Here is a 115,923-nt window from a genome sequence, read left to right on the forward strand (position 1 = left end):
GCTCTCAATCCTAAAACTCCATGGTGGGTTCTCCAGGATTTCCGCAAGGTCCGGGCTCAGCATCCACTACTCACTCGTTGTGAGCTAGACAGCTGCCCTTATTCCTACTGTTGGAATTCCACTCACTCACACCCACTCTAGCGCGTCCTAGCACCTTAGAGAATTTTGGGGGAGGGGAGAACTTCTTTTCCAAAATCCGGTATGTACAGGATATAAGGAACAATTATTTTTAGAATAATTGATGGAAAATATTGGTACCATATGGCACCTGCATACCTTATTAGGCGAAATAATAAAAAGGGTAACAGTATCAATAAAAGAATATCAATCAAGAACTGAAATGATGGCAAAATATGAAAATAAAAGAAAATAAGCGATTTCTCAACGGATTTACGGAATTAAGAGCCAAAATTGGAGATGAAGCCGGAGATAACTCTCACGCAGCCAATAGGCATTTTTACCAATTTATTAGACGCCGTGGGAACGAGTGAGGCTGGAATTCTGGGTTGCCGCTTGAGATTCCCACGCCCGCACATGCCCGTGCCTAACTTGCCCAACATAGAACTCCGTCAATTCTCCACCGATTGGGACGTTCTTGATATCGTCGGAATCGGACGAATTAGCACTATTTTTAGCTACCAAATATGTACTGAGTCGTCGCGTGAATGGGAGTAGATTTCTGAATGTTGGAAGCAGGTATCCGAGCCGACTCTGCACTTGGGTGATTATCCCGCCTACAGCATCTCACCTGGGCCTCCTCTACCCTGGACGCATCCCTGACAGAGTCCTTGCACAAGGATGACTTCAATGTATATATAATAGCGATAAGCAATGCTACACTAACTACACTAAACAAACCCTATGCCGAGCATGTTCTACAATACACAAGTGTTGTGATGGTAATTAATAATCTTGGTTTTGTAATTGGGTTGGGTTGGGGAATGACAGGGAGGTGTCAGAGACCAGATTCAGGGTGAATGAAAGTGACTCTGTGTTTGGAGGGTGTCAGGGCACAGCCCCTGACCCCACACACCCTCAGGTACCTGTCAGGGCACATACCCTGACTTAGCCCGGACCTGGACCCGTGTCCGGACCCGCTCCACTTCCCGTGCACTTCCTGCGCCACACACTCCGCGTGCCGCATGATCCGACCCCGGATCCCACCTCATGTGACTTCCGGGTATCCCCGGAAGTTTTCGCCATATTGGGGCCACTGTGGGAAAGTGAGAAGTTAACCTTCTTCTCACTTTCTTACCCACAGTAGCTATGCCCTGAGATGGGCTGTGTTTACAGGCCAGACTGTGGACTGTAGAGAGGGGTCATGGGGACCCGGGGTCCGTCCCCTGACAGTACCCTTCCCCCATTTTCTCCTATTTTTCCCTTCACTATTCCACAATCCCACATGCATGCAGACCCGTGGGAAAGTTCTGGGTGAGTTACTCACCCAGAAACCATCACAGCCACAACCATGGGAACTTTCTGGGCAAGCAGCTCACCCAGAATCTTCCCATGGGGGGGTGCCAATTATGGAAAGTTGGCAAAGAGCCAAAAACTGTATAGTTCCTGGCTCCCATTTGTAGCGGCTTCACAGGAGGTAGAGAAGGTTACCCTTCTTCTCAACTCATTTCCTGTGAAGGCTGGGGCTAGCCCCCTCAGTGAGTTTGAGGACCCCGGACTGGGACTAGATACCCCAGTGACTAGGAGGATTCCCCTGGGTCTGTCACGGAACAAGGCTGGGCCCTGACAGAGGGCTACAGCCTCTCTACCAGGAGCGCTGTGCCCAGTAACACATCAGTGCCCTAATTTGTGTTGGAATTTGCACATGGTCTTTTAGGGTAACCTAAAAGTTGGACATACTGGGAATTGAACTCCAGTCCTCTGGATCACAAACTCAGTGTGCACAGCCATTACACCATATGCCCTGTTAGGCTGAGGTGATTATTTCAACAATTTGTGGACTGAGGAGTCTTCTAGAAAGAGGGGGATAACTCTTGTTGATTTGTTCACTAATGTAAGGAGTGGTAACCCCACCCCTTATTTTCCATTACATAACTGTATAATTGTCTTGTAATAAACATGTATATACAAAGTACATACAATAGTGTGGGAAAGTGGAAAGAGCAACTTAGCCTTCTCCTCCCATAACTGTTACAAATACAAGTTAGTTTTGTTGACAGCCTGAGGAACTAGGCTAACCAGGGTTGGCACCTACACCAACCCCTTACAACTAAGGTGTATGGTATCTACAAGTTATGTATATATAGATACAGAGGGAGTCTAGGCAGCAGGCCCATAGATGGCAGGGGCCCCTAGTCTGTGAATTAAACAGTCCAGGTGGACTTTGTCAAACTGAGGGCCTTTACATCCTTGCGAGGTGGGGAATCCCAGTAGTTCTGTGAACCACTGCCAGGATGACTTGTCAGGGACCACATGTCAGTTCACGACGATAGAGATGTTCCCAAGAAACCTAGTCATTGTTAACGCTGAAGTGCCACCTTCAGCAGAGATAGGAGTTATATACATGGATGCCGCTATCCACTAGAGCATGGCTACAAATGAGATAAGGAATAGCCAATAGAATGACATGAAAAGATAAGTATTCATTCGGGTAATCGTAAGTGAGGTGTGGGAAAGGGGTGACTGTCAGGGACGTGTCTGGGGTGGAGGGGGCCCAGGTGTAGCACCCGGCAGAGGGACCCTCTCAGGGTGCAAAGTGGGCATGCATGCTGGCAGGCCCGATGTGGGACAGCAGTCCCTGACCACTTAGACTGAAGTGGAAAAGGTGAGAAGAAGGTTACTTCTTCAGTTCCCACTTCAGGTACATTTATGTACATGTGGCTTGAGTCACATGACAGGTGCCACGTCATCCTTGGAGACAGCTGCAGTGTGAGGTCTCAGTGGGTAGCTCAGCACACAGAGCCATAAGTGATACAATGGTGTGTATTTTACAGTAGTGTGTAAGCAGTTACCCAGAGGTTACCACTTACCCATGTGACTATATGTATCTTAATTACATATGGCTTGGGGTTCGGGGCTATTGCCCTGACATTCTCCCCCTTGCATTGCATTTGCAACACATACAAGGTTAATGATGAAGAGAATAAAGTTTAAGAATTGAGTTACATTGAGTTTGAAATTATCAATGAGCGTTTTATTGTCGCCACTTTAAAGTGGGCGATTTGTACATGTTGGTGAAGGAGAGAGAAAAAGATTTAGGGAATAAGTGAGTGTGGGCCATCACTTTGAAGTGAACGGCGATACATGGGTATCGCAGAGAGGAAAGTAATGGAGTTTGTCGAAAATGAATTTCGACCCAAAGGTTGTATGTCTTTGGTGTTCCTCACTTGTTCTGTGAGGGTTTGTGTGTAAATGGTGTTTACACATGAGCGGTGGTGGATGTGGGTTTTTTTTGATGAAGTAGAGATTTCTGCAATTGTTACTTGCAGTTCCTCACATACAATATTGTGTGCAGGGCCTCGAGTTGGGGGAAGGTGTTTTCACGGGCACCTCAATGGTGTATTACCATGTCACTTTCCCTTTCCTCAAGGGTAGAGTTATTGCCCCCGAGGAGGGTTTTCCTCTGGGTTGTTCATCTGGACATCTGATTGCTGTGTCGGATGCGATGATGTAGCCTGGGCTACATTGTTGAGGTGTGGGCTCGACAAAGTGGGCGCTCCCTGGGTGGGAGCGGGTTGTTGTGTTCCTGAGCTACTTGGCTCAGGTGTAGAGTATGGTAGGTCTACCATTCTTCCCGTGGGGAAGGGTGGTCGTTGGCCTGGTTGTCCAGTGTGGAGACTTGTGTCTCTTTCCCGGTATTTGGAAGCTTTCACCTCCTGCTCTGCAGTTCTTGCGGCACGTTCCTCAGGAGTCCTGAGTGGTTTGAACTGGGACTTTATATATAGGCAGCTTTGCCTAGACTTTCCCAGGAGATTTTTCCCTTGTTCTCCAGGGAATTGTACTCCTCTGTGAGTCTTGCAATACTCGGGAGTCCCAAGAAGTATTTCTTGGTTTCCTTCGCTTTTTTGCAAAGGACTCTATGTACCTTGCCGCTTTTGAAGGCAGCTTCAGCCTGTTTGTACCAGTGTACAAATTCTTTCCCACTCATGCTTGTCCACCAAGCATATGCGGCATCATGCACCGCTTCTGACCCCGCTATTCTCCTCATGGGGAAGTTGAGGTCGATTGTTATGTCGACTGGAGCTTCGACTTTGCCGAACTTGTTGAGTTTGGTGGTCTCATATAACATGTGGACACTTCCCTGCAGGGTAGCTTGCCCATAGGGTGCTGAGGTACTCAGCAGCCCGCTGCCTCTGGCAGTGGTCCCTGTTTTAGGGTCTGCTGTCGGTTGCCTACCGCTCTCCCTCTTCCCCTCGACATGGGTTTGCCCTTCTGAGGGCGGGCCCTTATGCAACCCAGACAGGGTCACCTGCCCACAGGGTGGCGGGATAGTCGGTGCCCCAGCACCGTATCCCCTCCCCCTAACCTGGGAGGCCCCCATCATGATGGGTTTGGCAGTGAGGTCTGCCAGTGCGCATGCCTCTCTGAGCTTGCATTTTAGTAATTCAATCTCCCTCTCTCTGTGTCTTTCAGAGAGTTGAAGATGCCCTCGGCATCTCTTCGTACTCTGTTGTATTCGTGCCTCCAATGGGTGCAATTGTCACAGGTGTCTTCTGACACCCTCGAGTTATCAGACCGTGCCTGTTTGGACAGTCTGGATGAGGAGCCGCTGTCGCTCCCTTGTCTCCCTCCTACAAGGGACTTCATCTCTTTCAGCTCTGCCAGGAGCTGACCTGTCTGAGCAGCTACTGCTGATGCGATAACTGATTCCCAGCCTGCATTTGGCTGGGGTGTTGTTGGACCTGGGCCGAATTGGCCAATCCAGGGGTTGATCTGGCCAGGGAAGTTCCCTGGGGAGTATGCCTGGGGCTGCAGCAGCAAATGCTGCCCCTGGAATGGCGCAACAAGCACCATTGGTGCAGTTCGCACCGCGTATGGTTGGAAGCCTGAGGAGGCTGGGGGTATGCAGTGACTGTTGGCAATGCGGATGGTTGTTGGTTCACGGCACTCATTTGTGCCGCATGCGTTGTAGGCGGGATAATCGCCCACGTGCAGAGTTGGCTCGGATACCCGCTTCCAACATTCAGAAATCTACTCCCATTCACGCGACGACTCAGTACAAATTTGGTATCTAAAAATAGTGCTAATTCGTACGATTCCGAAGATATCAAGAACGTCCCAATCGGTGGAGAATTGACAGAGTTCTATGTTGGGCAAGTTAGGCACGGGCATGTGCGGGCGTGGGAATCTCAAGCGGCAACCCAGACTTCCAGCCTCACTCGTTCCCACGGCGTCTAATAAATTGGTAAAAATGCCTATTGGCTGTGTGAGAGTTATCTCCGGCTTCATCTCCAATTTTGGCTCTTAATTCCGTAAACCCGTTGAGAAATCGCTTATTTTCTTTTATTTTCATATTTTGCCATCATTTCAGTTCTTGATTGATATTCTTTTATTGATACTGTTACCCTTTTTATTATTTCGCCTAATAAGGTATGCAGGTGCCATATGGTACCAATATTTCCCATCAATTATTCTAAAAATAATTGTTCCTTATATCCTGTACATACCGGATTTTGGAAAAGAAGTTCTCCCCTCCCCCAAAATTCTCTAAGGTGCTAGGACGTGCTATAGAGGGTGTGAGTGTGTGGAATTCCAACAGTAGGAATAAGGGCAGTGATCTAGCTCACAACGAGTGAGTAGTGGACACTGAGCCTGGACCTTGCGGAATCCCAGAGAACCCACACAGAGTTTAAGGATCGAGAGCGTAGCGAAGTCAAGTCAAGAAGTAGGAGTTTTGGAGAGTTTGGCCCCACAAGCTTAGTCGGCATAGAGAGCCATGAGCCCTCTTTCAGCGTTGTGTAGTCCATGGCGCTTATCTGCACCTGGTGTTGTTGTTGTTCTGGGGAGCCTTGCTCCTTGGGTTGTCGTATCTCGATGTCTGGCAGCTTGTTTGGATCAAATCGAGGGTTACCTCCCCCAGAGAATGACATTTTGTCGTTATGTTTCTCGTGGTGGTGGGAGGGGTTTTGGTTCTTGCATGCGTGGGATTCACCGCAGTTGTGTATGCTTTTACACGTGAGCCTGTGGTTCACGTGGTCTAGGTGAGTTACTCGCCTGGCCCATGTGATCTCTGGCACATGGTGTGGCTGTCCAGGTGAGTTGCTTGCCCAGAATTTTCCCACGCTCTTGGCTGTGGGCAATCGTCCCTCAGCTTTACTTCCTCTGCCTCCATTTTTGGGGGCATAGTGATGCCGAGAGTTCCCTGTCTTCTTTGATAGGGAGGTTTTCTGGTTCCCTCACATTTTGTAATGTGAGGTACTCGTCCAGGTGGACAAGGTCATTGCAATTTCCTAGGGGTTCCCATGTGGTGTCCCCTAGCTCCCATTTAACCTTAAACCAGAGTTCGTTGTGAACCCACACGTGGTTTAAGATTTTGCGAACTACTGCTTCGTGATCGGGGTCTTCCCCGAAATCGTGGAATATGTTTACTTCCCTATTCGGGAAGATTTTTTGGTCATTCTGCTCGTGAGGCACAAGCTGGGATACGTGGAATCTTGGGTGGATTCCGCATTGTTCAAGTTGTAGTGGCAACTTGAGGACATAGTTTGACATCTCTGGAAATGTTTCCAGAATTTCATAAGGCCCTATGTATAGGGGCTTTAGTTTACCTGCCCTCCCTTTGGGTAGGTTCAGCTTATCCATGGATAAGTATGCAAGCTCGCCTTTTCTCAAAGGCGGGTCCGGGTGTCTTTTCTTATTCGCCTGGATTGTTTGAGCAGCGCAATTGTGTATTATCACGTCGTGTGCTGCCATAAGGTTTTCCTTCGCCTTTTGGGCAAAGTCTGTTAGAATGGTCCGATTCGGACGACTCCGGAGTGGAATCAGAGACTTAGCGTGGAGGGACCTCGGCCTCAGTGACTCAGGCAGAGTGCTGTGCCATTGCTGGTTGTCCTAGGGGTCCCTAATTTCGGATCTAGCAGAGGGAAAGTCTCTTGGGGGGAATTCAGGTCGATTTCGGACTGAGGTTACAAGTTACTATGTACATTGTATATAAGGAGGGGTCCGGAATCAAAAGGAACAAGGGTAGGACGAAAGGAGACAAAGGGAGATGGAAAGAGGAACAACACCGAGGGTCAAGTGTTTGAGGTGTTTCCCAAAGGAGGAGTGAAGGGCCAAGGCCCAAGGAGGAAGGAAGGAGGATGGGAGTGGGGAATGACCAGCTGACTGAATAGAAAGGAAGCAGCAGCCCAAATAGGAATGAGGGAGTATAGCGGAATTGAATGGGACAATGCAATAGTTGCAAGGTCCGAGGTAAGTCCGGAAAGTCCGAACTCGGAAGTTAAACTCCGGAATATTGGCAAACGTAATTAAATGGAATGAGCTAACCAATACAATGGGTATAAGCGGAGGTGGGGTCAAAGTCCGAGGTCGGAGCGAAGACCGGAGGTTCCGGAGACAGAGACGCAAACAGGATTCCAGAGCGGAGGTCCGGAGTCGGGAGCATAGGTGTTGCGTACTCGTCTGGAAGGTGTCGAGGTTGGGGTCGGACCCGGAATGTTCCGGAGTCGGACTGAAGGTGGTGTTGGAGCCGGAGGTGGGATAACCTCTTGGAAGTCGGCAAGGGGAAGGTGACGGAAGGGAGGTAGGGCTCCGGAGTCAGTTTTGGAGTTCTGGGAGCCCGGAGTGGAGGTCGGGATTGTATGGATATGACAAAGTCATTTACTCCCAGGTAGTCCGAGGGTGGTGCTGTTAGGCACATCTTTGGCATGTGGCTGTAGATTAATTTGAACAGGGCAAATCCTGTCGATGTGTTTGAGCTTGCATCGATCGCGAATTCTGCCATCAACAGCTTCGCTGCCCAGTCACATTGATCTGGTCTGACCATCGCGCGTAGTATCTGCACTACTTTTTGTATCATTCTTTCTGCTTGGCCGTTGCCTTGCAGGTGGAATGCAGTTGTGAATTTCAACTGCACACCGAGTATTCAGTGTAGTTCGTGCCAAAATTTTGACGTGAATTTTGAGTCTTGATCTGATATGATCGAGTGTGGTAGACCGTGAAGTCTTACAACTTCACGAAGGAATACGAACGCTAGTTCTAATGCATTCATTGTTGTTTTTATTGGAATTAGGTGGATGTTGGACGTCAACCTGCAGATGATTACCCAGAGGTAATCATATCCCAAGCTTGTTGGGAATGGACCTGTGAAGTCCATGGCTATTGACGACCACGGTGTTTCCAGGGTCGGGAGTGGGTGAAGCAGTCCGGGGTTTCTCCTGGTGCTTTTCTTTGTTGTTTGACAAGTTCCGCAAGACCTGCAGAACTTGTGGGTGTCCTTCCCCATCAACTTCCACCAGAAGTATTGATGGAGGGTTTCCACTGTTTTCTTGGATCCTAAGTGTCCAAGTGTTTCGTGGATGTTTTCGAGGATTATTCCTCGAATGGACTTCCTTTCATAGTTCCCTTTTGGGACTACCATTTGGGTCGTTCCTCCTTCTCCAAGTCGGTTATCAGTCCGTCTTTTATGGAGAAGTTTTTGAAATTCCCCGGGTTCTCTAGGATTTCCTGGTGAATCTGGCTTTGCAAGTATCCAGATTTTATTGCCTCAATGAGGTCTTTTCCTTTGAATTGTTTTCGAAGGTTCTCTTCTGGAATTATGATTTCTTCCAGGTTTTGGGTGCTCCCCCCTAGAGTTTCCTCTAGGTTATCGCTCCCCCCTAGAGCTTCCTCTAGGGTGTTTCTCACACGTATTGCTGTGAGTCTCTTTTTCTCTGAGTTTTTGTTCAGAGTACTGCTTAGCAGCAGTTCTTTGTATTCCTTGATTCTGTTTATTGTGGTTCTCCACCAAGCTTGTGCTGGTGAATATGTCATCGAACCAGACATGTAGGCGTCTGCCTACTTCTCCTCATAGTTCCCAGGTCAACACATGCTGGAAAGTACAGGGAGCATTGCAGTCTCCTTGCTGCATTGTGTTGGAGTTGTATGTCCCGTGGGGTGTAGAGAACATTGTCCTATGGACGTCATCTGGGTCCACATGTATTTGTTCATATGTGTCCGACATATCGATCTTGGATCAGTATGTTGCTCTGGTGACTGATTCTTGGATCAGTCGCATGTCTGGCATTGGTGTGACATTGAGGATTGTGTTTGAGTTATGATTCCTCGCATCTATTACTGTGCACAAAGATCCATCTGCTTTGCGGATACACAGTAGCAGGCATGCTTGCATGCTGTTTGCGGGATACCACCATCCTGCTTTTACATAGCGATCTATTTTGGTCGCTAGTGCTTCCTGCAGTGCTGCAGGGCATCTCAGGGTGTTTTCCCGAAATTTCTTGTTTGGATCCTTTAATGGGATTCGATGGTTCACCTCCCTCAAGGGAGGCATTTCTAATGGCACTGGCACCATTACAGTTTCAAATTTCTCTCCACCACTCCCTGAGTATTTCGAACTCGGGGTTGTTCATGGAGAGACCTTCCAGATGTGGTACATCTGGAAGTTCTAGTCCTTCCGGACTAGGATTGGGCCAACCTTCAGGGAACTTTCTTTTGATTACCCTGAGGTGTGTTTCAATCCCACCTCCCTGTCAGGGGGGCTTCTTTTTTGGTTGTTCTCGAGCTCTTGCTCGAGTTTTCCATCCATGTGATCTCGTCCCACGGTCTTCGCTGACTCCAAGGGTATCTATGTTGCCCTTGTTCACCGTTCTCACTTTGTGGGACCGGAAGTTTAAGCTTACCTGGTTTTTGTTTAACCAGGGGGCACCGAGTATGGCATCGTATCTATCGATGTTAATCACATCAAAGTAGTGTTTTTCTACATGGCTGTTGATCTCAACGTCCATGTTTGTTCCAAACAGGATCTGTGATCTTGTTCCTTTCGTCCCCATTTGAAGGACGACTGGGTTCTCCAATTGGAGAATTGGGATATGGACCGTGTGGACAAAGTCCAGCGATATGGCGTCCATTTCGGCTCCACTGTCAAATAGCACGTAGGCTTTTATGCCTGCTATTTTTATATGAGCCATCAGCGTTCTCTTTGTTGAGAGCGGTCTGTTTGCGGGGTATTTTCCCACATCTTTTGAGATGCAGAATTTCGCATCAAACAAGGGGGTCTGGGTTTCGATGGACTTTTGGTCCTTCTTCCCTTTCTCCTTGTTTTCCTTGGGTACTTTGGTGTATTTCCCCAAGGCATCTTTTCTTGGTGCTTCCACCAAGGCTTCAGCAACTTTCTTGTCTGCCGTGTTTTCCAACTGGCATGCTACAGCCAGTTTGATTTTATAATTTATGTTGTCGTGATCGATGACTGACATTGGGCCCATTCTTATGGTCCCGATGTTGACTTCCTCACCCTCTGAATCGGGTGAGTATTGTGGTCCTTCGTATGGGTCCTCTACTTCAAAGCTTGATGCTCCGGAGTTACCAGAGTTGTTCTCTGGTTTTTTGTCTGACGAGTCTTCTGACTCTTCTTCTGATGCATTCACGATCTCCATGGCGGCTATGCGCCTTGGTTTTTCATCACTCATTGCATTGTGTCTTGGGCAATCTTTCGTTTGCCCTATTTTGCCGCATTTGCCGCAAATTGGGACTGACTTTTGGTCAGTTTTCCTCGAGTTTTTCGAGGATGTATCCTCTTTCCATCTGGATTTTGGCTCTTCAGCCTTTGTTTCTGATGGGGGAGCTCTACTGTGGCTCGTGTTTGCTGTGGTGGTTGTTTGGGTATAATATCCCGATTTGTAGGCTGACGACATTTTCAGCCCGTCGATTATCTCATCTACACGAGATATTGCTTTTAACATCTCCTCATTTGAGGAGAAGTCCGCTCTGATTCTGTCATGAGGGATCATTTCCCTCTTCCATTCGAGGGGAATGTAGTTTAGGAACCTGGCATTGAAGGACGCCTGGTCTGGCGGCGTCACCATCTGGGATGCTGTAGGAGAAATAATGGTCACACTATGGAAACCCATTATGGAAATATGCCAGATAAATCACAAAACCCCATATGACAAGTAGATATGAGAAAATAGAAGGACCTGAATTTTAATGAATTTTTACGAATTATTATGACTATATGTGATAAATTGAAAGAAAGAAAATTAGCAAAAATACTTCAAGCTTAGCATCAACAAGACGGAATTCTTGGGGGAATTTATACCAAATATTAAAGAAATAATTAGGACAATCGACCAAGATTTGACTATAGAAACAATCAGAGAATCTCCACGGAAACTACTTTCCCACGTCTGCACATGTAGCCAAGGATGGAAGTACCATGGAACAAGGATTCCTCAGGAACTAATGCAAAATTCAAAGTCGTGTTTATAATAGGAAATGTATATGTCCCCCAAATGGACCCAATGAAAGTAATTACAGGGAAAACTGTTAGAACTTGCGGATTCGGACGACTCCGGAATGGAATCGGAGACTTAGCATGGAAGGACCTCGGCCTCAGCGACTCAAGCGGAGCGCTGTGCCATTGCTGTTTGTCCATTTGGTCCTTAATTTCACAGTAGGTGAGCAGGAAGTCTCTTGGGGGCATTTCAGGTCGATTTCGGACTGAAACCAGACGAGTATGTACAAGCGCCGATATATATAAGGAAGGGGCAAAAGCACAAGGAGAAACAAAGGGTGACCGAATCGGAACGAAGACGTCCGAACGGGAACAAAGGGTTAGAGGGAGCGGAGCGGTACCGAAGGTCATAGGGCAAGACCTGTGATACATCCGAAAGGAGGTAGAGTGGGCGAGGCCCAGAGGGGCAGGAGGATGAGGGGAAGTGGGGGTGATGACTAACTGGCTAGAATAGAAGGAAGCAGTAGTCCAAATAGGGATGAGGGGGAATTGCGAGAAATACATTACAAACGGCGAGAGTGCCGGAGGCGGTCCGCGAAGCTCGGGGGTTGCGGAGCTTACGGAGGTTACGGAGGCGGGGTTGGAAGTCCGAGGAATGTTGGCAATGGTGTTTACGTAGTATGAGGTCACCAATGCAATGGACTAAGACCGAGGTGGAGTCAAAGTCCGAGGTATGGACTATGACGGAGGCTCGGAGTAAGGTACGAACGGTGTCCGAGTGTGAAGTACGGAACAGCGGTGGATGGTCGTAACTTGGCGGAAGGGTGGCGGAGGAGTGACGGAGGAAGGAGAGAGGGGACAGGTAAGGAAGAGTAGTCAGGTCCGAAGGTGGATATCGGAACGGACGGAGAAAGCGTAGGGGATGATGGGAGGGTGGAGGTGTGGTGAGGGGGGAGCGGAGTTGTAGGAAGGGTGGCGAGTAGGGCGATGTTCGGTCCGAGATGAGTATCGGAACGGACAGAGAAGGGGTCGGAGAGGTAAGAGGAGGGGTGTGTTGCCAAGACCGAAGGTGAGTATCGGAAAGGCAGCGGTAGGTTATGACTCCGGAGGTGAAGAGGGTGGAGGTCCGGAAGTCGGGTCGGGGTCGGGTATGCACGGATATGACAGAAAACTATCCATAAACGACGGAGATATGACTAAAACTCCTGCAAAACGAGGACAACGCTTAAAAAGCAAGTGCGAAGAATAACCAGTAACAACCGAGACGAGCTTGATAGCCCATTAGAAAGGAAGGGATCTAATCTTAATCCACCCAAATTTTCATAATAAAAGGATCACGCATTAACAAGATATCCAATAACGGGAATAGCGACATCAAAAGTCCGAGCTCAGGGAAAAAACGATGTTTACGAAGGATCCATAATTAGAACATACAACGAAATTTACACGGAAATTATGAAAAATAAGAAACTATAGTTATGCAAATTTTCAGCCCAAACGGTCCAGCCATTGTAAAGTTATACCAATGACGGGAATATAGAAATCCGCATCATGTTTAATGACACGTGAGGGTGGCAATGCAAAGGGAACTGGCCGTCGGAACCGAGATCCGCACTTCGGCAGATCGCGAAGACCAATTTCCGTCCAAATAAGGAAGAGCCCAGTCAAAACAAAGCATGGAAAGTGCAAAACAACCTTAGATCATGAGGGAAAAATCTGAAATAAATCACAGAAGCCCATATGAAGGATATAAACACCCGCGCATATCATAAATCCCGAACAATTAAACAGAAACAGCGCCTGCATACGAACAACTACAGGAATGATGCACGTGATTACCGAATGTGCATGCAAACTTTTGCTAACTCGACGAATACCAGGAAATAGAACACAACTTTAGTACCATTGGAAAGGTGGGAATAAATGATACCAAGAACGTGAGAAACCATCCAGAAATGACTGAGATACAAGGACATGAAGTTAGAAACCTGATAACACGTGGGAAGACAGCTTCAAGAGGTCCAGAGCCCTAAATAAAATACATAAAAATATGATATCTTCGAGGACGACCTACTATAACAACGAACAATACATATGGAGGATTAGGATGTGATAATACAAGGGGGAATCAGGGAAGATGAACGAAATCCACGAAAACCACTAAACTACGATGGACCATGGCGGGAATTTTAGGGAACGATATTCTAATGAAGTGGAGAGCTATAATACATTCGTTTGAGTAATTCTTGACTACTAGCAACTTTTTCTTTCGGTTTTAAACCTGAACAATTCACTCATTTACCATTTCAAGTCTCATTTTAACTAAATGTCGCTGAATAAAAATGGAATAAATCAGCTGAAGGTCTCAGCACAGCCGCATGCATAGTAATGCGAAGTTTGAATTCAGAATCACCGAGTCATAGCAAATTTAATGGTAAATATGAGGAATTTGAAATAGGAAAACTGCGACAAATGCAGTGCAGTCAAGTCTTAATTAACCATTAAAATAGCTTAGGCGAGGAAGGACAATAAGAATTCTAGGTGCAGTCTGACCGCAGTAGAGCCACAGTTCAGTGCAGTAAAGTGCAGTAGAACTATAGTGTGAAATTTTCATTTTTTATTCAGTTTGAGAAAAATACACTGTAAATAAATCCTGTAAATACGAGGTAGAGCGTGAAAAAGGAAGGCGACCCAAGGAGTATAAAAGGGAGACCCTTTCTGCAACTTTTTGCCCCCCTCAGAGAAGTAAGAAAATAGAGTATTATTTTTCTCAAGCATTTCTGGTTGTCACTCCAGTGCGAAAAAGTGATATACAGTTAAGATTGCCACTGTAGTAAAAGGCAGCAATTAAGGAGAGAAATATTAAGTAGATATTTCAACAGGAGAGCTGGTTAACACTCCAGATTTCAAAGTGTAAACACAAAACAGTTATTTTGCTACTGATTAAAACAAGCAATAAAATAAGACAAAAATAAAACAAACTCAAGGGACACTCCAGACACAATCCAAATCCATTAACTGAGTAGAATCTTTGAAACTTCACCAAGTAGAAGATTTAATTCAAGTTAAATTCCAAATTAAACAACGCTACACAGAATTACACCTAGACAAATTAAGAAATTTCAATAAAGGAACAGCTCCGCAGGGCTCGGTTTATCTGTAAGTCAATTCCCAGAAATTTTAGAACCCATAAAAATAGAATTAGCCAAAACACTCGGATTGGTACTATATTTACAACAAATAATACTAGTACACTTCCCCATCCTAACTAAAGAACCAGGGAACAGCTTGGTGGTGGTCTCGTTTGAACCTCCCAACTGACCTTCCTTCGTTCTCTCCAATGCTGCTTTAGACAGTTCTAAGTAGAACTGTTTTAGGCCTTTTTTCCGCTTCATATTTAACGTTGCGGTACTGTCAGGGACAGCTCCGAAAGCGGCGAGGTCCCTGCACACGGGACTCGGTGGGGCGGGTAGCAGCTGTGCGTAGCGGCGATCCCATCGCGGGGTGAGCGTCCCCAACCACTTAGTCTGAAGTGGGAATATGAGTTATCATTAAAAGGGGAAACTACACTACTTGCCTGAAGTGGGAATATGAGAAGAAGGCTACTTCTTCGGTTCCCACTCCAGCTGTTATTATATACATGCGGGATCGGTCACGTGGGGGGCGCCACGTCACCCCTGCACACAGCCACGGCTCTCCGGGTGTCTCTGCAGGAGATCCCGAGAGGGCTCGCTGTGGGTGTGGGGCGAGTGCGGCGGGGGCGGCGGCGATGTGGGGATGGTAAGATATAGGAGGGGAAATAGGCGTGTACGCCGGTGATACATTGAGCAGCGGGAAAGGTGGTCCATGTGAGAGAGAGAGAAAGAAAGGAAGAAAGGAAGAAAGGGGGAAAGGAGAAAGGAAGAAGGGGAAGCGGTGTGGAGCGGGGGAGCGGAGCGGGGGTCGGACGGGGCGTGCCCTGACAGGTACTTCTTTGTCGCATTCAACGTGGCAGAGGCTTTAATGAATGTTCTCATTAATATGTTAAGAACTTCGAGGAACATGCCCTCATCTCCTCTGAGGAGAGTTTCGTCTCGGAGTCTTATTCCGAGGTCGAATGCGGGTCCCCCTAATCTGCGAATCAAGCAGTCCAGATGGACTTCGTCGAATTGGGGACCTTTGCATCCTTGCGAGGTGAGGAATCCCAGTAGTTCTGTAAACCACTGCCAGAACGATTCCATGTCGTTCTCCCCTGACCATTTCTTGTCAGGAAAGGCCGGCCCATTTTTTAGAGCTTCAGGCTTCACTCCCTCTGGGTAGGGAGTGAGTATTCTCACTTTGGCCATTCTTATGGCCTTTTCTCCAGGTACTCCTCTTGCTCCCCTGCCTTCACGGGGTTGCTATCCAATGGAGATCTCTCCTTTGGGGGGGTTTTCGCTGAGGAGAATTTTCCTCACAGTGTTTCTTTGGTTTCAGGCGAATTCGCCTGAAGTTGTATTTGGATTCTCTCATTGTTTTGAGAGAGTGTGGTTGTGTTACCTCTCGAACAGAGAGGTTTGTCGAAGGTGGACGTTTGGCCAAACCTTTGGTACATGCCAATTCTCCTCCTAATGTCTGAACGGTGCCTTCTTTCAGCATCGTCTTCTCCTATCCTTAGGAGAAGGATCTCCTTAGCGTCTCTGTTGAGTTGCTGATGATATTCCAGTGTGCTTTCACTGGTGGTTCCTTTCGTGAATTTTTCATGAGTTCTGGTTTTGTCCTGGCCTGTGGCCCAGGGGTATTTTTTTGTTCCTCACTATTTTGTGAGAAGTTTATCTCCTTCAGCAAGTCCGTCTGCTCGCTGATTTTTTCAGTCAACATGTCGATTGCGTTGGCCATTCTTTCTAGAGTTATCTCTAGATGAGCCGTGCTATTGTGGTTCATTTCCTCGATCTTTTTTTGGATCGAGTTTATCACGTTTATTATGTGTGATTCCTGGTTTTCCAGGAGGAAGTTTGGTTGGGCAAGCAGTGACTCTCCCCAGTTGACATTGCCGCCTCTGGGGGTTCCAGAAGGGGTTCTTGGAGTGAAGACTCCATGCTCACTTTGTTTAGGTGAGGCCATTGCGGAGGGTGCTTCCCTTTCATAGAGGGGTCTGTTCGGTGGTTTTTCCTTACTTTTCCATAAGGCTTCCTCAGCGAACTCCCTCATTTCGGTTTGCCTCCTCTTCATTATCTCGGAGACCTCCTCCGAGGTTGGCAACCTTGCCTGGTCTGGCATGGTGTGGGGTAGTGTAAACAGCGGAAGTTCTTTTGGAGCTTCCACACTCTGGGAGATCCTGCTCTCAGGGCGTTTTTTTGCGCCTTCTCAGGCTTCCAGCCTGAGAAGAAGTTGGTCTTCGTTTTCCGTCCTCCATTCGGATGGAACCTGGAACAAGTCCAGTAGTTTTTCGGATAGCTGACACAGAGGCTCTTCCCTTTGTTTCCCTTTGTCTGCCTTTGGGGCTTGACTTGGGGACATGGGGGAGGACTCCAGGGGATAGTGGGGCCCTGGAGTTTCCTGCGACTCTATCCAATCAGCTTTTCAGGCTGATCGTTCGGTGCTTACATGTTTATTGCGCAAGTTGATCACTTCCTGAGGAAGTGAGGGATCTTCCCCAGCTTGGGTTAGATCGATGTGACGTGGAGTTCTAGGGGTATTGGGCCCCGCACTTACTCCATGTAAGTTTCTAAAACCTTCAGGGGCCAGCCCTGAGGTGGTTGCTTTTACTGGATCATGTTGATCCTTCGTCATCTGACACAGCTGTTGATTTGAATCTCCCATGATGGGAGATTGCGGTTTCTTAATGAACTGCTGCTTTCTTTTTAACGTCACTGCAGATGCAACCTTGCTGTCATATCCGTACAATCCCGACCCCCACTCCGGGCTCCCGGAACTCCGAACCTGACTTCCAGAGTCCTACCCTACCGCTGTCCATTCCGATATTCACCTTCGGACCCGACACCACACCTCCCCTCACCCCTCATGCCACCTCCACCCTCCTGTCCTTCTCCTACCCTATCTCTGTCTGCTCCGATACTCATCTCGGACCGAACATCACCCCTTCCATCACCTCCTCCTTTGCTGACTTCCAAGAGGTTACCCCACCTCCAGCTCAAACACCACCTTTGGTCTGACTCTGGAACATTCCAGGTCCGACCTCATCCTCGACACCTTCCAGATGAGCATGCAACACCTATGCTCCCGACTCTGGACCTCCGCTCCGGAATCCCGTTTGCGTCTCCATCTCCGGAAATACTAAAGTTGCAATAAGTAAAGGTAATAGAAGCATAAATTCTCTTCTAGATATGTCGTAAGTAACAGGTATATATTTACTATGTGATCCATAAGCAATTCTATTATATAATCAAATAGAACTCCACTTAGCCCTTGAGTTTCTTGTTTAATTAATTCTTGAATAGACTCTAAATGTAAGTTCTCGTAAGAATATACAGGATCTAAATTTTTTTCCTGTAAAAAATTATTAATAACCTCTGAATGCTATAGATGTAATTTGTTTTATTAGTCGTTTTCTATTCTCATTTTTTAATTTTTCGGATTCTTCAACTAATTCTCTCACCTGTATGGAATCTAGTTCTTTTATTGGAACTAAAAATAAACTTCCTATTATAGGAATTAATAATAATAAAGTAATCATCGGATCCTTCAACGGGATTCGATGGTTCACCTCCCTCAAGGGAGGCATTTCTAATGGCGCTAGCGCCATTACGGTTTCGAATTTTTCTCTCCACCACTCCCTGAGTGTTTCGAACTCGGGGTTGTTCATGAAGAGACCTTCCAGGTGTGGTACGTCTGGAAGTTCTAGTCCTTCCGGACTAGGATTGGGCCAACCTTCAGGGTATTTTCTTTTGATTACCCTGAGGTGTGTTTCAATCCCGCCTCCCTGTCAGGGGGGCTTCTTTTTTGGTTGTTCTCGAGCTCTTGCTCGAGTTTTCCATCCATGTGATCTCATCACACGGTCTTCACTTATTCCAAGGGTGTCTATGTTGCCCTTGTTCACCGTTCTCACTTTGTGGGACCGTGTCAGGGCTCGGTCCTCAATCAGGGACAGCCCGACCTCGGTCCTAGGTGTGTGTGGTGTTCCGGGTGCTTGGGCGCTAGACCCCGTCCTCAGCTCCTCAAACTCACTGAAGGGACTAAGCGGGGATTGAGTTGTCATGTATTACAGAGGGTAACTACAACTTGCCTAAGCGGGGATTGAGTTGAGAAGAAGGGTAAGTTTCCCTATTCCCTGCTTGGCTACTATAAAAGGAAGTGTACTGTACAGTTCGTAACGTGATTCCGGGTAGAAGCCGAGCATGTTCCCGCGACTCGGAAAAGGTGTCACATGGGTTAAGGCGAGTTGCTCGCCTTAACCCACGTGACTTTTCCCGCGGGCTCACATGCGGGTTGAAGTTGTGAGAGGTATGTAGGGATGGGGAGGTCTGGGAAGGTGGTTCTGGGGTGTGGTTGGGTGCCCTGACAGCGGGGTCAGGGGCCGATCCCTGACAGACCGGAAGTCTAAGCTTACCTGGTTTTTGTTTAACCAGGGGGCGCCGAAGATGGCGTCGTATCTGTCGATGTTGATTACATCGAAGTAGTGTTTTTCTATGTGGCCGTTGATCTCAACGTCCACGTTTGTTCCGAACAGGATCTGTGATCTTGTTCCTTTCGTCCCCATTTGAAGGACGACTGGGTTCTCCAATTGGAGAATTGGGATGTGGACCGCACGGACAAAGTCCGGCGATAAAGCGTCCGTTTCGGCTCCACTATTGAATAGCGCATAGGCTTTTATGCCTGCTATTTTTATGTGAGCCGTTAGCATTCTCTTTGTTGAGAGCAGTCTGTTTGCGGGGTATTTTCCCGCATCTTTTGAGATGCGGAATTTCGCATCAAACAAGGGGGACTGGGTTTCGATGGACTTTTGGTCCTTCTTCCCTTTCTCCTTGTTTTCCTTGGGTACTTTGGTGTATTTCCCCAAGGCGTCTTTTCTTGGTGCTTCCACCAAGGCTTCGGCGGCTTTTTTCGTCTGCCGTGTTTTCTAGCTGGCATGCTACAGCCAGTTTGATTTTGTAATTTATGTCATCGTGGTTGACGACTGACATTGGGCCCATCCTTATGGTCCCAACGTTGACTTCCTCACCCTCTGAGTCGGGTGAGTATTGAGGTCCTTCGTATGGGTCCTCTACTTCGAAGCTTGATGCTTCGGAGTTACCAGGGTTGTTCTCTGGTTTCTCATCTGATGAGCTTTTCGACTCTTCATCCATTGAGGTCGCAATCTCCATGGCAGCTATGCACCTTGGTTTTTCATCGCTTGTTACATTGTGTCTTGGGCAATCTTTCGTTTGCCCTATTTTGCCGCATTTGCTGCAAATTGGAATTGACTTTTGGTCAGTTTTCCTCGAGTTTTTCGAGGATGTATCCTCTTTCCATCTGGGTTTCAGCTCTTCAGCCTTCTTTCCTGATGGGAGGGCTCTACCGCGGCTCGTGGTTGCCATGGTAGTTGTTCGGGTATAGTAACCTGATTTGTAGGCTGAAGACATCTTCAGCCCGTCAATTATCTCGTCTACATGAGATATTGCTTTTAACATCTCCTCGTTTGAGGAGAAGTCTGCTCTGATTCTATCATGAGCAATCATTTCCCTCTTCCATTCGAGGGGAATGTAGTTTAGGAACCTGGTGTTGAAGGATGCCTGGTCTGGCGGTGTCACCATCTGGGACGCTGCTTTGGACAGTTCTAGGTAGAACTGTTTTAGGCCTTTTTCCGCTTCATATTTGACGTTGTGGTACTTCTTTGTCGCGTTCAGCGCGGCAGAGGCTTTAATGAAAGTTCTCATCAATATGTTGAGAACTTCGAGGAACATGCCCTTGTCTCCTCTGAGGAGAGTTTCGTCTCAGAGTCTAATTCCGAGGTCGAACGCGGGCCCCCCTAATCCACGAATCAAGCAGTCCAGGTGGACTTCGTCGAATTGGGGACCTTTGCATCCTCGCGAGGCGAGGAATCCCAGTAGTTCTGTGAACCACTGCCAGAACGATTCCATGTCGTTCTCCCCTGACCATTTCTTGTCAGGGAATGCCGGCCCACTCTTTAGGGCTTCAGGCTTCACTCCTTCTGGGTAGGGAGTGAGTATTCTCACTTCGGCCATTCTTATGGCCTTTTCGTACCATTTCTCCAGGTACTCTTCTTGCTCCCCTGCCTTCACGGGGTCGCTATCCAATGGAGATCTCTCCTTTGGGGGGTTTTTGCTGGGGGAAATCTTCCTCGCAGCATTTCTTTGGTTTCAGGCGAATTCGCCTGAAGTTGTATTTGTATTCTCTCATTGTTTTGAGAGGGTGTGATTGAGTTACCTCTCTGTTCGAGAGGTCCGTCATAAGTGGACATTTGGCTGAACCTTTGGTACGTGCCAATTCTCCTCCTAATCTCTGAACGATGCCTTCTTTTGGCATTGTCTTCTCCTATCCTTGGGAGAAGGATCTCCTTAGCGTCTCTGTCGAGTCGCTGATGATATTCCAGTGTGCTTTCACTGGTGGTTCTTTTCGTGAATTTTTCACGAGTTCTATTTATGTCCTGGACCGTGGTCCAGGGGTGTTTATTTGTTTCCTCACTCTTCTGTGAGAAATTTATTTCCTTCAGCAAGTTTGTTTGTTCACTGATTTTTTCAGTCAACGCATCGATTGCGTTAGCCATTCTTTCTAGAGTTATCTCTAGACGAGCTGTACTATTATGGTTCGTTTCCTCGATCTTTTTTTGGATCGAGTTTATTGCGTTTATTATGCGCGATTCCTGGTTTTCCAGGAGGAAGTTTGGTTGGGCGAGCAGAGACTCTCCCCAGTTGACATTTCCGCTTCTGGGGGTTCCAGAATGGGTTCTTGGAGTGAACACTCCACGCTCGCTTTGTTTAGGCAAGGCCATTGCGGAGGGTGCTTCCCTTTCATAGAGGGGTCTGTTCGCTGGTTTTTCCTTACTTTTGCATAAGGCTTCCTCAGCAAACTCCCTCATTTCAGTTCGCCTCCTCTTCATTATCTCGGAGACCTCCTCCGAGGTTGGCGACCTTGCCTTGTCTGGCATGGTGTGTGGGAGTGTAAACAGCGGAAGTTCCTTTGGAGCTTCCGTGCTCTGGGAGATCCTGCTCTCAGGGCGTATCTTCGCGCCTTCTCGGGCTTTTAGCCTGAGAAGTTGGTCTTCACTTTCCGTCCTCCATTCAGACAGAACCTGGAACAAGTCCAGTAGTTTTTCGGATAGCCAATGCGGGGGCTCTTCCCTTTGTTTCCCTTTGTCTGCCTTTGGGGCTTGACTTGGGGACGTGAGGGGGGACTCCAGGGGATAGTGGGGCCCTGGAGTTTCCTGTGACTCTATCCGATCAGCTTTTTGGGCTGATCGTTTGGCGCTTACGCGTTTTTCGCGCAAGTTGATCACCTCGTGAGGAGGTGAGGGATGTTTCTAAAACCTTCAGGGACCAGCCCTGAGGTGGTTGCTAATGCCGGATCATGTTGATCCTTGTCATCGTCTGACAATGGCTTTTGGTTTGAATCTCCCATGATGGGAGATTGCGGTTTCTTAATAAACCACTCGTTTCTTTTTAGTGTCGCTGCAGATGCGACTTTGCCCTTGCAGGCGTGTTTAGGCGCCATAGGCGCTTCCGAGTCAGATGTTAAGATTATGTAGTTGTTGTGGGTTGTGTTGTAAAACACACCTCATACACTTAAAAAAGTGTGAGGTCTTTGGGTAGCTCAGCACACAAAGCCGTAAGTGATACAAGTATGTGTATTTTACAGTGGTGTGTAAGCAGTTACCCGGAGGTTCCCGCTTACCCACGTGACTATAGGTATCTAATTTACATATGACTTGGGGTTCGGGGCTATTGCCCTGACATAGTGCCACTTGGCCTGTCCCACCCGCTACCATCATCATCCATCCATCCACCCGTCCACCTGTCACCCTCATCCGCACTTTCTCCCTGTGCACATACCTTCCAACCAAGGTTGCCCGTTTGAGTGGTTCATTGTTATCCACCTGCCAGCTGGACAGCTTGCTAGATGGCTGGATGGCCTTTTTCTCTTTTGTTTGCTTGCAGACTATTGTTCCCCCTTTTGCCACTCCTTGTTTCCTTATTTCCTTTTGTTGGCAAGGTTTGCTGATATTAACCATTTGTCTATTTCTTCATTCATTAATATTGCACTGATCTGCCATTCCTTCCGGGCTGGTCCTATTTAGTTAGTTGTGCTTATAATGCATGTAGGTTACACCAGATGTACCTCAGATCATATATCGACTTGGATTTACCCCCCTTGTCTCTTCTCTCCATTGTGAGGCTCCTGTCTGAAATTGGGACAACAACATAAGAATGAAGCGCTCCACCCGAGTCACTGAAGCTGAAGTCCTGCCCCTCTGACCTTACAAGCCTGGACAACTTTGCGTGCCTTGCAGACCATCCAGATATGCATTCAACACATTCCTGACAGCGAGAGCTAAGTGAAATTACCTGCATTCTTCAGATCTCTCCAGATCATCTTATGGCAACTCCCTTCCAGCATAGGGGGTCAGGGTAGCCGGTTAGGCCATGCCCTGACATGACTCCATGTCATTCTCCCCTGATGTCAGGGGACAACTCCCAGGTCCCCATGACCCCTCTCTCTATAGCCCACAGCCCAATCTGTAACAGCCTAGTCTCATGGCACAACTACTGTGGGTAAGAAAGTGATATAAACAAAAGGGCAAGTTAACTTCTCACTTTCCCACAGTGGCCCAATATGGCGAAAACTTCCGGGGATACCCGGAAGTCACATGAAGGATTGGAACCGGGCCCGGAGCATGCAGTGTGCGGAGCGTGTGGGGCGGAAGTGAACATGTGGGTCCGGGTCCGGGCTAGTCAGGGTGTGTGCCCTGACACCTGACCATTTTTTGTCAGGGAAAGCCAGGCCATTTTTGAGAGCTTCCAGCTTCACTCCCTCCAGATATGGAGTGAGTATTCTCATTTTGGTCATTTTTGTGGCCTTCTCATACCATTTTTCCAGGTACTCTTCCTGTTCCCCTGCCTTAGCAGAGTCACTATCCAATGGAGATTTCTCCTTTGGTGGGTTTTTTGCTGGAGAGGTTTTCTCTTGCAGCATTTCCCTTGTTTTGGGTGATTCCACCTGAGGCTGTAATGTAGTTCTCTCATTGTTTTGAGAGAGTGTGTATTTATTACCTCTCTGTTTGAGAGGTTCATCAGTGGTGGAGGTTTGGCCAATCCTTTGGTACATGCCAATCCTCCTCCTGATTTCTGAGTGATGCCTCCTTTTGGCATTGTCTTCTCCGATTTTTGGGAGAAGAATTTCTTTCACATCTCTGTTGAGTTGCTGATGATACTCCAGTGTACTTTCACTGGTTGTTCTTTTCATGAATTTTTCACGAGTTTTTGTTTTGTCCTGGCCTGTGGCCCAGGGGTATTTTTTTGTTTCCTCACTATTTTGTGAGAAATTTATTTCTTTCAGTAAGTCAGTCTGCTTGCTGATTTTGTTGGTCAACATGTCAATTGTGTTGGCCATTCTTTCTAGAGTTATCTCTAGACAGGCCATGTTTAGATGGCTTGTTTCCTCAATCTTTTTATAGATTGAGTTTATTGTGTTCATAATACACAATTCCTGGTTATCCAGGAGGAAGTTTGGCTGGGCAAGTAATGACTCTCCCCAGTTCATGTTTCCGCTTCTGGGGGTTCCAGAAGGGGTTCTTGGAGTGTAAACTCCAGTTTGGATAGTCAATGGGGGGTTTCTTCCCTCTGTTTCCCTTTGTCTGCCTTTTGGGCTTGACTTGGGGAGGCAAAGGGTTGGGTTGAGGCTCCAGGGGATAGTGGGGCCCTGGAGTTTCCTGTGACTGGATCCAATCAGCTTTTTGAGCTGATTCTTCAGCACTTACATGTTCATTGTGCAAGTCAATTACCTCAATGGATCCTCTCCAATGTGGGAAAGTGTAAGGAGTGGTGGCAACACTTGCCCCATCCTTCATCCTATATCTTTATTGTATATATGGAAGCGTGGTAATGTTGCAAGGGTAAATTAGCCTTGACTTCCTCATTGAAAATACAGCCCATTATACCATATTTGATGGTCTGGAAGTGTGAGGCAAACATAATATCGCGCATATAGCGTGATTAAGTAAATAACGTACACTTTTTTATGCTCGGTGAATTACATTCAACTAACCCCATGCTAACCACGCTTCCATTTGATCGGCATTGCCAAAGCACCCCAGTCAAATTTCATAACCCGGACCCTTCCACCCCAATGAGACCTAGAAGGGAACCCAGATTGTCATCCTTCTCAAGGACAATGAGGTATGCGCTGAGAAATGCACAAGGTCTCACAACAGACAGCAGTGCCAGCGAAGCTGACACTGCTCAAACCAACTTTGACCTAGTCAGCAATGAAGATGCATCTGAAACATCGGCAGGCACTGAGGTGCCTGCCACAAACATTGCTGACCATGAGGTTGTACCTCAAGGGCCTGATGACTCCCCAGGTACACGAAGTCCAGGCTCTGCAGTGCCTGAACTTTCCTCTACTGCAAGAGGCATGTCTCTAGGGCCCGCTGATCCCCCAGACACGTCTAAAATGTCCCTGGAGCTAACATTGGCTGATCTCTACCAGCTGCTCAAGTCAGACATGAACCAGATGGAGACCCAGCTGTCCGAATCTCAGAACAAGATCGAATGCAGATTAACTGCACTCGAAGAATGACAAAAGAGTCATTCACACTCTGGTTCTAACCAGGGTGAATCTAGCTCAAATGTGCCTATCACAGATGCAGTCTCCCTAAGGCCTCCCACCACCTTAGGGATGTGCAATGAAAATAGCGTGACCAAAAATGTGTTGGTCCCTTCAGAACCGTCGCAGCCCCCTACCAACATGTCTCCTCCCAAGGAGACACACCATCAAAAACCCCTGGTGGTGTCAGGGCACACACCCTGACTAGCCCGGACCCGGACCCGCGTCCAGACCCGCTTCCACCTGCTGCGCTTCCCACATGCGCGCACGCTCCATGCACCGCATGCTCTGGGCCCGGTTCCTACCCCTTCATGTGACTCCCAGGTATCCCCGGAAGTTTTGCTGATATTGTGGCCACTGTGGGAAGATGAGAAGTTAGCTTCCTTCTCATCTTCTGTCAGGGGACGACTCCCGGGTCCCCATGACCCTCCCCTATGGTCCACAGCCTCTGGTCTGGCCAGCCCTATCCAGGGCACAATCCTACTGTGGGTAAGAAGATGTAATAGATAGGAAGGCAAGTAAGATACAACTTGCCTACTGTGGGTAAGAAGATGAGAAGGAAGCTAACTTCTCATCTTCCCACAGTGGCCACCATATCAGGAAAACTTTCGGGGATACCCGGAAGTCACATGAAGGAGTAGGAACCGGGCCCGGAGCATGCGGTGCACGGAGCGTGTGCGTGTGCGGGAAGCGTGGTGGGTGGAAGCGGGTCCGGATGCGGGTCCGGGTCCGGGCTAGTCAGGGTGTGTGCCCTGACACATATTCCCCATTCATTCATTTTTCTTTTATTGTTTCTTTGTTCCCAATTGGATATTCATCATTTACAGTTGCCTAACGGCCTGTTTACATTCCCCCATGCCATTCATTCCATTTCAAACATATATAAACTAGATAACAGCTTGTACATAACAAGTTAGTATTGAATAGACCCATGAAGGTGTCATATCCGTGCATACCCGACCCCGACCCGACTTCCGGACCTCCACCCTCTTCACCTCCGGAGTCATAACCTACCGCTGCCGTTCCGATACTCACCTTCGGTCCTGGCAACACACCTCCTCCTGCTACTCCGCTCCCCCTTCACAACACCTCCACCCTCCCGTTATCCTCCTACGCTTCCCCCATCCGCTCCGATACTCACCTTCGGACCTGACTACTCTCCTTTCCGCCACTCTCTCCTCCCTCCGTTACTCCTCCACCACCCTTCTGCCAAGTTACGACCTTCTACCGTTGTTCCGTACTTCGCACTCGGACACCGCTCGTACCTTACTCCGAGCCTCCGTCATAGTCCCTACCTCGGACTTTGACTCCACCTCGGCCTTAGTCCATTGCATTGGTGACCTCATACTACATAAGCACCATTGCCAATATTCCTCGGACTTCCAACCCCGCCTCCGTAACCTCCGTAAGCTCTGCAACCCCGAGCTTCGCGGACCGCCTTCAGCGCTCTCGCCGCCTGTAATGTATTTCTCGCATTTTCCCTTCATCCCTATTTGGACTACTGCTTCCTTCTATTCTAGCCAGTTAGTCATCATCCCCACTTCCCCTCATCCTCCTGCCCCTCTGGGCCTCGCCCTCTCTACCTCCTTTCGGACGTATCACAGGTCTTGCCCTATGACCTTCGGTACCGCTCCGCTCCCTCTACCCTTTGTTCCCGTTCGGACGTCTTCGTTCCGATTCGGTCACCCTTTGTTCTCTTTGTGCTTTTGCCCCTTCCATTATATATATCAGCGCTTGTACATACTCGTCTTGGTTTCAGTCCGAAATCGACCTGAAATGCCCCCAAGAGACTTCCTGCTCACCTACTGTGAAATTAAGGACCAAATGGACAAACAGCAATGGCACAGCGCTCCGCTTGAGTCGCTGAGGCCAAGGTCCCTCCACGCTAAGTCTCCGATTCCGCTCCGGAGTCGTCCGTTTCCGCCCATTCTAACAGAAGGGACAAGCAGAAGTTACATCCAAGTGGCAAAGATGCCATCCATGACCCTAACGCCCCCTCTGAGTTAGTTGCTTACGTCTAAGACCCCTCTTATCAGAATCCTCAGCCTTGACGTCCAAGAGAGACATAGGTGAGTGTTTGTTTGAGGTTCTAGCAGACCCAGTAGCACCCCAGGACCAAAACCCGGCCCCACAAACCACACCCGTGCACACTACCACCCTCCCCCTTCTCTCTGTCTCGAGTCTAGGCAATAGACCCGTTACAACGTCACATAAATTTTGTACTACCACGTGATCTAATCTGTGTGCAAGAAAGTGGCAAAAAGTCTTCCTCCTGATCAATTGTCCCAACAACACTTTTAACTATCAGAAAACACATAGATAGTCTCTAATCATCAATGTCTTCTATGTTATGACTATTGGAACCACCAGTTTCATCAACTCTATCAGCATTATTTTCCGTGATTGGACCATACTCTTCAGAACCGATCAACATATCGATTGCATGTTTGATGGCTGCAACTAGGGCCACCTCTTTCTCCACTTTCCTGGTCATTCGGATCTTTGGTGGGATTTGTTTATCATGCTGCCTACGAGCATCTAGTTGCTCATCCAACATCTTGCCAATTACCCGCTTTCCCGCAATGTACCCTGTTTGTTCCCACTCCAGATCATTCCATAGAACCACTGCACCTAAAACATCTTCCTTGCGTCTCGCTTTCTCCACCCTTTCGACCCCCTTCCCCTGATTCAGCGCAATTTTTTCTTGTTGTTTCGCCACGATAATTGCTCGATGGGCCTTGGAAGGGAGTATGCTGCTCTCCCTTGCTTTTTCCATTATTGCAGTCTGAACATCATCCAATATCTTGGCATCTGTGAATGCTTCGGTATTGTTTCATCACACCATTTGGATGTCATTGAAAGTTTCATCTGACATGTTTTCTGAACTGTGCCGACTCCCATGATATGACCCCAGTAGGCCCTCAGATGCATCATTTGTGGTTGGCATGAAGGCAAGTTCGCGCTCTTCAGCAGTAGCAGCATCAATTGCAGACCCTGACGCAAACTCCAAAGTGAATCAAATCATAGTTTCCAAAGCCCCCTGAAAGAACACCACTAAAGTGCCACAAAGATTTGGCAGGCTCGGCATATGATTCCGGATTGCTGCAATTGTATCAGTGTGTTTTCCCCATTCTTCCCTTGCGTCCAGTGTTGCAGTCAGGGGTGATGCATCGCTGCCAAGAATGAGGTCAGGATTATCAATCACTGTCCGCATGAATGTCTTCACATCTTCGTGCCATGGCCCTTCATCCAACATATTGACATCGGCTACGCAGCCTCACTGGGCATGTTCCATGTAAGGTTGAGAAAGGGTAATGGCATAGAGTGCCATAGCGGCCAGCTCTGTGATGGTCGGAATATCATGTAAGGCCTTTTGTACATTCTTTTCCATATGGTTTAGATCCAGGTGGTCCTTCATGTCTCTAATCTTCTCGATGAATTGATGATAGAATTCAAGCCTCGTGATGATTTCGATTGCAGCATCACCATGTGAGCCATAACGGGTGTTACTGACATCCGGGAAGATTCGAAACAAGCCAAGCTCGGCTTCAAGGTGATAGCGATACACATCATGATGACCTTTTTTGTCATCCTTGTGATTGAGGATTGCCCCGAGAAGTGCAGTGGTTTTAAACCCCCTGCACTCCATTTTGGAGACTTTTGGGTTACCACCTTCGGCCTGATGATTAGATTTATCCCGGTTGAGTAGCAAAACTGGTGGAATTAGCCCATTTCTTTCCCAGAAATTGGCAAGTGCAGAGTGGCCACCCTTGAATGCATTCAAATCTTTGTGCATCATGCATCCGGTCCAAAGGAACAATGATTTCCGCTGCTTTTCATTTTCAGTGAGTTTCTCCCATGCATTGCACCCATAGTATTTGATTGCTTCATCCTGAGCCTTTTGAAGATATGCTTCCTTGTCCTCCAGTGAGAGCTGACTCCAATTATCTGGCCCCACGAGAGCAGTAGCATGGCCCAATTCCCAGGACCGCAAATCTTGTAGGGCAGGTTCAGACAAAGAAGCGACAAAGTCACTTCCCAGTTTGTAGATCCAGAGGGCATCCTTCTGGCCTTTAAGAAGCCATGAAAACTTTTTTTGGTCCTCTGCATGATCTGCATTACAACCGGTAATTTTGCAGATGAGATCATCCTTTTGTATCGGGGTCCATGTAGGGTCGTTCTGCACAGCAATGGAATTGTAAGTTCCCCAAGAACACTTTCCAGGTTCTCCAGTTGCATCTCACTCGTATGAGACTCAGCAGAGTGCAGAGAAGCGAACCGCTGTTTCTGTTGCATCCTAGCTGTATCTGCATTGGATTTGTACTCCAGGGCTTTCATAATTAGGTTAATGACACCATAGGTTATTTTCTTGTGTGAAGTACTATCACCACTAACTGTAAACGCTTTTTTGGATTACAATTAGTTGGGATCAACAGAAGCAAAGGCTATCTCACCAGGGGCAGAATGCAATTCGGATGCAAGCTGAATCTTGGCCATAATCCCACCCTCCCAGATCATCCGAGCTACGGACTTGGCACTTGGGGCTTTTGTGAGTTTTATTCCCAGAACTTCGCTGCAGCTTTGCAGTATTGGACCAACACTGCTAATTGGACATCCAAGAATTACGAAGCGGCGGCATAAGCAGCGGCATTCACGAGTGTAAATCCCATTCTTGATCAATGGATTACCAGAGAGTTGGGATAGAGATTTTTTGATCCCTGATAGCCGTACTCTTTCCCTAGCTGCCTTCAAGGATAGGGCACAGTTTGTCTGGCGCATACTCCACATAGTGTTGCGTTGATTTTTGATTTTTATACCTGCTTCTTCGATTGCAATGTGGGCTGATGCGAGTTTTTTGATAAGGTCATCGCGCTCCTACTCTGCATCAATTTCCTAAGATCTCTCAGTTTTCCCCGAGCAGCCTTCTGTGAGTTGTCACTGCGCTTCATTGATTGTCGGGCCCGATATAATTCACTCTGTGCCATCTTCAGTTGCCTCTTTGCATTGTCATACCCCATTGCTACCCTAATGCACTTTGATTTGTAGAAGTGGGCTGTCGGATCCAGTAGTTTTTGTTTGAATCCTACTTTCCTAGGTGACAATTTATGCTGCACCACATGCCTTGCTTGCATGAGCATCCTTGCACTCTGCCTTCGATTATTGGATGCCTTGTTAAAGCCCTGGGGATTTGTGTCATATCCATACAATCCCGACCTCCGCTCCGGGCTCCCGGAACTCCGAACCTGACTTCCGGAGCCCTACTTCCCTTCCGTCACCTTCTCCTTGCCGACTCCCAAAAGGTTATCCCACCTCCGGCTCGGACACCACCTTCGGTCCGACTCCGGAACATTCCAGGTCCGACCCCAACCTCGACACCTTCCAGACGAGTACACAACACCTATGTCCCCGACTCCGGACCTCCGCTCCGGAATCCCGTTGGCGTCTCTGTCTCCGGAACCTCCGGTCTTAGCTCCGACCTCGGACTTTGACCCCACCTCCGCTTATACCCATTGTATTGGTTAGCTCATTCCATTTAATTACCTTTGCCAATATTCCGGAGTTTAACCTCCGAGTTCGGACTTTCCGGACTTACTCCGGACCTTGCAACTATTGCATTGTCCATTTCAATTCCGCTATTCTCCCTCATTCCTATTTGGGCTGCTGCTTCCTTTCTATTCAGTCAGCTAGCCATTCCCGACTCCCATCCTCCTTCCTTCCTTCTTGGGCCTTGGCCCTTCATTCCTCCTTTGGGAAACACCATTGAGTCAAACACTTGACCCTCGGTGTTGCTCCTCTTTCCATCTCCCTTTGTCTCCTTTTGTCCTACCCTTGTCCCTTTTGATTCCGGACCCCTCTTTATATACAATGTACCTAGTAACTTGTAACCTCAGTCCGAAATCGACTGGAATTCCCCCCCAAGAGACTTTCCCTCTGCTAGATCCGAAATTAGGGACCCCCAGGACAACCAGCAATGGCACAGCGCTCCGCCTGAGTCGCTGAGGCCGAGGTCCTTCCATGCTAAGTCTCCGATTCCGCTCCGGAGTCGTCCGAATCCGCAAGTTCTAACAATTTGACATTTTTCTGCAGCATAAACCAATATTAAGTGATGCCCCAGGGCCCTGTCCAAGCCAAATTACCTTAATAGCATTGTACCATCAACTGTGGGAACTTCCGATGAATTGAAATATGAGGCACCAAAGATGAGGATGAAACCGAAAATTTCAACACAAAAACTCTCTTCTGGTAATATAAAAGTCATCCTAAAATAAAGCTCCCGTGAGCGCGTTTCAGGCAGTTTTTCGATTTTTGACCCGGAATGTGCCAAAACCTTGATTTTTATACCCATATCTCCATATCCAAGCCAAAAGAAAAAAATTTGGCTGGTTTGCACTCTTCCTTAACATTGCACGATGGCTTTTTCTATATATTACTAAACCCTAAAGGTGCTGTAGAGGGAGTTACATCCCCTAACCACTTTGCCCTTGCTTTGAGACTATGAATTTTATCACATGACTGTATCATGGCAAGCCTACGGCTTGCCGACCCCCACTTTCACTGCTACCCATCATTCCCCCTTCTCTCACCATGCCTACAGTCACATTTGACAAACTCGATGATAATAACTACCCCAGTTGGGCCATGTACATGGAGGCCCACTTGACCAAGCAAGATTTGTGGGATATCGTATCCAGACACAGTCAGAAGCCAACTGGTAGTCCAAATTCGAAGACTGTTCTGGCTTGGGAGAAGAAGCACCACTTAGCTGCAGCAGAAATCCTTCTAAATGTGTCCACCAAATATATGGTGCACTGTGATAACGCGGACGCACCAGGGACGTGGAACAAGCTCAAGTTAATGTTCCAGTCTGTAGGCCGCAGCACTATCTCTTCTCTCCATCGTCAATGTAATTCTATGATATTCGAACCCGATTTGACAATGCACCAATGGATCACAAAGGTCGAAGATGTTGGAATTTGCATGTGGTCTTTTAGGGAAACCTAAAAGTTGGACATACTGGGAATCGAACTCCAGTCTTCTGGATCGCGAACTCAGCGTGCACTGCCATTACACCATACACCCTGTTAGGCTGAGGTGGTTATTTCAACAGAAGATTTGGCCCAACGTTTAGCAACAATTGGTTCACCCATGATCCCTGTCGATATCATCAATACCCTGACATGTCAACTCCCTGAGGCTTATGCCCCACTCATTGTTCATTTCGACACTGAACTTCAAGGCTCTAGTCCTACATCGAATTCCGATCCCGTTCAATATGTCATCATGCGACTCCTGAATGAGGAAACCCGACAGACAGAATATCAGACGCGGGATGGGCGAGCTGCATTTGTTGCTTGCACAAAGGAACTGTGGAAGGGTGCTGCAAACTGTTTCAACTGTGGCAAGCCAGGTCATTTCAAGATGGATTGTAACCTGAACCCCCGTGAAGTTCGTCTCCAACGTGAGCGCAAGTTAGAACAGGCCAATTGGGCAGCTGGAGAGGAAGCGGCTTTGGCTGGTAATTCAGAACCCAAGTCGAGTTCAAAGGTTGAAATGCTCTGATTGTTTTTCACTTCATTTTGTCATTGTTACATGTTTCTTCGCTTGAGAGGGTGTGTTGGAAGTCAAGCTCGAATCGTGTATTTACGGTTATTTACATCAGGTTAATAAACTTAGCGATCTACTTCCATCACCTACCCTCGCTGGCGTAACCTTGTTTTTCAACACATTCCATCTTCATTGCCCAACCCAGCCTGTTGCAGTTCGAAGCAGACAATTCTGAATCCGTCGCTCGGACAAGCTGACTCCGAGAGCCGAGGACACGCACAGACTCCCTGCCATTCCCGCCAACTAATCCCGGCAGCTAACGTCATCTTTTAATTTGCTTCTGATACCCCAGGCTCGTACCCAGCCGTTCTGTTTATGCTTGTTTATCTTGTCAGAACGGCTGGTGGAAAACATTTTCCCACGACAGCTGTATACTGTTATTTGTGCATATTGAATTGAACAAACAATACTCAACAAGAATATTATTGTGCAACTGATCTCACTGTCCGATACAATGAACGTCCACCAGTCCCCACTTCCTTCACCCTTTCAAGTGCCGAAGAGAGCGCATATAGAGGCTGTGCTTAACTCCTTCGAAGCAAATGGTCTGACATTGTATGAATTTCTCGATGCTTGCCTTAGCGATGATCTGCATCACAACCCCACAAATCTCCATAAAATCAAGGGATCTCTCCCTATGCTTGTTGGTCTCATTATTCAAAGGGAAAGCCTCCAAAAGTGTCTCTCAATGCTCTACTCGCGGGATCCTACCCTGTTTCTCACTTCAGTGCTCCTTTACACTCGCCAACAACTCACGAATGAGCTCGATTGCCTAACAGACATAGCCTCTGGCTTCCATTTCTCAGCTTCATCTATGACACACAAGGAAGTTAAATTTTTGTCTGTTCAGCAGACAGCAAAGAAATTCTCCCATAAAGCTCCTACTTTGTGGCATTTTATTGGCTGTCTCCTTTCGGCAACATTTACCCCCGAGGAAATTGTTGAACTGGATGAATGGGAGGACATTGACGATTTGGAAAACGAAAATAATGACGACGATGATTGCTGGTTAGATTCTAGTGGCTTCCCACCTTCATCTCAAAGGAGCCGATCCCGCAGTGAGAAGCGGCAGGTTGCACTCCTACTCATTGTAAGAATTACAGTCTTATCATATTCACCTAAATTTATATATATATATATAAGAAACGTGTCACCATAATTTCAATCCTTATTCAGAATCGAAACCAGAAATGCTCTGGAACGCAAGCACTTCTCAGTATTTGTCTTTATGCAAAAAGGACACCGTCAAAAGTCATCGATGCTCTTGCACATGCCGGTATCTGTTTCTCTTATTCAAGCATACTGAATATGATTGGCTCGCTATCTCAAGATCATACACGCCAACTAAAGAGGCTCAAGGGCGATGGAAAACTTTCCCGTGTCATGCTTGCATATGATAATTTCGATGTCAACATCTCTACTTCTCAGCCAACTATACAACGACAAGGCTACATGCTCAATGCCACCTCTGGTATCTTCATCCCTCTTGCTCATGTTGACCCTGAATCTCTTCGTGTATCGGACCACCTTTGGCACTGTGATCTTCGTAATCCACATCGAGACCGATCAGTTCCTGTTCGAGAGAGGACCTATTTGGACTACCTTCCACCTCCGGGAACTGCAAAGCATATGCGGGAAGCATATGCATACTACTTTCGTCGAATCCTTGTTGAACTTGCTCCTGATTTTGCCAAATTCAAAAGGAATCTTGGCCACTTAGCCCCTGTCATGCAAGTCCCAGTGATCAAGAGTGAAATTCTCCCTGCCCGGGCAATGCATCTACAGCAATCGACAATAGATGACAATATTAGGGCTATAGAAGACTTACACCGTCAGGCTGGCTATCAAGCGGCAGACCTGTACAATTACGTCCAGCTAGTGCATGGAGACCTTGGAGCCTTCGAAAAACTCGAGTCGGCTCGTGAGCATCGTGCTGCCGAAGAGACACCTGGACTCCGAATGCAGTATCTTATTCACATTCCAGGTCTCTTCCATGTTTGGATGGCAGGGCTCGAAGGGCTATATAGAGCATGGTTTTCCCCTTTGGCCCGTCTACATCCTGAGAAAGAGAAGGAAAATCAAAAGAAGACCAATGTCAGAACCATGCAAATCTTCGCCGAGGGTAGCCGTAGGCGACCGAGCGTTGCCCGCTAGTGGAATAGGCGTCCTACACACGACCGAGCCTTAGCAAGGAATAAACCCCACCGATCTCGAGGCCGAGGCTACTTAGGTGAGAGAGCCGGGATTTCGGCTTCAACGACTCGAGGAGGAGCGTTGCGCCTCGTTCTCGACGCGGTCCTGATACTTCAGAAAGTCAGAGGTCTCACGGGGGACAGAGGTAAGCCTAGGGGGTGAATTCTAGTTGATTTCGAACTACAGTACAGGCATTAGTTACAAGCCGTATATAAGCGCTAGGGAACTGAATAAGGAATAAGTCGCCAGATCTCGCGGAGATTGCGGGCGGAGAAAAGAAACAGGAAAACAAACAAAGAGCACGTGCTCAAGACAGCGAAGGTCAAGCGTGACCTTCGCCGCGAGATAACAAGGTGCGGCGAAACATGGAACAACGGGTCGCGGCGCTCTGCGCCGCTAGGTCGTTCAACGACAAGGAGGAAAGGTGTTGTGGAGAGGTGGCGGGAAGTGGTTAGACGGCGACGGGCGGCGAGCGGAGTGTGCGGGGAGTGTTCGGGCGTGGGAGAAGGTCAGGGAGGAGGTCGTCTGGCCCCGGGGAACGCCGGGTCGTGACAACCAATCATACTGGTGTCAAACATACAGATGCTCTCCGCTGGCTCACACTACTACGCCCAAAAGAAAAGGGAAAATTCTCCTCGAGTTCTATGCCAGACCTTCACCGCCTCGAGTCTTCACTGACTCATACTAGCTGGGGGCTTGTACTGGACTGCTGGCGTCTTGCTGTTAAGGCTAAAGACCCAAGATGGGAAACCCTTGCTGACTGGGTGAAGTCTAAACCAAAATGGGAAGATATTGTCGCGATTTCCCATGAAATGGTGGAACAGTTCTTGCCTGGGCCTGCATTTGACCGGGAAAGGTTAACTGCGAATGCTGATCAGGTCAACGCAAACTCGAAATTGTATCTTCGTGACCTCATGGATTGTACGATCTTCAAGGCAGCAGTCTCATCTGGGGATATCGGGCGAGTGGAGCAGGTGCTATATTCTTGGGTGCCAATGTGGAAATCGACTGGGAAGCATAAATATGCAAGGATGATATCCAATTTCCTATATCGCCTTCGTTTTGAGTACCCCGAACCACTGAGGTATGTATTGTTGTGCATTTCTGGCTATAATTTCTAGCTTCATGAACATCCCATAGTCACGCAATACGTATGAATTGGGTGTTTTGTCCTACGGGGAAAAATGGCCAGTATCGGGCCGTTGATTGGGGCGTTGAAGAGCTAAATCTTCACACAAAAGTATTTTAATTATTTCTATCATCACTTTTTGACGTTCTTATCCTTAGCTCCAGGTGCTCTGGGGTGGTGCAGGTGGTCCATCGAGAACGTGGAATCTAATCTATAAACACTCTATTCTGGTGGGAACATTCCGAAAAGCGATGAAAAGTTTGGAGAGAAACTTCTATATAAAAAGCACAGCTGTTCTTCACCCACCACCCAAAATAGAGAAGACACTGAAGCGCCTGGTGGACGGAATTAAGGTAGTTAATCCTAACAAATACATTGAAGGTCGGAGAGCCGATGCATGGATTCCAAACCACATTACACGCGGCCGTCGAATGATGCAGGATGAGATCAATGTGGCAAGCAGAGAAGTGGTGGATATGGATGGAAATCAGCCTGTCGTGGAAAATTTAGATGATGTAGGCACTGGAAGGGAAGCACAAGAAGAATGGATGGAAATCGACGATGCACTAGTTGATGAGCAGCCGCAGTAGTAGCGACAAATTAAGCAGTTCCTTACCATCTGTGCTTAACTTGCCTTTGAATTTCCCAATTGGCAGTTTCCCATAGTCAACAGGTGGAGGAAAGTTTGTGCCCACGTAAACTGAAGGCCGGAATCAGAAAGTGCCGCATCCGTAGCATGGATAAACCCACATCGCTTAGCATGGTGGGAGTCAGTACTGTCTACAGGTTCCGGTGCACGTTTAGCTGGAACTGAATGTGTCGGAAATGAAAGGTGATGCTCAAACAGGGAGCTAGGTCTTCGAAACAACGACTGAGCTGAGTTTGATAGGGATGTAGCAGCAAGGGGAAAGGGAGGTTGGGCTAGAGAACTTTGGACTGAGGCCTGGATATGGCTCGGGTGTTGTGGACAGATTTTTTGCATTTCTTGAAACAAGAACTGTTAATTCTATAGTATCTAGTCACTTGAGAAGCGTCTAACTCACTAGTGTGGCCAGGATTGTTGCATGCACTGCAGGTGGGAGGTCTTCGTGCCTTGAGCTCTTCTAGATCAGCTTCCTTCTTCATGCTCGGAACAGTTTGTGGATGAGTTGCAGTCACAAGCGCCAATATTTCTTGCCCAAATCTCGAACTAAGTGTCCATCGTGTTTCAAACTGTAGGGCTTCAATGCTCGGAAGACGCCCAAAATGTGCTAAATCTACGATTTGTGTAAGAATTTCATCCGCAAGAATGTCAGAACCCGGCAAGATGTCAGCCTCATCAGGAAAAAGGCCCCGCAGTTTTTCCTCCCTCCATTTTAGCAGCTGCTGTTCCAGTTGCTCTTCAGCCTCGGACCTCTCATAAGCCCTTAATGGGGCACGGCGGATCAAAACAGTAGGTTCATCTGGGGGTTGAAGAATACTGGAACCGGGACTGCAGTTATCGCAGCATGATAGTGGGGTGTGAGGGGCACATCGGCTACAGCAAAACTCTTCTATGTCTGATACCAGATAAGAAATGCACCTGATCTTTGCACAATAAACGAACTTACCACAGTCATCATTACTGAAATATCTATTCAGAATGATTCGACGGCAGCGGCTGGTTGTAATAAACTCCTTCATAGCCATAGCTTCCCTAAGTTTAATCTCGGAAACCCGCTGGGTCGTCTTCGACGATGTCGATACTGGAGTTTCAGGACCAAACCATTTTGGCTCAGCAATGAGGATTGCAGAACAAAATAAGGAAAAATCTCGGGCACCCCTTCCGAGCCGTTGAGCCCAAGTTGAGAGTGTATCCGGAACACCGTACTGCACAATAAGCCTGATGTTGGGAAGATCAAGTCCCTAAAATATTTTGCTCGTGCATGCGCACTGATGTCAGTGCACATATATTAGGAGCACATACCATTCCTGCTGCGTCTGTGCAGCAAATCCCAATCAAAGTACCTGATTTAAGCTTCTGGATTGCAGATGCACGAAAGTCGGCAGACATGGTAGAGTGGAACCAAACGACTTTCTCCTTGGACTCTTGGCCTAGGAGGCTCCGGATATATTTTGCGGCACCCAACGTGTGGTTTCGATCATCAAAGAAAGCCATCCAAGGGCCACCGACAGTGACCAAGAAGTTTAAATCGTGATATTTTCGGAAAGCACCCCGCATTTTCCACACTGAAAGGCTAATGTTAAAGCGGTCATTTGTCCTCTTGACTTCCACATAGTTTTTTGAAAGCCCGAGGTTTTGGATAACTTCGAGTTTGATGCAGCGAGGTAGCGTAGCAGTTGCAGCAGTAATGGTCACAGACGGTGGGAAAATGTAGCGAAGGGTGTGGAGATGTTTATATGATTCACGAAAGGTCGACCCCCATTCAGAAACCACATGGCATTCGTCCACAATGACTCGGTCTACCCAAGTCGAGAAGGAGTCCAGCGTCCATATCTCCAGAAAGCGATGGTCCATAGCCAGCTCAGGAGAGAGAATAATGACACGGTATTTTCGATGGCAGATGTCCTATAGGCATATAATATAGCATTTGGATTCCGAATATCGGTGAAAAACAAGACAAACCTCAAGAAGATCTGGCGATAGATTGTCCTTTGAGATACAGACAGATCTTACACCAAGTGCGCTCAGTCCAGTTGCTTGCTGAGAGCCAAGGACAGTAAGTGGTGTTATGACTACTAGAATCCTTCCGCCATTATACAGCAATGGCACCCAGTATATCAAAGTTTTGCCAGAGCCAGTCCCGGATGTCAAGAGCAAATCCCTCCGATGGATTTGGGCAACGACTGCTCTCAATTGGAAACCGCAAAGAGTCTTCCCAAAGACGTCAGCGACATTTCTCCTTATTGTATCTTCTGTTGGCTCAGCATATGGGTGCGGATAGGATAGGGATGGAGTCGGTGGCATGCCGTTCGCGAGTTTACATCGAAGTAGGTGTAAATAGTGATATACATTGTACCGACGTCGGTATAGTCACATGTAGCGCTTACATCATCCCGGATGCAATGTTTTCCACCAGTCGTTCCCCTGGAACGACTGGGTCCGAGTCTGCTGATACCCACAACATCTCGCTCACACCTTCCCTCTGTTTTCTGGCCAGGTTGCAACTGCCTGAAGCTTTACAGTGTGCGCAACTATTCTTTATTCGCTCCTCACTCATGGATCGACTTCGCAATCAAACCCATCCATAGAGCGACCGTTGCCACACGTCCGATTCTATATGTCGCTGCCGATTCTATCATCCATCGTCTTGCCTGGGGGATTTAGTTTATACTATTCTCTGGCCATAATGTTTTCCTATTCTTAGGGTATCTGCATGCGTCGTTGGTGAAGTGAATCTATGACCCAAAGCAGACGACGGACTTATGGGTTTCCTCCCTGGCTCGACTTGGACCCAAGGAATGTCGGTTGAAGGAATTTGTACGCATGGCGATGGGAAAGGGCGCCAGTTGGGGCACAAACAACCCTTCCCACTATCATCACGCTGTGCTCTACTTGTCCTTGGTTCCAGGTGCGCTCTACGGTAACCCGCACTGTATGATCGCGTATTGTGACCCAGAACCTGGGCCGGGCAGCGCTTCCACTACGAATTGTCACCGCCTCGGCCAGCATATGCCCTACATCTGGACATTACTATTTACTGATCGGCTTTCTCACCGAAATTTCACTCTACATAAGGAGAAATAGTAATCAACTCTGGAATGGACTCGCTTCGCGACCGTGGTTCTCGGCTGAAACAATTCAGTTTTGTCGATTTTCCTGAATCGAATGAAGCAGCGCGCTAATCGGTAGAGCGTGATAAATGAACACCATAAAAAGGGGACGTCGGAATACAGTAGTGGAGCTATATATTGTCCATGTGGCGCAAGTGTGTGTAACCCCCGCTGTTGCTCAATTTGAACCCGTTATTGATGAGAGCTTTCCGGCACTAGATGAGCTGTCCTGAAGCAGATTCAAGACATCTCCATCGTCGGATTTAGATGCTGCACTGTCCCCCAATCTCCGGGTTTCGTTCGTTCACAGTTTCAAAATGTCTAGACACTGAAAAGCCCGCTTGCTCATCGGATCTGGCTACTTCTGAGGGCCCAGACGCTGATGAGGGGGGGATGACGTCTTGAGGCCACTTATTACTAAGCCGCATCGAGACTCTCCAATCTGTCGTACAGGCGGGCTCAAAGGATTCTTTACAGACGCCGTCTCTTCGCTCTTTGGATCGCCCTGTTCCTGAAGCTATAAGTTCCGCTATCAATACGCCTCCACGCCTCCTCGAGGGTTGCCCTAACCGCCGGTGCTGTAGTGCCCAAGTCGTACGGCAACACAAATGGCCTAAACCTACGCATGCACCAGCTTGCCCAGTGATTTGACGGCTGGGACTATTTCAAAAGCCTTTGGTACCCTCCTACCTATCACTATGCGCGCGACACTCGTGAGAGAAGGCCTTGGAAATGGTAGAGTATTCAACAACACTGTTGCTGAACCTGGAGGGTTACCTCCTATGGAAGGCGACCTTAGTGTATCCGCTGATGATCCGTATTGGTCTCCTGAGACGCGTAGAAGGATGCGCCATTGGTGAGTAAGTATCCTGTCATTGCCACTGTAACCTATGCATTAAATCGGCTACATTCTTGCCAGACGGGACAAGCGGGCATCGTTCCAGAGCTCCGCATTGTGATAACCACCCACCGGATCAGTGGATGGCATGATCAGTAATAGTCTTCCTGTTAGGAGGGTACTCCATGCGGAACCTCATTGTCTCAACGTCATTTCAATTTGCTGAGTTCCTTCTCACAGTCCTCCACGCCGCACCTGCAGCTTTTGGCACCCCAGCCGGTCTCGGTATTACCTCTACTCAGCGCGGTTTCTATATCAAGAGTTCAAACGCTGTTGTTCCCGTGGCTGGCGATGGCACAACCACTCCGTTCTTGGGGTGGATGATCGGGCAACTTGTTTCAACGCTTTTCACCCATACCGGTATTTGCTCGCTCTTCGTTGCTGTACAATATGGTTTACCGCTTGGAGATTCATAGACACACTCGACTCTTCAAGGTTTCCGAGTTTGTATATGTATTATTGGAGAAAATTTATCTTAACATTTTGACTGCGCCAGCCGGATGGGCATCTATATTGTTACTTATCGTGCGCAGAGGACCGCTTTTTCGCCCAACGATGACTCTGTTTAGATTCCATCCTTAGAGGGTGCCAGAGCAGCGTGATAACCTGGTGCGTCTGACACAGCCACCGCATTTGCGGTAGTATTGCAAGTTCTAGAAAGCACAATCGCGGAGCGCATGGCAATTAGTGCACAGGTGTTGTTTTGTTTACACGCACTGCGCCCAACGGCAACATGCCCTCAGCGGTTCTACCACCGACCCGTTATTTACCCATTATATCCCTTATTCAAGCGCAAGTCAGCCAAGAGGATGGAGTTGATGAATTACAATGGATGGCTACTTTTTCTTCCTCACCTTCTGGGCCCTCCATTTGGAGTACACCTGACTACGGGCTTGTCCAGGGATGAGGCGCCATCGATGACTTCCACAGCGCAGCGTCCCCTGAGAAGAGATCTCAGGTGATGTTGACCCCGATTGGCCGGTGGGTTGGTCGCATAGGGGGTTTCGAGTTATGGTTTGGAGATGAGCGCGCACCTAGTGTTCCTTGATCACTGTCGCATTAAATAAGGCAAAGGCTAAATTGAGAGATAATTCTCAAATGTACGCTAGCTATGGCGAAACATCTCTTGAGATGGCAATCAAAACGGGGGAGGCGCCATGGATGGTTCAAACTGAACGTTCATACCACTGAAGAACAGTAGGAACCGGAGAAGCAATGCGGGAATCCAGAGCCCCATACATGCCAACCGTCTGCATGATGACGTACAGACAAGACCTATCTCCAAAACTTTCTAACCTGACTAGCAGTGAACCCGGGTACCCCTAACGCGCCTCTTACTGGGCCCGATGTGAGATCGCTCACGGGGACAACAGCGATGCATTTACCATCCTGGGGTAAGTTGATGATGTATGCAATCTCAGCGAGTGACTGGACCACAGAGAGACTAATAACAGCACTTTGTTGGACAGCTATAGAGACGATGAAGTGGCGACGTGAGAGGGGTGCGACACCTATGGGGAGGGATTTGATTAAGAAGAGAGCTTCTAGACGGCGTGGGGTCCCTAAAGCCCAAATTCATCCAATGTGGCAATGAATCCTGCTTTGTCATCAGGCCGATATGTAAAGGCTTGGATGAGGTATCGCCTTACACAGAAGAGGACGGATGTGGACCATCGAGCAAGAGTTTGAGGGTCAAAGCACCTGCATGCCAGTGAGATTGTTCAAGAGATCGGAGTGTTGAGAGAATAATAGGTGGCGGGAGTTCTTCAGAATTAGGGGATGCATGAAGCAATGCGATGAGTGGCTTGGTAATCGCTTTACCTGAACCGCCTCTGCGGAAAGAGGTGAAGCAGCTGGAAGAACAGCATCAGAGATCTATGTAGCCTGAGATTCACAGCATGACCCAGCCTCAGACATCCACTGTCGGCGAGAAAAGGTACTTAACTACCTACCGTGACAATTTCATCCCAATTCCTTTTACCTTGCTTGCAAGCAGACTCAGTGCCAGTCGCTCACGTGAGTTTCGCCGAAGTATATCCGAATTTTTCGGCGCGGCGAAACTGCGTAAGCGACTGGCGCAATATGTTGTTATTGTTTGTTTAACTCGAGTTCTTTGGCCTCGATAATCACACCAATATTTATTATATTTTCCGTCAGATAATGGAGATGATTGATGGGTTGCATCTATAAAACAATCCTACACTTTGTATCTAGTTCTTGACCTTGGATGTCACAAGCACTCCTCGAGATCATCAATCTAATCGAAAGCTCATCACTGCAAACGATACCGAATTTTCTCATCGCGTTGCTAGAAAGTCGTGATCCCCGGTTATGGACTGAAGCGACAGGTAACGCAGTGGAGAATTGGGCTTTGGATCTGTCTCAGAGGATCTATGTTAATGAGATCAAGACAGTTATTCAGAGCATACATGGCTTACACTTCAATGCCCACAGTGCAACGGCGGACAATGTAACAAACTTTAGCCTTGAGAAAATGATCGATAAATTCCGTTGTGTGACTCCGAAGACTTGGGCCTTAGTACAGTCGCTCCTTGATGCTAATGGAGAAGCACGACGACGTGCAAAGCCATCAAGAGAGGTGGCTGACTATCGGACAAGACATGACCCGAATGTAGATCTTGGCGAGTTGGCAGATGGCGATGATGTGATTGGGGAAGGTGAAAGCAACAGCGATAGTGAGAGTAGCAGTGAGGAAGAGAGCAAGAGGAATGGTCGTACTCGAGCAAAAAGACGTAACGCGGCACTTCTGAGAGTAGTGAGTTAACAATACTGGATCAAACTTATGACTTACCGGCGCACACAGAAAGGGGTCGCAATCCTTTCGATCTTGGCAAACAGTTCAAGCCAAAGATGCAATGCATTCCAAGCCATTCAAGGCTTCTTCCTTGACTCCACAAACACACCAAGGCGAGTCATTGAAGTACTCTCACATGGAGGGTGGAGTGTATCGGCGGAGTCTATCTGCCATATGGTTCAGTCAGTGACCGAAAGCCTCAAAGCAAGCTTGAAGAAGCTCTCAGACCCCGGGTTGTATGCGATGGCATATGACAATCTGGACTTTGACTTTAAGACGAAAGAGCCCAGTGATCAGAACCAAGGGACGTTTTCAAGTATAACAACAGCCACCTTTATTCCACTCACCTATGGTACCACGCTTGATGACCTCCGATACTCGAAGGAGCTTTGGGAGAAGAGCTCCCTGAATCCAGATAATCCCAAGGACTCGAGACCTCCTGCCACACCTGACCGACAATATCTCTTTGAGCGCATCCAAGAGCGGCAGGACAGTGTGCTGCAAGGAATGGAATGGTTTACACAGAAGATAATTGTCGATAACTACCTTGGGCAATACAAGGGTGAGCTTGGAAAGATGCCATCCTCATTTACATTGGACGTACCAGAGAAGACGGTGCAGTACCCTGCTCGAGCAATGCACCTGAAGGCATCAGTGAATGACGATAATATTGCGATAGTGAAGAGCCTTGAACGGCAGGCTGGAACAAGCCCAGAATGGTACCATTCCTTCGTCCGGCTGTGTCATGGTGACCTGGGTACGCAAGAAAGGCACGATGCGACAACAGAGTCACATGCGATTGAATCCACACCACAGGAACGACTCCAGTTCCTTGTGACTATACCTGGTGGCTTCCATATTCGTATGGCCTGTGTAGATGCCATCTGGCGAGTTCACATTCAGCCGAAGGCACTACGTGAAGTCAGGGGTGGCATCTTTGATCAGTTCAAAATCCTCCAGCCGAAAGACTCATCGAAACTTGCAAGTAACCCAACTTACCGCATGCTGAATGATGGAATCCTACACCTCACAAGTTCACACTTGCTGGTTTGTTGGGAACGAGCTACTGGTTTCTCCGACTTGAAGGAATTCGCCGATAGTGATCCATCATGGTCGGAAATTGTTGCTCTTTCAAAGAAGATCTGTCAGGAGAAGATTGCAGGATGGATATCCGAGGTGCGACGACAGAGTGAGGATCCACGAGATTATTTGGAAGAAGGCAACTTACTATTTCGACGTGATGGCCTGTGGTACTGCATGTTGGCACATGCAATGAACACTGGTGCGATAGGCGCGATGGAGGATCTTCTGTGGTTATGGGTGCTGATGTTCTCAGGCTGTGGGAAGCATAAATATGCGGTGCACCTCGCGAAATTTCTTCGCAATCTGCATTCAGTCTACCCTGCCCGCCTGGCCCAAGTAATCCGATCCCACTGGGTATGCAATCCATCAGGTCGACCAGATGGATTTAGAGGTGTAGATTGGCTTGTTGAGCGAAACAATCTGTATACAAAGGCAGGTGAACCCGCATATTCTCAGTCAGACAGTGACTCACTTACCTCAGGTCATCATTGGTGGCTCAAGCTCGAACAGGACACTTACCCACATTATCAACCAGTCTTCGCTGATAGAGACCTACCGAATGGTACATGTCAATATAGAACAGAACTTCTATATCAAGCACCGGGGTACACAACATGCCCCGGCAAAAATGGAAGTCATGCTTCAAATGCTTCAAGAGCGAATAAGAGGACCACATACTATGGTTAAAATAGAAGTTCTCAACGTTCTTCTCAAAGGGGCCCAATCATATGTAGGTGGAGAAGAAGCTCACAGGGAGGATAATGATGACCATGATGAGGACAGTCCCATCGAAAGGGATCCGGCACATGACGAGCCCAGAGGAATGGGGTTAACAATTAGTGACTTTGATGCCCTGTAGCATTCAAAAACACTCACAACTCTAGTGGTATGGGATTGGGCGGGCGGAGGTGACAAGCGCGGGAACCCATTGACTCGGCATTCCCCGGACAATCAATAATCCCAAGCCACGATCCATTTATGACACCCACCGCTCTTCCCTCCATAGGGTCAGATATCAAGGGGCTCCAGGATGAAAGCAAAACCCAGTTCCATGTTCACTGTCATGACCGACAAATCCTGGGGCTCCATCAGCGGTGAATCAATGCCGATAGGTGAATCCGCTGACCTGAAACCCAATCTAACCAGCCCCCAATCCGATGTCTGGCCCCCTGCCCTATCAACCATGCACTGCATCCAGTCCTCCACCCGCATCTGGACTTCTGCCCGCATCCGGACCTCCACCTGCATCTGGACCTCTGCCACTCCTGGTTGCCCTCCACACCCTGTGGTCAGGCCAACACTCCCCTCCGACCTTGCTGGCCATCATGCTGCCCTTGTTTGTGACGGCACTGACGGACCACCCTCTGTTGCGGACTTGTCAGCACCGCGCTGATTTCCATGTCCCTTCACGGACCTGTGTCGGCACCGCACCGACCCCGCTTATTTGCGGACTTGTATCGGTGCCGCGCGCTGACCTCCGCTTTTCTCTGGCCATCTTGTCACTCGGCGGCATACCATTCATTCCTTGCCGAGTGCCTATACTGTTCATCCATTCATTCGCTTAACTTGCCAATATTGGCACTTGATCCATGTGCTGATGCACTTCTTATTACCTGTCAATATTGGCACTTGATCCGCTTTTGTTTAGTTCATTGCCTCCCATTTCCCGGGCTCTTGTCCTTCATTCAGTTTGACAATCCCCGCTTATTTCCGCGCCGGACCGCGCCGGACTGACCAGTCCTTCTGTGTTTCCCTCCTGCCTATTTATATCCTGTAAATACTTTCGGGGACCTTAGTCTGAAATCAACTAGAGTACCCCCCTGTCTGGTCTGAGTCCCTCCTTCTGCAAAGGGGGCTTCCCCCCTCTGAGTCCGTGCTCGCGGAGTCTGCGCTCCTCCTACAGGTCCGCTCCGCCCGCAAGTCTTGTTTGAAGTCCGCTGTAAGTGTCAGTTTGTAAATACGGGATCTCCCCCAAATGTCAAGCTCAGGGCACAGCGCTCCACCTGAGTCGCTGAGGCCGCGATCCCACTCTGCTAACCTTGAACAGCGCTTCCGGATGCGCCGCATATTTCCGCCCACATATCCGCATGCGCGCTCCAACAGAACTCTGCACCTCCGACCTCGACTCAGACAGAAACCCAATCCGTCTTCTATCCGCCTCCTGACAGTCTGCCAGACTCTGACAGTATTCCGACTCCGACAATAATCCAGCCTCTGACAATAATCCCGTCTCTGACATTCGCGCTTGCATTTGGCAGTGTATGGTAGCATTAAGCTTACTAGCCAAGAGAAATGTTGTGTCAATCTCGGCAACAGGTTCAGGAAAAACAATGACCTTTTGGTTGCCTATGTTGCGTGAAAAGGGGATTACTTTCATAGTGACTCCACTAAAGAGTCTTGGAAGCCAGCTGTCCGATGAGTCCATCAAGAAAGGGTTTCCATCTGTGTCAATCACCGCAGAACTGCTTGGTGAAAAGCCTGGACTGGTTAAAGTAAGACAATCAACCAAGGTTTTCAGTCAGCACTCATATGGGTTCACCTAGGATATTCGGCTGGGGAAGTTCCGTACAGTTGTCATATCACCCAAACTGATAGTGGATCCATGTTTCATGGCTCTTTGGCTTGACCCCCAATTTCAGAAGAAGGTTGACCGTATCTGCTTTGACGAAGCACATTGTATCAGTCAGTGGGGCCGAGACTTCAGATCTGCTTACATACAGATAGGACGACTATTCTCCATACTCAGAGATAGCGTCTCATTCTTCTTCACCTCTGCCACCCTCCGCCAGCATGTTCTAACAGACATGCTGAAGATTTCCGGTTTGCACTGCGGCACTGAAATCATCCGAAGATCGAATGATAGACCGAATGTTCACCTTTCCGTCCGCCCAATGAAGTTTACACTCCAAAGCTGTTTTGATCTGGCTTTCCTGCTTCCACTGGATGCAAAGGTAGATGATCAGGCATGGATAGATGCAAATATCTCACCGTTCTTGGTATACTGCAATTCTCGCGTTGATACAATACGAACCGCCAGATTCTTGCGATCTCGCTTGCCACAGAGTCACCGAGATCGGGTTGTGTGGTATCATTCTGGAATGTCAGACACGTTCAAAGTGGACGTTGAAGCGAAGTATAAATTGGGAAAAATATGGGGGATTTGCTGTACAGATGCCTGCGGTATGGTGAGACGAATCCTTGCTATGCATCCAATGAATGCTAATGACACTTACTTAGGGTCTTGACTTACGCCAAGTGAAAGTCGTGGTTCAGTGGCGAGTTCCCAAGAGCCCCGATACACTCGTTCAGCGCTTCGGTCGGGCAGGTCGTGACGGCTCCATCCAAGCGATTGCCATCTTGATTGCAGAGAAGGCTTATTTCTCAAAGCCAAGAGTTGATAAGAGAAAGGCCGATCTTGAAGCCTCACTGCGTCTCAATCTGAAACGCAAAAATGGCCCGGTGAGTAGTGTTGCACGGAAGCGCGCCGCACTGGGAGATCAGGGAAACTTCCCCTACTCTCAGCCCCATGGCCCCCCTTCCGACGCACTTGTAGACCTTCCTCTCCCAGAACTGGAGCGTGCTCAAGTCCAATCAGTCAACACACAGAGGACAGATGAGGAATTTCAGGATGACGATGACGATGATGGCGCTGAGAGCAACGAAGAGGAGAACCTAATGGATTATCCTTTTGATGGCCCAACCAATCCCGAAGGGGCACAGATACCTCGGGGTGACAAAACAAAGTCGTCCAAACCACACAAAAGCGGCCACCACTCGAAGTACGAGAATATCGAGAGCTCGGTTGCAGAATTTCTGGATGCTGACATGCTCCCAGAGAGCCATCCTCAACGTGGGTGCAGGCGAAAAGTCCTGGATCATGTCTATGATAACGTACAACTCAGTGAGTGACAACATTGAACTGCATCACTGTCAGGGCACACCCACCTGACCCGGGCCCACCCGGGCCCACCCGGCCACACCACACCCGCTCCCCGCTGTCTATCCCCCTCCCCCCTCCTTCCTCCCTCTCCTCCCCCCTCTTTTCCCTTTTCTTTCCCCTTTCTTTATTTCATTCTTCTCATCTTCCTCTTCCTGTTTATTTCTTTCTATCTACACGGACCACCTTCCCTTGTATCGATGTACTATTGACCCGTCCGGCCCACACACCCCGGACGGCTTCCCGCTGTGCCCAGCACGCGCGCATGTAGCGGACGCTCTCGGGATCCCCCACGGGGACACCCGGATGCCTGCGGCTGCCTCCGAGGATGACGTGGCACCTGTCATGTGACTCAAGCCACATGTACATAAATGTACCTGAAGTGGGAACCGAAGAAGTAACCTTCTTCTCACATTCTCCACTTCAGGTAAGTAGTATAGTTTTCCTCTTTAATAATAATAACACATTCTCCACTTCAGTCTGAGTGGCCAGGGACCACTGTCCCGGATCGGGCCCGCCAGTATGCACGCCCGCTCCACACCCTGCGACGGCCTCAGTGCCGGGCATTACCCCCGGGCCCTCTCGACCCCGGACGCGTCCCTGACAATCACGAGTCTTCCTCACGTGGGGCTTTCAGGGCCTGAACCCTTTTGCTGTCCGCATTGCACTCCGCCTCCCTGCCTCTCCTGTTGTGACCTCTGCGATCCCAAGCGAACTGAAGGGATGAATGCGCTCGACTCCCCACCAAAGAGATCAAGGAGACCAAACCGAGTGAAGGTCATGACCAATTACACCCGCGGCGAGACTGACAAGCGGCTCAAGGCAGGGCTTGTTGGATGGAGGCAACAAGTCCACGCTGAGTTCTGGGGTGGCAAAAGGGACCACTTCCTTGGCCCTGCTGCTCTGATCTCAGATGAAATAGTCGAGTTGTTGTGTCATCTCTCCCACGCTCATGCACTGTGCACCGTCGATGATATTTCGAATAACATCCGGGGTGCACAACGACCATTCATAATGAAGCATGCCGAAAAAATCCTCAACTTGGTGCACTCCATCGCTCCCCCCCCCGAAATCCCTTCATCCAAACTCAAGACAGAGTCGCTGCCGCCCAATAACCCTGTGCAACATGTTACCGTCACTGCACCTCAACGGGCCCCTTACAAATGCAAGCTGTGCAAGGTAGAAGGTCATACACGTACGTTGCTTTCCTCCCACTTGGACAATTCTAACACCAATCTATCCTTGACAGAATGCAATAAATTTTGTCCCGCAAAGCAGAATGCTACAACCTCAAGTGCCATTGCGTCATCTACCGTGAATGATCCTCTCATTAGCTAGCTCGATATATTGTATTTTATAGGCTTTAATTAATTATAAACGAATTTCCCTGCGCTCGTCACCCATTATCTGACGGAAAATATAATAAATATTGGTGTGATTATCGAGGCCAAAGAACTCGAGTTAAACAAACAATAACAACATATTGCGCCAGTCGCTTACGCAGTTTCGCCACGCCGAAAAATTCGGATATACTTCGGCGAAACTCACGTGAGCGACTGGCACTGAGTCTGGCTTGCAAGGTCACTTCCAAACCCACAATTGCGTGGGAAAAATGTGTTTATATTACTTTTACTTCTCATGTGATTCCCAATAGCATGTGACCATTCAACGAATTGTATTATGTATCATTGTGTTATGGTCATCCCCCTTGCCATCATCGTACCTGAAGTTCTCTGGTGTTTAGTGCATCCCTGAGTCAAGTAATAACCGGCACCTGATGCCCTCACTGCTTCCCAAGTAGTATTTGCTGGCATATTCAACTTTTCGAAGCATATGTGCTGGAGTCCGCCCGCTTCAAGGCTTCGTGCACAGGTCATGTACCAGCCATGGGCTGGCGACAACCCCAGTACTCACTTCACAAATGGCAACATCGACTCTCACTTTACAAATGAGAACTTCGTGACTGCAAGTTCTCCATCTTTGTTGGGTGCCATAGAGCACTTGAGCGACATCCAACCTGATAAGAGGGCGGTAATGAAGCGAAACTCTCGGCCCCCACCGCTTCCCCACGAGTTCCATTTGCGATGTTCAGATTGGTGTTTAGGTTTGATGTCACCAGCATGTCACTTGATAGGCACTGAGAAGAGGACAACATACTCCGCATGGTGGAGGAGATCATAGTGTTTAGAGACTCAGCTCCCCTTCTTAGTAACCGTGTAGAAGGTGGCTCGCCTTCCAAACGACACTTCTCTGGACCACTTTCTCTCTGGTTAAGTGCCGAAGGCAGGAGTAAGAGACGGTGCCAACCCCTTATACTTTTTATCGTTTCAGACCATCCTCGATTCAACTCATAGTGCTCATTATGTCCATTAACTACAAAGAAAATGTCAACTGAGTGGGTGCTTGATGGATGGAGTGTCAAGGAATTAAATGACTAAAGCCAACTCCAATAACTGGCCTTGTGGTCAGCAATTAATGATGTGCAAGCAAGGTCATGGTTGCTTCGCAACCTTTCTAGTGCCAAACTCAAGGTGGGAACTGGACCGCGAATTTTGACAGTGTCACCAACTCTTCTGAAATGTACTGCTTAATCCAGAAAAACATTTTGTTGGAGTAACAACGACCCGTGACTTACCAACCAACACCACATGATCGCTCTTACATCCGTATTCGCCTCGTGTGTCAGAACCGTGCGAATCTTCGCCAATGGTAGCCGTAGGCAACCGAACGTTGCCCGCTAGCGGTAAAGGCGTCCTACGCACGACCGAGCTTTAGCGAGGGATCAACCCCACCGATCTCGAGGCCGAGGCTACTTAGGCAAGTTGAGCCGGGATTTCAGCTTCAATGACTCGAGGAGGAGCGTTGCGCCTCGTTCTCAACGTGGTCCCAATACTTCAGAAGGTCGGAGGTCTCACGGGGGACAGAGGTAAGCTCAGGGGTGGATTCTAGTTGATTTCGAACTACAGTACAAGCATTAGTTACAAGCTGTATTTAAGCGCTAGGGAACTGAATAGGGAATAAGTCGCCAGATCTCGCGGAGATTACGGGCGGAGAAAAGAAGGAGGAAAACAAACAAAGAGCACATGCTCAAGACAGCGAAGGTCAAGTGTGACCTTCGCCGCGAGATAACAAGGTGCGGTGAAACATGGGACAACGGGTCACGGCGCTCTGCACCGCTAGGTCGTTCAACGACAAGTAGGAGAGGGGTTGTGGAGAGGTGGCGGGAAGTGGTTAGACAGCGACGGGTGGCAAGCGGAGTGTGTGGGGAGTGGTCAGGCATGGGAGAGGGTCAGGGAGGAGGTCATCTGGCCCCGGGGAACGCCGGGTCGTGACATCGTGACACAATGTATATAATTGTATATACTGTTTTCGCTTACTTTCTTTTTCTCCTCACTTCTTCATTAACGGAGACTGAGGTTAGTATCATTGTTTTTAGTTAGTTGTTACATTACTTACTCTGTACTCTTCTGTACTATAGCTCCCGCTTTAGGTTAGTATTAACCGTAGTAATTCAGTTCTTCATTAACGGAGACTGAGCTCCCGCTTTAGCCCTCCTATTACATTTTACCATTCTTTTGTCTACCCCAAACAATGGCGTGTGCGGACGTTCTAGGGCCGCTCTCCTCAGACTTAATTATGGCCACAGGGATAAAATGTTGAGATGAAAGTGGCTGGTCAGCCGGAATGATCGCATGACTTTAGGCAGTGGGACAGGGGTTGGTGAACAAAAAATGAAAACAAACCACTCTTGTAGATTGGAGACGCGCCGAACTGCGCCTGTGAGGTATCCCTCGCGGGAGTTGGAGACTGCATGGCGAGCAGCATCATGCATATGGGAAGTTCCGCAATGTCGGGATCATGTGAATGTCAAAAAAAAAAACCAACGACTTGAAGCTCTGTGCCGTTTCAAGCCAAAACCGCTTCAATTTGTCTTGCTCATTATTGCCTGAGACTGATTTCCCCTCTACACATATACCGTTACATATTCTGCTCCGCGGAAATAGAAGCGCACGTTTCATGACCCAGGCTGGTTGAGGGCTCGACGTTATGCGTGTGCATTACTATGCAGTCGGCAAGGAAAATGATTAGGTCCTGTACGCGACTTCGCAATGCCGTCTTGCACTATTCCATCCCACTTGTGACTGGCTTAGACCTCCACGCCCACCGGGACGATTTCTCCATTTCACGTCAAGCGGGCACGCATTTGCATGTTGAATGTCCTTTGTTTGCAAGCAAGGAGGCCTGAGCTATGGATTTATTTATCGCTATCGATCGAGAAGCCAATTCAATGAATACTCGGCTTCCCGAATGGTCACCGTTTGTCTCACACGCCGTTGGGTATGTATATGCTATTTCACACCGACTCCCATTCTTGGGTGGAAGCACGCGTTGAATGGTCCAGGCTGAGGGCTCAGTGTTACGTGCATGCATCACTACACTGTATTCAATGCTGCCTTTGGACTTGGTTCACTCCATCTCTATGGAGTAGCTTAAACACTTCCGCTGTATATCAGGTCCAGGGCAGGTGCGTGGTTATTTCCCTGTTAGGGAGGGGTCCACGTTGCCTTACTAATACCTATTAAGGCGAGTCGACGCATATATGATATAAGAGTAGCTGGGCAACCTTCTCCCAAACTCCTTCTTGAACGCACACCGTTCTGATCGCTAGCCACACCGACACCATGCCAACTGATCCTAAATCTCATCGCTTTCCCTCCTGGTTCAAGAAGACGCGGCACCCTTCTGAGTCTTCTGACGATCGGTCGCAGGTCTCAACCCCCCCTCCCTCCAACAACCACCAGATCATCGGGCCTGCCGCCGCATATGACAGAAGGAACGACAAACACCACGGCAGCCCCGCAGGACTGCATTCTGGCACCCTTAATACTACAGCGCCCACTCTTTTACTTCCTGGTGGCACCTTGCAGGATCATACCATGCAGCAACGGACATCGTCTCGAGACAGATTACTTGGGCTATTCCGGAGGAGTCCCAGTCCCAACCCCGCTTCCAGTCGTCGCAACCAATCAAGCGCATCCCAATCCAAACATTCTATGCCGACTGCTCCCATCCAGACATTCACGAACGACTCACGGCCATCGCTGTCCCCTCCTGCCGAAGTGAACCCACGAGTGATGGACAACGCAGTTGCCACTGGTAACGATGACCCGAGCATCCACATGCAGCAAGAACCTGGATCGTCAGTCCCAGCTACTTCATCGGTGCCAGCGGAATCAGTACCTCGTAGATCCGATGGCGATCTGAAGCAAACGATCATCGGCACCACCAAACTACTTCTCGAAACTGCGGCCGCTGGTCTCAAGTTCGCTCCCATTGCTAATCTTGATCAGATCCCAAACACGCTTTTGAGATTTATTCAAATCTATGAGGTTTGTGAATCGTCTTGATGATCTTGATCTTCATACCTGATGCATACATATAGAATGTCAGTGGCAACACCGAGGAACTCAATCAGTTGTGCATCGTGATCCAGCAAGCACAAAAATCGGTGGTTGAGCCCCTCCAGAAATGGACTGGAGAAACTCCCCCTGAGCTAAAGACCCTAGTGCAGGGATTCTGCGCGTACGGATCTCGTCCCCCTCTCACTTACATTCACTCATTCTCTTCCTAGCGAGTTGCAAACACAAGTAGAGAACATTGAATTAGTCCAGAAAAAGCATGTTGTCAAGAGGACCATTCAAGCGCCTGATATAACACAGCAAATAACGAATATGAAGAGTTACCTAAACGATTCTATTCTTCGATTCCAGGTTTGCTTTCTTGAGGATTGTTTGAACAATTAAATCCTGAATAATCAAGTCCGCCATAGCTAAGAATATCGACTTTAATTCTGCTTCGTGCCGAGCACGCATCGGTTCAATGTACGTGTCTGCATAGATACTGATGAATTTCCTAATCACTCATGTTCCCAGCCGAAATATCGAAACTCAAGCGAGCCCCAGCCGAGCACATTTATGTTAAAAGCAAATCAGAGTGCCTACCAGGCACGCGGGATAAGATTCAAGAATCCCTACTCAAGCACCTGAAGGAAGCCAGGAATCGATTCGTTTGGCTACGGGGGTCTCCTGGGACGGGGAAGACTGCGATATCTATGAGTGTTGCATCCACTCTTAAGGAGCAGGGTATGCTGGCCGCGTCATTCTTTTGGGATAAGAACCAAGCAGGAACGGGCTTGGATTCTATCGGACTGTTCCCGTCTACCCTTGCTTGCCAACTTGCATCCTTCAATGAGGATTTCAAATTGTCGCTTGTCAGACGCCTTCGGCAACCAGATTTGGTCTTTGTTCAGGACCTCCCTCTGGAGAAACAAATTAACACTCTGATGATTGAGCCGATGCGTGACTTGAAGAATATGTGGTCTTCGGGAAAGGATCGCATGGTTATCGTCCTGGATGGCCTTGATGAGTGCGGGGATCAGGAGAGACTCGGGTCCCTGATGAAACTAGTGCTTGCCTTTGAGGAGCTGCCACCGATATTTTCTGTGCTAGTTAGTTCTCGTCCTGAGCCAGAAGTCATTTCAGCTTGGGATGAAGCTCGGGCCAAGGGTCATGTCGTACTATGTGAAGATGTGGACAAGGTCGCAGAGGAAGAAGCTTTCCAGATGGTCCGCCGTATGGTGGAAAAAGGCCTCCAGCACCTCTTTGACAAATATTCATGGAAACCAGATAAGGAGGAGCTCGATGCTTTCGCTCGGGCTTGTCGTGGGTTGCCCATTATAGCGTCTATCCGGGTTCGTGATGTCAGTGTGCAGACACGGCGGGGCCGCACCTTTCGGTTGGTGTTCCGGGAGTTGCTAAACCTCCCCAATGCACCTGCCAACCTTAACTGGGAGTACTTACGAATTCTTCGACAAGCCTACATGATGGATTCATCTGGTATTCACCCAGATGTAGCCAAGATGTATCGCTTAGTGGTTGGTGCGATTGTTGTGGCACACAATCCGATGAACGTCTCTTTTATGTCACAGCTTTTCGAGATTGGGGAAGACGAGATTCGCGCGACATTGGAACCAATCAGCTCCATCGTCAATCTCCCCTTAGGGGATGCAGAGGATGTCGCCTTATATCACGCAACAGTAAAAGAATTCCTCACAGGGGAACCAATTGGCGACGAGAAGGACAAAGTATTCTTCATCGATGATGTGAATGGGTATTTCCTTGGGTTGCCACTCCTTCGACTCTTCAACAATTATTGTGAGCAAGATACATTCGGAATGCCTACGAATCCCCCTTTAGGAGATGAAAGAATATGGAAGGAATTTATGGTGAAAAAGGACGATTACCACAGGCACTTCCACTATGTTATTGAATACTTGCTCGAGCACTTGGACCCTTCACAACTTTTTTCACAAGAGTCCAACAAATTACAGAACGAGTTTAATTCCTTCATCACGCAAAACCACCTGTTGACTTTCATGCACTTGCAATGGTTTGGAGGCACTTCATTTCCTGACAAATTACTTCAATTCAATGTAAGTATAAATTATTCATCCGGCGTTTTTCTGACGTTATTCTTGATAGAATCACCATTCAATTCAACTCCTGAGAGGTTTAGAGGAGGTAGCTTACACTGCGACACATGAACCATGGCATCTCTATCGATCGAAGCTGCCTTTCGCCTCGCCGTCATCGTCCCTTTACAAACAATATGGCCATCTTGCTGATCCTGTCCGGATTTTCTCTGCTTTTGGCGAGTTCTCTGGTGGCACAATTCCATTATACGAGGATTTACTCAGCGCCCAAGAGGTCATGCAGGCAAAGTTGAGTGAACTACCAGAGGTGTTCAATGAACGGGGAGGTGAGGTAATCAATTATGAAGATGAACTCCATGAACCCGATGTTCGCAATGGGATCGTGACATGTGCTGCACTCTCCCTCGATGGTTGCTATGTTGCTCTTGGATTTGGCAGCGGAATTATCGAAGTGGCCGATATCAACCACCAGCGCACAATCTGCCGATTGCAGCGCAGTCCAGCCAATCTCCCGGTCTGGATCGAATTTGTCCACGGCAGCCACCGACTCGCCACTGAGGATAAGGATGGGAATGTAACAATCCTCAGCGATGGTGTGCCCCCTGTGAATCTTGGCACTCTTCTCGCCGGTTCCTATCCAGCTGGAACCACAGTCTCAGATAACGGATTATTTGTCATGCGAGTCCCACGGAATCTCGACAACCCTTGGTACGACAACATGACGCTCATATCTGTTTCGGAGGTCCCATCCATTCAACCTCTGGCCTCTCCTTTCTCCTTCCTTTCTCGATTCGATATTATGATTCCTCACCGTCGGACGCTTGGTTTCTCTCCAGGAGCACGTTATGTTGGTGCTTTTGATGGGACCCACGCTGCTACCTGGTCAACGGAATCATACCAGTGCATTGCGGGTTATCGGGTGACAAACCTCGAATATTGGATTATTAATCCTCCCGATCCTACACCCACCCGAGCCACCCTCCCCCTGGTAGAAGGCGACACAGCTTGTGCGCACCATTCCAACACGGATGCGGGGCATGACTCTGATGAGTCCTGGATTAAGCGCCCATTTTACGACCTCTCGCCAAGTGACTCAGAAAAAAGGGTTCAGCTTTACCGTTTTCCAGCCGCAACGAGAACCCCACTAATCAGTGTATCATTCCCCCATTTATCTTTGTGGCTTAATGGCAGAGTTGAACTTATGCTCCCAACGGAGTGTCAACCGACTGATTTGCAGGAAGCCTGGTACGGTCACCGAGTGCCACATGACCCCCTGGCACTTGTCCGCCCTCAATCAAGCAGGGATGGGACTCGATTTCTGGTCCAGGGAGATTTGCGGGCCCCAATTGTTGTGGACATTAGCCAAGTTGTTTAGCATTTACCAGCACACTCTTTATTGCTTGTCACTCTCTTGGTTATGAGCTTGATGACTTTTGCGCTGCAACGCTTTTTAGAATTGTGGAGTCCCCGAAGCGTATATATGTAACATTAGTTTGCTGATGTTGTTGGTGGCGATGGGTCTCTGGTGTCGTGCGGAGTACAGGAAGATGTAGCGCCAACACTGTGGGTGAAGGGTGAGACCGTACAGCCTCTCGAATAAAGATTGAAGTGTTGTGGGGATTGTGCTCAGCTTATGGGATGCACATACATCCGAGTCGCTGAAGGTGACAACAGTAATTCATGGATTTACATCGGTTTACTTGCGATTGCACATCTCTTCCTCCTTTCAAATTTGCTTCTTGATATGACTGATCCCTCGCAATGTGGGGACGTGTGACCATAAGATGTAGGTGGACAGCATAGTACAACCTAAGAACGGAAGCGGGACGAAGGATGGGAGTATAGCGACGAAACCTGAATATGTATGCCTTTCGTCTTTGCAATTGTGTTGAGCCACGGTATGAATGGCTAGCCAACGTGATGGGTAGGTGATGTGCGTCGAGAGGATGCCACCAAAACCGCATCTGGGGAACGTCATCGAAAGGGGCATTTTTTAAGTGCTTCCGACCGAAGTTGAGCGCAATCGTTAGGCCGTATAGGTACGTGGTGAGTGGTGAATCGCAAATGGGAACGCATTTCAACCGTGATTCTATCTGTACATCGCTGATGTTTTCCCCCAATTAAATGATAACGCGAGAGCCCGCTCATCATAATTGGATGCGCTGGATATGTGTGCAATCTACCATTCAATTCCAATAAACATGCTGCCATGTTATACCCCAGTCATAACCCTTCATAGCTAGCGTCCTGAGAACTAGAAGCTTGTCCGGAAGGATTAGTCGCTCCGAGCCGAAGGTGGGTGCCACTGTCCATGGCGAAACTGGATTTTTAGATGCGTTGCATGCGAGAATGATTCTTCAAACAGTTTCGGACGCCATTCAGTCCGAATTTAGTTTGATGCTCGGATGAATAATATGGGTGAAGGGAATTGAGAAGCGAACTAGAACAGCGAAGGAATAGAAAAAGCTGGAGCCATCGAGGAATTCAAACTTTAATTTCGGCGAAATTACCATCCATAACGAACACTTGAAATCCAAGCTGAAAAGAAATACTAAAGCGCGAGACAACCCTGATCCAACAGGGTGCCAGTAGTGGAGTGAGATAATGTGGTGTTCGCCGCTCTCAGTCAGTGACATGGGTTTGATTGGCGATTGCGTAATCAGTTTCGCCACCAGACGTGGGTTGCCACCAACTCTGACAATAACTATGTGACGCACAACTACCCGCCTCCTGCCACCGTGTGTCCATTTTGAGATGGACCTGCTCCACGACCGCTTTCCCTGTTTTCGGCTGAAACAATGTCGATTTTCCTTACTTGATTGTTTAACACTCTGATCAAGCTTGCGCGGTTCTAGTATACAACGATCATAAATCAAATGAAGCGGTGCGCTAATGTAATTATTCGTGTAGCGTGCGGCTTGCCTAGTGACCTCGATTGGTCAACGTTGTGATTGTCACTCGGTGAAGAACACAGTGCTTCTACCATGGTGGGGGGAGCTCAAACACTCCGGATATCAATACACGACTTCCCACAAACCAATTTTCGGAATGGTCATGTTTGTTCAGATGATAAATCTTGATTCTCCCCTGAGTAAACTTAGGTGACGAACGGGGCTGCTCCAACATGTAATGGAAAATGACGGCATTGCTGTCTCGTCCATTCGTTGTTAATTGTGGGCACAACAAGTAGGAGAAAACAACATTGCGCTATTCCACACAAATAGGGCCCGTTTACAAACAATGGTCAGGCTGGTGGCGTCACGCAAGTTGTGCGTCGTAGACCATGACAATCTCATTTGATGATCCTGTCTTTGACAGATTTGAAGAACCCAGATATTTTGGATGTGTTCAAGGGACGCTGCATGAGACACCGTCAATAATTGCTGGGGATTGTGTTATCTCCGGGGACATACATGGGCGGCAGAACCATCCAGGTACACGGGTCCTGGGTTTGAAGGACCTGGTGCTGGCGACTCATTTGTCCTGGTTATGGGCTTGCTTATTCTTTCAGGCTCATTCAATTCCAACAGAAGCGTTCGCCCATGCTCTCGGGGTGTCGCCTCCAAACTAGGCCAATCTGAGACGGATGCGTCACCTGTGATTGGAGTTGTGGCCCGGGCGAGGGCATGCTCAAAGTCGCTCCCGTCAGCGTCGAGACCTCCATGAGTCCGTTCCGCATCGTCTGCTTTGGCTGCAACAGGGGGTAGACGGTTGATCGCATATTCGATACCCGGACGGTCATAAGGATCCCTTTCCCAGCAGGCGTGAAAAAGCTCGATCAGGCTGGCTGGGAGTGGTGATTTTGGCTCTCGATACGATGGCATGTTTGAGTCAGGATTGGCGGAATACACAAGCGGGAGTAAATCATAGGGGAGAGTGCCTTCGTCGATCGCCCTGTTCACTGGAGTGTCGTACTTGATGTCATTGTATGGTATCTCTTCGTGCAAAATCTGAGCGGCGAATTAGTAGTAGAAATCGAGCAGTGATATTATAACGAACCTCCATGCAAACACAGGCAAATGAGTACATATCACTTGCAGCGGTCCGAGCCTCGCCATGTGTGAGTTCTGGCGCAAGATACCTCGTTGTTCCTCCGAGTACAGACGACGTGAAGCCGCTGGCAGAGTTGTCGAGCATCTGTGACAAGCCAAAGTCGCAAATAATGGCATGTCCAATATCATCCACCAGAATGTTATACTGAAGATTGAATCAGCAAAAGCAACTTGTGGCATAAGCGGTAATTTACAGCTTTGAGGTCCCCATGCACTACCGGATGAGGTCGAGAATGTAGGTATGCGATACCGTTGGCGACACCATGACACTGTGATCACACCAAATAAGTATTGAGCTCCGACATTTTCCTCGAAGTGCTCACCAGTAGCATACGATCCGCATGGCGTTGGTTCCTGAGGTAGTTGTACACGTGCCCATTTTTGTAGTACAGGGTGACAATGCTGGCAGTGAAGGTGCCAACTATTATCTCTTCCCACATATAACCATAAAATGGAGCCACATTGGGATGCTCGAGGAACCTCCAAACCTTCATTTCGCGGAGCAAATGCTACTCAAACCGAGACGTAAATAAGTGCAACGCAGGCGACTGAACGAAACACTTGCCTTTAACGCTTTCCTCTGCTGCTCTTCGGGTGTCCAGGTGGCATCCATTGCATGCAAACGTTTAATGGCCACGTCGACCAGTTCGCCCTCAGATTTTCTCCACAAACCCCTCCACACATGGGAGTAGCCACCCAGAGCAATGGCTTGGCGTGGTTGGATTCTCTCGGTGAGGTCCTCTGCTGTAGTATGGAACTTGGGTAAGTTCGGAGGCACCATATCAAGGACCATTCCTGAAGATAGGCTGGCCGTAGAAGGAGTGGTGGGGGATGAATGTAATCTCCCGGCTGCATGACCATAATACACTTTACTGGAAGAGGTTGATTTCCCAGAGGGTGACGATTTGGTAGCCTGAAGGAACTTGTGCAACCCTGATGGTTCGATGTTACTCGGAGGGAAAGTGAGATACCATGACACATCGACGTACCCCCATTACATGAGTCATACCAAGACGGATGCGCAGAGGACGGTAATGAGGTGGAAAGCAGTGCTTCATCATCTTCGTGGAAAACCGCTCCGGAAGAATCGATGCGCGGCGACGCAGGTTGTGTCCTCACGATGGGCACTGGATCAGCTTGTGTCTCACCGCAGGGAGAAGTGGGACGTTCCAGAGTGGATATTATTAGACCAGACCCATGAACAGGGAAGCGAGTCGCGTCGACGCCTAATTCGGTTGGTTCTCCGTGCACAATGGAGGTCATGAGCTCAAGACACAAACCTGATGAGGCTCTGAAAAATGGAATGCCCTTGATGTTTGAAAGGGCTAAGCGCCCAGCGACAGAAGGGGTGGAGACATGTGTCCCCAACTCAGGAACTTATTCAAATGATTTGAAAATTCCAAATGAATACTTCCGATGGACAGGGTCCTTTATCCCTTTATCCGCTTTCGGCTGTAACATACATAAACGTGCCTTGAGCATTGATATTGTCCCTTCCCTTCCCCGCTTACGCCTCTGCGTCACTAACCCGATGTCAACAAGCATGTCTCCCATCAGTTGACCCCAACCGCTTCTTCCCAGCGCATCAACCTTTCTCTTTTTTGACGCCCACCCGCAGCGTCAAATCCCACATCTGACCCTTCTCTATGGCCGGTGTTCCTGTCTAAACTTTAACGATCAACAATACACGACTATGTCTGGTGCGTCGTGTTGTGGGTGCAGACTGTCGGAGTACTACGTGCAGAGCTGATATGTTCTCTCTGTTTTTCTCTTCTTTTGCTCCCTCATACTCGTCTGCAGACAAGAAATCAACCAGCACCTCTCTTTCTCAGACGAATGCTCATGCTTAACAGATGATGCACTCGTGGACATTCTATGGCACTTTGTACAACTTCAGTCTCAACACCCTTGCTGTGCTACGTGGTCTCGACAAATTGTGTAAATTCGATTGCTCTTTGTCGTTTTCACCACCTACTTACTCATGCGATGCTTAATCGATCCCAACTACGTCATAACCTCTTCGCCCATTATCGCCGTTGATGGCCCCTGTGATTTAATTAACACTGACCACTCGAAGCGCCACTGCAGCGCTTTCCCGCTGTATTACCTCTACCGCTCCCACTGCGCAACAACCTCTCAATCGAGCATATTTCATTCGTTTCGTTATGCGCATTTTCGAGAACGGATTTTACGTCAGTTATTGTCTCTGTACAACCTCACTGATCATTCACGTTTGCAACCTGCTACAATACACTCCGTATTACCTCTCCGCGCCACGGAATGTGAACGTTCTAATACTGGCAATGCAGGTAATTATTATTACTTGAAAAAGAGCTATGCTTCTCGTTGACCAGAGCAGTTGTCGTTCAAATCTGAAGAATTACTATTTGCTGCTGTCATCAAATCGTTTGATCTCCTTCGTTTGTGCCATTTGCGGCGAAGCTCGCCGTTCGTCCGCTGTGTCCCCACAACCCGTCTCTCTCAATACAGATGACACTGCAATGTTTACCATTCCGCAGCTCCCCATCCATTTCCACCTCTGCCCTTCATATTTGATGCCAAGTGTGGGTAGAGAAGCGGGCACTTGCCGCGACAGGCGGCGTCCACCAGTTATACGATAATCAAATTCGGACATTGGAGACCGATTCTGAAATCATGCAATAACTCCTCCATTTGTGTTCTTTGCCGTAGTTTACTTCAAAAGCGCTCAACGTGAGATACTTGCCGCGATAGGCAAAATTTAGACTTCCTCTATTGTTGTATATTTGCATCGAGCCCTCGACATCCCAAATTTATATTGACAATATCTGGTTCCGCCAAGGAGGTTGGGCTCTGGTGTCCCACTGCTCCGGAGCATTAGGGGTTGCCCCTTTGGCCCCTGCGCGTTTGGGGCACGATTTAACGTCAGCGCTCAAATCTTGTACCATTGCTATGTCATCCCCTCAGCGTTCTCCCAAGCATGGCGCCCCTAGACTGCCTCGGCGTGTAGCTAGCTTCCCTACCATTTCTGAGGATTCTGCGGAGAACCAGCCAGACACAGGTTCAATACCATTTTAGTGATTTCACATTTCATGTATGGTTGCGCTCATAATTTCATGCTATAGACAGCTCACGCACGCTTCGCACTCGCGAACGACTCACATCAATTGCGCGTATTCTCCTCTCGGGAACAGACGGCTCAGGGTCACCAGCAGACAACGAAAACAATCTCACTGCTGGGCCCACTAACGTATACGACAAATCACCCCCTAATTCACCGATCCAACGACCAAACGCGCTTGGACTCCTAACTGCTGGAAGTGGTCCCACACATAAAAGGGTCCAGTCAGCGATGTCAGAAACTCCAATGCAGAAAACTTCTTCCCCAACAAACACTCCTAAGCGAGTTTCTTTCGAGTCAACTCGCCCCGCGGAAGTTGCGCAGACAACTGCAAGTGCGTTATGGATTCTAAGCCCCCGAACGCGCTCGACGCTCACGCTCACTTCCTCGCCCCCTCTTTATAGCTCCTGCGTCAAGCATCCCAGTGAACACGCAAAGGCAGAATCAAGAACGTTCTCCTACCCGCAGCGTATCTCCCCGCCGCTTCTGGCCTATCTCCCGTTCCCACTCTCATGATGATGCGTTCGTACCTGTAGACCCCTATCAGTTCGACCGTGATTGCGAGCACCATGGTTTGACAAAAAGAATCACCTTCTATATTGATCGTTTTTTCCGCCAACTCTATCTGCTGCTGCTGTTCCGTCTACCATCCGTTTACTTTGGAAGAGTTCGCCGAGTATTTGAATACGCTGAGATAAGCAAGCCAGAGCTAAAGAGGATGGTTGAGTTGGGGGGGTCTTCGTTCCTTAAAGAAAGAAATTGGCATCCCAACAACGTTCCACCAGCCTTGATTCGTGAGTGATCAGTTATCCTTCTGTATGCATTCCTTAACATTTGAGACTCTGGATACTAGGCTTTAAAGAAGCTTGGGAAGACTTTGTAGATTCTATATTGAAAGAGGATAAAACTTTGAACGTAGTTTCAGCTCTTCTGCTTTCGTAAGTCTTTACCCCAGTTCTCCGGATACGCCTCATTCGATGACATGGGATAGAGCAATTTTGACAATATTTCAGACTGATGCATCAGATGAACCAATCACACGAACGGCTGCACTTGTTTCCTTGATCAGCGCTATGTGGAGCCTGATGTTGGGATGTATATTCATTCTTCGGTGCGCTGCTCGTCTTCGAGGAATCATGCAACTGTCTCAAAACCCACCTCGACTCTTAGTTTTCAGACGATGCGTTCTATGAGGAACGCTAGCCAATGGGCGGAAGCAGCTGAAGGCACAACAGCTTCCATCATTTGGAACGTCTGGGTCTTTCTCTCCATGCCAGCGGTGTTTCTTTGCTGGTCTCTCGTTAGCTTCATCATCTCCATTCTCGCATTCGTGTGGACCTCAGGCACTGTCAACCCTCCATCGTCCATATCATCCACTGCTGCGATCGGTCCTCGCATCTTTGTCACTTTCACATTCGTCCTCGGTTTAGTCTACTTCGCGACGGCCATTCGGACGTTCAAAAGCTACACTGACTCAACAGAAGCAAGCGAAGCTTCCCGAGCAGTGATCGAAGGGAGGGATCGAAGAGCATGGAGCCCCAGGATTAGGGTCCTAAGGAATAGACCAGAAGATGACTTGGAGAAAGGATTGGGATCGTTGGAGGTCGGGCAAGCAAAAAAGAACATTCATGGTGCGAATGGAGTGAATGCCGGTACACATGAATCTGGAACTGGCTGGGATGAGATTCTATCTCCAACGGGGACGATGAACGCGAGAGGTAGAGCGCCGAGAGATGTGGTGTCTCCAAAGATGTTGCTTGCTGGTCCCTTTCCGCGTGGTACATCGGTGTAATAATTACAACGAAGAATGTGGGCAGGGTTAATAAAGTAATTCTCGACCAAATTATGGCCCATTGGTACATTCCCGCTCAAGCTAGCATGCATGGTGGCCGAGCGAGGACGCCTATACTGTGGTGCCTAGGTGGCACATTTAACCAAACGCCTCCATCTTCTTCAGCTACATGGCTTCGGACGTGCAGGTCTCAATCTATTTGGTATTACATAAGTCAATGTTTAGAGTTTCAGACCTTCGTCGTTCTTGTAAATCAGCCTCACAAGGGAGTCGGGACTGCACCTCGGAATGTATGTGGAGGATTTTACCAAGTGCGCAGGAGTTGCCTTGCCTAGTTTTTCGTCTTAGTTTGTTCCTTTGTATGGACGTTGACGTGACCCAAAAACACTAGTCGTTTACAACAGGTTATGAGCGTCTAACCGGATTACTCATTCGTCGCTTATGTAATATACCGGAGATTGCCGAGGACAAGATTCTGAACTGCTCTTGACGTTCTCAAAATCTCCCCTTATCGAACACTTTTCAGTAGATTACGATGCAGACCTTCTCCCAACAGTTTTCAACTTTGGGTGGCCCCGATACCACACCCATGGAGATCATGAAAGTGCCCGATCTCGCCCAAGCCGTGATTGAACACTCGTTTTGCCGCAGATGCTTTACTTCTAAATGTGACCTACCTGATGGAACGGCTCACATACTTAGCCACGCGTCGCACGGGCAGTTCTTCCACTGTGGAGCGTCAGTATCTTATCCCCATTCACTGGTTTGGCTTATTCCAGATTGTCAAAATATGAGTAGTCGGCTTGGGAATGATGCATTTCAATGCATATCGAGGTTGTTCCAATCTCCGTGCAAGCGTACCGCACGAGACGCACTGGGGGAAGTGCTTTGACAATTATGTGGCGGGGGATTGGTCATTGGAGACTACTGCAAAACTGGTCGATGCGCTCAATTCGTATCTGAGCACCAAGAATATCCCGGACTTTGAACGAAGACCCGATGCATTAATGAGGATGCGTATAACCGTTCTTTGTTGCATACAGCGTGGCTTCCAATACATGCTCTTCTTCGTTGAGGATAGACACGAATCTTCCATTCGTATCAATGTCGATCTTGGGCTACGCCGCTTTATTGATCGGACCCGTCTTACGAGCCATTGCATAACGTAAATCCGTGGCGTACGAGATTTATGACATCATGGACCATACAGTTCTATTCCGCTTGCTGCATAGCTGCAGTGTAAATTACGTAGTCCTGAACTTATCAGAGTATGCGGTGGTTTACAGAGCGAGAGTGAATCTCGGGCTTCATCTCGGCCAATAGTAACGTTGAGAGTGAACATGCATGCGAGGTAAAAGTAGCGAGATCTGCCGCTTCAGGTGGCGTTCCCCAGTTATCTATTTTAGCTAGGGGGTCCGGTCTACTTTAGTAGAGGCTGGGATCCTGCCTAGGGCCCCGGTTCGGTTCGGCTCTGGGACTATTTTTTGAGAACCAGAAAACCGCATTTCGGTTCCGTCCCAATCGAGTGATGTAATTTTTGGTTCGTATGGAACCCGCTTTCAGGTCCCCATTGGTAGGCTTTGCTGCCAGGATTACCCTGATCCCTGAAGCCGCGAACAAAACACTTTATGAATGTGTACGCAAGATCATGGTGCAATTAATCCTTCGATGGTTCTGCGGTTCGGTTCGGTTCGAACCCGTTTGCAATAACCCCAACTTAGAGGACCAGTTCCGAACCGTGGTTCGGTGGTTCGGTTCAAACCCGTTCGCAATACCCAACTGAGAGAACCAAGTTCCGAACTCTGGTTCACGGTTCGGTTGAACCGCGGCACCCTAATTTTAGCCTCCATCGGGAATCTGTTGGTAAGAACGAAGACACACAGTAGGGCTAAGATCATGAAGTACACTTGAAATTGTGCCAGCGCGAACTCGTCAATGGGAGTAAATGTCCGTGCGAAGTGCAATACCCATTCTTTAAATCGAACCATGGCACACGTACAAAAGAAGAGATGATCGACGATTTGCCGGAAAGTTCCGCCGCGACGGATTTCCGCGCTCAGTCTCCTGCTCAGTTAGGCCCTCTGACAAGTCGATAAAGAAGACTGATTCGGTTTTTTTTTTTCGCTCCAGTTGAAAGGCCCGTCGAATATGGGAATGAGTGATGCTGTAATGTTCATGCGGTCAAACTCTAAAACGAACCTTTTCACTGCTTTGCTCACCTTCATCCTGAAGTCACTTCCCCCGATGGACTAACCCATTAGACGGTATCGTGTCGCCTTGCCATCAACTGGTCCTTGGTATGCCATGCCGTGCCCTTCCATTAATTTTTCACGGGAGAAATGGTAGTTCCTACATCCAACTGCCCGTCTCTCATAATCAACTCTGATATCATGATCTCATAAACACTCGTCTCCACGTGCTTCTTTCACTGATGCAGAAGCAAATGATATGTGTTCCTATCATGCTGAATGGAATGGGTTGTCTAAAGTAGGAAACCAAGGAAACGCATAGCACGATACCCTGGATATAAAACGTGGGTCATCGGGTACTCGAGTATCCCCTCATTACCTGGGGAACATATAGCGCAACGCCTGGAACATCTTTGGTACGGTCTCCTGGGGATAACCATAAACAGACCGCCTCCGGCGAACCCCTAGTTCACTAGAAGAAATTCGAGTTTGATCCATCTTCTCATGAGCCGGACACACATCATGCGTGGAACAGGCATGTTATTATTTGCTTTTTCTCTCTGTATCGTATCCGTGCTTGTATGGACGGCGCTTCGTAATTACATCATCAACACGACGATGGTTATCCCTCAGCTCAGGCTTCTCCGTCCCAAACGCGATGGGAAAAGCTTCAGGGAACAGCAGTGGTGGCTGGAGGAAGGTAAGTCCCACTTTGAGAGAAGTTCCTACCTCGCTACAGTCCCTTGTCGTGTCTTTATCATTCCCCAGCATTGCAGGATATGCAACTGCTCGTGTTCTGTCCGATTACTTTGCACGCATTGTTATCATTGAGCCGGATTACCGAATCGAGAGAACCGCAACGCGTGTTGCTCAGCGTGGTCACTGCCATGTCGTGTTGCCACTGATGATTATCATCTGTCGAGCACTCTATTCAAATTTTGATGAGGTGGCCGCAAAGATGGGCTGTAAGGTTCACCCTTTCTTCCGAAGGGGGATATTGGGTACGTCCTGGAACCGCAGGCCCACGGCAGCACTCCCTGGGTTTGAGTATCAGAGGGTCATGTGAGTGATCAAGTTGATTATCTTGGGTCTCCCGAAGTTAATAATCTTCGTCCATGTTAGACTGGAAAGGGTCCTGCGCGAACTTGCTGCCTCTTACGCAGGGGATTCTTTGGAGGCTATACAAGGAACCGTTACCAGTTTGCATGCTTCCACGCCATCTTCGGCTGCTATCTCTGCCGTGTCCTACAGGCCTTCGATGGGATCAGCTGAAACTGTCACAATACCCTGCGTGTTTTTTGCGGATTGCAGTGGAGGAAGTGCAATAGCATTCAAATTGCTTCCCCGGGCGAATAGCAATCGCTTAGAGGCTGGTTCCACAGAGGCTGCAGTGGCGCAACGCTGGGGCCCATATACTCGCCGTTCCTATGCTCCGGACGCCATGTACAGGTGCTTTTATGTTCCCGTGAAGGACGAGAAGTTGAAGCACCGAATTGCTGGCCTAGTACCGCGGAATGACCCCAACTGTGGAAATTGGGCCGGACTGAGAACGTTATACGCCCAAGCCCCTCGTATTGATAAAGCCGGCAGCGGAGGTCCAAAGGAAGGGATCTTCATCCAGAAGGTTCTGGATAATGAATGTGTGTCTGTATTTCTATATTCGTACTTGACATAAACATACTTTCCTATTTTTAGTGCTTATCAGTTACGTCGCTTTAGGCGACGTGAAGCCACCCAGCAATCTTGCTCAGCTCGACCTAGCTGTTCGTGACACGCATGAGAAATTATTCAAGCTCAATCCGTCGCTGAAGGAGATTTCTCTTTGGGTTTATGCCCTATTTGACCTTCTCCGAGAAAGTCAAGTGGATGACAAGATTCAAATCCTTTCTTCTAAAATGGTGTGTATTCGGGTGGTCCAATGTTTTGGCAATATCCTTAGTTTCTTTTTTTTAAAGCGTCCCTCGTATTACCTTGACTATTTATCGGCACCTACCCCCAACAATTTCGTAGCCATCGGAGATTCCGCCATGTGTACGATACCCACTTCCATAATGGCCACATAACTGTGTATTGACGGTGAGCTTTCCCTTAGGCACGAATCCTTTTTTCGCTCAAGGGATGCCGAACGTGTTTAAGAGCGTCGTTGTGCTAAATACGACCCTACATAAGCACATCACTGATTCCCCCAACAATACCAACATCTCCTCACTACCGATTTCGCGTTCCTATTTTGCGCTAGCCAATCGAATATGCGGGTCCACCTACGATGTCACTCGTTCATTTGACTATGGCCACCCAGCCACGAAACCTCAAGAAGGAGAAACTTTGGAATACGGTGCCAGATTTAGGAAATGCTTGAATTATCTAGATAGGGCTAGTCAGTGGAGTACAGCGGTGGCAAACGCCGCTGATGAGGTGGGTATAGGAATCAGCCCATATGTGGATTTGTTTAGCCCGCTAGTGATGGGGATGGTCTTGTGGGAACGACTCCGAGGTCGAAACGAAGCGGGGACATGTTGAACTATTCGCCGGGTATTCTGGCCATTCAGTTACCCCTACCTGAGACGAACCCTAGCTGAAGTAGACCGCGAAGCCCCTATGTGTATCCAATCGCATTATCATGACATAAACACTAGTATGTATGTGTCTTTGGTTACACTCGTCCTATCAGACTCAATTGGCTGCCGGGGTCACATTAAATTGACCACCCGTTCTCCACAGCACCTGAAAGTGTTGTCCTTGTCGTCTTTATGATGCATTAGTTTCTCATGTCTTGCAACAGCTGGCTCTAGAAGTGACACGTTTGGGGTTTGCATTGTATGCAGTTGGATATCACTTGCGTACAGCACTAAGGATCCCATTTCGTATTCAGTTTCCCTATGGGCAAGGTACATCTTCGCAGATTAACCTGATAATGGCGTAAAGGGCGACTGTAATCGAATATGCAAGGAATGATATATCTTAGATGATCAGGGGGCAAAAACTGCTAGACAAATGCTTCCAAAACACACATGTAGACCACATATAACCCTGGCCCCGGGAGTTGACGCCGTGGACATCCTCTCAAGTTCGAATGAGTGGGCCACTCGTATCGACCTCTGGTCAAGTCCAAAGTTTTTTTTTTACTTTGAACTGCTCCGTAGGCAATCAGCTTCCATAGGGAGTTGTGTCGCTTCGTTGGGTTGCTGGGTGCGAGTTAGACTTGATCGTGAATATAGAAGCCTGATAATCAACGTCCTCGAGGAGCCTCATTACAGCATTCGGGCATGCGTTGCGTGCATCTGGGAAGGTCCCAAATAGCCCATGATGTGTTCACAGTCGGATTCTGTACCTGAGCGTCAGCATGGAGAAGCATCCGAGCCAAAGGGATGTGCGTTGAGGGTGGGACCAAGCAATAGATACAGCGTAATCCGTGTTTTAGGGGAAAGAAATGAGGGCACAATAAAAACAGTGGGACATTTGGGAAAACCGATGTAGAACCGCTTTCCTGGATGGGATGCGCAGTATGAATCTCCTTTTTGCCTTCCAAGGTCTATCACACTTGGCCGCCTTGCGCCCTTAGACAGAGATGCGGAACTAAATCTACGCACCAGAAAAGAATTGTGCCGCAGAACAACCTCAGGCATGCCCATGGGCTATAGAGGGTTGCGTAAGGACAAGCAGAAATCGGGCGCTGGGCGTTTGGGGCATCATCAGGTGATCATGGCCGGCTATTGCCGCCGTAGCTGGGTCTGACATTCCGAGGACCGATTCTATTGGGTTCATCCGTAACGTGTCGTCGTGACCGGAGCAGGTTCTTTTGACTATACCTAGCCCGTCGAGGCATATGAATGGGACATTGCCAAGGCTTATCTACATCCCGCACTATTGATTACAACGCGTAACCCAAACAAAGGGCGGGAACTCGTCGGTAGGCCAGGATGACTTCATGTGTCTCATCAGACTGCATTAACGAACAGGGTCCAAGTTAGCTCTCCACCATCTCTTATGGACGGAAGTTATCCAGCAGACGCGGAAATTCCAGAGGATCACTTATACTACCAAATTCAGCATCAACAAACAAGAGGCATAGGTTTTTTTGTGAAGTCTGGCTCTGAGTACGCCGACGAGGACGGCGACGGCGAGGACGAATATAATTCCGAGCACTCCTCTAAAGACAGGAAGCCTTCTGGGATCAAGATTAAAATAGTCAAACCTCACCAATCCCCCGAACACGGACGGCATCAACTTCAACCTGCCGACTTTGACCTATTCTCTGAGATGTCGGAACCCGCTACCCGAAGAACTCGTTCGGCGACGTCAGCTCTTAAACCAAATGACCCATACAGTCAGCGTCCTGTACGGGAGCTTCGCAGTCGGAATAGGAACCGCGTCCCGGCAAGCGACGAGGATTCTCAATCTCAGCCAACCATCGAGCCACGCTATTCTCGCTCTGGGAGACCGATTATAGCAAAGTATCAAGATCTTAGTGATGATGAGGACGAGGATGATCTTTCCCGGAAGTCACTAGCGCGATCACAGACGCGAACTCGCCGGTCGCAGAGATACGCGTCAAGGGGGGACGACTTCATTGAGAGGGATGAGGATGATGATGGGGATGTGCTGTCCGATGCAGAATATGGTGTTCGTCGGTCTTCGCGAAGAGTCCAATCTGCGGCTCCGTCTCGTACTGCAGCCCCTCAGCCCAAACGACCTTCCCGGGGAGCCCGTAATCGAGGAAAGTCCATCAAGAATGACGATGGCGAAGCAGAATTCCAGTTGAGCCCAAAGGGTGAAGCTTCCGATTCCGATTTCGACCTGAGTCATGTAGATGATGCACCAATCACCTCGCTTTCACCCACACCACCTCCTCAGCAGACCACTCGATCACGAAGAATCTCCATTCTAAGCTCCCCCCGTGGATATACCCTCCGACCACAAAGAAAAACCGTTAACTATCAGATCCCACCCCTCCTGGACAATGACCAGCTTGCGAGCCTCCAGGCCGAAGTTAAGAATGTCCGCAGCAACGTCAAGAGCAAGTCTCGCGTTGGGTTTACTAGGACAGGCAGCCAAGGAATACTTGGGACACCCTCAACCTTGCCGGCCCCCCCGCCACTCGTGGATGATTCCGATTCTGATGATCCTAATGCGCAAGCGATGAAAGCTAACCTTGCGGGAGGTGCAGGTAGTAGTGCAGGAGGGCTGATAGGTACGGGGAGTCTCAAAAGCGGGACCGACATAGCAGCTGCGGCGGGTGGCCCCGCAAACTTTGGAAAGATTAGTAAAGACAGTGGTACGTTATCGCTCGTTGTTCGCTGAGGCTCTTTTGAATGTTTGGGACCTGGCAGCGCTCGCCGACACGGATCCACTTGGGCCGAACGTTAATGTCACATTTGACCAGGTCGGCGGCCTCGATGACCACATAGCCTCACTCAAAGAAATGGTTTCTCTTCCCCTACTCTACCCCGAGATTTTTCAACAGTTCAAAATTACCCCCCCGCGAGGCGTCTTATTTCATGGTCCACCGGGTACGGGAAAGACGCTTCTGGCCAGGGCGCTGGCAGCTAGTTCGAGAAGTGGAGGTAGAGATATAGGTTGGTCAGCTCTTCACCGCATACGAATAGCCTCATACTCATCCCCAATCGAGCTTTCTTTATGAGAAAGGGCGCCGATATTTTGTCAAAATGGGTCGGAGAGGCTGAGCGGCAACTAAGGCTGCTTTTTGATGAAGCAAGAAATTGTCAGCCAAGCATAATCTTCTTTGACGAGATCGATGGTAAGAATCATCGGCAGGAGAGCCTCACTAGCGCCTATTGACCCTCTTATTGAAGGTCTAGCACCCGTTCGGAGCAGTAAGCAAGACCAAATTCATGCTAGTATCGTTTCGACACTCCTGGCTCTCATGGATGGTATGGACGGACGAGGTGATATTGCTTTACAATGCAACACCTAGTGCCCTGAATTCTCATCTTTATTGCAACCAGGTCAAGTTATTGTTATAGGGGCCACCAACCGACCGGACGCTGTAGATCCTGCTCTACGAAGACCGGGTCGTTTTGACCGTGAATTCTATTTCCCCTTGCCAGACCTTCGGGCGCGGAAGCAGATTCTTCGAATTCTCACTTCGGGATGGAAAGGGTGGGAAAGGGACAGCGTGGAAGGGGAGAGAATGCTTCAAGTAATGGCTGAGGCAACGAAAGGTTATGGTGGTGCTGATCTTCGAGTGTGTGCTTTTCGAGTTCATTTATGACCAGCCTGACTCCCATTTGGCAGGCTTTGGCGACAGAAGCGACCTTGAATGCTGTGCAACGAACTTACCCGCAGATATACAAATCCAGAGATCGTCTGCTGGTAAACCCAGACAATATTCGTGTGCTCCCAAAGGACTTTATGATGTCTGTGAAAAGTAAGACTCACTTGGTGGAAACCTGGATTGGTGCTCAATTCCTGTATTTTCCAGAGCTCATACCCTCGTCTAAAAGGTCCACGGCGTCTGCAGCAGCACCCCTCCCGAAACAGCTTATTGCTCTTCTAGATGGAACCCTTTCTCGTATAAAAGAATTTCTCTCACGAACGATGCCATCCATCAAGGCTCGCAATGCGTTGGAAGAGGCTGAATGGGAAGATGATGACGATGATGGTGGGTTGACACGCGAGCTTCGACTTCAAGGTGGGTTTAACGAAGTGGAGTTATATCGTATGAGCTAACCGCGATGGCGACCAGCTATGGAGAGTCTTAGGGTGTATAGACCACGTCTTCTGGTCCATGGAGCACCTGGCATGGGCCAGTCTTATCTTGGACCAGCTGCGCTGCACCATCTGGAAGGTTTTCATGTGCAGAGCTTAGACCTGGGTTCGTTACTAAGCGATTCTACGCGTGTAAGTGCCTTGTCACTGATATCATCGTTCTTGTGCTTAATTGATATCAAGTCTGTGGAAGCTGCGATTGTTCAGCTTCTCGTGGAGGCAAAGAGGAACAAGCCTTCAATAATCTTCATCCCTTCTCTTGCCGGTTGGGCTGTTTCTATATCCGACGTGGCCCGGACGACCATGCGAGAAATGCTCGACTCCCTTTCCCCAACTGATCCCATCCTCTTGTTTGGCGTCATGAACGGTGACTTCCATCATTTGCCACGAGACATTCGAGAATGGTTTGGCTACTCGCTAGATGGGCGGATAGCCTTAACTAAACCAACCGAGTCCCAGCGATCAGAGTTCTTCAGTGATGTTCTCAGTGAGGTGTCGAGACCGCCGAACGAGTTCCCAGATGCTGTGAAACGGAGAAGAAGAATTCTCGAGCACCTTCCTCCGGCACCTCCTCTACCACCCAGACAGCCATCTGCCGCAGAGGTTGCGGCTCAGGCAGAGAAAGATCGTCAGACTCTGGTCACATTAACCGTTCGGTTAGGGCCTATACTCTCTGATCTGAAGAAGCGTTATCGGCGTTTCGTTAGAACAGTTGAGGTCCGTTATATTTCTGCTTCCGGATTTTTTCCCATAACTTTTTCTTGCATTTTCAGGAAACTCATGAGGCAGTGGCAACAGAGAGTGAGAGGCTCGCTCAAGGTGCATCAGCCAATCTTCCCTCTGTGAACCAAGAATCACTGCAACCTATCGACGTGGAAATGTTGAACGGCCCGACACAAATAGATTCGACAAATGAAAAGCAGCCCAACCCGACTGTTCCTCATGTCAATGGCATCGTCAATGGAGATGCAAAATCTTCAGATGAACAACCACCTATTTCCACTTCAGGGCCCGCCACCGACGTACCAGCCACCTCTTCCCCCCCGCAACCCTTGCCCAAGGTTTATGACGTCGATTTCGACAAAATGCATCAAAAGTTGTATGACAAGGCATACCTTACACCGGATGAATTCCTGCAAGATTTAAGTCGCATGGTGCACAACACCCGGATACCACCATGCAACCTCGAGCATGCATTCAAAGCACATCAGATGTACTCGGAAGCTGAAGCTGTCATTTGGGATGCCCAGTTTAAGCTCGAATGTGAGCGAATGGCGGCTAGGGACAAGGCTAGGCGGACAGCTACAAAAGCCCAAACCGTCAAGGATACTCCACCTAAACCAACCCAAGAGGGCCAAAACGCAACTGGTGAATCATCGCTACCAGCTGCACAGGGCACTGGCGCTGCAGAATTGCCCGCGACTGAGTCGAATGAAGATCCGATGCGATTGGAGCGAACGCTTAAACGTCCGCGCGTGGACAGTGAAATTCTACAAGACGTGAGGGAAACTGCATTTGAGGAGACCGGAAATCGCTCGCCCGCCAAACGCGCTAAGCTATCTTTAGAAGACCAGGATGAGACGACAACCGTAGTGGACCTAGACACTGCCCGGTGCCCAATCCCCACCGAGTCCGCGCCTACACGGCTGTCAGTCCAGTTCCTCGTAGATTCTCAACCTTCCAATAGTATGCTCGTCGATGCAACCAGTCTGGCGCAAAGACCAAGTCTACCTGCAACGAATCTTCCAATTGAATCAGGTGCCCCCCTACAACCTTCAACCCACCCCAGCCGTCCGACTTTCTTCATCCTCCAACCCAACTCTTCGAGTCCATCCCTATTTCACTTACAGTCTCCCCTACTCCCGCTCGGACTCCTACGCCAACCCCGCAGTACCCTCCACTCGAAGTCAGCGATACTGGTCTTCGGCAACTCCGTTTAGCTCTTACAGGTGAAACCTCGGACTTGACCATCGAACAATTGGAACATTTACGAGCTATGTGCTTGGACTGCGTCTGGCAGAGGCGAGGGGACTGGAATCGAGATGAAATGATCCGAGAAATGCTGAACATTATTCGTAATCTTGTCCGTGAAGTAACAATCGACGATCCTGGTTCACCATAAAAGACTGTAATAGCTCATGATCCCTACAATATTTCATGCTTTCGAGTCCGCTGCATTCCATCTGCTGATCACTGTTCACCACAGTTGAATATGGAAATGCGCACAAAGGTCCTTATATCTCTTTCAATTTCCGGTAGCATGTATCAGCTGTGCACTTCTATATACGATTATTTTGACTCAACAGGTGCAGTCAGTTGGGGCTGCAACTCTACAAAGAGACTTACCGTTGATTACGCGCGTGCAACATGCTCAATTTACACGATTTAGTAGCTCAACCGTTCCCACAGGTCAGATCATGGGTTGTATACTGTCGAGCTATGAAATGTGATCAGCGAACTGCTGCAAGAACCATTTCCTGCGGCAGCGAACCGTCCATTTTGTGTTGCTGGTGAGAACGCCTATCGATTTATCCATGATAACTCAAAGCATGTATGAAAGATAGTGCAGATTGAAAAATGATCAAGAGATAAGGATTGGGGCGAGAACCTTGGTTCAATTCGACGCCATGAACATTCAGAACAAAAGCCCCTTGATCGAGAGCAGCAGCAAGACTCAATGGCAGCATTCAGCTAAGGGGCCCAATACAGAGTATAATAAGCTGCAGCGATTTCGCTATCACCAGGTTGAATCAAAGTATCGAGACACTAATAGTATTTTGCGGAGCTTCTGAAGATTGCATAGCATGAAAGATCATGTAGGGGGCATGCAAAACTACGATACACCAATGTGGGCCATAGGAAAAATAACGCGGAATACGATAAGCTCAGTGATCCTTCTTCTTGCTCGTACCACGAAGCAGACCAGTCTTTGGAGAAACAGATCAACGTGAGTGATAAGCAATGAGGGGGATGGAGCAAACGTACCCTGCGAGCGGCAATGAGACCGACTTTCTGACCAGGAACTGCGCTTCTTGGTACTGTCGAGGCTTTTCCAATGTGCTGGTGGTTACCACCACCATGAGGGTGATCAACCGGGTTCATGGCAACACCACGAGTGCGAGGCCAACTGGAAGGAGTTTGTACGTCAGAAACAACGTTGCATTTAAGAAAATGAAAATCGGGGGAGCGTACGTGTAGCGTTTAGCTTTATATTTGTAGTAGGCCCGCCCTGCTTTCAATAATGGCTTGTCGATACGTCCGCCACCTGCAACAATGCCAATAGTTGCACGAGCCCTGCTGGAAATAGTTTTCTTGGCACCACTCGGCAAGCGAATACGGGTCTTTTGATCATCAACGTTGTGACCAATGACTGTAGCATAGTTGCCCGATGTTCTGGCGAGCGTACCGCGATCACCTGGCCTGGCCTCTACGTTGCAAATGACGATACCCTCGGGCAGGTTGCCCACAGGAAGGATATTCCCTACGGAGAGGGTCGCCTTCTTTCCGCAGTAAACGTAAGCGCCGGTGTGGATACCCTCAGTGGCAATGAATGTTTCGGTTCGGAGTTTGTATCGGTAAGGATCGCGGAAAACGACACGGGCAAGAGGAGCTCCCCGACCAGGATCATGAATGATTTCCTTTACAAGTCCACGAATGTACCCATTACGCTCAGCATAATCAAGGGTGCGTATACGTGCGGGTGCTTTGTTGTGGTGGGTGTGGGCTTTGAACTATCAGGGTGCGAGTCAGGAATCAGGAATATTTCAGTCATCCTTGTAATGCTACAAACGTACGATGGCGTGAGATCGCCTCTGAGCACGAATGACGCGACCCATACTGGACAAAAATGTGTTCAGTTAGCGAACGAGGAAGATTCCAAATCAAAGTGCATCCAGATCAAAATTAGTGCATCCATGTCAATCCGTTCATCCAGTACGACAAGTGAGGTATCCATGGACAGCGGTGAGGCTACATACACGAGAACTGATGCAGATATGCGCCAAAAGTCGATACTCACGTTCAAACGTTGCTGGCGAAGGTTGGGGGGGGACAGAGTCGCGATCACGTGAAGTTGCGGCCGTGAGAATCCCCGAAAATCTAACAAGGACCCGTGCAGCGTTCTCAACAACATTGACACACCGAGGCCCTTGCAAAAGAAAGCAATCCGAAAGGCCACCTACCATTCATGGTTATTTTCAACCATTATTCCTCACTTAGGTGGCTTATGATGCCTAGTGGCTGTGCATGACCGAGGGTTGAGCTTGTCGACTTCAAGGTTTGCAAATCCACCAATCAGAAAATACAGTCATCTTTGAAAAATTGTGGCTATTGGTTCGATCCTGTCTATATGCTATCTAACAGACCCACCTATTGCAGAGGCCAGAGTCCTGGCTTCCAGACGTGTCTGCCTCATCTACTTCCATGTTTTTGACTATGAAACCCGGCTGTCGGAGCAGTCATCCCTCCCTTAGTCACTAGATGCCTCAGCCATCTCCGTCCGCCACCTCCTTTGAATCACGATGGCTTCCCGAAAGATCTTGTATTTTGCTTCCAGCAACCTCTTCTCCCGGTCAGTACCCCCGGGGACGATCTGAATTCCAGGTTGAGTCATCTCAACCTGCGACAGTCCCCAAGATTTTAATTTAATTTTTTTTACTCATCGAAAGTCCGCACTCACCATGATATCCCAAAGTCGTTCCTTGTTCTCTTCGCTCACCCTCTCGATTTCCTCCTGCATGAAAAGGACCTTCCCTCCTATCTGCTCGTGGACTTCGGCGGCATAGCGCCCCAGCATTGCGGAGCCAATTACAACAGCTGCGCTGTAGGAGTGAGGTAGAATAACGGGGATCTTACAGACATTCGCAAATAGATTCATGAGAGCGAGATTTGCTGCTTGTCCACCTGAAATCGTTGATGATGAGAAAAGGGGTGGAACCCCCGAAGCATAACTTCCACTTTGCTTACCGCTCATAAATATGCCCTTAATGTCGTAACCCCTTGCATTCATCTCGTCGACGATGTGACGCGTCTGCAAGGCAATCGCCTGGGTGAATCATGTTTTCAGCTCAAAATACCCTTCGGACTGTGAACTACTCCTACCTCGAGTGCGACGTTGAACTTCAACGCGAGGTCATTTAGCGAATTGTCAAGGGTCAAGCCAACGATGGATCCTCGCATCTCGGGGTCAGCCAGTGGAGAACGGTTTCCTATTCCGGATAATCTATCAGCAAGGAGTGATCCGTACACAATCTGACTGACCGCCTAACCGTGCAAATCCGGGTAGAAGTGTAGGTCTTTCGTTAGTTCCGTCAACCCGAAATCGATCTCTTCCACTTTTTTCCCAAGTCTGGCGGCCTTCTTCTCGGCAGCCTCCCTTTGCAGTTCCACGAGCCTTTGTTCCAGTATGACATGAATATTTTTCCCGGTTTTCCTTGAGATTTCAACGAGTTCGGGGTAAGCTGGATGATTCGTGATCACGAAGTCGATAAGCTGAAACAACAAGTATTATCTTCAATAGGAACCATTGCATATATCCCCAGTTGAATTTTTTTTTTACTTGACCGGTTGAACTCTGTCCGCCCTCATTCATCCACCAGCCAGGGAAGACGGCGTTCTGTCCGCGCAATATTTTAGTATCCCGAAATGACCCAAAAAAATCGGGATTGATCATGCGAACCTTGTACGGGCCCCACACTCCAGGAACGAAAATCCCATCCGGGTTCTGACAAAATTTGCTTTGGTATCATCCATGCAAGGACCTGTAATATCGGCTTACATGAATAACATGGCATGTACTTGTTCCCGCCACTGCAGCCAATCGATGACGAGAATCCGACAGCGAAACCGGTGCACTGAGTTCCTTCGCGTCTCTACGAGTTGTGTACCGCGCCGCAACTGTACCGATCCACCCTGCGTACCTAGGGTGTATTCCAGGTGCTTCAGGGTCCCACTGACTGGACGAAGATATGAAGATGCACTCACGCGTCAATGACAGCACTCCCAACAGGGGTACCCTCAAGTAGTCCGAGTTCATCAGCAGCTTTTTTGGTCAAACCTTTCGCAACAGGGAGGCCAGCAGTCATAATTGCACTTCCGTCCTTCCCAGGAAAGCCTCCCAGTCTCAAGAATCCCTCATCAACAAGTTCCTTGAGGCCGATTTTAGTGAGGAATTCGTCGTCCCAGCCTTTCCCTGCTGGCGGTGGGACGTAGGAGCATTTGCAGACCAAGGAGCAGGATGACCTGCTGTGGTTAGATGTGGCCTTGTATGTTACTGGGTGCATGACTTAATTCATTGAGCTCCTGAATTAACAGGAAGGGCACGTACGAAAATCGGGAAGGTCAAAAAATTGACATTGGGAGAACCGTTCGGGTGGCATGTTATTTTTTAACCAAAGCGTCTTTGGGATTTCCATTTCGAGCTAAAATAAAAATAAAAGTCAGGTCAGGCTTGGAATCATGAGATGGACGTCAATCAATCAATGAGTCTTACGCTCATGGTGCCGCCCACATACTTGAGTACGTCTGATCCTGAGGAGTTGATGAGCTGAGCTTCTGCATGAGCACGATGATCGGCCCATAGGATCACATTCCTGTCACCGGGTTTCCCGAGCTCGTTTCCGACAGTGACAGTGATGGGCTCCCCCTGCAGGTCTGAAACAGCCAATGAACAAGTAGCGTCGAATCCTAATCCCTTGACCTGGTTTGGTTTGACGCCCGATTGCTTTAAAACGTCTTGTGTGCAGATAGAGATCGCCCGCCAAATGTCGGGAGTCGATTGCTCAAAGATATTGGAGTCGGTTGCGGAGCGGAACGTTTTCGTTGGTTCTGATCTAGTGGCGACGATTTTGCCAGTGTGGTTCACGAGGGCAGCCCTGGCAGAGCCAGTGCCCCTGATCGAAAGGAACAAACAGTGTCGGTTGATCTATCGGTGTTGCGCCTTCGAGGAAAGTGAGATAGCTTACACATCGACGCCTATGTAGTATTTCTCATGAAGATGGCTGTCCGGGCTCTCGTTGGACACACTCTGCATAATGTGGAACTCTAATGAATGAACTCGTTTGTATATCCAACGCGGCGGAAGGATTCAGTGGCGCGGTGCCACCCGTACACGGACATCCCCGAACCCAAAGTGTTTTTACAAACCCGCCCCATACACACGCGACCCAACTTGGGTATAAAGTGCCAGGTACATCCGCACACATGTAGTGAATTCGAAACAATCGCCCCCGAACGATTAACGTTTCGAACCCACATAGGAAGGTTTCGTTTACTTATTACGGTTGATATGCTGAAAGGACAAGTAGTAGACTCGTACTACTTAAATAATGAAGACCTATAATGATCGTGATGAGAGGGTCGCTGTCACGGTGAAACAAATCAGCCGCCGTCTTTTCCAAGTGCCCAAAGGTAGGAACATAAAAGGTGGGTCAATCGATCAACGATTGATTCCACCCCAATCCAACGCACTGTCACAAAAAAGTCAGTTTCGCTTTTGCTCCTCCGATTTTCCTAGCAGTTCCAGAATCCTCTCGGTCTGTTCGGGCTGTACGTTTGCTGATGACTAGACATAGGCGGTGCGTGGACTATCATACGTCCGAACATGTGTAACCGCATCCTGCACCGATGTTCTTATGGGTTCCTGACTAGCCAGTCCTTTTTATTCGACAGTGCTCAGCTTCTCTGCGAATCTGTACCCAGTTGCGCGCATCGACATATTCTTTGACAATACGACTCGATGGTTTGGAATACAGTTTAACTGATGCTACGCGCCGGATGCTCTGTGAAGTCCCTTCCATTGGAACTAGGTACATTTCCCCAAGGTTACTCATTCGTGTGAGACGATTTCGTTTGGCTCTCGAGGAGCGATTGCCTCTGTTTAATCTCGCAGCGAGCCGTCCTTCCTCGGGGACAATAACCGGACTTGTTCGATCCTTGTTTGTTCACCAACTATCATAACCTCTGCCTTAAAGCTAGAGATGCCAGTCCTCGTCACGAGTCGGTCATAGCTCAGCGGGGATGCTATGTAATTGTAACGACAACTGTTATAAAAGTCACAGATGTTAGACATTAGGAGAAATGTCGGACAAGTGATAGATACTAAATAAAGAAAACTAGCCAATTGGATGAGTGGTTGTGGAGCGGCGGGGTATCATAAATACTTGAGCGACCTTACAACAATATGTAAGCGGCGGGCCCGATTGAATGACGGGCCGCATAGTCCAACGTAAATGATGATGATCCACTAGTTGTATCCTAACTAGTCAACCTCATCCAAATCGCTGTAATTACAACCGATGAATGGCTCGGAACCTTGTGATGATTCAAATTCAGGTCAATTTCAAACTGGTGGACGCCGTCTGACGCGATAACCAACTCAATTGCTGCGCGCCACTTGCTTGCTGATCCGCTTCACTAAGTTGGAACTACGTAGCATATCTTCTCCAAGTAGTTTCAAGCTGTCGACACAAACACTGTCCTCCGACTCGCGACGGGCCCTCCATCGAGAGGCCATAGTAGGCATTCAGTTCATGCCCAAAGGATTTCAATATTCGATTACAGGTTGCCCTTTACGCCAATATTTGGGACACAGGAAAGAGGTTAATTTGGACAACCCAGCTGCGAAGACGTAACTTTGTCCATGGGAAAACTAAACGCGGAATGGGATCCTTAATGCTTAATTGTACGTGAGTGATATCCAACTACAATGCAAGAGCCGTATTGTACGTCCCCAAGGGTGGATAACAAGGATAACACACTTCCAAGGTGTCGAAGAACGGATGGTTTGATGTGATAGTTGATGTAATTAAAACAAAAAGATATAGTATATCTAGTAGTATGTGAGGAATGCTATTGGTTGATGTGGAGCGCAGCAATTCCTCAACCGAATCGGGCTCTTTTCGACGGGTGACGCTTTATCTTTGTGTAACTGAACAACAACAAAGTATTACATATTAGACAATCAGCAAGTACTACAAATAGAACAAAAATCTCAGCTTACGTTTCGCTATCACGTTTTCTCTTCAAATACTTCTTTTTGGGAACGACCAATTTCTGTATCAAGGGGTGAGAATTGGTGCAACCTCAACTTATAGGTGTGGGAATGACACAAACCACAGTCGCCTTCCGTCCTGCACCGAACTTCTTGGGGAGTCCTTGGCGGACGCTGTTGCGGATTCTGGTAAACTTGGTGGTCCCAACTTTTGCTTGAAGCATATCCTGCAGCTCTTCACTGAGGTTTTGAAGCTCGACTGTTTGGAACAAAGGATGAGAATCGCATCCTTTCTCGGACCAATAACGAACGACGACAACTCACCCATCCTCTCGTTCCGTGCTCCAGTCCTCATCACGAGGTAGAGCGGACTCAGTATATCGTTGAGATATTTCTCGACATCATCCGGGGACATAAAGTCTACCATGGCCGCGAACCACTTGAGGATAGAGGACATATGATGCTCCGATGGGTCCTGTTGACATTTTAGCAAAGATTGCACTGGTACGTCATATAGGAATAGGCAACTGACCTTCCCACTCCGTTTCCGGTCCAACGCTCTACGAGCCTGGAACGACAGCTTAGAGAAAAGCCACGGCAACGGATACACCACGCGTTTCAAATCATCCTCCTTTGTTAATTCCCCGGGTACTTGCGAGTCTTGAGTATCCGTGGCAGGGTCCTGACGCTGTGCTTCTGGCCAATGTGTAAAGCAACGCCCCAAGTAGAATAGATTCTTAACAATCTGAAGACCAAGCTTGTCATCAAGGTGATGGCTTCTCAGTTGAAGGCATAATTTCTTTGCGATATCGACTGATCCTTCACGGGACGATGGGTGAGAAGATGGAAGAGAGGGATCTGGAAAGCCAATAGGCGACACGCTGAAGAGCGACCCAAGAAGCCGTGCGGAAGCCAGGCGTACCCAGGCATGAGGGAAAAGAAGATGGTCTGTAACCTTATTCCAACGGATATCGTCGATGTGCGGCGGAACACTCTGAGGCTCGTTAGGAGTTCGCTTGGGCTGAACAAGATTGTTGAGCGACGTCAAGGCTTGGTATGGCACTTGCCACTCTAAGCCTGATACGTCCATCTCAGAAACGTCGAGCCTCTCAGCCCATCTAGACTCGAAGGTACCTAAAGTTGATGCACTTGCCACTAGCAATCCGTTCAAGTCGTCAACGATGAAATCAGCGCCACCGATCGTTCTCATAACTCGAGGGGCACCAGCAATGATACCGTAGATCTGTGCGGCCGTTCGTACGAGAGAAGGTTGTGCGGTCTTCTGGACCCACTTCTGGAGATGAACCGCCACGGACTTCAGAATCGTCTCGTCCAACCGCTGGAGGAGGACCTTCATCACCATGGCACCCTTTTCCCGACATTTCGAGGAGTCATCGTTGGCGAGCAGCATCACGAGGGCGAGGAAGAAAAGTTCCGCATATTCACATAGCAAAGATAGTTGAATCACGGAGAATAGGGAGAGGAGGAGCTCCAATGTAGAAATCCGGCCACTCTCGAACGTGTAAGACAAATTCTTGGCTAGCGATGTCATAGTATTTTTGAGTCTGTTTGTACCATGGGGATAATCGAGCACGAATTGCAAGGTCAATTTTCGGCAAATGCTCCTGGAATGCTGGGACTGGCTGGTGACCATGCGCTCAGCAATTTTGTCCATGATGTCATAAATCTCGTGCGCCACGAATTTACGTGACACAATAGCTCGCAGGATGGTAAAGATAGCGTCTTCCCTATCAAGTTCCTCAAGATCGGGGGCGATAAGTTCCAGTATGAAGGAAATATCTGCTTCTTCGAATACGGACTCGGGGCAGTCCCGCATCACGGAAGCGATCGTTCGCAGAGCCATCTGGACAACTTCGGACTCCGTCGAACCGTCTTTTCTGCAAATAAGGAGAATTTGTTGTACGTAGGCCTGCAGGTGGTCGGAGACACTTGGAAGAGGGAAGCGTAAGATGGTGGCTGATGCCCGCAAAGAAGGAAGTAAGACGACATTGTGAGGCGAATGAAGCGTTGGGCTGATCGCTACTACCAGGGGATCTAAACGAGAACAGATGTCTAGATCCTTGATATCAAATCTATTGGTAGCCGCATTGAACAGATTCAAGCCGAGGGCGACAAACTTGTGCGAGTTGATCGAGTAGAGATCTTTGACTACTGCAACGTGTCGTGTGAGTTGAACATCGACATCGCTCTTCTTTTTCTCGCTTGGAGGATTTACCACGTTCCCTCGCAGGAACTGAGCGTTCTGGGTAAGTAGGGTATGACACAAAGACAAAATGTCGGTGGGAGTGAGGTATTTATTTGCATTTAACCCGCTTGCAATGCGTCCTAAAATTTCGTCAATTTTCTGGAGTATTTTCCCGGATTCTGTTTCATGAAGTAAGGCTCGAATAGGCTCCAGAAGGGGGCGGATCTTTGATGATGATATTTGCTGGGCCATGATACCAAACAACTGCACACCCATGGGCACAGCACCGAGAACCTCTCGATAGGCTGCCCTGAGGCCTTCGGACTCCGACCTTTCGGCGGACTGGCCAAAAACTACCTCAAAAGCAATGTGGGCAACTGCCTCCGTGGCGGCATCTAGACTCCCAAATGACTGTGCATGCTCTCGGGACGTAACGTGGAAAAGAAGCGTATGGGTGACATGCGCAAGGACATGAAGATGGGAGCCCCGCACTAGAGCATGTCGCAGTTCGCGGAAAAGGACGGGCAGCATACTGTTTCCCAGCATTGTGGAAATGCGGCAGAGAGTCGCCCTGACGAACACCCTTATCGGCTCAATTTTGGTCCTCAGGGCTTGGCTCAAGATCGTGATGAGCCGTGCAGCATGTGTTTGCCGCGTGGTCTCTGGAAGCTTATTGCACATGCGCACAATGCTCGTGGCAACGAAGAACGGTGTCTTGTCCTTCGGATCCCGTTTGTCCATAAAACGAAAAAGTGCGGGCAGCAAACGTCCCGTAATCGCATCCGCAATTCGAAGGTCAGGCTGGGACTTTTGAGTATGGTCCTCGTCTTTCTCTACATTCCCCTCTTCCGCATTTCCCTCCCCGTCTGCATCCTCATCTTCCCCTTCGTCCGTCACCCCGTCCAAGGTAAACGGGAAATTGTCTATTACGGCATTTACAGTGCGCAAATGAATTTTCGCTGCACCACGTTTTCTAGCGTTACACAGCCTCGCATCCTTCAAGCGAGTCTCAATCAGCCCAAGGTACGGATCCCAGGCTAAATTGCGAGATAGGCTACCGAAAGCGACAACTGACATGTCTTGAACATCGCGATCCGCGTTCACATCGAGGAAGTGTGATAATAATGGTAAGAGGAGAGCGGAGATAGTGGTGGCACGGATGTTACCACCTTGAGTGATTAATTTCCGAATCGCACGGATCCTTGGTTGCTTTTGGGAATGATATAGATTGTGAAAGAAGCTGTCTCTACCGGTGTCACCAATGAGTGGTTGAAGTTCTTTAAGGAACGGGATCCCTGACAGTTTTTCAACTGCATGCCCAATGACTTTCAGGGCTTCCATCCTGGCATTCTCAGTCTTGCAGCGGATAGTTCGACACAAAGAGGGATAGATGATGGATCTAAACGTGGGGGTGAATGGATTATCTATTTTATAGGGGTCAGAAGAGATGATTGAGGGGCAGGGCCAGGTGCAGAATCTTACCGCGATGCTGGTCACTTTCAGCTGAGGTCCGATCGATAAAGCGGCGTAGTGTAAGACCGGCATTGATACGAATAGAAAATTCGTGTCTATCCTCGACGAAGAAGAGCATGTTGTACAAAATTGGAAGCCACGCCGTATGCGATAACGAACGATATGCATCCTCATTTATGGTAGAAAATGCATTGAGTCTTCGTTCGAAGTCCGGGATATCCTTTGTGTTCAGGTATGAATTGAGTGCATCGACCAGTTTTGCAGTAGTCTCTAATGACGAATCCCCGCCACATAATTGTCGAAACACTGCCACCAATGCGTCTCGTGTGGTACGCTCGCACGAAGATTGAAATAACCTCGATATGCATTGAAATGCATCATTCCCGAGCCGACTACTCATATTTTGACAATCTGGAACAAACTGTACCAGTGTTTCCATAATCTGAATTAGGCTGAGCTGGCGTGTTTCTGGAAGCGATTTCCAGAGCATTGAAAGAATAAGACGAAAGAGACGTTCCGCCTGACTTGGGTCCTGGATAAACGGGGACAACGACGATAAGATACCAAACTGACGCTCCACAATAGAAGAACTGCTTGAGCGGCGCGCAGCCAAGTGCGTAAGCCGTTCCATTAGGTAGGTCACATTTGGAAGCAAAGCATCTTCAGCAAAACGAGGATTGCTGACCGCGTGTTCAACCACGGCTTGGGCGAGATCAAGCACTTTCATGATCTCCATAGGTTTCGTGTCGGGGTGATCCAAAGATTGAAAAACTGTAGGGAGAAGGTCTGCATCGTAATCAACTAAGAAGCGTGAAGTAAGGGGAGATTTTGAGAACGTCAAGAGCACATCTATCAATAGGATAGGTACCCGAGAGTTCTCGCCAATCGCGCGAATGCGAGGAATGATAAAGGACTGGAATGCTGAACCCATATATGGCAGGAAATCAAATTGGCCGTTGGTCAATACGAAAAAGCTGTTGAAACACCTCAATCCTTTCTGGCGTACGGACCGCAGAAGTCCGCTGGATCCTTGGGCTGGCAAGTCTTGTATGGATAGACCACCTTGAGTTTCCGTCTCGATGAGTTGGTCATCATCGAGGGCGGCCTCCGGCTCTTCTTCCTCTTCCTCCTCCGCAACATCAGCTGCAGATGTCCCCACTGACAAAAGGCGCTCAGCGTTGTTTATTATTTCCAGGGTCGTTCCAAGCAAGACCGGCCAGTGATCGGTCATATGAGCACCCAAATACTTGTGTACATCGCTGAGGAGATCAAGAAATGCCGATTGTTTGTGAAGATTGGTATCTCCCAGACCCTGAAATTCAAATGCGTCAATGAAGGATGAGTCCATCCTCATGGGAAAAGGTTGCAGCATAAGGTTGACTAGTGTACGAAGTTCAGCACTGGTGCAGGTATTCAGCATCCCATATGCAGCGACAGGCCTCTTCCCCTTCGAGTGCCGAGCTCTTTTCTCCACCAACCGACGGTAAAGGAGGCAAATAAGCAGGTGCACAAACTCAGCACGATGTTCAGGCTCGATATGCCTGTCAAGTTTGAAAGACAACAGCTCATCCCGCCACTTGGTTTCGTCGATGACATTGCGCAATCGTTCCCCATACGGCGAGATAGCTGGCGGCCGATGGGCCAGAATGCAATCCAGTGCAACACTCTGTAGGTAATGATTCGGAGCTGCGACGATAGAGAAATAGAAGGAGTACAGCTCAGATGAGGAGTGGAGAGTCCTTGGATTAGGTAGCTTGGCTATCATTGAGAGGTATGCCTTCAACCTCCGGTGTGAAGTCGTTCCCGACCGCATTACTGAAAGAGAATACGGAGAGAGTTCGTAGCTATGCTTTTTGGCGATAGTGGAGGCTTGTGCGAAGATGGCAAGAATCTGAGTTTCGAAATTTTCCAGGTCGAGACGGTCGTATTCCCCATAACCCTTACTCACCGAGGTTAGCGACATACGGCTAGGCAATCGACCCTAGCAATACTCACGAGTGGTAGTTTCATCGTCACTACTTGGGATAGTTGTTGACGCCATCGACGTCCAACACCAACCAAGCGGTGCGCACTTGAATCCGTCCATGTATTTTGATCATCACGGAAAATTGACTCTCGGATGATACCCTGGTCCTTAAAGTATTCGGACCACACTGGAACTGGATCCAGGGAAGGATCCTGCCCCTCCACCGATTCTCCGACAAGTTTCAACACGCTGAAACTGAGTTGCCATAGAGTCTCTGGAAACCTTTCCATCAGAGACGCAAAACTCTCCACCGTCGGCTTCCATAGCGGTTGTAGGTTAACCTTCAGCTGAGCTGCGGCGAGGGGCATCTTGATTAAACGTAAGATCTAAGTAGTCGAGATTACGGACTCACCAAGAAGCCACATGCCAGCGAGCTGTACGTCCGAAACCTCAGCGTCATCACGAATTGTGGCGCCGACATTCGTTGTTCGAAAGATCCTTTCTCGAACCGCCGACACCTCCAGAACGGAATCATCGGCGGCAATCATCGATTGGAGTAAAAGGGAGCTTGGCGAGACAGAATTTGACGTGGAATCATTTTTCAAGTTAGCGTTGTAGAAGAGAAGGTGCAGGGCTCTAATTCTTCGGAAAGCATGATGAGACATAATGCAGGGGCGAAGTCGAGAAAATAAGACGTCTTGCTGGATGGTTGATTTATGATTACTAAAATGCAGAATTAGCATAAAGTAAAGGTATAGCAAGGAATTTTGGGCGAGACATACACATCCTTGCAAAGGATATGGATAGAGTTCAGCACATCCGGACTCCATGTCCATGAAGACGTGATGATCTCTAACCAACGATCCAACTTTGGGAGGATCGATGATCGCACTGCATCGCTGTCCATGCCAGCTAAAGTAGCAAAAGATACTGAGACCACAAGGGCCTCATTGAACGGAGATTCCAAGAACCTCGCATGGTAATCGACTTCTGACAGCGAAAGAATGGAATCGATGATATCGACGAACAGCGTTGCCACAGCATCGCGATCGGATGCCGGGAGTGCCTTCACACAAATGGCTATTGCAATGAGTCGTGTCGTCTGCAATTATCATCATGAGTCAACACCAAGTCAGAGAAGAGACATCGCTACGCCCAGCCAAGCGAACTCACATTCTCTACATTGTGGGTCCAACTCTTTAATCTTTCTTTGAAATAATCCGTTATGCTTCCCCACCATTGAGAGCCATTGGGAAGGCAATTAGTGTCGAGACGGTTGTTCTCAACAAGATATATGAGCGTTCTTAATGCGACATCCGAAGATATTCCACCCGAAGAGAGTGCTACCGGTAGGTGCCTACAGTGATGGGGGTAAGTACCATCAGCATATCGCTTCAAGAAGCGGCATACTTGGCTAGTTCTGGCAGTACAATGGCTTTCCAGCCATCCCATCCCGCTTCGGCTAGAGCCCCAGAAAATTGGAGACCAGAAACAGGATCCTGTGTATGAAATTAAGCACAAATTCTGATCTGCCAAACACAACAAAAGGCGCACTTCCCAAACTTTCTCCATTGCGCGCTTCCCCAGATTCTTTGGCAGCCATACCGCCACCTCGCTAGAGGAAGACGACAAGACTGCAATTATGAGGTTCCCATAATCCTCCTTGTGGGCAGAAACAACTTGTTGCGGAACTTGACAAAGTGCTTCCAAAATTTTTCGTAATTGGGATGCTAGAGGAAAGTAAGAGGCCCGGGGTCATTTATTCCGCTCTGCTATAAACGTCACACGATACACACCTTGCATCCTGGCTCCCTGCAATACCATAACCGGGATGGTTGTTATTCGCAACATCGCAACGAGTCGTGAGGCATCAGCATCCGACTCTGTAGCACCTTCCACCTCCTTAACGAATGCGTCAAGGACAGAAACAGATGCCGACTCGTAGGCAGCAGCGTCCTTGACATGGTGGGCAAGCGACGAAAGGAGGCGGCGAAGGAGTGTGCCAGTTGCATTCTCGGTTGTGAATGGGGAGTATCCCTCCTCAGCGGTGTCACCCAAGATAGACGTCTGCGATGACAATGACAATGATAAATGAACGTCGAGTAAATCCGAGACGATTTGGCTCGAGGATGTGTGCAGTGAATGTTGCGGACCCTGCTGTCTGAGTTACACATGTCTCAATAATCTCGTAAAAATTCAACTTACCTGGCACGCATAGATAAATGGCCAAGCAAGAGCGTCCCGCAATCGAGGTGTGTCATCCTTTTGCAAAGAGTTAAACATTAACGTGTTGAGTTTCTTCCTATCGATGCTCTTCATTCTCCTTAAGATAGCACCCAATACTTCCCCGAGCATCCTAGAATGATCGACTCTTATCCTCTGAAAAGCCCCAACGAACTCCCCCCAAGTTTCATCCAGCAATTCAGGTGTAAGGTTAGGGACGAGAACGAATTTGAGAAGAGAAAGCAATGAAGCCATCAGCTCAGCCAGAACTTTAATATCTAGCCTCAGCGAAATCAGTGATAGAAGTGTCTTGAGAAAAGGATTGTAAAGAGGCTGAATGATCGAACGGAGGTCGTAAATATAAGCCTGAAGCAGCCTAAAGGCACAGGTGGGGGAAACAATACGATGTCGAGCCATATAGATCAACGCTCATACGCCACACATAAGATGTCACCAACATACCGGAATAACGGCTTGTAACTTTCGCCTTGCTCCTTTGACTCTTCTGTACCCTTAATTGCTTCAATCCAAGCTTCGCCTACAGCCTTCCAATTCAACACAAGTAAAGGCATAGACCTGGAGAGAGGATAAACAATCCTCGAATATTCTGTGAACATGGACCCCAAGCTGAGTTGTCGAAGATGTGCAAGGTGGTATTGGAAATGGGAGGACCCTTCCTGCATACGAGGAAAGTATTCAGATTCGATCGGCAAGTGGCCATAAAAAACGCACTGGTAAGTCCTCATCTAGCAGGGTATCAAGCATCGTAGACGGAAGGTGAACATCTTGCAAACGTTTCTCATAGGATTTGCCCTGATGATTAGACTCATCTCAATGGCCTACCCCAGATTTGTCCAGAAAACCTACTTACTCGAATCCTCGGCTTCCTGGGCTGCATCACTGGCTCCATAGAGTCCAAATCCATGGAGTCGTTGTCCGACATGGTGGGCAACAAAGTTAGCGTTGAAGAACGCTCGAAAAAATCGGGTTTCTCAATTCAATTGAAAAAGAGCCTGGGCACTGCCACTCTCTGAACTCGATCATCTGACCTTTCATCCCTCCTGTCTTCGCGTTCTAGTTCGGTTTATCCAAAAACCATCAATGTCTGGTACGAGACTCGCGCGTTATATGCATATTATGACCCCCTCCGTCCCCAAAAAAATTGTAACTTTCTTGTTGGCGCGTGCTTTCACTAGATTTCGGCAACACCGGACCTTATTACAATGGTGGAGGCAGTGGAGGCGGAGGCGGATATTTACCCAGCGGGAGTCAAGACAGTGGAGGGGAGGGTAAGGTTGGTTTGTTTCAAAGGACACATGCCCGATTTCTCTTAATTCAAGAGATCCAAATGATGCAGAAACACGGCTATTCGTTGCGACCTGTAACGATCATGCAAATCCATGATGCTGTCCAATCCCACGCGGACGCTGAGTTTTCTTTCGAAGGAGTTGAACCAACACAAGTTTCGTACACTTAGTTCTATACCCTTCATTGCGTATTCATATTTTCATCTCAGATCGTCATTGTGGCAATGGTCCTCTCCTCGATCATCCAAACCACCCACCATGTCTACACAGTCTACGACGGTACAGGCCGCATCGAAGCCCGCAGATGGATCGAGTCAAACGAGGACCGAGACCCGCTCAATCCAAGCATCGAGGACAACTCCTGGGTCCGTATCATCGGACACGTAAAATCTTTCAACAACAAAAGAACCATAAACGCGCTCGTCGTTATTCCCATAGCGAAAGACATCCATGATCCAAGTAAAGACATGAATGAAGTTTATTATCACCACATCGATGCGCTTTACACTCACTTGTACTCGAAATATGGACCTTCCCCTTCAATGTTAGGTCCCGGGGCGTCAGCAGCAGCAGGCGATAAAACCAGCACAGCTAGGGGCGTTCCATCTCAATATTCAGCCGCAGCGAACCCCTCGTCCTCGCTGAGCGGAGACTTCTATAAAGACTTCAGCGATGCCGGTAGACTCGTTCACTTATGGATGAAAGCCAATGCCGCGAATGCCTCCGAGGATGGGATTAGCTTCCTGGATATCGCCAAGGGTATCAGGGGTCAACTGCCAACACAAGGTAGTACTGATGTGGCACAACAAATTAGCGAGGCGATCGATTGGTTGACGGAGAATGGTCACATCTATGCAACCACAGACGAGGTCTGCTATATTTCCCAAGACTTGGGGTCGGTTGGACTAACAACTTCCACTACAGAACCATTATGCGCTTGCTTGAAACTTTTGCATCGTTTTCCCTAGTTCCCATACGTGTTCCTTCGGCTCAATTATCCTTGTCCTCAATGCGCACTGTATCATAATGCGATACACAGATCTCGCCACGATAGTAAAATCCAAAGAATTTCAGAAGGACAAAGCCAGCAGTATGCGGAAAGAGAATATCCCATGCTACGCCATGCCACAAGAAATGTCATGAAGAAACTCGACGCAAAATGTTAAAAGGGGAGCAATATGCACGAACCAGGCATCAACTACGTCACTTCAACTCCCTTCCCCACCCGACTTCTCCTTCTCTACCAACCCCCTCCTATCCCACCACTCTTGCTCCTTCTTCAATCCCCACCTCACAATCCCCAACACCCTAATCCAACCGCCCCTACCCACAAAAACACCTGCCCGAGCACCCACCCGAACCTAAAATTCAAATCCTCCTCCTGAGATCCACTTCCTCCGAACCTTGGTTTATCGTCTCCGCCCTTGGCGCCCCATACGACAGCAGCTGTTATTCCCATGAACAGTAGACATGCTATACCGAAGTACCATGTAAGGATGTACATTAATCGACGGAAAGGTGGACTTGAGGCATAGCGAGCGTGAATTTGGGTACGGTAAGTTCTACCCAGGGTGAAGTCTACTGCCCCTATGTCTTCTGTGACGTAAAGGATTCCTGGTTTAATGGGCGTCGTGTAGGGTGGGTCAGAGGATAGCCAGAAGGGGACACCAGAACGGAATGGGATGAGGGTGGCGAGGAGGAGCACACCGAAAGGAGTTATGAGGAGTGTTGTGGACATGAGGAAGAAATCTCTATGAATTAAGATCAGGCTATTTGTCAGGGTGCTCCACGAACGAGAAAGGGGACGCACAGAGCGATTGGATTGAGGGCCGGGGCGATAGCCAGCGGGAAAGCAAAAGTGAACAGGCAGATTGTGTATGCCCACATGAAAAAATCTGCGTGCCAAAACACATCGTCGTTTAACGGTCCATAGCGCTGTCTAAACCGGACGACTGTCATGGACAACGAGAACAGCCACCGCCCGAATTAAGACCCGGAAACGCCGAGGGGAACCCACGCCACCAACACGTGAAAGTGCCGAGACTAAGTGTTCCGGAAATACATTTCGTATGGGGGACACTCACGTTTGTACAGACGGAAAGGAGCATCAAAGCATGAGGAGAGGCCCAACGAGGCTGAAGAGATGCCAATGTTTGTCCGCAAGGTAATCTTCTTTCCATCTAGAAAATTTGACGGTGGTCAGGAGGCGCGAGCTGATAAATGGAACAAAGGACTGCGCACATATTCGAATGAGATAGAAAACCAGGCAAGGGAACACTTCAGGAAGGGACATCAATAGGTTGTCCTAGACACAAATGGATAGGTCGCCCTTACATAGATTACAAAACATGAGGAAGATGATGTAGAGCGCTACCGCCCACCATCTGTATTCGAATTGTAGCCGAGGCAGGTCTTCAGAAGGTGTTGGCCGGGAGCCAGTAGGCTCCGCCTGCTGGTAAACGTGCAGTTAGGGGGGGGAACGGGTGCTCAGCTTGAGGTTTCGGGTGCCAGTGGGCTGCACGCATGGAAATAAGAAGTCTCACATGTGAAGTGCTGACAGCCGAAACAGTGGATCGTGTCTCTAAAACCGTGGTTGAGGGCATCTGGTCGATGGTAGACCGATTCGATGCGTTGTTAGGCACCCCTTTGCCCATGTCACTGCCGCGGGAGAGTTATCTAACCTAGAAAAAAGCATGATCACCGCAACGGAATTGGGCCTGAAGCAATCACATGATCGTGGGTGAGCGGTGTTCCACCGTGTATTTAAGCATGTCCACGCTTCATTGGGTAATTTGCATTTGATAATTCGCCGGCCTTGGCTCGTCTTCCCACCGCACACCAGCGGGATTCGCTTCCCCTTCAAACCTTCCCTAACTACTGCTCAACTTCTGTTCTAAGACTCTCCCCAAGCAGACAAGACTCGCTCGGCACACATTACTTCAATATGGCGCCTGTCATCTGGGGTTTCGATCTAGGCGAGATGTCTTGGGGCGCGTTCAGCACGCGAAGCATGATGAGTGGCAGGTGGCATCTCCGAAGGGAGCGATTTAGTGCGTGGATACTTTCCCCTTTCTTATCGACCGTCAGCCCGCGAGTTGTTCTAACCATTTCTGCTCATTGGGCACATGTCCAAATGGCGCACGTCCATCGTTGCACGACATCACTCGAACACGATCAGTCATCTACCAACTTGCTATGCTTACCTGTCTCGCAGCTGAATGCACAGCTACCTATTCCCTCGCCAAATATACTGCTCTCCAAGAGCACATTGAAAAGTACACCCACGGTCGCTCAAGTCTCCACCAGCATGACATATTAGTTGCCGAAGCTATGACCATCTGTTTCTGCGTCTTCGTCGCAACACTGTTTGGAGCGGACTTCTTCTTCCTACTCTTTTGGCCACGGAGGTTGTATCCAATGTGGTACAACTTTACGAAGAAGGCGTTGGCGGTGGCAATCACAGCGGGTGTCTTTGCGTCCGCAGTGCTTTCCAACGTACGTTACAGCGTCATTCGCGAAGCGAGCTGCGTGACCGAGCATCGGAAGACAATGGGACTCCGATGTGACGGATTCGCATGTACTTCGGTTACGCTCTTTGTTCCCGAATCATGTGTAATTGAACAAAACCAACTGAGTTGGATTTCATTTCCTAGGTGGTAGTTGCAAGGCATACAGCCTTCGTCGTGCGCGCCACTCCCGAAGAGGCCAAGGCACTCACCGATATTTTCTTCAGGCCTCCACTCAGTTGAGTGTCCGGATGTCACATATCACTGCTACCATAAAAATATAGACTAACCATTTCCTTTTAACTTCTTTTCCTCCCACCCACATCACCTCTGTTTCGTAGAATACTACAAGTGGCCGACGAATATTGCGTATGTTGTACAACTTTGGGTCGGTTTCATCTTCACGGCAGCAAGGTCAGTCCGTTCATTCACAACTCCGAACTTCGTTCTTACCGTGTGAAACGTTCGTTTCATCTCCAAATTCATATCGCATCTTGGTACCACTCCCACAAATAAATATCGACTCACACGTTGGATTGACGCTTGGTTCAAACGACAACGCCTTTGAACCACGTTGCACATGGTCACCTTACGGCGCTCTCACGTGCGTTTGTTCCTAACGTGGGACTGGTTTGACATGTTGCAGCACCGTCCTGCTTTTCGTGGCCGCCGACCACGATGAGACGTATGGTATCGAGCCTAAGCCTGCGACGATGATAGCGGTCGAGAATCCAAGTCCGGAGTCAAGATCACGGTTGAGGGCTTGATTTGATCGGGCGAATTCGTATGTTGGGTAGCGGTAGATGGAGACATACTAAGTGTGGCATGGAGTGTGGCGTCGTTTCTTTTTGGGTCAATGCCTCTAGGTTGTTCCGGCTGATTGAACCCACCTGCCATGCCTGCCACCAGCCTCAAATCCACCATCACGCCTCATCCTCTCATCTTCCCCCACTGTCACATCTCACTTCAGAAGACAGCACGATAATGAACGAACTTACATGCGCAACCACAAACTTGATTCCCTTCATCTCTCCATTGTCAATTGTCACGATTTGTACCACCTTTAAGCTGAAGAGTCATCATCTCTCACCCAATCAACGAATGTCGATACACTTTTTACTCTCCACCTCGTCCTTCCACTTCTTGTTGACCCTTTTACTTGCGCCCACCATCCATATCCCCACCATTTTTTCATGTTTTGTGGCCAATGTCTCTTCTGGTTTATAGTAGTAATGTTGTGAACTGACTGTGGATTTGTTTACGCAAACGCATCAGTTTCCCCAATACGTGCATCGATAAGCAAGTGTAGGCTCTCGTATCGTGGGATTTGTGGCGCAAAACAGACAGGGAACGCCAAGAGATAGAAGTTTGGGGTAGCAAAGTGGGGCAATTGCAATGATACTAGAATATTTTGAGTAGAAAGCGAAGGCGTATGATTAAGGTTTGAACGTCGTAGAACGATGGTGCAAATAAGAATAATTGTACAGTAAGGAAAAGAACGGGCATGATACGTGCTTGAACACTCCCGGCCAGGCATCGCTTGTTGTGATAAATCCAATAAATCCGAGGGGACATCTTGGAAACTTTATGTTTTTTTTTTTCTCCCCCATCCCCCAGGCGCCTGCGACAGTTCCGTTACTCCCCAAACTCCTCAAAGCCACCCATAAAGAACTCAAACGCTAGGGACTTATCTCATTATACCCTCTCCCGCGGTGAAGATCGGAGTTTCTTCCGTAACGCCTCCAATTCTGCATCCTTCTGTACCAATCAACTCTGAGACTAAGAGATGACCCGCCTCCTCAGCGTGCCCATAAACTCCGCAACGTTTCCCCATTCCTCCTCAGAATCCTCAAAACCATCGCAGAAATATCGCCCTTCCCAATTGAAATATTCATCGAAATGAATTGCCCGTGTCACGATCGTCGGTGCACGTCGAGCGTCCTGGAACAAAGCGCACAGATACGTTGCTACTGCGGAGCAATCCCGGACCCGAGACGGCAAGAAACCTAGTACAGAAAGTGGATGATTCGAAGGAAGGGGAGGGTCATCGAAGGAGAATTGAATATCCAAGATGTCCGTATTGATGTACAACGAAGCACGCCCAAGACAAGGGCATACGTTCGCGATTGACCGTATGACTTCCAGCGTTAGACTTGGAGGATCATCATTTATCGGGGGAGATACCGGGATTAAACCCAAATCTTCAAGGTTAGGCATCTTAGAACATAGATCCACCAAATCAGCATTATTAATGCTCTCAACGCCATCAGTATAGATCAGCAGTTGAGTAAGATCAGGTGGTAGAGGCAGGTTCAGTACAGGGAGGTCAAAACAAGGGGTCAGGATGGCCAATCCACGTAAGTCTTTACAAATTGTGACTATCTGGATTAATGACTGCTCTGTTGGCGAATGGTCCTCGGCGTCTGTCAGTAGCAGTCTGAGAAAACGCACCCCACTCAAAGGATAACACCCCAGAACCATTACTGCTAGCTGTGACGGGATACCCATCTCAATAGTGTGAAGAGAGGGAAATGGAGCATCTAACGTGGGGGGCAGAAACCATGCCAGGCCGAGTCGAGGTCGAATCCCTCGGAGTAGGGTGAGCGGACCTCCTTTACGTTGGGGAGTTGGGCAATGCAAGTCCATACAGCTGGGGTCAAAAGGATTTTCCCGTGTGCAGTCAAGCAAACAATGTTAACCAGCGGCTTCAATGCGTTTACAAAGCACTCGTTGAGGGCTTCACTAAATCCTGAAGTTTCGCCGATGTGCAGACTGAGGGATGACAAGGAGGCACTGTGGTGACAAAGCGATCGAATGACTGGGAGACAGGTTGCATCCGTAGGGCCAAGGAAAGATAATGAGATCTTGGGAGGGCGCGCAGCAAGCCAAATCCCAGCGCTTCTGATCGCCCGTGATCCATAGAGATGGCAATCCAACGAAATGAGACGCGAGAAAAGAGGTGGATGCAAAAACTGCACTGCCAGGGTAAACTCGTCCATCAGCTCGGGATGGATGTAATGGTACACGTCCCCGATATTGACAATAATGGATTGAACACATTTTGCATAAAATTGGATTCTTGGTAGTGCCTCAAGATCCATTGCCATAGGCAACCTCTACACATCAACGTAGATACTATTAATACTCACTCATACAAAAGATCACCACGAGACACTCACATGAAAAATGGTGTGAGGCTTGTCGACCCTCCCTAGCAGCCGAAGGAGAGGCAGTGGAGTGTCAAGTACTCGCCACAAGCATCGCAGAGCCGGGATCGTCCACAATTTGCAAGTTCGTGCCGCTGACGCCAGAGTTGCGTTAGAGCAGCAGTCGAACAAAACCGTCAAGATATCCAAGAGCTGCAATGGTCGAGGTGTCACACCCACTTCAATGGTGCGTCTCATAGGCGGCATTCGTAAACAGGATTTAGTGATTTGGATTCAAGGTAGACCCTAAAAGGGGTGGTGGGTTGCTCACTGGACCGTACTGTAGCCTCAAGAGAGGTGTTACCTTGCTTGCAAGGTCACTTACCAACCCGGAATTCCTTAGCGTTTTTCCCACCTTGTTTATATTGTTTCCCTTTTTTCCCACCCTTCGCCCTTGCACGTGTGCTTTTCCACCATGTCACGTTGCTCCTTTTGTGACCAGCCAATACATCGATCCTCAACATTCCTTTTAGCGTGTCTATCCTCTTCTACATCTACGCGCCAATTCTACCATGTCTATGGAATGAGCCACCGAAAAATAATATACTTGTCACGGGCTCATGAATTATATGTCTCTTGTCTGACTTGATCGACATACTCAGGTCCGGATTCAAATTTTGTATTACAAATGTAGAAGTCACGCTCTGCTTTCAATACAAAAGTCACATGTTACACGGGGATAAACCCAGTCCGATCCATTCTGGGGGCAACACGCTTGGGCATTTGCCGAAGTCTGAGAAAACAAGTTTGGGGCATGCGAGGTTCCCATGGGAAAATCTAGTTACTTTGTATGAAGTCGGCAGCCAAGCCTGTATTGGGTGAAACTACTTATATATTACTTCGCATGCAACAAAAGTATTGGGTGTTGTGGTACAGATGGTAGAGCGCTAATTTGTGGTTTCCATTTTGAAGGCATGGGTTTGACTCCCACTGTGTACATCTTTTTATTGTGTTCCAAGCTGGGCCTGAATACTTATATGAAGGCATGGATTCGGTTCTATTTTTTCCTAATTTACTGGCATTGTGCATAAAAAATTTCCACTGCAACCACATGGGAATGCAAAAACAAAAACAAAACAAAAAAAAACAAGATTTACCCCTAGTGGGAATTGAACCCATAGCTTCAAAATGAAAACTACATGCTGACACTCCACCACCTAGACCGCAACACCCGACGCTTTTGTTGCATGCGAAGTAATATATAAGCAGTTAATCCCAACACAGGCTTGGGTGCCGACTTCATAGCAAAGTAACTGTCTGGGAACCTCCAGACTTGTTTTCTCAGACTTCGGCAAATGCCTAAGCGTGTTGCCACTCCCAGAGTAGGTGATCGGACTTGGGTTTATCCCCATGTAACATGTGATCTTTTGTATTGAAAGCAGAACGTGACTTCGACATTCGTAATATAAAATTTGAACCCGGACCTAAGTATGTCGATCAAGTCAGACAAGTCAGACATATAATTCATGAACCCGTGACAAGTATATTATTTTTCGGTGGCTCATTCCATACATGTCCCGCCTTCTGTTACAAATTTCTCCCACTTGCCCCTAGTCTCCTTGTTACGGATACGGAGTCTCCAACGACCATATCCGTCACATGGTCAAAGACTTCTCCTCATTATCGTTCCTCCCCTCTTTCTCCCTTCCGTCCTCTATCCCGATACCCCATCCTCCTTATCCGTTCTACCCCTTTCCCCCCCCTCGTGCAAAGCTTTCCCCAACTGGGGTTTTGGTGCTGGCCGAGGTTATTTGTGTTTCGCGGGATTTCCCGCGACCTTACCATTTGTAGATAGTCACGCGTCTTGTACGGAAACCGCCGAAGGTGGTTCCCGCTAACTAACAACTGCTCTACAACTGTCTCGTGTACCGTCTTCTGTAACAACCCTCCCCTGTGACTCAACTGAACCTGTGTGACTGTACAACTCTCAATATGTCTTATAAGTCTGGTTATATCGAGTCCTCTAACGGCCCTCGCCGCGAGAACTCGAAGTCGAGAGTCGAAGACTCTCGACGTGTGTATCGTCCTATTGAACCTGTACCCTATGGGTCTTCATCACTCCGCTCTCCCCCCAGTACTCAACATACGACGTCCCATCACGATCATGGTGATCGTGAACACTATGAGGCCCACTTACCTGCGATGCCGGCACGTTCGCTACGCGAACGCCAAGTAGCTGCCCATCCACCGTCTGTTTCTTCCTTTGCCAGTCATCATATGTCCCCGCCAACGGTATGTTCCCTTTGGGAACGCCAAGTCACCGAAGGCCCTAATAGTCAGCCCTCATTGCACGCCTACGATATCAACCCGCTACCGGTACGTTCGCACTGTGAACGCCAAGTACCCGATGGCAACTACGTGAAGCTCTCACCCATCTCACCAGTCGCGACCTCGCACACGGTACGCTCCATTGAGGAGCGCCAAGTATCCGTGGCTGACCCATCTGTCCTGATATCTCCGACTATCAATCATCAATCCCTTAATAGCTCACTACATCACCCATCGCGATCGATGGGAATTCGATCGTCCACTCCCAGGTCAGACTGGGATCACTCATCGATTACACTTCCAGTTATGGTACAAACTAGACATGACTCTCGTCTTCCCACTATAAGAACGGATCGAGGAATGGGGAATTTCCCCCATCCCCGTAACATTGGTGCCCCAACCCCGGTGCGAGAAACTCGCACCATGCCACCCAAGACGGTGTCCCTGTTGGGAGACGAACCAGTCACCCCGGCCCAAATGACGCACGAATTGTATCCTCCTTCCCGCCCCACGAGGATTAGTCAGTCAGATCGTAGATCCAATTCAAGAGATACCTCGCCAGTAGGCGAAGACGTGCATTCCTCGCCTGGTGCATTCCTACGACAACAAGCTCTCAGGCAAGTCATCGAAGCTCTTGGAGAGTTTGAAGGTGGAATTTTTGAGGACTCGAATAACTACATGAAACGTATACGAAATTGGCGTCGTCTCGCTCCCGCTGATCTCGAGAAAGAGTCTGTTGGAGCCGGTCTCGAAGGAGAGCCTTTGAGATATCGACTAGGGACCGTCTGGCGGGTCGAGCTAACCGACCTGCTCATGAAAATTACCGAGTTCACCCAGCTAGCCACCAAGGCCAACTTAGCCGCAGGTGATTTCGTAGTGGATCCCCGAGGTGACCTAGCCTTGATATTCACTATAAGAGGATGGTCGTCGCCAAAGGAGTTCAGTATTGCATGGAACTTCCTAGACCAGCGTTTCAATTCCTTCGAAAAACATTTCGATGCCATCAAGAAAGCTGCTCGTCCTTCACGGGAATTTGACGAGTCGTGCATGAGTGGACTCAGGTTGGCGAATGTCTCGCCCGCCAAGTTTACGGATCCTGGGCAAGTCGAGGAGGCGTGGTCGACTGAAATGCGACCCACACGTCAACCTGAAGCCCTCCCGTCGGGATGGACTACTTTTGAAGATCTCATATCTCCCGCGGAAGAGACCACCTTCGTTCGTAAACGCACCCTACCGTCCAGGGCCTTCCTGGTGCCTAGACCAAGCATTAATGTCGCTGCAGGGATGTTACTCAGAGACGAACCCTCGATGCCATTCGTCACAGTTCGCCGAGAGACCAACGCTTTCGAGAACCCCAAGGAGAACGTGGGTTACACGGAATTTGTGAAAGGTCTGAGGGTCGGAAGGAAGACAGAGTTGGGACCTATCGAGGAGAGACTCGATCCCGACAACTGTGGACTCGAACCCCCTCGTGTCCCTCACCATCCGGTGAATGAAGGACCCATTGGATCCAGAGATCCAGGTCATGATCCGAGACAACCGCCTCCCGACCCCTGGCAGCCGCCACCACGAGATGCGGGTCCACCACCCCCATCAGGACCACCACCTCCACCTGGACCACCCCCTCCGCCCGGTGGGGCTCCCTACCCGGGGCACCTTCCACCCGTCAGATACGCTGGGGCACCGCCCCCTCCCCCGCCTCCCGGACCTGGAGCGTTGGCAGCGCCTCAGCAGAATCCTGGGTACAGACCTCCTCCTCTCGACCGCACGCAACCTTACGTGGACCGCAAATACACTGCGTCAGACTTCCCGGAGTTCGATGGGTCGATCGACAGCTATATAACGTGGTGCAGCATATGTCGGAACCTGGCCAGGCACTCGCCTGCTTTCGCCCAACAAATGACCCGCGTACTCCCTGATCGTTTCAAGGGTGCTCTGGCAGACTGGTGGTCGACTGTACCGGTCACCGACAAGTTGTATTTTACCAACAATTGGGAAGATCTACACGGATATGTGCTACATTTCTTCTTAACACCCGCCTTCCTCGACAAGATTCGAGATCGATTCCACGCTTGTAGGTACCGTAAGGGCGAAAGGTACTCTAAGGAGTCCCCACACGACTTCGCGACGCGCAAACTACGACTCTTGCGCATCCTATATCCACTCGCCGATGTTCCCGGACCAGAGGTCTTGAGGGGCGAAGCCCAAAGACTTCTAGAAGACATCCCGAAAGGATGGTGGGCCCATCTCAACATCGATCAGGTCGACACAGCCGAAGAACTCTTACGGCTGACCAAACTTAAGCATGACGAATTAGTAGCTAGCGACGAATTCAGCATCGACGCTTTAGCAAACCGAGTCGCCCGCATTAATTTGGAGAGGAATAAACGCGGAGGAGACCGTGTCGAGACCAGAAGCGTCGCCGTCGCGTCCGGAAGCCAGACCTACCCTACGAGCGACTTCAAGTCGCGAAAGAAACTGCCCAGACCATGTCGGCACTGTGGAAGTGCGAACCATTGGGACAACGACTGTCCCCCTAGGAAGGCCGATCGAGCCAGGAACGACCGTAAGGAACGTGACAACTCGTCCAAGTTGGAAAGCACCTACCGACGGGCTTATGCTGCCTTAGTGGAAGGTCAGGAAGCAGAATTCGCAGTGGCCTACACAGAGTTTTGTACCCTGTCCGATTCCGAATCGTCGGACATACCTGACATAGATAATGCCGAAGATTCTTCCTTTTCTTACATTGCGGCCTGTACGTGGGAGGAGATCCTGCCTGATGAGAGACTCATTGGGGCCGCCCTGTTCCCGGGTGAGATATATGAAGCCCGTAAGATATTTGAGCGACCCCCAGGTCAGCAGTCCTTAGGATCTGACGCTTGTCGAGTCCGTTGTCGTATCAACGCAATAGACGGGATCGAGATAGAAGCGTTGGCCGACTCTGGGGCAGCCTGCACGCTAATATCGACTGACCTGTACGACCGAATTAAAGGAGAAGGCACCCGCATTAAGCAGGGATTGAAATTGAATTTGGTTCAGCTAACAGGGAAGGCTAAATGTCAAGGCTACACGACGATTGACTTATACCTACCCTCACAACGAGGTCACATCCTGTTGCGAGGTGTGGAAGCCTACGTGCTCAAAGGGATGACCATCCCTCTGTTGATAGCCGAAGACGTGCAGACAGCGTTCCAGCTGCATACCATGCGTCCACCTGAACGAGAATTCTGGCAAGTGGCAGACTCAGACCACCAAGTTCCCCTCAAGAGCCAGATCCATCACGCGCCCGCCTATCCAGTTATAGCCGGTCCTTCTCTTTCTCGAGAACCTAAATGAGTGAACGTCTCGGGTACAGGTCGACTAAAAATCACGGAGGATGTGACCCTAGAACCGTACACAGTCCGCCTGGTTGGGGTCACTGGTAACTTCAACCACAACTCGGGAGTACGCCTCGTCGAAGGACAGAAGACGGGATGGAAACAGGGTGACTATCTGCCACCTCCGACTATGCTCGTAAACACCGCCCATTCCCTTAGGCTGCCCTTGACCAATCCGAACCCATACCCGATCAAAGTCCAGAGCGGGACTACGATAGCATCCATGTGTAATCCCAACGAGGATCTAGATGGCGCCGAACAACTAAGCGAGCCTCAGATCCGTGAGTTCCAGAGTAAAGGACTATTAATACAGGCTGTCGCAGCGGAAGCCAATGTCCTGGGACCACCCGAGGAAGTCCATGATATCGACAAAGCTTTGGCCGGACCAAAGACGGCGGAGACGATACCTGGAGACGAGGTCCTTCCTGAAACCTTGGTGGATGTGGTAGACGTGAACCCAGAGTTATCGCCCGAAGAAAAGGAACAGCTCCGAGCCTTGGTGCAGAAGCACGGGAGGGCCTTCGCTACGGCTGGGAACCTGGGACGATATGATGCCCGCGTGCATATATCATTAAAAGAAGGAGCGAAACCCATCTCGCTTCCGCCATACCACGCCTCCCCTCTGAAAAGGGAGATCATCGATAAACAGCTAGACGCCTGGTTAGAGATGGGAGTAATCGAGCCGTCCCAGAGTCCCTGGGGCGCCCCGGTTATAATCGTCAGTCAAAAGGGGAAGAACAGGCTTTGCGTGGATTGGCAAAAACTGAATGAGGTCACTATCCCGGACGAGTTCCCTATTCCAAGGCAAACGGATATTCTACAGGCCCTTTCCGGCTCCCAATACATGTCAACCTTCGACGCGCTATCAGGGTTTACGCAATTGGAGTTCGATCAAGAATCGAGAGACAAGACGGCCTTTCGTACCCATCGCAGATTGTTTCAATTTACGAGGATGCCCTTCGGGTGGCGAAACGGCCCACCCATGTTCCAAAGAGTCATGCAGGAAGTCTTAGCTCCTTTCCTGTGGCAATTCGCCCTAGTGTACATCGACGACATCGTAGTATACTCCACGTCATTCGCCCAACACTTGACACATATAGATCGAGTTCTCGATGCTATAAAGAGGGCTAACCTCACGCTTTCACCGCCCAAGTGTCATTTAGGATACCAGAGTTTGTTGCTACTGGGTCAAAAGGTATCCCGCCTGGGACTCTCCACTCACAGGGAAAAGGTGCAAGCCTTACTGGAGATCGAAGAACCCCAAAACAGGAAGGCGCTGCGCACCTTCCTTGGAATAGCGGTTTACTTCTCCTCGTTCATACCTCAATATTCACTCATTGCCAGACCCCTCTTCGACTTATTGAAAGATGGGGCTCCCTGGATCTGGCACGAGCCGTGCAAACAAGCCTTCTCATTGTTGAAATACGCCCTAGCTACGGCTCCGGTCAGGGGACACCCCATGAAAGGGTTGGGTTATAGGCTCTATACTGATGCGTCTGACGTAGCTTTGGCGGGTACGTTACAGCAGATACAACCGATGACCATTAAGGACCTCAAGGGGACGCGCGCCTACGAGAAGTTGAAACTCGCATACGATCAGCAGGAGCAGATCCCTGAGTTAGTAAAGAAGTTGAATGCCGGGCGAGACGACCGCCCCCTACCTGCACAATGGGCGTCCGCTTTCGAAGAATCTACCGTCCAGGTGGAAAGGGTTATCGCCTATTGGAGTCGAACGTGCAAGGGTCCCGAGACCCGATACTCGGCTACAGAGAGAGAAGCCTTAGCAGCTAAGGAATCGTTAGTCAGGTTCACGCCGTTCATCGAGGGCGAGGACCTGCTTCTAATCACGGATCACACGGCACTGCAATGGGCGAGGACCTTCGAAAACTACAACCGTCGCCTAGCGGCATGGGGTCTAGTCTTCGCAGCATTCCCGAAGATGACCATAGTCCACCGTCCAGGACTTGCACATTCTAACGTAGACCCCTTATCTCGCTTGGCCCGGACCCCGGAAACTATATCTCCGAACGTGGAAAAGCTACTCAGTCTAGAAACCAGCCTGGCTCAGGAGGACCTTATCCAAAGTTGGAGCACGTATCTGCGCAAGGACCCAGCGAAAGGAGCCTTTGTGGTTACCAGGGCACGGTCTCGCGCTGTAGATAAGTTAGACCTATCATGTAGCATGGACATCGTAGATGAAGATCAAGCGAAAAAGGGCACGACAAGTTTATGGTTGGGTTTAGCCCCGAGAACAGCCGAGGAATTCCGTCTGGCCTACTACATGGACGAAGAATTCGGGGACATATACCGCAAAACTCTTGACGGCGGTGTAGCAGGAGGTGCCTACCAAGTGTCGGAGGAAGGGTTACTACTTTGGGACGACCTGCAAACCAACCGACGCCTATGTGTCCCGAGAAGTCTGAGGACCACGATCCTCAAGGAAATTCACGACACCCCTCACGAGGCCGCCCACGCGGGTATAGAAAGAACGCTAAAGCGCCTGAAATCTAAGTGTTATTGGAAGGACCTTGGAAAGGATGCTCGACAATATGTGGAAACTTGCGACGTCTGCCAGAAGATCAAGCATGACAGAGGCAAAACGCCGGGTCTGCTGATACCCCTGCCTGTCCCAGACTTGCCTTACCACACGATAACCTTAGATTTCGTGACTGGACTACCCCCTCCTAAAGGAACCACGCAGCCAGACGCCATCTTGGTAGTGGTGGACAAGTTCACGAAATATGGGCATTTTATCCCATGCTCTTCTACCACAGACGCGACGGGCGCCGCAGACTTATTATGGCGCCATGTGATTAAACATGTGGGGTTACCCGCAGTTATAGTCAGCGACCGGGATCCTCGTTTTCTCTCGACGTTCTGGTCATCCTTAGCGCATCACTTTAACACTAAGCTGGCGATGTCTTCCGCTGCGCACCCGCAAACGGACGGACAGACGGAAATAATGAACCAGCAATTGGAAGTCATGCTTCGAGCTTATGTCAATAAGGATAGGGACGACTGGCATGAATTCTTGGACGTTCTGATGTTAGCATACAATAATAGTCCTCACACTACTACGGGAGAAGCTCCTGCTACGCTACTGATGGGTTTCCGGCCCCGCCTGCCCAGCTCATTCCTGGTTCCTGAGGAGTCCCTCAACGTCAAGGCGGAGGAAAGAGTGGATGCGTTGAACGTACGCAGAAGATGGGCACGAGAAGCGATCCATCTGGCACAATCGCGTCAAGTTAGAGCGCACAACGCTAAGCACAGGAGAGTAACGTACGAAGTGGGAGATTTGGTACTGATCAATCCTCATAAACTCAACCTCCTGGAAGTAAAGGGTACAGGGAGGAAGTTAATGCAGAGACGCATTGGACCATTCGAGGTGACGGAGGTGATAAACGAGAATGCCTACCGATTAAAACTTCCCGACTCCTACCCTATGCATAACATGGTGAATGTAGCGCACCTGAGGCCTTATCGTTCACCCGGTGACGTCTCAAGACCGCTACTGCCCAACCCCAGGGACGATATGAAGGCCTCGGAAGAGTTTGAGGTAGAAGAGGTGGTGGGGCACAGGAAGCGGAAAGGGAAACTCCTGTACAGAGTGAGGTGGAAAGGATATGGGGCGCAAGAAGACACCTGGGCAACCGAAAGAGACCTCAGAAACGCCCCCGAGATCCTCGGAAAGTATAGATCGAAGGCGGGCCTGAGCAGACGTGAATAAGCGCCCACTTCCCGATCGGGTATTCACACGAAGTCGATTAATGGCACATGATCAGAATACACTTCGATCACCTTCCATCTCCATCGTTTTCCCTCTCGCGACCCCATCAACGAACCTAACTGACAATGTCTCTCGGACTGGCAAGTATGAGCTGCAGGCCCACCCCACATAACTCTGTTGCGATCACGGACGATCACAGACGGGACTGCCCAGGTCTCGAGGCAGCCGAAGTGTCGTCCGTGTCATATCCCGGAATCCCGACCCCGCACACTCCCACCACATCACACCTTCCTAACAACTTCACCATCCCCTACACCATGCCTCCCCACTCTCCAAATCACCTTCCCTCCTGGCTGTCTCAGCTCCGTTCGGGTTGCGGCACACCGAACCTTGGCTACTCCCATCCCGGAACCTCGGTCCCGAGTCGGAACATTCGGAGACCCCGGATTTGCTCCGATATCCTGACGGACCTCCGACATCCCGTGACATGCCCTTAAACCATTCCCTCGCCCACTTCATTTATTGGAGTCACCCAACATCCTTCGGACACGCAACTCCGCTTTCGGAGCTAACCGTATCCTTCGGTGATCTCCTTCACGCTATCACTTATTAGTCATCTTCCATTCTTAGCACGACTACCTTCTTACTACCATTCAGTCGGCTAACCCCCCTTCCCCATTTGTCTTCCCCATTCATTTTCCGGCCTCCAACTCCGCCCTCCTTGGCCCGACACCTCGGTTCCCCGTTTTAGATATCGTTCGGAACCTTTCGGTACCTCTCGGTATCATTCGGTACCTTTCGGTGTTTTCCCCGTTTTGTCATTTCGGGCTTTGACTAAAGTCCTCCCCATCCACTTTTATAAATACACGTAGATTAGAACCTGTAGTTCCTCAGTTCTAATCTCGACTAAAATGCCACCCAAAGTCCCTCTGAGTGATTCCTGTCTCTGTTCTACAAGACACCTCAGACATAAGAAATACAAGGACTAACAGAGACGTAACAGAGGCACAGCGCTCCCTCCGAGTCGCTGAGGCCGCGTCCTTCTTAGAGCCTCTTGTACCATCCAGCAGAACCGGGCTCCCTGAGAAGCTTCGGTTCATCACCGGAGCCCTCGGACCCCCCTCTAGTTGAGCCCCCGCCTGCATTCGGACTCACGCATTCACCCCTTCTTCCATAACCGACGGGTTTTTGACAGTCCGAGCCCTTCAAGAGAGCCCCATCCGATCCTATGTGGTTAAACGGGCAGCTGGGACCTCTCGACCCTACTTTCTCGTACGTCGCTCTGCACCATGTAAGACCCGGTGCTCGATCTCTTGATCGATTGTGGCTCTTACTACCGGAATATAACCACCTCAACGAGGCCGAAGTGCTGAGAGAAAACGGGAACCAGAACGTTCCGCCTCGAGCTCTGACCCCATTGTTGGAGCGCTGGGAGTCCTCAAAGGCCGCTGCGCTCAGAGCTGAGGCCCTCACGAAATTACGATTGCCTAACGAATTGAGGGAAGTAATATACAAAGTCGAGTCCAAGTCGGGCGGCGAGCACGAGTTGGACAGTCACATCTTTGCCTTCCAGTTCGCTCCCTGGCAACACCCCTTCACCATAATATCTCGCTACACCTACATACTCCGGATCATTTCCCTCCTCACCGCCTTCGTCAATTACACCCGTATCCATGAACACCTGATGGAAGCGGATGTCCAAGAGGGACGCAAGATATCCTGGTTGGAACCCCCGAAAGGAATTTTTCTCGAAGAAAGTTCGACTGATGATCGACTGACGGCAAATTCACCCGAGTTCGCTATATACCTAGCTTGTCAGCTGCCATGTCGCGTAATCAAGAATGGATTGTTCGAAGAGCTGGACCTGAGCGGACACACCGAGGCTGCTCGTAATTATCGACTCCCGTTGGCTCAAGGGACTGAAGTTCCTTGGTTCCTCGACTGGCCCAGATGGGAAGATGCGCCCGAACCATTGCCTGGTGCTGAAGACAGGGAGGCCTACGAATTCCGACTCGTGTGGCCTGGTCCGCCCCCATCCAACAAGGACCCTTCCACCCTCAAGTTGGTGGAGAAACGTCGTCAGAGCCGGACATTCTACTACCCGGATACCGGACGCTTCATGACCCGCGCTGAGGCACAAGAGGTGGTCATGGATGACGCTGAGCGACAATTGGCACAGCCAGATTCGCCGACTCCTTTTGACGAGGGCTCAGACGAGCTGACGTCTGGAACGTTGGGCTTGAACCTCGGAGCCGCTTCCATACCGCCTCCCTCTCCCAACTGGCCGGGTGCAGGGAGTTCAGTCTTCCTACCCCCTCCGAATGTGGCGGTGCCGCAACCAAGCGTTCATCCCACTAACACCCCATCCGCCCTTTCCACTGACAACTCTTCCGCCTCATCCTCTCCCTCGGGTTCGTCGAACCAAAACCGCTGGAGGAAATTGCCTCGTGAAGAGAGAAGATCCCATCCGTATCCCGGCCGAAGAGAAGGATCAGTCTCAGGTCACTTGGGACAGGCCCGTTGGCAAATGGGGAACGAAACCCGTCGAACTCGGATGGACTCTTATCGCCCCGAACCTAGTCGATCCGACTACGACAGAGATGTCGATAGAAGGTGGTCTTCTCGACCTACGTCTCGAGAATCGACTGCTCGAAGGGATGGCCGCCCTATCCCGAGAGACTCGAGTCCCGATCCTTCCCCTTCTAGTATGGTACCGTATAGCGCCGGAAGGCCACAGTCAATCCCGCGGACGCCAACTTTCGCGATGCCAGTCAATCCTACATGGGTGGTGGACAGCAACACCAACACCGCCGTGCCCGCCTTCGTCGTCAACCTGGCAGCTCCTCCTACGACTGTTCATCCTCCTCCTGTGGGCCGGCCCTACCCCCCGCCCGTGCAGTACCCGGGATCGGATCCGCACCCATCCTCCTCTGGTGGAGCTCAATACGATACCCTCCATCCGGATTCCTATCACGAGCGCTCGAGAAGCCGGTCACCATGGAGAGACGACCCGCGGAGATACGCCCCTCGGGGACCGCGTCATGGTCGTTAGGAGACTGGGGGGCGATGTTACGGATATGGAGTCTCCAACGACCATATCCGTCACATGGTCAAAGACTTCTCCTCATTATCGTTCCTCCCCTCTTTCTCCCTTCCGTCCTCTATCCCGATACCCCATCCTCCTTATCCGTTCTACCCCTTTCCCCCCCCTCGTGCAAAGCTTTCCCCAACTGGGGTTTTGGTGCTGGCCGAGGTTATTTGTGTTTCGCGGGATTTCCCGCGACCTTACCATTTGTAGATAGTCATGCGTCTTGTACGGAAACCGCCGAAGGCGGTTCCCGCTAACTAACAACTGCTCTACAACTGTCTCGTGTACCGTCTTCTGTAACAACCCTCCCCTGTGACTCAACTGAACCTGTGTGACTGTACAACTCTCAATATGTCTTATAAGTCTGGTTATATCGAGTCCTCTAACGGCCCTCGCCGCGAGAACTCGAAGTCGAGAGTCGAAGACTCTCGACGTGTGTATCGTCCTATTGAACCTGTACCCTATGGGTCTTCATCACTCCGCTCTCCCCCCAGTACTCAACATACGACGTCCCATCACGATCATGGTGATCGTGAACACTATGAGGCCCACTTACCCGCGATGCCGGCACGTTCGCTACGCGAACGCCAAGTAGCTGCCCATCCACCGTCTGTTTCTTCCTTTGCCAGTCATCATATGTCCCCGCCAACGGTACATTCCCTTTGGGAACGCCAAGTCACCGAAGGCCCTAATAGTCAGCCCTCATTGCACGCCTACGATATCAACCCGCTACCGGTACGTTCGCACTGTGAACGCCAAGTACCCGATGGCAACTACGCGAAGCTCTCACCCATCTCACCAGTCGCGACCTCGCACACGGTACGCTCCATTGAGGAGCGCCAAGTATCCGTGGCTGACCCATCTGTCCTGATATCTCCGACTATCAATCATCAATCCCTTAATAGCTCACTACATCACCCATCGCGATCGATGGGAATTCGATCGTCCACTCCCAGGTCAGACTGGGATCACTCATCGATTACACTTCCAGTTATGGTACAAACTAGACATGACTCTCGTCTTCCCACTATAAGAACGGATCGAGGAATGGGGAATTTCCCCCATCCCTGTAACACTCCTTGTCCAACTGCTTATCTCTGCAGCGAGTACGTCACACGCAGGTTGTCAGAATAACAAGATCAGGCGAACCTATGGCTGTGTTCTTTTTTTTCAGCTGGACCACCGTTTTCTCGCTCTCTGATTGGCTGAAGCCTCGCTCTTTAAGGTTTTAGCCTTGACCTCGAGTTATGACGGATCCGAGATGGAATTTGATTGACTTTCATCAGTGTTGGAGAGTCTCCTGTGCGTGTTCAGAACAGATCGGCTTTCTTTCGGCTAAGTGGTATGTTTTGACATTGATTTGTTCACGATGAATGCGGCCAAGTTTTTTACCTTCCATCCAACTACTATTGACACCCGTGCTCATTGACACTTTGACTTTGTTTTCTTTCATTTGACACGTCACCTAACGGCCAGGTTATACCTTGGTCGACACACTTATCCAATGATTGTGACGACACAACCCCCTGGAATCGTTCAATGTACAGAGTCTCAACAGTGCATTGAAACACGTTCTTGCTCTCTCATTGGCTGGCCGGGCACCCAGCGTCATTCCGGTTGTGTTCACTTGTCTCGCATCCATGGTATATACCTATATCATTCCATGGCTTTAGAGCGCACTTTCAGGGCTTGACATGACCTCACATCAGATGAAAATCTCGCCCCTCAACGACGACTCAGACAGTCGTAAAAAGGTGGGTACATGGGATTTCTTTTATCATCATGTTTCACACTCCGTGAAACCTTTGAATTGTGCAGTACTCCGGGAGCGTACAACGTTAGGAAGAATGGGCATGGTTTACAAACGGATGTGGAGTGTGTTCACCATGTTAGACTCAAGGTAAGAGTGTACAACATTAGCCATGCTGGGCTTGTCATTGTCAATCAGGATTGATAGTCACATCATTGCGATGTCGCATTCTAGACAACAGATTAGGTGAAGAGGTTGGAGTGGCATGTGAAGAAGTGCGCATCGATGAGATAGATGACGCATGTGGGCCGGTCAGGAAACTCAGAACACAACCGGAGGCTGGCTGGCCCCAAACAGGCGATGACTTAAGCGACCGGATCCCAAATCGGTGATGATCTAAGCAAGCAGAACCAAAATGGGTGAGGAAGAGCCCTAAAGGGGCGATGAGCTAAGCGAGTGCATCCCAAATGGGAGCTGAAGTAAGCGCCTTCATCCAATGAGAGTGTGTGAGACCTCGCTCCAACCAATCGGCATTCGCGATTCGTGGAGCATGTCCGCGCTCTTTATATATAGTAGATTTCTCATCAAAGTCTCGCAGAAGCCATATCGTATCCCTTCCTGAGCTTCGCGATAGCGCCATATATGCATTGAATAGTGTTAGCGCTCCCATTGGCAGTGGTGCTAGATCGATTATCACATGCTTATTCGTTTGTCCTTGAGCCCTGTAATCCGTGAACGCATAAGCTCCTGTCATTGGCAACTGTCGATGCTTCACTGTCCTTATTGCTCCGTCTTTTAGTGTGATACGGTAAGTGCACTCCTCTGCAAATATCGCAACAACTCCCTTTTCCAGGTCCCCCCCCTTCTCACTGCCATGGTCGAGCTTGACAAGAATACATACTGGGAGGCACCTCAACCTCGCTCTTGCTATACCCTGTGGGATCTCTGGCTCGCTTGGATGTAACAAGATCTCCATGATTGTACCACGCACCCCATTTGCGATGTTTCGGTCTGTGTCCACATTTGTCGTCACCATCACCTTTCCTCCGAGTGCAACTTTGATTGTGTCCGGTAGTTTACTCCCATAATCACCCTTCTCTCCTCTGCGTGCTGGCTGAAGAGCACATGCCCACTTCTCCAAAAGACACAGCGGTCTGTTCTTGATAGTATCCTCCGTGGCGCAGATCAATAAAGTCTGCTTTGAATGGTGACAGTGTTCTGCTTATTCCACTCCGCCTGCACTCCCTGACGAGGCGCAGCTAAGCTGGCGCTATTCCAAGGTGATTTTGAAGAGTCCGTGGGCGGACATGGCTTCGAGGATAAAACTAATCTCTTTAACAGCTTTATATCGTCATCGCTCTTGCCATGCCTTGAATGCCGGAGAAGGTCTGCCCATGCAGGGTCCGTCACCCGCATTTGCTCCTTTAGAACGATTATTGCTTTATATAGCACCGATCCTAAAGCGTCTTCCGCGCTGTCCCCTGCAACTGATGGCCAGCATAGCGGGGCTTTCTTTCTGTCAGGGCACACCCGCCTGACCCGGGTCCACCCGGACCCACCTGGCCACACCACACCCACTCCCCACTGTCTATCCCCCTCCCCCCTCCTTCCCCCTCTTCTTTCCCCTTTCTTTATTTCATTCTTCTCATCTTCCTCTTCCTGTTTATTTCTTCCTATCTACACGGACCACCTTCCTTTGTATCGATGTACTATTGACCCGTCCGGCCCACACACCCTGGACGGCTTCCCGCTGTGCCCAGCACGCACGCATGCAGCGGACGCTCTCGGGATCCCCCACGGGGACACCTGGATGCCTGCGGCTGCCTCCGAGGATGATGTGGCACCCATCATGTGACTCAAGCCGCATGTACATAAATGTACCTGAAGTGGGAACCGAAGAAGTAACCTTCTTCTCACATTCTCCACTTCAGTCTGAGTGGCCAGGGACCACTGTCCCGGATCGGGCCCGCCAGTATGCACGCCCGCTCCACACCCCGCGACGGCCTCAGTGCCGGACATTACCCCTGGGCCCTCTCGACCCCGGATGCGTCCCTGACAGCAGAAGAAGGTTTTAACCTTATCTCCCCCGCCTCCCCCATCTCCCCAGCCATGGTGTCAGAAGAACAGTATGACGACCTGCTGGCCCGCTTCCAGGAGCTCCAAGCCATTGTGGAGAGCCAAACCCGCAACCACCCCCCACCCGCACCTGCACCCGCACCCGCCCCTGCACCCGCGCCCGTACCCACACTCGCGCCCAGACCCAAACCACCGAAGGTTGCTGCCCCCACTCCCTTCTCGGGAGCCAGTGAAGACCTCGATCGTTTCAAAGCCGAGTGTGGGATCTACTTCCATGTCCGCGCAGCCGAGTTCCCTACCGAACTGTCCCAGATCCTCTTCGTCCTCTCCTACATGAAGGGAGGACCTGCAGGGGTGTGGGCGACACAACGGACGATCACCCTGTTGACAGCCAGCTCCCCCACCATAACCATGGATGAGTTCAACATGGAACTCAACGCCATGTTTCAAGACCCGAACCGGGAGGCCACAGCTCGGCAGAAGTTGGCAGTCATCCGCCAAGGGACTGACTCCGTGGATAAGGTCATCCAGGAGTTCGAGATATTGGGACCCGCCTCGAGGCTAGGCGATGTCGGGCTGGTCGACCGGTTTGAGCAAGCGATTAACTCGCGGCTCAGGGAGAGTATATACTGCCTCCGCCCCATGCCCACCACTTGGACTGAGTGGAAGCGCGAAGCCACGCTTCTGGACAACCAGTGGCGACGTTTCCAAGCCACCCAACCACGTGCACCCCCACCTAGACCCCCATTCCCGCCAGCTCAACCTCCGCTGACCGCGACCCCATCCCAGACCCAACCCGCACAGACCCCCCCACGACCTGCTCCCGCACCTCTGCCCCCCACCCCAGCAGCCCGTCCTACACCAGGGATGGGCCCCCAGCCGATGGATCTCGACAGGTCGAGGACTGACC

General features: G+C 49.2%; 27 protein-coding genes and 2 non-coding genes across 29 annotated transcripts; 17 read left to right on the plus strand and 12 right to left on the minus strand.

The window, feature by feature from the left end:
- Nucleotides 1-1,848: 1,848 nt before the first annotated feature.
- Nucleotides 1,849-1,922, minus strand: EI90DRAFT_t152. Its single transcript has one exon. It is a non-coding gene; the product is annotated as a tRNA-Thr (tRNA).
- Nucleotides 1,923-24,649: 22,727 nt separating this feature from the next.
- Nucleotides 24,650-25,057, plus strand: EI90DRAFT_3125922 (uncharacterized protein; the record flags this gene model as incomplete). Its single annotated transcript, XM_039063882.1, has 1 exon — nucleotides 24,650-25,057. One exon carries the CDS (start codon nucleotides 24,650-24,652, stop codon nucleotides 25,055-25,057), a length of 408 nt encoding a protein of 135 aa, XP_038914282.1.
- A 7,033-nt stretch (nucleotides 25,058-32,090) lies between these two features.
- Nucleotides 32,091-32,164, minus strand: EI90DRAFT_t151. Its single transcript has one exon. It is a non-coding gene; the product is annotated as a tRNA-Ala (tRNA).
- Nucleotides 32,165-33,832: 1,668 nt separating this feature from the next.
- Nucleotides 33,833-34,132, plus strand: EI90DRAFT_2898092 (uncharacterized protein; the record flags this gene model as incomplete). Its single annotated transcript, XM_039054028.1, has 1 exon — nucleotides 33,833-34,132. A coding segment is annotated over one exon (300 nt), but the record flags the coding sequence as incomplete, so codon positions are not given.
- A 186-nt stretch (nucleotides 34,133-34,318) lies between these two features.
- On the plus strand, nucleotides 34,319-36,625 carry EI90DRAFT_2974283 (uncharacterized protein; the record flags this gene model as incomplete). Its single annotated transcript, XM_039055805.1, has 4 exons — nucleotides 34,319-34,722; nucleotides 35,523-35,966; nucleotides 36,023-36,122; nucleotides 36,176-36,625. 4 exons carry the CDS (start codon nucleotides 34,319-34,321, stop codon nucleotides 36,599-36,601), a joined length of 1,374 nt encoding a protein of 457 aa, XP_038914284.1. The 3' UTR covers nucleotides 36,602-36,625.
- EI90DRAFT_3290471 (uncharacterized protein) lies at nucleotides 36,211-38,999 on the minus strand. The gene is made up of 6 exons (XM_039067222.1): nucleotides 38,617-38,999; nucleotides 37,957-38,559; nucleotides 37,601-37,895; nucleotides 37,055-37,549; nucleotides 36,762-36,995; nucleotides 36,211-36,711 (listed from the first exon to the last, which is right to left on the minus strand). Exons 1-6 carry the CDS (start codon nucleotides 38,956-38,958, stop codon nucleotides 36,578-36,580), a joined length of 2,103 nt encoding a protein of 700 aa, XP_038914285.1. The 5' UTR covers nucleotides 38,959-38,999; the 3' UTR covers nucleotides 36,211-36,577.
- A 1,542-nt stretch (nucleotides 39,000-40,541) lies between these two features.
- EI90DRAFT_3064461 (uncharacterized protein) lies at nucleotides 40,542-41,227 on the plus strand. The gene is made up of 3 exons (XM_039060801.1): nucleotides 40,542-40,620; nucleotides 40,684-41,022; nucleotides 41,079-41,227. The coding sequence occupies exons 2-3, from the start codon at nucleotides 40,788-40,790 to the stop codon at nucleotides 41,147-41,149; spliced, it is 306 nt and encodes a 101-aa protein (XP_038914286.1). The 5' UTR covers nucleotides 40,542-40,620; nucleotides 40,684-40,787; the 3' UTR covers nucleotides 41,150-41,227.
- EI90DRAFT_3064463 (uncharacterized protein) lies at nucleotides 41,158-41,637 on the plus strand. Its single transcript, XM_039060802.1, has one exon. The coding sequence runs from the start codon at nucleotides 41,340-41,342 to the stop codon at nucleotides 41,622-41,624; it is 285 nt and encodes a 94-aa protein (XP_038914287.1). The 5' UTR covers nucleotides 41,158-41,339; the 3' UTR covers nucleotides 41,625-41,637.
- Nucleotides 41,638-43,465: 1,828 nt separating this feature from the next.
- On the plus strand, nucleotides 43,466-43,891 carry EI90DRAFT_2925811 (uncharacterized protein; the record flags this gene model as incomplete). Its single annotated transcript, XM_039054896.1, has 1 exon — nucleotides 43,466-43,891. A coding segment is annotated over one exon (426 nt), but the record flags the coding sequence as incomplete, so codon positions are not given.
- A 315-nt stretch (nucleotides 43,892-44,206) lies between these two features.
- On the plus strand, nucleotides 44,207-45,224 carry EI90DRAFT_2828434 (uncharacterized protein; the record flags this gene model as incomplete). Its single annotated transcript, XM_039053598.1, has 2 exons — nucleotides 44,207-44,996; nucleotides 45,025-45,224. Coding segments are annotated over 2 exons (990 nt in total), but the record flags the coding sequence as incomplete, so codon positions are not given.
- Nucleotides 45,225-46,800: 1,576 nt separating this feature from the next.
- Nucleotides 46,801-47,941, plus strand: EI90DRAFT_2828858 (P-loop containing nucleoside triphosphate hydrolase protein; the record flags this gene model as incomplete). The annotated part of the gene is made up of 3 exons (XM_039053601.1): nucleotides 46,801-47,052; nucleotides 47,122-47,745; nucleotides 47,798-47,941. Coding segments are annotated over 3 exons (1,020 nt in total), but the record flags the coding sequence as incomplete, so codon positions are not given.
- Nucleotides 47,942-54,420: 6,479 nt separating this feature from the next.
- On the plus strand, nucleotides 54,421-54,924 carry EI90DRAFT_2925985 (uncharacterized protein; the record flags this gene model as incomplete). Its single annotated transcript, XM_039054901.1, has 1 exon — nucleotides 54,421-54,924. A coding segment is annotated over one exon (504 nt), but the record flags the coding sequence as incomplete, so codon positions are not given.
- Nucleotides 54,925-58,165: 3,241 nt separating this feature from the next.
- Nucleotides 58,166-59,198, minus strand: EI90DRAFT_1531866 (uncharacterized protein). Its single transcript, XM_039051873.1, has 3 exons — nucleotides 58,973-59,198; nucleotides 58,500-58,911; nucleotides 58,166-58,429 (listed from the first exon to the last, which is right to left on the minus strand). The coding sequence occupies exons 1-3, from the start codon at nucleotides 59,113-59,115 to the stop codon at nucleotides 58,379-58,381; spliced, it is 606 nt and encodes a 201-aa protein (XP_038914292.1). The 5' UTR covers nucleotides 59,116-59,198; the 3' UTR covers nucleotides 58,166-58,378.
- EI90DRAFT_1531878 (kinase-like domain-containing protein) lies at nucleotides 58,954-61,090 on the minus strand. Its single transcript, XM_039051874.1, has 7 exons — nucleotides 61,031-61,090; nucleotides 60,607-60,974; nucleotides 60,365-60,550; nucleotides 60,236-60,310; nucleotides 59,989-60,186; nucleotides 59,403-59,939; nucleotides 58,954-59,347 (listed from the first exon to the last, which is right to left on the minus strand). The coding sequence occupies exons 2-7, from the start codon at nucleotides 60,832-60,834 to the stop codon at nucleotides 59,282-59,284; spliced, it is 1,290 nt and encodes a 429-aa protein (XP_038914293.1). The 5' UTR covers nucleotides 60,835-60,974; nucleotides 61,031-61,090; the 3' UTR covers nucleotides 58,954-59,281.
- Nucleotides 61,091-63,340: 2,250 nt separating this feature from the next.
- On the plus strand, nucleotides 63,341-64,079 carry EI90DRAFT_3064478 (uncharacterized protein; the record flags this gene model as incomplete). Its single annotated transcript, XM_039060803.1, has 3 exons — nucleotides 63,341-63,475; nucleotides 63,546-63,935; nucleotides 63,995-64,079. Coding segments are annotated over exons 1-3 (578 nt in total), but the record flags the coding sequence as incomplete, so codon positions are not given.
- Nucleotides 64,080-64,178: 99 nt separating this feature from the next.
- Nucleotides 64,179-64,980, plus strand: EI90DRAFT_3064483 (uncharacterized protein). Its single transcript, XM_039060804.1, has 2 exons — nucleotides 64,179-64,252; nucleotides 64,312-64,980. The coding sequence occupies exons 1-2, from the start codon at nucleotides 64,215-64,217 to the stop codon at nucleotides 64,931-64,933; spliced, it is 660 nt and encodes a 219-aa protein (XP_038914295.1). The 5' UTR covers nucleotides 64,179-64,214; the 3' UTR covers nucleotides 64,934-64,980.
- A 414-nt stretch (nucleotides 64,981-65,394) lies between these two features.
- Nucleotides 65,395-66,209, plus strand: EI90DRAFT_3064486 (uncharacterized protein). Its single transcript, XM_039060805.1, has one exon. The coding sequence runs from the start codon at nucleotides 65,743-65,745 to the stop codon at nucleotides 66,100-66,102; it is 360 nt and encodes a 119-aa protein (XP_038914296.1). The 5' UTR covers nucleotides 65,395-65,742; the 3' UTR covers nucleotides 66,103-66,209.
- Nucleotides 66,210-66,572: 363 nt separating this feature from the next.
- On the minus strand, nucleotides 66,573-66,840 carry EI90DRAFT_3064489 (uncharacterized protein; the record flags this gene model as incomplete). The annotated part of the gene is made up of 1 exon (XM_039060806.1): nucleotides 66,573-66,840. A coding segment is annotated over one exon (261 nt), but the record flags the coding sequence as incomplete, so codon positions are not given.
- Nucleotides 66,841-67,176: 336 nt separating this feature from the next.
- On the plus strand, nucleotides 67,177-69,795 carry EI90DRAFT_3064492 (uncharacterized protein). The gene is made up of 8 exons (XM_039060807.1): nucleotides 67,177-67,251; nucleotides 67,289-67,768; nucleotides 67,804-67,822; nucleotides 67,891-68,184; nucleotides 68,245-68,762; nucleotides 68,818-69,020; nucleotides 69,078-69,153; nucleotides 69,215-69,795. Exons 2-8 carry the CDS (start codon nucleotides 67,627-67,629, stop codon nucleotides 69,640-69,642), a joined length of 1,680 nt encoding a protein of 559 aa, XP_038914298.1. The 5' UTR covers nucleotides 67,177-67,251; nucleotides 67,289-67,626; the 3' UTR covers nucleotides 69,643-69,795.
- Nucleotides 69,796-71,092: 1,297 nt separating this feature from the next.
- EI90DRAFT_3064502 (uncharacterized protein) lies at nucleotides 71,093-76,188 on the plus strand. The gene is made up of 11 exons (XM_039060808.1): nucleotides 71,093-72,397; nucleotides 72,453-72,698; nucleotides 72,752-72,880; nucleotides 72,936-73,028; nucleotides 73,089-73,327; nucleotides 73,378-73,510; nucleotides 73,565-73,774; nucleotides 73,829-73,983; nucleotides 74,035-74,568; nucleotides 74,625-75,609; nucleotides 75,702-76,188. Exons 1-11 carry the CDS (start codon nucleotides 71,383-71,385, stop codon nucleotides 75,971-75,973), a joined length of 4,011 nt encoding a protein of 1,336 aa, XP_038914299.1. The 5' UTR covers nucleotides 71,093-71,382; the 3' UTR covers nucleotides 75,974-76,188.
- Nucleotides 76,189-76,736: 548 nt separating this feature from the next.
- EI90DRAFT_3125934 (ribosomal protein L2) lies at nucleotides 76,737-77,687 on the minus strand (the record flags this gene model as incomplete). Its single annotated transcript, XM_039063883.1, has 4 exons — nucleotides 76,737-76,778; nucleotides 76,837-76,978; nucleotides 77,044-77,582; nucleotides 77,646-77,687. The coding sequence occupies 4 exons, from the start codon at nucleotides 77,685-77,687 to the stop codon at nucleotides 76,737-76,739; spliced, it is 765 nt and encodes a 254-aa protein (XP_038914300.1).
- A 632-nt stretch (nucleotides 77,688-78,319) lies between these two features.
- EI90DRAFT_2925995 (Pentulose kinase) lies at nucleotides 78,320-80,881 on the minus strand (the record flags this gene model as incomplete). The annotated part of the gene is made up of 12 exons (XM_039054902.1): nucleotides 78,320-78,469; nucleotides 78,530-78,744; nucleotides 78,808-78,895; nucleotides 78,952-79,058; nucleotides 79,119-79,341; nucleotides 79,409-79,465; nucleotides 79,529-79,573; nucleotides 79,628-79,769; nucleotides 79,834-80,122; nucleotides 80,177-80,270; nucleotides 80,342-80,741; nucleotides 80,814-80,881. The coding sequence occupies 12 exons, from the start codon at nucleotides 80,879-80,881 to the stop codon at nucleotides 78,320-78,322; spliced, it is 1,878 nt and encodes a 625-aa protein (XP_038914301.1).
- Nucleotides 80,882-82,932: 2,051 nt separating this feature from the next.
- EI90DRAFT_2925767 (armadillo-type protein) lies at nucleotides 82,933-89,392 on the minus strand (the record flags this gene model as incomplete). Its single annotated transcript, XM_039054893.1, has 9 exons — nucleotides 82,933-83,099; nucleotides 83,165-83,315; nucleotides 83,373-83,948; nucleotides 83,997-86,470; nucleotides 86,544-87,548; nucleotides 87,582-88,458; nucleotides 88,539-88,837; nucleotides 88,898-89,208; nucleotides 89,268-89,392. 9 exons carry the CDS (start codon nucleotides 89,390-89,392, stop codon nucleotides 82,933-82,935), a joined length of 5,985 nt encoding a protein of 1,994 aa, XP_038914302.1.
- Nucleotides 89,393-89,544: 152 nt separating this feature from the next.
- EI90DRAFT_1533201 (uncharacterized protein) lies at nucleotides 89,545-91,715 on the minus strand. Its single transcript, XM_039051875.1, has 8 exons — nucleotides 91,580-91,715; nucleotides 91,441-91,521; nucleotides 91,171-91,385; nucleotides 90,691-91,084; nucleotides 90,282-90,639; nucleotides 89,896-90,215; nucleotides 89,659-89,842; nucleotides 89,545-89,587 (listed from the first exon to the last, which is right to left on the minus strand). The coding sequence occupies exons 1-7, from the start codon at nucleotides 91,649-91,651 to the stop codon at nucleotides 89,768-89,770; spliced, it is 1,515 nt and encodes a 504-aa protein (XP_038914303.1). The 5' UTR covers nucleotides 91,652-91,715; the 3' UTR covers nucleotides 89,545-89,587; nucleotides 89,659-89,767.
- Nucleotides 91,716-91,739: 24 nt separating this feature from the next.
- Nucleotides 91,740-93,133, plus strand: EI90DRAFT_1533383 (uncharacterized protein). Its single transcript, XM_039051877.1, has 5 exons — nucleotides 91,740-91,816; nucleotides 91,905-91,997; nucleotides 92,049-92,170; nucleotides 92,225-92,884; nucleotides 92,940-93,133. Exons 1-5 carry the CDS (start codon nucleotides 91,810-91,812, stop codon nucleotides 92,958-92,960), a joined length of 903 nt encoding a protein of 300 aa, XP_038914304.1. The 5' UTR covers nucleotides 91,740-91,809; the 3' UTR covers nucleotides 92,961-93,133.
- On the minus strand, nucleotides 92,965-94,743 carry EI90DRAFT_3064518 (uncharacterized protein). The gene is made up of 6 exons (XM_039060809.1): nucleotides 94,559-94,743; nucleotides 94,350-94,467; nucleotides 94,257-94,292; nucleotides 94,100-94,195; nucleotides 93,826-93,967; nucleotides 92,965-93,766 (listed from the first exon to the last, which is right to left on the minus strand). Exons 1-6 carry the CDS (start codon nucleotides 94,667-94,669, stop codon nucleotides 93,307-93,309), a joined length of 963 nt encoding a protein of 320 aa, XP_038914305.1. The 5' UTR covers nucleotides 94,670-94,743; the 3' UTR covers nucleotides 92,965-93,306.
- A 467-nt stretch (nucleotides 94,744-95,210) lies between these two features.
- EI90DRAFT_2925714 (uncharacterized protein) lies at nucleotides 95,211-96,288 on the plus strand (the record flags this gene model as incomplete). The annotated part of the gene is made up of 4 exons (XM_039054892.1): nucleotides 95,211-95,510; nucleotides 95,669-95,759; nucleotides 95,863-95,935; nucleotides 96,168-96,288. The coding sequence occupies 4 exons, from the start codon at nucleotides 95,211-95,213 to the stop codon at nucleotides 96,286-96,288; spliced, it is 585 nt and encodes a 194-aa protein (XP_038914306.1).
- Nucleotides 96,289-96,437: 149 nt separating this feature from the next.
- On the plus strand, nucleotides 96,438-96,937 carry EI90DRAFT_3064525 (uncharacterized protein). The gene has a single exon (XM_039060810.1). It carries the CDS (start codon nucleotides 96,506-96,508, stop codon nucleotides 96,746-96,748), a length of 243 nt encoding a protein of 80 aa, XP_038914307.1. The 5' UTR covers nucleotides 96,438-96,505; the 3' UTR covers nucleotides 96,749-96,937.
- Nucleotides 96,938-97,179: 242 nt separating this feature from the next.
- EI90DRAFT_1533291 (uncharacterized protein) lies at nucleotides 97,180-98,639 on the minus strand. Its single transcript, XM_039051876.1, has one exon. It carries the CDS (start codon nucleotides 98,165-98,167, stop codon nucleotides 97,301-97,303), a length of 867 nt encoding a protein of 288 aa, XP_038914308.1. The 5' UTR covers nucleotides 98,168-98,639; the 3' UTR covers nucleotides 97,180-97,300.
- Between the last annotated feature and the right edge of the window lie 17,284 nt (nucleotides 98,640-115,923).

The sequence above is a fragment of the Cantharellus anzutake genome, assembly GCF_015039405.1.
Source record: "Cantharellus anzutake strain C23 chromosome Unknown EI90scaffold_35, whole genome shotgun sequence".
Lineage (NCBI taxonomy): Eukaryota > Fungi > Basidiomycota > Agaricomycetes > Cantharellales > Hydnaceae > Cantharellus > Cantharellus anzutake.

Coding starts and splice junctions, on each gene's coding strand:
- EI90DRAFT_3064502 (XM_039060808.1), top strand. CDS start 71,383: ATGTCGGAACCCGCTACCCGAAGAACTCGTTCGGCGACGTCAGCTCTT. Junction 73,775..73,828: donor ACGCGAGCTTCGACTTCAAG/GTGGGTTTAACG, acceptor GATGGCGACCAG/CTATGGAGAGTCTTAGGGTG. Junction 74,569..74,624: donor GTTTCGTTAGAACAGTTGAG/GTCCGTTATATT, acceptor TTGCATTTTCAG/GAAACTCATGAGGCAGTGGC.
- EI90DRAFT_3064518 (XM_039060809.1), bottom strand. CDS start 94,669: ATGGGCAAAGGGGTGCCTAACAACGCATCGAATCGGTCTACCATCGAC. Junction 94,468..94,558: donor CGGCTGTCAGCACTTCACAT/GTGAGACTTCTT, acceptor CACGTTTACCAG/CAGGCGGAGCCTACTGGCTC. Junction 93,968..94,099: donor TCCTTTCCGTCTGTACAAAC/GTGAGTGTCCCC, acceptor TGTCCATGACAG/TCGTCCGGTTTAGACAGCGC.
- EI90DRAFT_1533291 (XM_039051876.1), bottom strand. CDS start 98,167: ATGGACTTGCATTGCCCAACTCCCCAACGTAAAGGAGGTCCGCTCACC.
- EI90DRAFT_3064483 (XM_039060804.1), top strand. CDS start 64,215: ATGTGGAGCCTGATGTTGGGATGTATATTCATTCTTCG. Junction 64,253..64,311: donor GGATGTATATTCATTCTTCG/GTGCGCTGCTCG, acceptor CTCGACTCTTAG/TTTTCAGACGATGCGTTCTA.
- EI90DRAFT_3064492 (XM_039060807.1), top strand. CDS start 67,627: ATGAGCCGGACACACATCATGCGTGGAACAGGCATGTTATTATTTGCT. Junction 68,763..68,817: donor GAAGGTTCTGGATAATGAAT/GTGTGTCTGTAT, acceptor TCCTATTTTTAG/TGCTTATCAGTTACGTCGCT. Junction 69,021..69,077: donor AAATCCTTTCTTCTAAAATG/GTGTGTATTCGG, acceptor TTTTTTTTAAAG/CGTCCCTCGTATTACCTTGA.
- EI90DRAFT_3064461 (XM_039060801.1), top strand. CDS start 40,788: ATGCGGAACCTCATTGTCTCAACGTCATTTCAATTTGCTGAGTTCCTT. Junction 41,023..41,078: donor AACGCTTTTCACCCATACCG/GTATTTGCTCGC, acceptor GGAGATTCATAG/ACACACTCGACTCTTCAAGG.
- EI90DRAFT_1531878 (XM_039051874.1), bottom strand. CDS start 60,834: ATGGTCCTTGATATGGTGCCTCCGAACTTACCCAAGTTCCATACTACA. Junction 60,551..60,606: donor AGCAGAGGAAAGCGTTAAAG/GCAAGTGTTTCG, acceptor CGGTTTGAGTAG/CATTTGCTCCGCGAAATGAA. Junction 59,940..59,988: donor TTGCCTGTGTTTGCATGGAG/GTTCGTTATAAT, acceptor TTCGCCGCTCAG/ATTTTGCACGAAGAGATACC.
- EI90DRAFT_1531866 (XM_039051873.1), bottom strand. CDS start 59,115: ATGTTGGAGCAGCCCCGTTCGTCACCTAAGTTTACTCAGGGGAGAATC. Junction 58,912..58,972: donor TTTGAGCTCCCCCCACCATG/GTAGAAGCACTG, acceptor CGAGGTCACTAG/GCAAGCCGCACGCTACACGA. Junction 58,430..58,499: donor TCAAGTGTTCGTTATGGATG/GTAATTTCGCCG, acceptor TCGCTGTTCTAG/TTCGCTTCTCAATTCCCTTC.
- EI90DRAFT_3064463 (XM_039060802.1), top strand. CDS start 41,340: ATGGCAATTAGTGCACAGGTGTTGTTTTGTTTACACGCACTGCGCCCA.
- EI90DRAFT_3290471 (XM_039067222.1), bottom strand. CDS start 38,958: ATGCCACCGACTCCATCCCTATCCTATCCGCACCCATATGCTGAGCCA. Junction 37,896..37,956: donor GCACAGACGCAGCAGGAATG/GTATGTGCTCCT, acceptor AAAATATTTTAG/GGACTTGATCTTCCCAACAT. Junction 37,550..37,600: donor TTTCAGTAATGATGACTGTG/GTAAGTTCGTTT, acceptor ATCTGGTATCAG/ACATAGAAGAGTTTTGCTGT.
- EI90DRAFT_3064486 (XM_039060805.1), top strand. CDS start 65,743: ATGATGCATTTCAATGCATATCGAGGTTGTTCCAATCTCCGTGCAAGC.
- EI90DRAFT_1533383 (XM_039051877.1), top strand. Junction 92,171..92,224: donor AAGGAGTTGAACCAACACAA/GTTTCGTACACT, acceptor TTTTCATCTCAG/ATCGTCATTGTGGCAATGGT. Junction 92,885..92,939: donor TCTATGCAACCACAGACGAG/GTCTGCTATATT, acceptor CTTCCACTACAG/AACCATTATGCGCTTGCTTG.
- EI90DRAFT_1533201 (XM_039051875.1), bottom strand. CDS start 91,651: ATGTCGGACAACGACTCCATGGATTTGGACTCTATGGAGCCAGTGATG. Junction 91,522..91,579: donor CCAGGAAGCCGAGGATTCGA/GTAAGTAGGTTT, acceptor TCTAATCATCAG/GGCAAATCCTATGAGAAACG. Junction 91,386..91,440: donor TGCTAGATGAGGACTTACCA/GTGCGTTTTTTA, acceptor CCTCGTATGCAG/GAAGGGTCCTCCCATTTCCA.
- EI90DRAFT_3064525 (XM_039060810.1), top strand. CDS start 96,506: ATGAACGAACTTACATGCGCAACCACAAACTTGATTCCCTTCATCTCT.